Raw genomic sequence first — 112,219 nt, 5'->3', positions numbered from 1 at the left:
TGCGCTTCCCGTTCCTCAGACACACACTGTAGCAGGCGGCCTCTTAGCCAAAAGCCCAGCAAAGCAGACAGACACGCCCCTTAACACCTCACCCCGACCCGGGCACCGCTTCCCAGCGAGGCTCACACCGCCCCCTCGGTGCCGTCCCGCGCATGCGCCGACGGCCGCATCCACCGGGGGGGAAGGCGGCGGAGGAGGAGGGAGGGAGGGAGCGGGTGGACGGGCGAGCGAGCGAGCGAGCGAGCGCTGTTGCGCCTGCGCGGGTGGTTCCCGGGCAGCCCGGGCGGAGGGAGGCGAGCCGAGCCGAGCGGTGGGTGGCCGCCCGCGCGAGCCCCGTGGCGCGTCCGGCGGGCGGTGCGTGTCGCTGCGGCGGGGCATGGTGAGCAAGGGGCCGGTGCTGCGCCTGTTGACCGCCATCAACCGCAGGAGGATGAAGCTGCTCATGGGGCTCGCCTTCGTCGCCTATGTCGCCTGTGAGTGAGCACCGGGGGGTTGGGGACGGGTATGGCCCTGCCATTCATTGCCCTCTGGCCGGATAGCCTCGGCTCCCAGTGCCCTCCGCCGCTCGCGGGGAAGAGGAGGAGGTGGTGGTTCCCCGTTGAGTTGTCCGGTTGCGAGGCGCCGCAGCACGGCTGCTCTGACCCCGGCGGGGAAGGGGGCTTCCCGCGGCTCTGGGCTGCGGGCTCCCTTCCTCCTGCCGCCTCCCCGCTCTGCTGAAACTTTCCTGAGTCAGGCGGGCAGCCGGTTAGGCCGTGGCGGAGGGCGCCCGGGGAGCTGCCTGGTCGGCCGAGGACAATGCCAGGCATCTTTCCCCTGCCCCGGCCCGATGGCTTTGTGAGGGGAAGACCTACATGCGCCTTCTGCCCCCTCGGCGGCCGTTGCGGGAAGCGGTGGCTTTTGCGCTGCGGGCGGCCTCCTCTGGCTTCCCCTCTGTGCCCCCTGGGCAGGGGCGGCCGGGGCCCGCCGGCGCCGTGCGGCAGGCTGCCGGCCTTTGGGCCGAGCCCCGGGTGGTGAAGCCGGGGGGAGCTGTGTAAGCGAGACGTGGCTCAAGGAGTCAGTGTTTCCGCAGCTGCTCCCCAGAGCATTCGTAGCCCGCGTTGGTCGTGACCAGGTAGCTGCGTGAGGTGAGCCGGCGAGGAAGTTTTCCAGGGCAGGCCTCGTGTTATTGCAAAAAAAAAAGATATCCTTCGGTGTCTTTTGGGGGCTAAATAACTAGTGGTTTGTTTTGTTTATTAGCTCAGCACGTAGCTGGACTCTTAAGAGGCTGAAGAGAGGCACAAAGGTGTTTGGGAAGAGCTTAGAATAACCACTCGCAGGGATGTTTATGATTTCAATTATTAGGTATGAGTCAGATGGAGTCTAGGATTTATAATGCCATGCTGTCAGCTCTCTTCCCTTTCTTGTCCAGGTTTTTCTGTTACATTTTTTCACATTTAGTTTATGTTAGCCTGTTTTATTTTTAGGCTTGGGTAGATTTTATGTAGATGACACATCATGAGGAAGGATCTTAGATGCTTTGTCAGCTTAGCTAGGAACAAGTGATTCTATTGATGCTTCACAACACACATAGGTGAGCTAGCTTTGGCGATGGGTGCGTGCATCAGATTTAGGATCCTCCCTTTGCATTTGGCAGGTACAGCTGAAGTAATTGGCAGAAGGGATGGTGTTTCCTACCCCACAAACACAACGTAGGAATTCCCTTTACTCTACCATATGTTACTGCGTTTGCAGGACCTCATTACTAGGTACTGCTGTTATCATTGAAGTTGTGTGCCAGCTCTGACTCTTAGGACAATTTGTCCAAGTGACTTCAGGTTCCATGTGTACCGAAGCAGGAGCAGCTTAATGTATGTTCTTATTTTGAAAGGTTTTGCTGTTTTTCCAAAAATAATGCTTAATTTTGAAAATAAAGTTAATAGGCTGCTGTGAAAATATGGGAATTGAGTGGCAATTGATATGGTCATTAGGACCTGGCTACTTACTAGATTCTGTGGACAGTAGTTGGTGCTCGCTTTCTAGCTATATGAGTAAAACTTAGCCTTAAGGAAGGAAAAAAAAAAAAGCCATGTGATTTTTTTGTTGTCTGGGCTGTAAGTCATAGAAGTCTTCTCACCATTTGTTCCTGGTTATTCTTTGGGATTCAGAAAAAAGTGAAGGAGAGGGACTGCAGATCAGTGTGGCAAAAAGTAGCTTGTAAAGGGAATAGGTTGGTGTCTGATGTGAGTACGGTTTTTGCAAATCTGATGTGTCTGATTGCTGTGCTTTTCAGTCTTTTGACTAGTGGGCAAAAGTAATGGAATCATTAGTTATGGCTCTGGCATCTTCAATAAGGCATGATATGCTAGTAGATGCTGATGATATAACAGATTCTAGAGAGACTGGTTTTTGTTTTCTGTGGAAGAGATTATGATCCCATCCCCCTATCCTAAAAGTGTACTACTTGTAATATTACTGAATCATCACTGTGCTCTGGTTGCAGTCAGATAATGCCAGACTAAAATAGCACAGCATCTGAGAAAACTGAGCTGCTGGTGTAGGTGTATGTGCTGGCACTTCTTACATTCCTTCTATCTCAGATACTCTCCAAGTGACTAAGTGTTTTTAGGCTGTGCACCTCTTTCCATGAATTTCCATTCAGTGTTAGTGCAAGGGGAATTGGGTTTGGAGCACGTTATGTTACACAGAATGAAGTACTTGGCAAGTACATTGCTTTTTTATGAACTAGAAGATAGGACTTTTTTGATAGTGCCATTTTGTCAGATTGTCTGTGAAACCCTGAGAGAATGTTTAGGGAGTATCTTTTTAGAAAAAGTGTTTTATTTCATAAAAAGCTTCTGCCTTTGAATACAAATTTGTTACAAATGTGCCTAAAAAACCTCTCTGTGAGAGTCTACAAACTAAAGGAAGAGCTTACAGGCAGTTGAAAGGCTCTCAGCTGTCTCACTCTTAAGACTTCTTGAGTGGCTCTCTCTTGGTAGTTTCACAGTGCAAGGTGTTGGATGGCCAGGCTGGTTTAGGTATCCCTGCTTCATATCCCCTATTTCCCACCAGCATCCAGCATGTACGAGGACTTAAATTTCTGTGATATGTAAAGGAACTGATGTGGACTAAGACTGTAGTTTAGGTTATAACCATTTGACAGTGTGGGCATTTAGAAAGCTGTTTTGGTGCAACTGAGGAGGTGGTGCAGTGGTGAAATGGTCAGCTGCGAGTGCTGTTGACAGCATTGCTATCATGTGCTTTGCAGGTCTACAGTGTTAGTCTCTCACCTAAGGAGTCTTGTTGACTTGGGTTAAAGTACCACCCTGACATGAGGTGCACAGTCAGGTTCATGGTAAAGATACTTAGAACTCTTTTTATGGATTTACTGGTTTCTCTAGTGGCACTGGGAGTAAGAAGGATCCTTACTTTACATCTGTGTTTGAGATAATACTTTAAAAAATTATTAATAATAATATTTACTTAATTATTAAGTTAAAAAAATTGTTCCCTTGAAACTGTGTACTATGCATAGTTTGTGTGTATAAAAATAGAACTCAAAATGAGCATTTCTGTGCAGGAGGGAGTTAAAAGCTGTTGTAACTTAAGCAATTGTTCCCTGGCAAAATTGAAGTGAACAGAGTTTATATGTAGGCCCTGAGTGAAAGGGGTGATTTTGTTCTCCATCATCCAATCAGTGAGTCTAGAGATAATACAGCTAGCAAGCTGTCTGAATTGCTCTGAATCTAGTGTGGTAGAATGCTATTTTATTTTATTTTCCTCAGAATGAGCTTGATTGACTCACTGGCATTGCTATATCCTTCTGTGGACATTACATGGCTGTACTGTGCCACCTATACTGGGAAGCCCTGGCCAAAGGTTGAATTTTTGTTGCCCTTTTTAAAGGGACAGAGTCTTCTGCCACAGCTTTTTTTTCTGATTTAACCACCAGCAAAATACTGCAGGAGTGCTAGTGCTATAAAAAGGAGGTGGGGGTTATGTGGAGGTGGACTGAAACAAATCCTTTCAGTCATGAGCTGCACTTGCATCATCTAGAAGCCATTGTGAAACCACAGCTTAAGAGCACAAGGTGCTTATAAACACAAGCAAAGTAGATTTAATTGATTTTTTTTTTGTCTGTAGTGAGAAATGTGGACGTATCATAACAGCAATTAATTCAATAGGTATTGTGTAAAAAAAAAAAAATCATTGTCACTGCAGTATGAGTAACATAGATGCAGGCTGAAAGTTTTGTTTTTAAAAGCCCACCTGTTTGTGGGTTGGTATAATAGACACCTTAAACTCATTCCCTTTGAAGATTTAAATGTTTATTCAGCTTTATATGGATATACTGAGATGCTTCAGTGCAGCTGTCATTGTAGAATCAGGACTTTATTGAAGTTGGAAATAACACTGAAAAATCTTGTAGCTGGGATTTAAAAAACAGAGCTCATCAATCTGCATAGTTTGCTTTAACCTTAATGCTACTGTAAATAATCTGCTGATGTCCTGGTATAACAAGGGAGTTGCATGTTCTTAATGAAAATAAAGAGCTGGTAAATTAGAACAGTTCTCTTTGCTCATATGTAGATCCCAGCATAGAACCATGGAATGGTTTTGATTGGAAAGGACCTTAAGATCAACTAGTTCCAGCCCATGTGCCACAGGCAGGGACACCTTCTACTAGATGAGGTTGCTCAAAGCCCTGTCCAACCTGGCCTTGAAATGCTGCTAGGGATGGAACATTTACCACGTGTTTGGGCAACCTGTTCCAGTGCCTCACCACCCTCACAGTAAAAAAATTCTTCCTTATATCTAACCTGAACTTCCCCTGTTTAAGTTTTAACCCATTACCCCTTGTCCTATCACTGCAGTCCCTAATGAAGAGTCCCTCCCCAGCATCCTTGTAGGCCCCCTTCAGATACTGGAAGGCTGCTACGAGGTCTCCACGCAGCCTTCTCTTCTTCGGACTGAACAGCCACAATTTTCTCAGCCTGTCTTCATATGGGAGGTGCTCCAATCCCCTGATCATCCTTGTGCCCTCCTCTGGACTTGTTCCAACAGTTCCATGTCCTTCTTATGTTGAGGACACCAGAACTGTACGCATTACTCCAAGTGAGGTCTCATGAGAGCAGAGTAGAGGGGCAGGATCACCTCCTTTGACCTGCTGATCATGCTCCTCTTGATGCAGCCCAGGATACAGTTGGCTTTCTGGGCTGCAAACGCACACTGAAGCCAGCCAACAGCCCCATGACCTTCTCTGCAGGGCTGATCTGAATCTCTCCTCTGCCCAACCTGTAGCTGTGCCTGGGATTGCTCCTATCCAGGTGTAGGACCTTGCACTTGGCTTGATTGAGCTTCACGAGGCTGGCATTTGCCCATCTCTCAGGCATGTCAAGGTCCTTCTGGATGGGATCCCTTCCCTCCAGTATGTTGACAGCACCACACAGCTGGTAGTCGTCAACGAACTTGCTGGGGGTGCACTCAATCCCACTGTCCCTGTGTCCATGTGACAAAGACGTTGGACAGGATCGGTTCCAACACTGACCCCTTAGGAACACTGCTTGTCGCTGGCCTCCACATTGACATGGAGCCATTGGCTGCAACTCTCTGTGGGCAGCCATCCAGCCAATTTTTTATCCGCTGGGAGGTCTATCCATCAAGTACCATGTGTCTCCAGTTTAGAGACAAGGGTGTCATGTGGGACAGTGTCAAATGCTTTGCACAAGTCCAGATAGGTAGTGTCAGCTGCTTTTCATCTGTCCATCAGTTCTGTAGTCCCATCATAGAAGGCCACCAAATGATTTGTCGTCAGTGAAGCCATGTTAATTGTCACCAATCACCTAATTTTTCATACTTCCAGAGAACTATGTCAGTAGTCTTGTTCCTTTTCCAAGGCAAGAAAGAAGGAATAATAGGGTGTTGTCACGAGATCTGGGAGTAAGACCTTGGTACCTTGTTATGATAAAACTGCAGCACAGCTACTGAAACAACTTAAAATGTTAAAATAATGTGAGGGAAATACATCCTGCAGTGTACTGGCTTGACTTATCCCAGCATTATTGGTTTCCATGGCTTTTATCCTTTGTTTCACAAAGCTAGCCATTTGTTTTTGTCAAATTTCCATCAGGTAGGAACAGTGTATTGTGTTCTTCTCAGAATGTGTAGGTATGAGTAAGCTTTTCAGTTTGAATCTTACCAGCCCCTTGCATGTTGCTTATCTTGCATGTGCTCAAAGGCTAAATGCTACTTAAAGTTGTGTTCTGATAAGCTTTTACTTTCACTTTTCATAATAGAAAAATAAATGCAAATTTGGTCCTGTCCTATTGATTCAGGCTAGCTGTCTGAAAGTTATTCAGCACTGTTGTGGAGGATACCAGAGATCTTTCTTCTGAGCTGTTTTCCAACTTGACAGAAGGACTGACTGACCATGAAAGAGTTAGAAGTGGTCTGATGTGGCATCAGGCTTGCCTGCTTTTTCTGTCAGCATGCCATGGATTCTCCACAAAAAAAAAAAAAAAAAAAAAAAAAAAAAAAAACCCCAAAAAAAAAAACCCAACAAAACAAAACCAACAACCAACCCGAAAACATTTGCTTGCTGGCTTCATGTTCTGTAGAGCTGCCTTTCATTTGTGAGTTTATGCAAATAGGTTTACTGTCTTCAACTGCTTCCAGTTCTCTGGTCAGACCTCCAACTTGCCATAGCCTTGTAGCTTATGAAAATTTGTACAAGCTTCAGTTGAGTTTGTCAGGAATAGATGGGCTCCAGCTCTGCTTTGCTAGCCATTTCCACCCTTACAGTTCCCAGCTTATCTCCATTTAATATTTGTCTTTGGTATTTGTCTTTAATATTTTATATCCACTTAGTATTTGTATTCTGTGTTGCATATACAGGAACTGGTGCTATCATCATTCTACTCAAGCACAAAAAGACTCTTAGAGCTTTCATCTTCTTTCCCCTCTGTTTTTACGAAGTGGGAAATGTTTCTGCATCATTTCTATTGTTGCTTTTCTGTAAAAAAGGAGTTCAGCTAACTCTACCTATGTAGAGTTTAGTTGCAGCTGGTGGTTTTCAATTTCTCATTTGTGGATCCTGGGGAGAGAGAAGTGGATTGCATTCTGGGGTTTTTTGTGTTGTAAATACTGGATTCTTTTTGTTTGTTTGTTTTATTTGTAGTAATTAACAATTGGAGTACATTACTTGTATGTGGCAAAATATGATGAATACAGAAAAATGGATGAGTAGTGGTAAAGGATGATGTGCTAAAGATATGAGATGTGAAGGAGTAGAAACACTGAACAGAGAACTGGAAAAAATACTTAACAGTAGATTTGGAAAAAAATCACCATTTGGAAACAAAGAACAGAATTCAGTCATGAAGTGATGATGCTGTCTGAAATTTTAGAGTAAGTATTCATGATTAGCTTCCCATCCAGTATGAAGCTCCATTAACTCTTGTAAAGAAAGAAAATTTGCATAATGTTATATCTCACAGCTGTACGAGTGTATCCGTTTACCAAACCTTAAGTGTTCCTTCTTCAGAGAAGGTACAAAAGCATCCTGGTAACTATACTACCTTTGCTAGGTGATGACTAGCTGAAGGATTGACATAGAGTGATGTTCTCCAAGTTGAAGAGAAAACATCTTCCCCTTCAGAAAACCGTGTATCCTGGTGTCTAGGGTACTTTCTGTGTAGGAAAAGCTACAGTTCCTATGTGTTGTTTTTGATTTGGAGCAGAGACTTTACTTTTGAAGACGTCAGTTCAGGAAATACAACAGGAAGAACTACTTGCCATACAGAAATATATATAGACACAGCAAAGGAGTAGATTTTTTTTTAATATTCAAATTATCGTACATTCCCCAAAGGCATAATCATAAGCTTTGCCCAGGAAGGTGACAGTCTGTAATGTAAAGTTATGATTAATAATTGTATGTTTTTATCTCCACTAATATTGCAACATGCTGTCATCAGTATAATAATTTTCTAAAGCAAATTAACAAATTACTGGAAGTACAGATAGGATACACTTGAGGGTTTTTTTATTGTTATGGAATCTAGACTATAAAATGCAGTTTGAAACGCATTGGCCAGGTCATAGAATGGATTGGAATATATGGGACCTTTAATACTCATTTAGTTCCAATGCCCTGCCATGGACAGGGACATCTTTCACTGGAGGATGTTGCTCCTTGAACGCTCCCAGGGATGGGGCATCCACAACTTCTCTGGGCAACCTGTGCCATGTCTCACCACCCTCATAGTAAAGAATTGCTTTCTTTTATCTAATTTAAGTCTACTGTCTTTCAACATCGTTGCTCCTTGTGCTGTCCCTACAGGCCCTGGTAAAAAGTTTCTCTTCCTTGTTCTTATAAGCCCCCTTTAAGTACTGAAAGGCTCCAGTAAGGTCTCCTCAGAGCCTTGTCTTCTCCAGGCTGAACAACCCCAACTCTCTCAGCCTGTCTCCATAGCAGAGATGATCCAGCCATCTGACCATCTTTGTGGCGCCCCTCTGGACCCACTCCAACAGGTCCATGTTCTTTTACTGGGTTCCCCAGAGCTGAACACAGTACTGCATGTACGGTCTCGTGAGAGTGGAGTGGTAAAATCGCCTTCCTTGGTCAGGTGGCCATGCTTCTGTTGATGCTGTAAAGTTGTGCTTGCCAAATAGTTACAGCTTTATCTCTCGGAGGCTGGAGAGGAAAGAAAACCAGCAACAAACCAAAGAAAAAAGAGGATTGGGGTTTTCTGAAAACCATGGGTGATTAATGTTAGTTGGCAAAATGTAAATACCTCTTTAATAACAGTACTTTGATTAAGGCTTTAAGAAATGAGTCTCCTCTTCTAAAAGTACAGCTCTTTATCACTTCATCCAAGGCACATCATTCTTCTCTGGAAGCTGTCACTTTAAAGTGTAACATCTTTGGGAGTGATTAATGTCTCTGATGTATCTTCACTGTACTTGCAATTAATCCTTGCAAAAATGCTACAATAAAAATGATTACTCCCATTATTTTATGGAAGGGATGCAGAGGAAAAAAAACAACCCAGAACATAGAGTCAAAATAAGACTATACCTTTTCCTACAAGTCATTAAACCAGGCTTTCATGTGTCTTAAAACAACCCAGATAATTCTGATATCTTATCTAATGGCAACTTACCACTGTCTTAATCAGTCATTGGGTAAGGTTTACAAATAGTCTTTGAGAGAATAAACAGAACCTCTGTTTCTTCTCTGTTGTTAGGTGAGTGTCTTAATTGTTTAGTTACAAGTCATGCTTCTGCTTCTCTAGTCTCTATAAATCATGGATTCTTCCCTTGCAGTAAATGGCAGGAACACTCTCTGCCCAGGAATGCTCTCTAGTTGAATGAATAGAAAGCTCTTCATGGACTATGTACTGTGTGTGGCCGTGGGAGCTGAGGGTGTTAAATCTCTACTGTTTGAGAATTGGCATAGGGCTGTTACCCTGGATGAATACTTCTTGCTTACAAGATTTGGCTTTGGAGTTGGAATTTTGTATTTTATTATTTTGTTTTGTTTGAGACTGGCTTTTGCAGTGAGGTGTTCAGTTATGTTAGTGTTTGCTCAAACTGGGTCTATGAGGAATCTGATGCTTTGAGAAACTGGGTTTATGTGTAATGCCTGATCATTGACCTTGCTGGTATGGAAGCTTTATTTAACCATTCACATCTGCAGCTTTTGGTGCCTAAACTTGGTGCCTGTGAGGGTTTTCAGCTTGGATTTAGGCTTGTAATGCTCATCATTATGCTTGTGGATTCAGGCCCACTTGCTTTAATGTGTTTTCATCATTCTTGCCTGAATGTCACAGTGGCCTTAGCATAACCTTTAGGGCAAGGAAGTGACAAATGAAGGAAATCCTCTTTAAGCCATAGAGTCATCATACTGCTGGTTCTGCAGCTGTGTAAGCCCATTATATAAACAATTGTGATGTGCATTTAGGGGAAAAAAAAACCAAAGCAAACCAACAACAAAAACTTAATTACACCTTGCCTTAGGGCAAGGTGCAAAACCTTGCCTCTCATCCCTTCAACCTTGACATAAGCTGTATATGAACACACAATAGTATTAGAGATCCTCCCTAGCACTGTGCATTCAGAATCCTTTGTGAGGGCAGTATGTTCAAGAGAGTTTCTGCAGCATCTCTGCATGTGAGAGAGAACTTCAGGGTTCTTCAGATCCCTCCCTGTGGTATTTCCTATGTACTTCATTTTGCAGTTTCATTCTTTTTTTGCAATGGTACAAAAATATGCTTCCTGGAAGCTTAATGGAAGGTCATTTACTCCTGTAGAACTGGAATATCAAGCACAGTGTTTCTGGAAGTACACAGATGCCTTTCTGACCTCCCCTTCCCTGCTGTGGACACTGGGCACACACAATTAACATGGTTTCTTTAGGAAGCCAGTTTCTTGTATGCAGTGCAGCTGCACTGTCTTTGCAACAAAACTGTCAGAATGGTATTTGTGGTGCAGCTGGCAGCCCATTTTTCATCAATTCCTGTTTCACCACCTAAGCCCAGGTGTTTCTGCCACTGTGTAAACAGTACACTGCAATTTGTAGGTGTTTCTGCAGCCCTGAAAAATAACTGATTGTAAGGATAGCTGAGTAATGTTTAACTTGAGAATTCTGTACCTGTAGTGGCCAGATGGTCATCATTGCCTGGGGGAAAAAAAAAAAAAAAAAGAAGAAAGAAAAAAAAAAATCCATTAATGTTATCATAAGCACTTCTAAAATCCTACCCGGAGGGTAAATAAATAACTTGAATTCAGTTCAGTGCTCAACCCTGTATCCTTTCTTACTGGAGAATTTACTTTATCTATTTAGCATAAAATCCACAATGTTCTTTAAATTCAGTTGGATTTTATTGATCATCTGTTCTAACATAAAGCTTCCTTATCTTGTCCCAGATCACAGAAGTTTTATGATACTACCCACAAATATCACAGTGCCCTCCTACAGTTTGTTTAATAGTCTGCCATGGGTTCATTTAAGTTACTCTTTGAATAACTCAGTAGTTAAAGACAGTTCAGTAGCTTTGCCATCCACTAAAGAGTGGGACAATGACTGCATTACTGCATCCTCGCTGGTCTTCCCTGGGTACATTTCCTTTCTTGTCTTGCCTGGAAGGTGCCTCTGGCTGTAGCAGCATTATTTTATTCTCTTATTTCTGTAACACCTCATCTGTCTGCTTGAGATCAATGATAATCATGAAAGGGTATGTGCAAAGCCTGTATCTAGGCACAATACTTCATTAGCTGCTACTTGAGACCTTACAAAAACTGAGGACACTTCAGAATTTTTCTCTATGTATGTTAGTACTGCGTATAAGCTACTCATCCTCCTTAAGACTCAGGTTACTTTGGATCCTTATGTTGGGCCTTATCTCTTAAAAAGCAATTACAGAATTATTTTTCTGGAGATATTTGGGGTATATTTCCTGTATCAGTTACTGTTGCAGAGTCCCTTATGTAACTGTTCTATATTAACCTTGTTCGTCTTCACAGTCTGAAGTTGTCAACTCTGTGGTGTAGCCTCATTTGTCTTATTTTTCCACTTTAAACCACGTTCTGTGTCCTAGTTGAAAGTTAAAAGGACAATCAGTGTTCTGATGGTCTGTGTAATCACTTAACTCCTGAACAGTTTCAAAAGATTTTTTTTATTTTCTAGTAGAAAATAAATTACAGAGCCAGAGAATACCAGATTGGAAGGGACCTCAAGGATCATCTGTTCCAATGTTTCCAGGCAAAGTATGACCTAGACTAGATGTCCTAGCACCCGTTCAGCTGAATCTTAAAAGTGTCTACATGGATCTTATAAGTATTCAAAATTGGGCAGATGAAGTTTTTTGTGAACATGCATAAACCAATGATACATGTTTGCAGCTTAAAATTTTATACTGCAGTTTGTCTTCCTTAACATTTTTTTTTTAATGCAAGCAGTTTAATAAGTGAGCTTGTCTTACTTAGTGAGGCATTTGGTTATATTGCTTAGAAACCTCTTGTGTCTGCATCACAATGTATACATATTTAGAGAGAGAGAATACATATGCACACAAACCCTTGCTACATTTAGTGCAGGACTCTTGTGGCACCTCCTGAGACTGATTTGGTTCAGCTATTGCCTGTAGCGTGCAGTCATTTACTCAGTCTGTAGTTTCTAGCTTGTGTAGTTCAGGTCTATGGGACTCTTTTTTTGCTCTTACCATTTTTGGGGTTTTTTTTTTCAATACCCCTAATAAACAAGTTCAAAGTTCTGCTTTGTTTAATCTGTGTGCACTGGCAAATTATAGTTCTGAGAAGTCTTGTATGTAATATACTGTGGGGATAATGATCAGAGAAGTCTATCTACTGATTTACTTACTGGTCAGATAATTCCAGATGTGTACCAGAATAGTCTAGTCCTTTATTTAATTCCTGCATGTTCCTACCATTTTATAATCTCATATAATTTCATCAGAATTCCCCCCGTACTCTTAAACTGTGTTCTCGTCACTTCGAGTCTGTACATATATATCTAACTTGCTTAGATTATTTGTGATTAGCATACTTGGAATCATAGAATCATAGAATAGTTAGGGTTGGAAAAGACCTTAAGATCATCTAGTTCCAACCCCCCTGCCATGGGCAGGGACACCTCACACTAAACCATGCCACCCAAGGCTCTGTCCAACCCGGCCTTAAACACCGCCAGGGATGGAGCATTCACAACTTCCCTGGGCAACCCATCCCAGTGCCTCACCATCCTTACAGTAAAGAATTTCTTCCTTATATGCAATCTAAATTTCCCTTGTTTATGTTTGAACCCATTACCCCTTGGTCTATCACTGCAGTCCCTGATGAATAGTCCATCCCCAGCATCCTTATAGGCCCCCTTCAGATACTGGAAGGCTGCTATGAGGTCTCCACGCAGCCTTCTCTTCTCCAGGCTGAACAGCCCCAACTTTCTCAGCCTGTCTTCATATGGGAGGTGCTCCACTCCCCTGATCATTCTCGTGGCCCTCCTCTGGACTTGTTCCAACAGTTCCATGTCCTTTTTATGTTGAGGACATCAGAAGGGTACACAATACCTCAAGTATACTTAATATTGTTTTAAATACCTTCTAATGATGATAGAAAAAAACGACCTCATGTTCTGTTTTATGATATTCTAATGTTCTCTCTCTTCTTGTTTTCCAGCTGTATGGGGAAACTTTGTCAATATGAGGTAATGTATATCACTTTCGTATTGTATTTCCTTGTCTGAAGAAAAAAAAAACCCAAACAACTAGCTTACCTTTCCCATTAATAAGTATCAATGTATATCAAATAGGGGAAACAGAACAGCCCCTCACACTGTTGTTTGGATGGTTGCTAAGCAGCTGATACCATTTTTAAACTACAAGGTGTTATGTCTCAAAAAAGGGCTTGTATGTCTGCTGCGAATATTGACCAGGATCCTACTTGCATTTCAGCATCTGCATTTCTTCACACAAATTCATCTTCTCATCTTTTGATTTTTCAGACAAGGTGGTTTGCATAGCTGGGCCACATAGGTTTGGATTCTGCTTTTCCTCAGTATAGATCTGACCATGTCTCAGTACAGGCTTAAATATTAAACAGCAGCAGATTCTCCATTGCTTGCCATAACTGTGTTTCTGTATCTAGATTTAGAAATGTGGTTTTGAGCATTTTTCCTCCTCCACAATTAATTTGGAAAGAATCTGATAGTTTAACTGCTGAAAAGCAAAAAATATTCTGAACTGTCCCCTAGAATTTTGCCCTTTGAAATAGAAAGGCATAACATATGCATGCAAACCATGCAGATTTTCACAGCATTTGTTTTTGCATGCGAGTGTTTGTCCTCTGGGAAAATTCATCAGGAAGGCACAACTGAAAAAAAAAAAAAAGTGAAAATTGGGACAGTCTGTTCCCTACAATGAAGTCTTTATGCATAGAGGACAAAATATTTCATGACATTGTTTTGCTTGTAAAGGGTTTTGCTAATGTGTTGTCATGCTTAGCAGCACAGAGTAAAGAAAGTTTGAAGCAAAGTAAGAAAAATAATGCATTTTCTGTGAGTTCACCCAGGACAGCTTACCCTGGAATCTGTTCCTATCCCAAGCTGTCCACCTTACTCCTCTTGAGTTTCCTACCCTTGCTACAGAGTGTGTTCAGCTGTTAGACAAACAGCTGTTGAGCTGCTGCAGCTCACAGATGGAGATATCATTTAGATTAAGTGCGTTACCGTGACCAGCAAGCTATGGTAGCTTAACATCTGTTATGTGAGCAGCTGAGCACATCCAAAGAAAGGATGAGAAACTCAGAGAGGAGTTTGGGCAGCATGTTCATTCCCTCATAAGCTGTCCTTCCAAATGCTGCCATTCGCTGTGTCTGATGTATTGTTTGAGATGCTCTGTATAGAGCTATTGAGGGGGAAAACTTTATTTCTGAAAGTCTGATGTTGGTTCTAAGCCAATAAGATTGTTAGGAGGAAGAAGGAGCTTATGAAAAACTAGACTGCAGAGTGCCAGTCCTTAAGTTCCCAGGATTTGTGAATAAACAATAGTAGGAACCATTTCTGAGGAGACTTTTTAATATTCTGAGGGGTTTTCCAAATTCTTTGCTCATTTAACAGAGAGGAAAGTCTATTTATTCCACAGATTGTTCACATAGCTTCTTGTAAGTTTCTGTTATTTGGGAAATCCTTTTCAAAATTCACATGAATTACATTGTATTGTTTCCTTGTAGTATACTAAATAAACTGGAGGGGTTTTGTTTGCCACTATTACAATCAATTACAATTTGTTTTGAAGAGAGAGTTCAGGATCTGTATGTTTTAGTGTAGGAATTTACTGCACTCTACTGATACAAGGTGAATCTGTTCAATGGGGTTTTTGGCCCAGTAGTAGACTGAACTGACTTTTTAGTAAGAGAGCTTTACAGAGGAATATGAAGGGAATCATTGCTCTAACTTCTACTAGTATGGCATATATATATCTGCTGAACAAAGGATCTTCTGTTTCCCTAGGTGTAATGACTTCAGATCCCAAGTAAAGGAGCTCTGTTTTATTTGAAAGAGCTCCATTTTATGTTGGATACCCTTGAATCCTCTAGTATGCAAAAACTTACTTCTGTAGGAGAAATAATTCCCCTTTCAGGAGATTTATTAAAAAAAAAAAAAAAAAAAAAAAGGCAAATTGAAGGAAAATTGTGTAGATTAGATGTAAGACGTAAAATTTAAAAATATATATATTCTGCACTTTTAGAAGTTAAAGAATGGACAGAACTAATAGAGGTAATTTACACAATCAAGTGATAAGTAAGACCATAGAGATTTGTGCAAAACACCAGCTTCTTGAGACAGTGCTCTATTTTCACCTTCATCCTTCGCTTCATTTCAAATGAGTAACATTTGTGTGAGAAGTCAGTATTGACCATCAAATGGTCACTTAGAACAAGTTTTAGGTTTTGGTTTGTTTTTCTTTTCTCCGTTTTTTCCCTTGGGTTTGGAAAAGTTCAAATTCAAAGCTAGATACATATGCCCTTCTCTCTTTTTGATTGATACTACAGGTACAGTTGTGTCATTAAGGGAAGATGTTTTGTTAGCATACTTGTAGCATACAGTAGACAGAGACCCTCAAAGAGGCATCTTAGGCATTTGTGTCATAAAGCTGCACTCAAAAACATTTCTGCTGACCGTACTTTAGTGCAGTGATTAGACACTTTTCTACGGTTAATTTTCTCTGTTAAATGAATGTCATTTTTATTATTCTTCCTGTGGCTTTTGTTCAGCTTCTGCCAAACTCGGTGACAAGACCAGCTGATTTCAGTGGAAATTGGGACATCTGCTTTCATTTGTTCTGTATGTCTCTGAAATAATACTAGCTGGGGATGCTCTGAAGATACTGTTTTAACAGGAAAAGTATGATACAAGTGCAGTGGAACAACTGTTGCTTAGGTGTGGATTATATTTTTTCTTTTCTTGCCAACAGGTCTCTTCAAGAGAACGGGGATCAAAAGGTGGAAAGTAAAATAGAGGAGGTTAGTTTGCTAACAGTTGCAGTCTGTCTTGTTTTGAGGACCCCTTTTCACTTATGTTTTTTAGTATTTAGTCCTATTTCATTATTCTCAATTCCACTAAAAGCATTCAAAGCACTGGATTTGTGCCTAGTCTTAAGTTTTTGAACTGTCCTTCACAAAGGTGGAGTCTAACATATTGTAAGGGTTTTTTTGTTTTATCTTTTCCTCTCTAAATGTTTCTTGAAAATAATGGCTCTACCATCTCATTTGCTGCAGAGGTTGTGGCAGAGTTATGCTGAGAACTGCTTTTTGTTACAGAATGAAGGATATACACAGGTTCCTTCCCTCTGTCACCCTTACAAAATGCTAAGCGTATATATGTTTCATTAGAAATTCAAAACCTTCCAAAAATGCTTTGTTCTTAACTAATAAAAAAAGGTAGTGATGTCTGTGGTCCGGAATGGTGTACAGTAGCATTAAGCTACTTTAAGCACAAATCCCACAGTTTCTGAAGTGGATATGTACTGAACACACTGGTGGTACTGTACTTCTGTACCCATACCTCTGAATTTCCATTTCAGCCTCAGTTTGTTGTGAAATATTAAGAATGTGTACATCAGGTCTTTCTCCAAATGTTTTTAGACTTTCAGTCTAATAACAGTAAAATTAAGAATTTAATGGATACAAAAGTCTTTGAGGTCCGTACAATTTCAAGTGGTAACTCTATGATAGTGTATGGTGACAGAGTTTTAGTAAACTTAAAAACAAGTTCAAGGACTTGTTGAAATCTGGCACAACTGTTAGAAATTTGGGTCCTCTGATAAAGTACCCAAAACTGATGCGGACTTCAGTGATACTCTCCTTCAAAACAGTGAAAATGCAAACAGAAGTCTTGGTAGGTGAATTATATTTTCTAACAAAACTTTCACTATTTTTTAAAAGCTTTATAAGTACCCTCAAATTATAATGTAAAACATATCTTGGATTTTTTAACATGGTGTTTAGATTCACGTACCATGTTCTGAGGGAATTGTAGCCTTTGCACTGGAGCTAATGCCTCTGTGTAGTCTTAGGTATGTGTTTCTACTGTCTATTTAAATAGTTGAGGTTTTACTGGTTGTCCTATTGTGCTGTTGCTCAATATAGATTGCCTTTGACAACCTCAGACAAGTCACTTGTGACTTCACTTTGCCAAGCAGAAATTACAATGTTGGGTATTCTTATCACCAAGGCTATGGTACTCAGCCTTGAAGTGTTTTCAGTTGTAAGGAATTTTGCATTGTAATGGGTGATATGGTTTTTGGTGAAAAAGGTTCAAGGATTTTTTGACATAAAGAATGCTTTAAGATGCAAGTTTTTTGGAGTATCTTCAGTGAAACTCTTCATAGGAAACTGTTTACCATGATTTTTGCTCCAAAATAACTTCCTATATGCACGTTTTGTGATATGAATCTAGTTCTTCAAAGATTAAAAGTTATTCCTTTATTTCAGGCTGTTGCACCTCTAAGGGAGAAAATCAAAGATCTAGAAAAAAGGTATGTATTGCTAAATTTGGGAAGCAGTTGAAAAGCATAGTCTCTGCTGTGTAGTGGTCAATTCTGTAGTTGCAGGCTTGAGAAATGTTTTGTGTATGCCCTCAGTACCCTTGGATTTTTCTCATATCTAGGTGAGGATGGGACCTTGGATGCTGTAAAACATGAATACATTAAGGTGTTCAGGTTGATTAATCCCACTAAAGTAAACCAGGAGTGCTGGGGTTTTGTGAAGTTCGAATCACTTGGAGGAATTTGCCAGTTTGAGTCCGAGCTGGTGAACAGATTAGAACAGAACATGGTTTTGTAAGTCCAACACAGGTGTGTGCTAAAACATATTGGTTTCAACTTCGAGACTGAAAATACATTTTCCCACCCGTTTCATCAGTTACCATAGTTCAGCTAATGTACAGATTTGCTTGTGAATCTTTGTGCACGTGTTTTGGATGAGCCCGACTGACTTGCTCCTCTCAGGATTTGTGAGTGAACATGTCACTGTGGATTAAACTAGATGATGCAATTGAGGAAAAGCAGACAACCTTTTGATGAGCTACAGATACTGAATATGTACTGTAGTTCCACAAGCACCTTAAATTGATGTAGTTGTTTAAAAATGAAAGTACAAGCCAGCTCCATTTCTCCCTGGCTGCTTGTGTCCTTCCTACAGCATGGTTTCCTCACTTTTATGCCAGCAGAATCATGTGAGTGCTGATAGTAAGCTAGATGGGAAAACCAGACATTTCAGTCTCTGCATTTCCTCCCTTCCCAACCTGGTTGCCTTTCCACCAGATCAGTTCTCCCATCTGAGTGTCCTCATGGGCAGATGTTTTTCATTACAGAATAAGCTCTGGAATAGGTGTGGGAATTTTCCATACTGGCAAGGACACGTGCTTTTGAGAGTGACGCTTTCACAGGTGACACTGTTGACGTCCCAACCAAACAGCTAGCCAGCGAAGCCACGGTACAAAGCTGAGTCTGGACTTATCCAAGCAGTACCAGTAAGCCTGGATGGTTATGTATGGCATACTGGTGGTTGTATGTTTGCTCAGGGGAGACGGGGGCAGAATCCCATTGCTCTTGATCAGAGGTATGCTCAATGCCCACAGTGTTTTGAGTTTTGTTTGCCAGTGAGCAGTTGCCCCTCCTCCTCCCACCTCCTGTGCTATGAAAAAAAAAAGAGGAAAAACACAGTTGTGAATTCTGTGGGGTTTTTTTTTTTTACAATTGATTTGAATGATTCAGTGACCTGCCACATGCAATTTATTGCAGTGAGAACATTGATCTGATTGTTCATCCCTTTATAAGCATGTAAACTTCATGGATTGAACTAGGTGATGTATTTGCAACACAAACCAAATTGCAGACTGCGTCACCTGTAGTAGTTGCACGTGATGCCACCATACCGATTATAGCAGTCAAATTATAAAGATTTTATGTTCAAATGAAAGTTTTGGTGTACTATCTGTTCAGTTGACTGACTTAATCTTTTTTGACAGGCCAGTATGTCTTCAGCTTGTTAGCAGTTTGGGTTACTCCCTTCTGCCATTCACAAAGGATCTTTGTGGGAGGGTATCCTGACTGGCTCTTTTTTTATTTTGTTATTTTTTCTTCAAATGAGCAATGAGTTGCTGGGTGGAGCCACTAAGTTGAAACCTCCCCCAGGAGCCATTTAACTGCTCTTTTCTTTTTGAGTAGTGTTTGCACTGCATTGATGAGTTTTGTTTCAGGTATCTATTAATAACGAGAAAGACTCAAAATACTTTTCTACCTCTGTATGAGCCAATCTGGGAATTATGCTTTCACAAAATGTAGGCTTTGGACTCTTGTTCTTCTTGGGGTTTTTTGTTGTTTTTTTTTTTTTAAATAGTGTAGGCATTTACCTGTGCTGGTTCAACTGCATATGGGTTGTTGCAGTTAGTAATTTTTGAATTTATATCTGAGTAAAGTGACAAAAAATAACTACTCACTGTCAGGTGCCTGAAGGCTGATCCAGCTTGCAAAGCTTATTCTCTTGTGTCCGTATTTTTTTTTTTACCTCATAAGCTGATAAAACCTGAAAGCAAGCCATCATTATGCTTTTGGGAAGCAAGAAAGACAAGAATTCCTTAATGCGAGTCTCATGACAAGATTGGTTAACTGAAGCTGAAGTTGGGAAGTTTTTGTTAATAATTTGCACAGCAAAAGCATTGTGGTGTAGTCGTCAAAGCAGGCATTAGGTCAAGATAAACTCAGTGTTGTTGCCAGATGAACATTCAGCTACATCAGTTCCAGACTCCTACCCAAGCTCTAAGCTAGTACTGGCGTAATGGAAGGAACAAAAATGGTGTCTCTCTGGCTGCATTATGCAACTATGCTGGCTTAATGTGACCTTAAAATAGTGGTCTTAAAAATGGAGGAGACTGACTTTTACCTTGCATCAAGTTATTTGGCACTTAATTTTTTTTTCTTTTTCTCCCCTAACTCCGTAAACCTCATTATTGGTTGATTTGCCTTTCTCTCATTGGAAGGCTGTTTGTTATATGTCTGCATTACACTTGCATGCTGCTGTTTCTCATTGGTTTACCTTAAGTCAAAGGAATAGGGGTACTGTTAGTGACCCATGTAATGACATAAGGCAAATGTAGGTAAATTCTCATGTCTTCCTGCATGGGTAACATTGGGAGATTCTGCTGCCATATTTCTCCTATCCAGGAAACTGAAAACAGCTTTTGCTCTGGGATTAAAAGTTGACACAAGTAGAGACGCATTTGTGCTTTGCCTCTGAAGAATTCTTGTTGAGCCAGTACTTCAGGTTAGAAGCAGAGGAGGTGCTTCAAGGTCAGAAGTGTAGGGGTCAGTTTTGTCAGTCTGAGTAAATCAAAAAGTAATCTCATTGTGAACTCTTGGCATGTATGCCTCCAGCATACTACATCCAGTTGCATCTCTGGCACGTGACCTTACTGGTGGAGAAGAGTAACCATAGTTTGATTTCTGTCCAGTGTCACACTGATATTCAGTTAAGAAAAACCTGAGCTATTAAAATATCACAAAGACTACAATGCTACATACTGAGATAAATAAAATTAAGTTCACGCCTTTCACATCTTCCTTTGAAGGAGTTTGTTGCTGTACACAGAATGCATGCCAGTAGGGGGAGAAAAAAGTGATATAATTCCGTGTTCATGAAATCATCTAAGATTCTCAGCATCAGGAGCTTCAGAGGGCACCTAAGATCCATGTATCACAATTTTATTTTAGGATGTTTTAGTTTTTAAGTTCCTGTAAAGAACAAAGTGCAAAAAAATTAAAGTGAAAGTAGCTTAAGGACCATCAAAACAATGGTAGTCTAGCTATTTCTGAGAAGAAAATTAAGATTAGCTTTCATACTGAATAAGCTTTCTGGTAAAAGTTGTTGAATATCTTAAGAGTTTCTTCAATATTCTGATTATAAACTTTCCAATTACTGATTGCCGTGAAACTTGAAGAAGAATTTAAACTTTATATTGTAAACTTCACATTGAAATGTTGAAAAATGTTTGAAGTCAATGTGGTAAGTCAACACAAGATGCTTGCTTTTCCACTACTTTTAAGAAGGTGGTTTACTTTTTAAAACAAAAGAAAAAAATGTTCCAGTGACTTGTGATGCTATTCCTGCTCTCAGAATATAGAAATCAGTTGATCCATTCTAGAAAATCTGTTAAGCAGAAATATTAAAAGCACTTTTTGCAGATCAATTTTGGTATTTCTCATGGAGCTTTTACTAAACATAGACACTTTCTCATGTTGGCCCAGATCCTTCTTTCGAAAAAAAGAGCAAACATACCTTAGCAGAACTTTAAGAATGGGAAGTTGTCAGAGCAGATTTTTGTATTTTGAAGACAGATATGTGAAAAAAGCAGCAAGGCTGAAACTTACGTAGTTCCTCTTCTTTGTCTTGAAATGTTCTATAGTTTCACCCAGAAATACCCACCGGTGAAATTTTTATCAGAAAAAGATCGTAAAAGAATCCTGGTAAGTTGGTATTTTTTCAAGGGTTGTTTTGGGGAAATAAAAAATAAAAGTCTGTGGAATGTAATCAGTCTTGTAGGATTAATTGAAGACATGAGTAAATAAATAAAGTAAATTACCTTGGATATTGTATGTTGCACAGGGTTATGGGTAGCGCTTCACTTAATCTGTGTTGATGCACTCCAACTCAGCATATGGATAATAGACTTGGCTCTGGTTTGGCGATTTGACATGCCAATTAAGCTACTGCTCTCTGCTTGCAACATCTCAGGATTGTGTTACCAAAAGGCCTTTGTGTGTGCTCCCAGATGGCTTAAACTTGCAGAGAAACCGGGAAACTTTTTTAGGCACTTCTTGACCCAAAGCTTGGGCAAAATCAGGTCATAAGGCTAGAAGAGCAGTTGCTCTTGAGCTGCTCTTGAGCTCTGCAGCCCTGTTAAGAAGGACCAGTTAATTAGACTGAGGAAATGTTCATCTCTTGTCTTCTCTGTTGTTTCTGTTTTTGAAACTTCATAGGCATTTTGGGATGGAAGAGGAGGGCAGGTTAAGTAAGGACAAGTACTTATCCAAGGCATTCTTATATTCAGCAAATTGTGCTGTAAAATCAACTTTACAGTTTTGTCTACAAACACTTTTGAAATTAGTTGTGTCCTAAATTCTCCCTTGTTTCTGCCTGTCCTGGGGAAAAAAAAAAGAAGTCTCCCTAAATGTTGAAGAAACAGAGAAAGTATAGCTACATGAGATGTGCAAATATAGATTATGAACTTCTGCCTCTGTAGTAGAAGGCAAAGACTGGGACAAATCCCTGCTGAAGTGCCTAACTTACCTGGTGTTCTTGTTTGCTTTGATTTCGAAATTTTGAAGAAAATCACTGAAAAGATGCAAATAAAAACAGTTTTTTACTGCTTTATTAAACAGTAGTTTTTATTGCTGTTGCAAAACTTCATAAAGAATGTGCTATCAAATGAATTTAGTTCTGCAATGTTTTTCTGTTGTGACAGTCTGAAGGAGATAGACCTGTAGGCGCTCTGTTCCCTTGTTGAGTATGGAAGATACGCTGAGGAAAATAGCAGAGAGAAGCTTAAGTCTAAAAATTCCTAAATTATGTGCTCAGGTGTGCAAGGGTAATGAAGTTACCTTAGTGTCATGTTTTCTGTGTAAGTGAGAAGGTGCTTTCAAGTAAAGTATCTGTGCAAGCTGTTAATAGGCTGTTGAGCTCTTAATACTGTTTTAGGCTTTGCCTCTGAAAAATACTGGATATTTTGTTGAAATCTGTTGCTTCAACAGAGATGGCAAGTAGTTGGAATAGGAGTATTTTCTGCTGACCTGTAGGTCTGTAGGGTTTTTTGTGTCCATGCATTTTGTAGAGTCTAAATTACTAAAAAGAAAGCTGGCCAAAAGGATGAGGGAGTTGTTCAGCTGTTTCTTCTCTGTCATGGCCGGGAACTAGTTCAGCGTGAACTCAGATGAGCATTCACAAGCCTCCTGCCAATGTGGGCAAGTCATGATATGACAGTGTTGCTGTCATAATCTTACAGGAAATAATAATTTATGTTCTTTTCAGTAGCTGAAGACAGCATATAAAGAACTCCTGTAGACCTTGCATGACACTTGGAAATGTCTCAAGAATTGGCAAGACAAGTGAACTTTGGTAGATAATTAGCTTCATATTTTGTTGATACTGCATCTTTTCCTAGAATCCATTCTAAATTCTGATATTATTTTCCTCTGTGTAGAGTCTCCAGCTAAAACCCCAGGATACCCACAGCATTGACCTGACCAGAGAACAGTTTTAGCAATTATTTTTTAATTACACTGCATCCATTTTGGGGTGACTGCTAGTAAGGGTGGTGTTTCAGCTGAGAATAGATACTCTGGCACTCTCAGTCAGAAGAGCTCAGGTCTTCAGCCTGTTGTGCATGATTTCTCTGTTTTCTCAGTTCTCTGAAGTGACTAGGCCACAGGCTTTTGTATGCAAGAGAAGAAATTCTGTTAATATTATGGAAGATAGTGTTGATATTGGTTCAGTGTGTGTGGTTTTTTTCCTGAATTTAATATAGTAGACAGGTAAAACCATAAAATAAAAAAATATTTCTTTATTAGACAATAGATGTCTTGAATCTGACTGCAGGCAGCAGAAATCAATCTGTTTAATGAATACACAAACTTTTCAGTGCCTCTAGTGGAGGAAATGATCAGTAATCATACTTGTGACTTTTAGTAGATGCTAAAGTTACCATGCGTATTGGCACTACTAAGTAATTAAATACTTTTATTAGCGATGTCTTATCAAAGAATGTTTAGTTAAACCTCAGGTGCTGGTGCTTCAATTCTGATATGAAAATGATTCATGTACAGTATATGATTTTGTAGATTAATACGTCATTGTGATTTGCAGGAAGTCATTTAGAAATGAAGTATATTGACCTTGCTTTGAGTGATTGCAGGAAGGTTATACAGAGAGCTTCAGTGATAAATCATCTTTTCTTTTTTAATGTAGCCTCAAGTAATGATAAAAACGTAATTTACAGTTGTGTACTATTCCAGGGGAAATTCAGCTCCTTTTCCAAGTAGATCTTTATGTAACACCTATGGAAGTGATATTTTAATAAAGCTAGGTCTGTCATAAAAACTATTTACAGATTTAAAGTAATTGGAAACTTCTTTCCAAACAAAATTGGTTTGTGCTTTTTTTTGCATTTTTTGCTTGCATATAACATAGAAGTGTGCTGTAAGCAGTGCTTGGTTTTGTTTGGTGTTTTCCAAAAGGGAGGTCAGGAAGAAGAAACTTTCTTACACTGCATCAAAGACATATTGCAAGCATTGAGTTTCTCTTCTCTGGAATCTTGGAAATAGAAGTAGCAGCAAGAGGTTTCCTTTGGCCTTGACTGAAGGAATAGGTTCAAAAAACTTTTGTCCTGGTTACCATAAAAAAGCAAACCCCTTGTACCATTCAGCAAGCGTGCAGCTTGCTTCCAGGTCAGAATAAGCTTATGGTGGTAGGTTTTCCATGCGTATTATTTTTCCCTTGGTAAGTGATGGTGCCTGGCAGAGGGCTGTTCTCCCTCAGCTACTGCTCTTCTTTCCTTGTTCGCAGCATTCTATCAGAAACCTGTTCTTCTCTCCTTTCTGTTCCAGGGTAGCAGGAGCCATGAAATTCTTTCTGTCTTTCAAAGAGGGTTCTCCTAAATCCTCTTTCTCCTTCAGGTTTGTCAAGGAACTGAATCACATACTGAATCTGCTACAAGGAAGCCCTGACAAATCCAGAAGAATACTAAATAGGCCAACTAAATGGTTCTTTTATTAACTGGTACTTACAACGTCTTTGACACAGTGGTAGCCCTGAATTTTTAATAAGAAAAGCAAGTGTGAGAATGCAAGATGTGGGTATTCAGGTTTTTACGGAAGAAAACATGTATTTTTCTCTTTTTTTCCATTTTTTGATAGCTTTGTGTCTTTTCTAGGTTTGGTTGGTTTTGTTTTTTGTTTTTTTGGGGTTTTTTTTTTTGGTGTTTTTTTGTTTGTTTGAGTTTTTTAATAAATCTACTAATCTGACTTCAATAGTAGATGATGGAGGAGTGGACAAGATAAATGTTCAGGGTTTGGCTAACCCGAAGTGCATCTTCAGGCATCCACATCCTTTTCAACACAGCACTTTGTCATTGTAGCACACCATCTATTCCTGCTTAACAATCATACCATGTCCTTTTGTTGCTTGGTTAGTTGTCACTGCGTGTCATTGCAGTTGAAGAATGGAGATCAACAGCTGAATCACTTTCAAAATGTGAATTTGATCATGCAGTCACGTAATATAACTAATGCCACACGGGGCTTTTACAAGTCCATTTATTCTTTGAGAGTGGTGATCTGTCATGAGTGTGTTCTTGAAAACAGCTTGTGAAATGCAGAGAAAATAATTGCTTCTGTGGATATGTCTGGCTGGATGTGTTGCACAGCTTTCAGTTCTACTTACTTTGTTGACTGCTTCAGTACAGAGTTAGTGATTTATGATTTTTTTAGTTTGCTGTTAAAGTCTGAGGTGCAGAAAGGGAAAAACATAATGAACTTCCTCGCTGCTTCTGCATCTGCAATGGAACAAGAGTACAAGGTTTTAAATATTTCATTTCTGCTTATTTCCTTTCAGTAAAACATCCTAAAGCTCCAAGGTAGGCACATGCTGGATAGCAGAGCTAATGGGGTAGAATAGAATACTTTCACTTGGAGAGGACCTACTACGATCATCTGGACCAACTGCCTGACCACTTCAGGCCAGAAGAATGATGTGGTATATGGATGCATTAAAGCACAAAAAGAGGAATTTTGGTTTTAGCAGATATCTCAAATGAGAGGTCTTCAAAGAATATACTTAATCTTTTTTCTGAAGGGTGAAAGAATTTGTAGCGCTTGGAATAACCAATGTTCTTCCATTTAAACTGGATAAAAGCTGGATTTGACATGTCTGATATTATAAATCTCACATGAAAATAATGTGGCATTCTGTCATCTTTTTTCTGAGAAATAAGAATTGCAGAAAATTCTCCTCTTACCTTTTTGGGTCTTTTTAGGCCTTGATCCTGCATAAAAGGGCACAATCCAATTTGTAGGAAAAAAGGAAAATAATCTAATCTGAAAAAGAGATACGGCTTTTTTTAGGTGAATGGTTAGCTGAACTTCTAGCCCAACAGTGATGAAACATGTCAAGCATGTCTCTTGAAATTTTAAATGCTGTAAATATCAGGGGAAAAAAAAAAAGCATGGAAATGGAGTTATTTCCCCTGGAGTAAGCAAAGATCTGAAAGCTACTGTTCTTCTGTCTTCATGTTTGTAGACTTTGTCTGGTGTTTCTGTAAAAAGAAAAAGAAATTTATACCAACTGTCCTAACGCAGATAACTGGAGGAGCAGGGTTTGTGGGTTCTCATCTTACTGACAAACTAATGATGGATGGCCATGAGGTTACAGTTGTGGACAACTTCTTTACGGGCAGGAAAAGAAATGTGGAGCACTGGATTGGTCATGAGAACTTCGAACTGATAAATCATGATGTGGTTGAGCCCTTGTACATTGAGGGTGAGTAGTCTCTGTTTGGTATCTGCACTTTACGGTACTTTGTTCTCCTAAGTATGTATGTCTATAAATAAATGAAATTTATGCATTGACTTTGGGATTCATCTAATACCTATATGCTTTGGGTTTTGTTAGCCTATTTTCTGTAACCAGTGTGGAATGGGAGGTTCAGAGCACTTCTGGTTTTGAAATCACTTTTTTTCTGAGTGGAGAGGAGGAAAAGAATCTTAAAAACTTCCTAATGTGCCTGGTTCTGAGAAGGCAAAATGGCAATCAGTCAGTCTGTCTGTCCCATCCATTGTGCCATGTCCCTGTGTGCCTGCATGGGCTTATGCACACGGTCTGTGGTCTGGATACGTCATGAGCTGAGAAATTTAATTCAGGGCTGCAACTGTGTGTGATCATTTGAGAGGAGACTAAGCTATTTCAGAAGGCAAATCAGCTCACTTTGCTTAGTTGCCTTAAGTGACTTCTGCGAGAAACATTGCTCCTACTTTAGGTACAGGCATTGCACAGCCTCTAGAATAGGAAAATGGCAGCGCTGAATTTCCCCAGTTTTCAACAAAAAAAACCCCACACCAAACCAAGAACTCAGACTGTTATGCCAGATTGTAAGACAGCCTAACACAGCTGCATTTGAAAGAGACTGCATTTATAAACTTCTTTGAGAGTATGTAAGTATATAGTGAATCAATAAAAATGTTACTCAAGTTACACTGCAGTTCTGGTGGGTTTGCTCCATCCCTTTTAAACTTTGTTGCAATGTAGGTTTTGGATTTTTTTTAAAGAAACAAAAAGTATCTGGGACTGTATTTTGGGGGGATTGTTTTTTTTTTGTTTTTTTTTTTTTTTAATTCTTGCTGATTTCTAATAGGTGGAATTTCACTGGGAAAACCTCTAGCAAGTGCATCTCTTGTATTATAGTGCTTGTGATGAACTGCTGACAACAGTACTGAAACAGTCCTGCAAACACATCCTCCTTCTCTGCTCTGACAGTGCACTGGTTCAGTTATTGCATGTTATTTTACTTCAGACTTGAGCCTCCACTGACAGGATAATGGGGCTAGGATCTTATTAATTGCCTCCAGGTGCTGGTAGCTTATACCTCAGCCAGTTCATTTTGTCAGCTTTCCTAATCTTTCCCCTGTGTTACCTTCTTGGTGACTGATTACACTTGGGACCTTCTCAGGGAATTATCATCATTGCTAATTCTGTTGCCCAGTTATTAGGCACTAATGAATGGGAATTCTGACATCCTTCAGCTAACTCTCCCATGTTGTATGTAATTAAGACACCACTTCCCCATTTTGTACTGACAACAATTTATAACATGTTATTCAGTGGGTACTTTATTGAATGTCTTCTCATCCTCCAACAGTGTAAATTAAAGCTGGCATGGCTAAATGTTAAGACAAAATTAACTTTGATATACTAGTGTAGAAACGTGATAAAACTCATTTCGTTTCAGAGTTTATAGTCCAGCTGGGGGGGTGGCAGAAATTAGGCAGTGAGTTATTGTAAGAGATTAAGAAGTTGGCATATGCATCAAAACTTTTTAGTCCCAGTTTCTCCTTTTTACTTGTAAATAGAAGTTGGAATGATTGTTAAGTCATGACAAAAGAAGGTTTGTATCTAAAGAATTCCTGTTTATTTGCTGTCCTGTTTAAACAAGGTCATATAAGGTTGTTTGACACTTAAATTCCAGAGCGAGTAATTGGTGCTTTAGTTGTGAGAGACTGCATTTCTGATTTAGAAAGAACAGTGCTTGCACTTTTGATATGGAAAGTGAGTTTAGTCTCAAGACGCAAAGGTTTCACTAAATCTCTCCATGTATTTTTCTTTCTGGCTTCACAGTGATGCCTACGCACAGTCTGCCTTGTCTGACTCATTATCTTTGATGCATTACATGAAATGGCACTCAGCATTCTTGGATCTTAATCTAGATTGGCCAGAGACAGTAATAAATCACCTAAACACACATTTATTAGCCCTGTGATAACTGTAGTTAACTATGGTGCTGAATGACTTTCTCCTCCACCACCAGGATTTCCTTTGCTTCAGCATTTGTAGATGATGTCAGTAAAAAATGTGCAAGAACATAGCTTTCACTTATGTTTTTTCAAGCGGAAAAACAAAGGTCCCAAGTTCTTTTATGGAGTGAAAGTAATTTAGGAGTCTTGAAAGACAGAAAATAGTGTGTGTGGGGGGGAATAGTTTGCATAATAGTTGTATTAACCCTATTAAACCTAGTGGTGTATAAAAGAATCTTCTGTTACTCTATATTATCAATGAAAAAGTATAGAAATCCAACTTACCTTATTTTTGGCCCCATTCTCTACGTTCAAGATTACAAGCTCCTTAAGATGGTTAGAACACTGAGGCTCATGTTCCTGCAAACCATAGTATAAAGACACAAAGATGTTAGCTGGAGAACAAATGAGAATGAATACTTGATCTGGTGTTACTGTGATTTACCCCACTTCAGGGTAATAGATATGATTGCAACTGAATTTTAAAGCCACCAAATTATGAATTTCTATTGTGAAATATGTTTATGCTTCAATATGTGTGGGTATAAAAAAAAAACCCCACACAAAACAACCAAAAAAAACCCCAAACAAAACCCAACACCAACCCCCTCCCCCAAAAAAAACCTTTTTTTTTTTTTTTTTTTTTTAATTCCTTCTACTTTCACAAATTTGAAACAAAACCAGGCCTGAAGATGCCGCAGATTTCCAATGAACAGAGGAAACAGTTGGCTCAGTTGTACTGAGTTAATTTTCCTAATCAGAAATGCACAGAATGTTCTGAATACTTTTGCCATTGTATAAAAAATGTAGTTTAAAGATTTTCTTCTCTTGGAAAGATGTTCATTGTAGTCCTCAAGAAATATACTTTTAGACGTAAGGCTTCACTCTAGAGATTATCCTTTTTCTTTCCAATTTAATTAGATTACGCTGTCCACTTTGGTTTTAAACCAAAGGAGCACAGTTGCAGGAATTTTGTTGATGGCCTCTAATGTTTCACTTCTTAAACAGGAGCTCTTGGTAAAATATCAGTACGGTATTTCTAAACTTGCAGTCAGTGGCAGCTGAAGGCAAAATAGGTAATTTCTTTTTGTAAAGAGCAGTTCCATTCTCATGCTCAAAGACTCACTTGTTAAAACGCAAGCAAGTACACTTCTGAACTAATGTAACATGATGTGAAAGAAGTGTTTGTAAGTAGTAGGTAAGGTCCACCCTTCCATCACTTATGTCCTGAGATTAATTGTAATGATTGATGTGAAGATCAGTCAAAGCTGTTTGGTTTTGGTCTTAGTTTTTGTTTTTCTTTATTAATACTAGCAGTCCAGTTTCTGGCAAGACATTCCTTAAATTCCGGCTCTATTTCCAGTGGCTGTTGTGAATGCAAAGGTACTTTAGGATTTCCTGACTTTCACTGAAAAGCTTACAAAATGGTAGAATAAAGGCATAATTTGCAAATTGAGAGAAGTGCTGTGAGCATGTGGCATACATAGTCACAAGGAGATGGGCTTTCAGAGTTTTCAGAAGGTATGAAGTTGTTAGTAACAGGCATATAAGTATATGAAATAACATTATTTATAGAACTTTTAATAGATCATTGGCTTGACTGGGACTGAAAATGCTTTTCTTCTTAAGGATTTTGCTGGATTTGGGTCTGAGTTGCCTTTAAGGCTAAAACCAACAGTCTGACAAAATTGGCCAAAAGAACAGGCTATAGCCTTCTTGTGTATAACAGCCTTCCAGAAGTCAAAATTATAACATTTTAGTAAGCACCGTTTTACAGTATCACAGAATTGTTCAGTCTCCAAGTCATTTCACAGGTAACTTAAGGCACATACAAATACAGCTTCTAATTTTTTATGAGTGCCTTCAGTACATTGCTTTTCTTTTGCTTCAGTACTTCCATCCCAGATTTTCATCCCCCTAGTCTTCATTCCCCCTGCCAGATACTTAATACATTCAACTTGAAGGATTTAAACTGTACGTTTAGGCAAAGTCATGTCAAGGCAGAAGATACGCTACTTAATTATGTTTTTCTGGAGCCAAGTGCAGTGGTGCCTAGGTCTCTGCTGAAGCTCTTCAAAACTGCTCCAGTACAATAAATATGGTAAACCTTCATAATTTTTTTCTAGTTTGCCTTAAGTTACAGGCAACACTTTTAACATAAGGAAATTAATTTGGATTTGTAGTCTTTTTTCAACTCAGTGCAATAGAAGTGTCTTGCTTCACTGTGTCACCTTCTGTGGCCTGACCTACAGTAATGGAATTGGCATAGCTGTTCGTCACAAGAAAAGTCCATATTTTTAAGCTGTAGAAACTTGTTTGTATGCTTCTGATCAAAGCTTTTCTGCTTAGTAATTCCTGACTAGTAAGTACAGTGATGAATGCAGGTGCTTAGTGGACCTAGTGACCCGTTTAGCGTTTTGTGGTACCATGACACATGTTAAAGGCAGAAATTGAAGATGAAGGCCATTCCTTCACAGAAAGGAATGCAATTTCCTGTTGTAGGAAAGGTGATAGACTCTGCCCTTATTATTCACTTAGGAAGCATGCAGAACCCATGCAGTGATATAGTTGAAAATCAGAGATGAATGACATGAAGGAAGGTAGTTTTATTGCAATGTTTTGTAAAAGTGAGGTGTTACATTGAACATATTTGTTTAGCATTAGGGAAAACACAAGACCTAACATTTGTGTCTGGATTTAGGTATTACACATTCCATTACAGGGATTTTTGGTTTTGGGGGTTTTTGTTTGAGGTTTTTTTAGCTTTTCACATAGAAAAGGGTGCAATTGACAAATTTTAGTTGCTCTTGATCCTGCAATATGCTACTAAAACTTTATTTATGTTGATCATTGATTTCCTGATGGCTTGAATGATCATGCCATGTCTGTGCTATTTTGAAATTAATTACTTTTCTTCTTTCAGCAAAGTTGTAACCTGAAAAAATTATTTCATATTTATTCTATCACTAATCTGCCATCCTGTGCTTGATAAACTACTTGGTGCTGCATTCACAGAGGCTTACAGAGTTCTAGCCCCTGATGTGCGTTACATGCAGAACTTGCAGAGTTTTGTGATCGTTTGTTCTTTTCTGGTCCTTACGTATTTACTTTGCAGAACCTTTTGCACAGTTATTTTCAACTAATTGCACACAATGTTGTCAGCCAGACAAGGTAGATGGCTTTGTCTGGTTGGCCTGCTGAAATCTTGAGACAAAAAAAAAATAGCATTTTTTAGACCTTACAATTAAAAGAGGGAAGATGGAATGAGAAATAATTGTACTTCCCTTGACATTTTCAGCTTGATGGCTCAAATGTGACCAGTTTGGAGCAGAAACTTGCCTTTCCACCCTTCTGAAACGTCCACTGTTCTCTGAATATTTTAGAAAACCAGTGATGTTTTTAGTTGGTCTAAGGCTTGGTACCCTAAAGATTCCTGCCTGGGCAAAAGGGTAAGGTCCTGGAGCTGCCTGGCTCCCTGTCGTTTTGACCCAGAAGATGTCCATCTGACAGTTGGCAAACGCCCTGTCTTCCGTCTATCTGATAGTTCTGCTCTGGCTGAACCTTTTATCACAGGGGTCCATTTTTGCCTTTGTGCATATGAGAAAAAGTACATTGAGGCAAACCACAAAGGCAAGACTGTACTTTTTGCTACAGGCAAGGAAAACCAGCTTCTTCCCCCAGCTCCTTCTCTTGGCTTCATTTAAAAGCGATTGCCCAGGTGGTAAACAAAAGGAGGAAGAAGGACTAGGAGGAGAGTGCTTTCTGTTTGTGTTTTTGCTTTCTTTTTTGTGGTTTTTTTTTTTTTTTTCAGGACTCTCCATTACACTTGGCTTCTTATTTAAAAATAAATAAATAAATAAATTTGAAGGTCATAAAGAACTTTTGGTGTTTTGTGTTTTGTTTGCCTTTGTTTCTAGCTAACAATTAATTATACCACCACTTGAATAAACACAGGCCTAACTGTATTCAACAAAAAGGAAAGAGGTTTTGTGCATATGCCATGTGCCAGTAGGGGAACTGTTTCTATAGGAGCTGCTGTGTGTAAAATTCAGCAGATACTTAAAACCCAACAAAAACCAAGTGGATGGAGAGGGAGGAAGGAAAGTGTTCACTTTGCTTTGACAGACTAGGTTTGGGCAACAAATTACTGACAGACCACAATGCTTTTGAAGCGACGTTTTTCACTCTGCAGAAATTCCACCACAGCTTGTTGAAAATGAGATTTAGAAAAGGTTGTAAAGGAATAGGTAGAAAGAAACAGCATAAAGCTCAGGTCAGAGTTCAACTCTGAGTTGGCTGCAGGTGACTTCAGCTATTGCTTTGTTCATTTTTCTGATCCAGTGTGCTTGAATTGCCTGTTACCTGCAAGCAGCAGTCAGCAGCTTCTCTGAATGTTTCTTTCATCAGCTTCCAGTCTACCCCTTTTCTTTGGTTTCATGACAGTATCCTGCTATGAGAAAGGGCCTCTCATGTTCAGAGGAATAACATGAGGCAGTCAGGGCTTATCTGTAAGAGGCATGTCAAAGTTCAACAGCCAAATTAAACTGTACCCCGAGCTGTGTCTTTGCATTATTGCTCCAACAGAAGAAATCCTATAAAATAATGTGCTAAATTTTATTCACTGCTTACGTCTACAGTGTCAACAGTGTCCGAAGTAAGGAGAAATTATTCCATGTCACACATAACAATTAACTATCTTCATGTTGTAGGCAAAGTCCTAAAAGTTTCAGTTGCATTAGCTATGCAGGCAGGGCTTTGGATCGAGCCTGAACTGGGAGCTTGCTTCCTCCAGCACTTGCTATGTGAGGCTGTCACGACACCCAACAGAGGGCTGTTAACTGCTGTCATTTGCAACTGCTTGTTACTTAAAAAACACCTCAGAAGATAGTTTAAAATGTTTGAGTGTACCATTTGAACAATGGTGTCCTGTTCTAAGGCAAGACAGCCTTATGCCGTGCAGTATTGTTTTCTGTCAGAGTAGCAGCTAGCCTTGACTTCTCCAAGTTCTTTCAGGTTTTGGTGCCAAGTCTTTTTTAAAAAACAAACTTCCTTTTGTAACACAAAGAAGGAATTTCCCTTTCTTCCATCCTGTAATTCTAATTCTTACCTCACCTTTTCACTAATTTTCTTGAGTTGACCTTGGTGCAGGGGATTTGTTCTTTTTTAAGCATCACACTCCATTGGATCTTAGGTATAAATTTTTTTGGCATTTGCTTATGCATGGTTTGGGGTTTGTCTGGTGGTTTTTTGTTTGGTTTTTTTTTTTAGTAGTTCTTGCTAACTTTGATTCATGTTACATCCATAGGTAGCAATACAGGAAGTTCTGAGTTCTGATGCTAGGAAATGCAAAAGGAAGTACTTGTTTCTCAATTATAATACTTTCTCATTTAATATATTCCATGGGAAAATAATAACAATTTCTTCCCCCCTGGTTTTCTGTAGTGGACCAGATCTATCATCTAGCATCTCCTGCTTCTCCTCCAAATTACATGTATAATCCTATAAAAACATTGAAGACCAACACTATTGGAACATTAAACATGTTGGGTAAGTGGAAATCTTTTTCCTTACTTGGTTAGACATAATATAACCTGGACAGAGTTACTGAGGAGAGGGGAGGATGGCACATGTGAGTTGTACATTTCAAAAAATTGGTTCTGTAAGAAATATAAGGCAGGGGGTGTCTCTCTTTGTAGACTTTTGTACTTCTTTAAATATATCTACAGATGAACTCTGACAACATGCAAGCTTGGCTGTCAAAAAAAAAGAACTTCATGCCTGTAACTTGGCTATGGAGTGTGCTGTAATTATATAAGTCATAGGAACAAGTAAAAACATGGGATTTTTATAGCAAAGTTGTGCTCACGACAGCACTTCTCACTTTGCAAAAGTGGAACATTACCACATTTACCATGAGTGACTCTGTCCGTCACAGCGAACATTGAACTAGGTCGAGCAGCATTGGCTCTGTAAACCCTGAACATCAAGATTACTGTACCCTCTTGTTCATGCCTTGGCTGGCAAATTCTGCAAGAATGTATAATGTCTGGCTTTGTGCTAGGTAAATTCAAGGCAGCATTTTCAGCTTTGTCTATTGGTTTGAATGCTGGGGATGGGCCTATGAAAAGAATTCTTCAAGTCTTCGCTACTTTTTTTCCCCTATCTTTGATCCATTTGGCATATCCTGAAACTGGCTGTTGGTGAGCCTGAGAGTTGTTATGAGGCAAAAAATGCCTAGGCATTAGGTCAGCTGAGTTTCTCATTTGAGTGGTACTCTACTGAGTACAATTCAGAGAATTGAGTTAGAAACTATTGAGGTACCAGATAGTTGTACAGCATAGGTGAGAGATTTCTTTGGTTGGCCATGCCAACTTGAAGGCCAGAAATGGAGTGCAGAATAATCTCGAGTGATGGGTAGGATTATCCAGGCAGTTTAAAGGGGCATAAAAAAAGGAAAATGATTGATTTTTGTCCTGTAATATGCTATTCAGTATCATTTTCTTTATGTAGCTTATCTTTAAGTGTTGGTTATCATAATATATTCTGATGGTTTTAAGATCCTGATTTCCTAACTGGAATGATTTATGCTTCCTTAGCCTTTATTTAGGGTGTGATATATTAAGTCCTTGGATCTTGGTTCACTGTAACTTAGTCCCAGAAGTAAACACATCTCATTCTGGGTGCTGCTCTGCTGTTTCTCAGGTTTCTTAGCTTTGGAGTGGGAGCTGTGGATGTGATTTCCAGGTAGATTTATCTAGTGAGAGAAATCAAATTCTCTTTAAAAATATGTAAAACAGGATTACATGAAGGCAGTTAACATGACTGAAAAATTCCTGCACTTGTTCTAATTATGTTGTTCTTTCCCTGTTGCCCAAAATTTAGGGTTAGCTAAACGTGTTGGAGCACGGCTGCTGCTGGCCTCTACATCAGAGGTATATGGAGGTAAGAAGGATAAAAGAGTGTTTAGAGCTCCTGAAATGTGACTGTGTAAAAGGGTATTTACAAACCATTTGTCAGATGATAAAGTGATAAATTTTCATCACTGTCTTAGCTTGATTTCTTTATCAGGTGTACTTTGACAGTTTAAAATGTAGACATCAGTACTTGCATTAAATCTCTAGTCAGAGTGGTGGAAGTAGACTTGGACTGTTGTATATAACTCCTATGTCTTTGGTTTTTTCAAAGGGCTTGTGGGGAATTCTGAGTGTTGAACTCTTAATTAATATCAGTATGCCATAATTAAAACCTGTGAAGAAAGAGAATTTCATTAGTAAATCTGCATCTCTCCATTCATTTATGAACTGAATTGTTACAATTTAGCAATCACTCTGGTGTGTAAAGAGATAAGGACATAACCTCCTAGCCAAGAAAATAGTGATTGTGCATGCAGGCTCTTGTGGTGTCTTTTAAAGTGTAATATTCAGCAATACTACCATATCTTTACATCTTTTACTGTTAGTAAGAAGTGAAGTAATGAGAAAATGACTGACAGAACTGCTAGCTGGGTGCAGGAAGAATCTGAAGAACTTCCCTGGGGCTTGTAACAGACCATGTGCCTACTAGAGAAACTTCCTGCTGTGTGAACTCTTGCCTAATTGATAACAGCAGTTTTGCAAGATTAATGGAGGTATGCAGGCAGAGTCCACCAGCTCAACATCAGTAGTTGCAAGACTCTAGTCTTTAAAAGGCATCCAAGCAAACAAAAAAATATTGATCTTTGTACCAAAACACAAAGCTTTGTGAGGAGAAAGTGGGGAAGGGCAAAGAACATACCTCAAGGAATGTATTTTTGGTGGATTAACTTCAGTCAAGAAGATTGAAAACAAATACCCAAGCAAGAGATGACCAAGATGACCAGCCAACCAAAGAAGCAGCTTGAGCCTGTGCAGCATTCCTGCTGCCTTCTTTGCCTTGATTATCCATAGTCAGGCTCCACAGAATAAAATGGTATATCCAAGGACTCCTCTGTGGGCAAACTCCATTCTGGAACAGGGGACCAACAGGCAAAAAACAGCTTGAGTTTTGGAGTTGCTCTGCTGCAATCTGTCTGCTGAAGTGGAAACCTGGAAATTTCCATTATCAGGCTTTGTTGTGTCAGTAAATCCAGTGTAGCAGGGCAAGTCTGCTTACATTATACTCTGACTAAAAGGGCAAAGTAATTTTGCTGAGAAATGAAGGACAGAAAATAGAGTAAGAAAATACATTAGCTGTTTCCACAGGAGTTCTCAAAGCAGTGTTGTATAGACAGTTTCCATGTGCTTCATAGAGCTGCCTTTGCCAGAAAGGAGACAGAAACTGAAGTGGCTTCCAGATTACAACACCTTTTGGGACCCTATTAAGAATGTTATATGCTTTTATAATCACATAAAACTTCTCTGCATTTACCATTGCTCTGTGGCTCTCAGCCAGAATTCATCTGTAATCATGTCTCTAAACAGCGTATGCTTAGGATAAACCATAAGAAATATAGCAAGTACATTGTGGTACATTGCTTTATTCTTTAAGAAATGCAGTACTTCTTTTTTTCTGTTTTTCTTTCCTTGTTTCTTGTTTTATAAAACTTGAAAATGCTTTACAGTTTTTTCCAAATACAGTAAAAAATGCTGCCTACATAACCTGTAATATTTCTTCTGGATTACATTAGATAAGAGTCATATTTGTGTTCTTGAAATTGTCCGTTTTTGCAGAGGAGTTGAATTTAATCATCTGTTCACACACTCTTTTGGGGAAAGCAGGTGATGGCTGTTGTTTGCTTTTATTCAGTTACCTTGCTTGCCACATCTTCTTTAAGTGTCACTTTCATGCTTCCAGTGACTATGCTTTAAAGGAATGGTGTTGAAACATATTATTTTTTTAAATACATAGTTCAGAGAGAAGCTGTTGAATGATCTACTGGAAGATTATATATAGTCACCTTTTTGCTAGAAGGTCATTTTATTTTTTCCCATAGATCCTGAAGTTCACCCTCAAAATGAGGATTACTGGGGCCATGTGAATCCAATAGGTCCAAGAGCCTGCTATGATGAAGGAAAGAGGGTTGCAGAGACCATGTGCTATGCATACATGAAGCAGGTATTAAACTTGTATGAGATTCAATGGATTTTCTGTAATTAATGAAGGCTAAACGTATGGTAAAACTGGAATATGTGCATTTTAGGTGTAAGAGGGGAAACAAGAATGTCTTGAGTAGGAGCATTCATACTGTAGTTGCAAAATCTGTTTAATGCAAAAGTTTTATAGCATGCATCTATTGTGTTTTTTTCAGATGAGCAGTGTTCTACAAGAAAGTGTGCTTTAGTCTTCTTATTAGATGTATCTTTCAGTATCATAAATAGTTTTTAGACAGGTTAAACTGAGGTGACCTTGCTAATTTTGGGAGCTAGAGAAGTTGTTTTAAGTTGGACCAGTGCTGAGAAGTGCTTTGCTGAATAGGGCTGTTACTGATAAATATAGGATGCTTAATGGCATAATTAAAATCAGAATATACAAGTAACAATTAGGAACTTCTTCAGTGAGTACCTATATAGGAGCAAAATATTTTATATTACCTTAGAAATGTTTTTAAATTATGTAAGGATAAATACAGACCTTAATGGAAGATATGAATACTTAGCTATATAATGTACTTTTTCAGACAAATACAGTAATCTCAGGTAGAAATACAGTTTAAAATATTTGTGAAATTATACATGCCAATTTCTCTGGGTTTCATAATCAACAAGTACAATCTCATCACTAATTAACCTGGCATCCACTCTTTACCTGTATGTGAGTCTTATTTAATTGCTGTCTCTGTGTGTCACACTAAAGAAAGTTGTATCACTGTTTCTCAGTGTTTGTAACCTTAATGTACAAAGATACTAATCAAATGTAGTATATTCTGTAGAATAGAAATGATGGAATACTAAGTGCTTTTAAGAACCTTGAATATAGAATTCAATTTAACTGTTAAGACTGTAAGGATAGTACTTTAGTACAGAGGTGGTAGTAAAGTTTCTCTTCTCTTCTGCCAGACAGAGAAGGCAGAGGTTTGTGTCTCCTTTGCTCTCTTTTAAATCGTTTAAGGTCCAGCATGGTGGCACTGCTTTTGTTCAGGATGATGTCTTCTGTACTTCACTGTAGCAAAATATTCCTCATAGGTCTGAATACTGTAGTTTTTATGAGACATTATTGTGCTATAGGGTGTATTTTTTTCCAAGTTAATGGTACACACTGCAGTATTATTTTAGAGAGGCAAGACTGTAGGTCATTTTGAAAATCATGGACTGTATCTTAAAGCCACAAGATGAGTCATGATACTATACCATAAATTTTATGCAGGATTTACGGAGGACACTGAAGGTTTGTAAGGTGGAACTGTGGTGCACACATACATTAAGTGAAAACTCGTGATGCGAATGAGCTATCTGTCTTAGGGGCAGCTCTGAGGTATTTCTTGTACTTCATTATGGGTTAGTGAAGTTTACCCAAGCATGTCCCCTATTCATATATATTCTGAAACACTGTTGAGCTCGTTTTGGGGATTTTTTTTTTTTCTTTTTTCTCAGTTTAGATGATACACTGTTATTAATGGAGGAAACTTTAGGAGGAAAGGTCTGACTTCTGTGAAAATAAGTATTACGCTTTTAAGGGGATTTTCAGATAGGAGTGACCTATCCCAAACTAATTGGATTTACATGATTTCATTCGAAAATATTTCCAGGATATTCTCAGCTTCAAAAAAAGAAGAAACAAGCAAACTTCTCTCTGCTTTTTGTTGTCATTTCTTCAAAAGATTTCAATCATCACACACATTCCTAGGTACCTTAAATACCTAATCATCTTCCAAAAAAATATAAAATAAAAATTGACTTCTGTATTATATTTCCAGGCAGGCTGCTTGAATCAGAACAGTTCTTGAATCTAGTCAAAGATGACTCTTTATTCACAGTTGTTAGAATTCCTCAGTAGCTTTTCTAACCAAGACATTTCTGGTGCACTCTTTTCTGCTGGCAGCATCGTTTTGTTCACTTATTTTGACCCTATGAATTAAGTATTTCTTGACTTCATCTCCTCTTTACACTGCTGTCTTTAAACAAGCCCAGCAGTACTTCCTTATCAAAGAGTCCAAGGGCAGTAGTAGCATTCAGTACTATATAGGCATCTGCTTGAAATGAGAGGCGGGGAGTGAAATATTTGCTGAAGAAAAGCAGGGCTCATAAATTCAAAGCACATACACAAGTTCACATCATGCCATGTGAGGCACCTGAATGTGTGGTTTGAGAGAGATATTTGCTACAGGCTGCTGAGAACAGCTCTCCCTCCATAAATTCACGGGGGAGCATAAGTGAGCATGTTCCTTAATGTGAATGGAATTACCTCCTTCTGGAACTTTTCTCAAGCTGCAGGCTGCTTTAGTTCCTTGCCTTGTTCATCTAGGAACAGAGTTACATCCTCTGATTCATACCTATTCATGATTCCCTTGTCTTCATCTCTTTTTCAGTGCTTGCTAAGCACTCCCTCCTGGAAGGCCATTTTCAGTTCACTCAGTGCCTTAATTCAAATGCAAAACTTTGCTACTCAATGCAAAACTATATTTTAACAAGATGCAAGGCATAGTTTTGAAACGCTCTTATAATAACAGCTTGTCAATCTGTTTGCTTTCTTCTTTCAGTACTCTTATCTTTATTACTATTCTGCCTATCTTTCCCTGTCCTCCTGAAGGACATTTTTTGCATAAACTTCATATACATATGTGTGAGTGACTTGCTAAAGATGTGATATGATCGCACAGCTAGTAATTTTTCTCCTCCATAGAACTTCTGTTTTACTAGATAAGGTAATACCATCATTTTCCAAAACGAATAGCATTTTCCAAATGCAAGTAAAGTCTTCCTGGACACATCCAGGTGGAGGAAATGGGGGGTGTGTGATGGAGAGGATAAAAGGTAGGAGGGGAGTTTCAGCACATAGTTCTGCAATGTGGATTTTGTGCCTTGTTCATGAGTTGCCATTCAGTATACATTTAACTTTCGTTAAAATTGTGGTTGGAATTATGGAGCTACCTGGAAAGCAGAATATTCATGTACCCTCCATCTCTGGCTTGATTTAAATACTAGTCAGAATCTGACGTTTCCTTCATGGCAGGGATCTGGTACGTTTACTTAGGTGTGTTGTAAATACAAATACACAGCACTTTAAATGTTTAGCATATAAAGGGTGTTTTGTGAACTACTTTTAATTTCTTATACCATTGATCTGTAAGGAAGTTCCCCAGAGCTGAAGCAACGCTTCAGGTCACCATGGACTGTTACAGGGAAATTGTTCATGTCCTTCCATTTTCTTCCTCTTTTTTTCATATCAACTGTGTGCTCTGCAAGCGTCAGTGGTAGCAAATGGGCTTAGTTGTATATGTGATAGTTTTCAAATTGCCTTAGAATGGCTTAGATCTTCCAATTAAGTATCCACCGAATACAAGCATAATGAAGTGACTCGAGCTATCACAATCAAATGTTAATTATAACCTTCTTTTAGTGGACAGGTGTTATGGTCTGCATTATAGAATGTTTTGTAACCAGGACTCTGAAGGTTCAAGGTGCCAAAAAATCTTAATAGGTAAGAACCTCTAACACATTAAAAGTGAAGTATATTATATTAGTATGAGAGATTAACACATGCAAACTGATGCTGAATTGTTAAATATAGAAGTGCATTGCAACTGCAACACAAGGGTGATTTTCTGTTCTATATTAACTTGTACTTTCCTCTTAATCTTTAATTCACAAATTGAGTTGGTTTCAGCAATCATAAAAAGCCTTGATGTAAATGTATGGATAATGAAAACTGTTGATTAAATTGCAACTGAAAAGGCATTGAATAGTGAATAACGAGATAGGTATTGAGTAATAAGATAGCATATAGCTATGTTGAATTAAAGCCATTTGCTTTAACGTCTTGAAGGAGTTTATCCTGTATTCCCTAATCATTGCTTGTTGTTTTCTTTCCTTGATATTCAACATAAGAGTATTTTTAAGCACTCAGCACTATTTTTTGTTGTTGTCACATGAAGTTTGCTAGCACTTTGCTTAAGAAAAGCTGCAGAATTGATGTTTTTTGTGGAAGAATGGAATTGAATTGTTTGTGGGTTTGACAGCACAGGAGGAGAAGAGGAAGCATTGCATCTCCTCAGGGCAACAGTCAAAAGCCTAGACAACAGTCCTTTAATGACACAGATGGTAATTACTGTTGGATGTGTACCAAGCCACAGCTAAATTATAGTGATAAGAGCTGTCATGGAACCCTCTAGCTTTTTAGAAGCCATGCAGAGGGTTTTCATATCCAGGAATATTAGCAAACCAAAGGGTGGAAAGGGGAGTCTGTAAGATGCTGCAGGCAATCAGCAACCATGGGCACTGCCTGTAAGGTAGAGTTGAGATGCTGCAGACCCTCTCACTGCTGACTGAGAGGGCATTGACACCCTTGAAGTGCAGCACCACAACCAGTGTCCCATCTGAGTTGTTATATACAAAGTCAGGGAAATTTAGAGAGAACAGAGTTGTCCACAGTTCCTTTCCCCTGCAAAGTCTGAGGTCACACACTCATAATTATATTAACGTTCTCAATAAGTGTGACAGTTCCATTGAAAATTTCAAGTACTGTTTGTGGTTAGTTGCTTTTATGTTCTTGATTAGCTGGTTCCACTTTGGGAGGGGAAACAGTGCTGCTTTCAACCATTGTAACTGCATGGTTCACAAATAGGCTTTTATACTTTGGAAAAAAGAAACCACAGATAAAAATCCTTCACCATAGGTCAATAAAGTTAAATCCTAATAATTTAAGAATTAAATAATGCTAAGCTTTTGAAACTGGCTTGTTCCAGTTACCCTTGTACAGTCCTTCTGGTAGTCCTGCCTTTTTCTAAAATCTGCTGGTATGTTTTCTCTGCACTATTGGACTAACAGTTCTGCACACTTTCTAATGAGTTATTAGAGCTGTTAAAATTTATTTTGCTGTGTAGGAGCTCTGTACGTGAACCAGACCGTTGTGTTTGGTCCTGTACAAATGCAGAAGTAGCATAGTTTTCCAAAGTTACCTGTTGGTAACATTCACTTAGAGTAATTGAGGTGAAAAGCAGAGAACACTGCAGTAACTGAGACGGTATTCTGAAAATGCAAACTGATGTTTTACTGGATCATTAGTAATAGGAGTCCTTCTGTAATTGGAGTTTCATTATTTAAGTATCTGTTTCTAAATAGTATTGTTTTACCTGAGTTGTCAGAACTTGCTAATATAAACATAGCATGGATATAATATAAGGCTTTTTTATCCTGGCAGTGGAGCAGCAGTTTCTAAATTATATGAAAATAAAGCACAACAAAAGTGTTGGATCTTCAGACCCAGATTCAGACACAATAGTGTTGCTAATGATCTAGTATCTTCACTGTTTCTGTATGTGCTGTACTGTTAACAATTGCAAAATAACCTTGAAACCCAGACAAGATTAGAAGATTGTATTGCAGTGATTATCAAAGCCGTGGACTGAACAAATACAGACAGTCAGTGTGCTGGTGGAACAGGCCTGTGGCTGTTTACACTGGCTGTGTACAATACATACAAGAGGTCTGTGAACTGAGGCAAGTGTTAGAAATAGGACGTATTTTTAGCAGGGAGGTATAAATAATGGTATGAAGAGACCTCAAAAAGAAGGTGTAGCTTCTCTAATCTGGGAAGTATTGAACTGTAAGCATGGTAATATTTCAGTCATAAAATGAGAGTACTGCAGGTATGCCTTATTTGTGTTCAGAGGCTTGAATTATGCCAAAAGAAGAGTTCAGGTTATTGTGTTTGTCCTTCCTAGCTTGTTTAGGGGCTTTACTGCTCATGAAATTCAGATCTCAGCCTTACTGTTTTTGCAAAACAGTTTTAAAAACCTATTAGTAACCAAAATCTTATTTTGCTAATGCAATAGTGTCCTGGGTTCAGCAGTAGCAGTCAGTTTTTCTCCTTTTTAGTAGCTGTTGCAGCACTGTGTTTTTGACTTTCAGCCTCGGAACAAAGCTGATAACAGTGATGTTTAGACTGACCAAAGACTTTGTGAGTCTCATGCTCTGCCAGGGAGGAGGAGGGGCCGGGAGGAAGCAGGGACAGGACGCCTGACCCAAACTAGCCAAAGAGGTATTCCATACCACAGCACGTCATGCCCGGGGATGTAACTGGGAGCTACCCGGAAGGGCACGTCCTCTTTTCGGTCGGGCTCTTTTCCGGCGAGCGGTATCATATTTTCTTCCCTTGTTATTTCTCTTATCATTATTATTATTGGTGGCAGCAGTAGTGATTTGTGTTATACCTGAGTTACTGGACTGTTCTTATCTCAACCCGTGGGAGTTACATTCTTTCGATTCTCCTCCCCATCCCTCTGGGGAGTGGGGGGGGGGAAGTAGACTGCGTGGTTCTAATTTACGGCCTGGGCTTAAACCACGACAGTTCTTTTTGGCGCCCAACGTGGGGCACGAAGGGTTGAGATAACGACAGATCTGACCGGAGTGTGTCTAATCGTATTTGTGATAAGCATTCAGTGTTTTAGATTAATAGTCACTCGTCACAATGCTGATTTATTGGCTCTCAAAGTTGTTGTTTTTGATCTCACAGTCTCAATATGCCGTAGGTTACTTAGAGCTGGTATTTGCTGTGTTGGTGTTTTTCAAGTGTGGGGCTTGGGCTAAGGTTGTTGTCTCGTTGTATTTTGTAGCAATGACTTGTAATACAATAGAAGGATTGATCATGAAACTGATCTGGCTTGTGTTCCCAGTGTGGTCACCACCTTTATACTTTGGGAGGTATATAATACAAATGCTTAGCAACTATACATCTTTTTTCTCCTTCCTGGGTGGTCAACCTATGAAGGAGACATTCTTTTACCCTCCCAGTGCCCCTCCCAGACCGTTTACAGCATAGTTTGAGAGTTTTGAAGTTTTTGAGTGGCCTTTTAATATTGTTGAGACCTGTTTGCTGATTGTGATGGGGGTCACCATGTTGGCACGCATACAGAGTGTGTTTTGTTCACAACCATTACGTCTGATCTCAAGAGTTAAGCAGAGTCGGGTTTGGGTCTTGTCTGGGGTTAGACGACAAAATAGGGGGACCGAGAGATTTTCCCCGAGGCTGGACAGCCATGAGTGACAGGGTGTGTGGGATAGTATGGGCAAGTATTTAGGTCAGTGGGCCCCTCCAGTGTTTTGGAATTTCACCACCGAACAACTGCAAAATCCAGAAGAATTAGTAAAACACTTAAATGAGGTGTGCTGTCATCCTGGTCATACCAGAGAGGGACAAATCATGTCAACGTGCTGGGGCTTGGCCTATGCTTACCGGGCCTTGTTCAACACTATCCAGCACCTTCAAAAGGGAAAAAATGTCCCTGGATCTGAGGGCGAAGCAACAGACAGCGCAGCTACTCCAGCTCCGAGCACAGCAGCTACACCACCCCCAGCGACAAGTACAGCCACTACTCAAACTTCGACTGCAACAGACAGTGCAGCTACCCCAGCTCCAAACACAGCAGCTACACCACCGCCAGCGACAAGTACAGCCGCTACTCAAACTTCAACTGCAACAGACAGCGAAGCTACCCCAGCTCCAACCACAGCAGCTACACCACCCCCAGCAACAAGTACTGTTGCTACTCAAACCACAGTGATGACTGCAGCTAAACCAGAGGACCAATTCGTACCAATATCGATTGCCCCTCTACGCAAGAGAAAAAGCAAAAAAGAGGCAAGAAGGGTGAAGCAAGATGAAGAAACAATGTATTCACCACCCAGGCCACCACCTGATCAGGAGTCATCATCCCATGATGAAGAAGAAGAAGAAGAGGTGACTTCTCGACCTCGGACCTCAACCGAGCTACGGAATATGCGAAAAGATTTTACCCGTCAACCAGGGGAGCACATCATCACCTGGTTGCTGCGATGCTGGGACAATGGGGCCGATGGTCACGAACTAGGAGGTACGGAAGCCAAGCAGCTGGGATCACTTGCTAGAGAAGGGGGAATTGACAAAGCAATTGCAAGAGAGAAAAAGTCCCTCAGTCTTTGGAGGCGGCTCTTGGCAGCTGTGAAAGAAAGATTTCCATACAAGGACGATGTTACGAGTCGTTCGGCCAAGTGGACTACTTTAGACAAAGGCATCCAGTCTCTGAGGGAATCAGCCATCGTAGAGATGATTTATCACATCAAACCGAATAACGGAGATATACCCATAGACCCAGATGAAGTCGAATGTACACGACCCATGTGGCGAAAACTTACACGGAATGCACCGTCATCATATGCCCATTCATTGGCAACAGTAACCTGGGGTGACATAGTAACACCAACAGTGGATGAAATGATTCATAAACTCCAAGAGTTCGAAGACAATCTCACCCCTTCCATCATCTCAGCTGTGGAAAAACTGTCCCAGGATGTCAAACAATTGAGGGACGGTCTATCTGATTTATCCAGCTCCTCACGTGTACCAACACAGGTCTCAGCTGTTAACAAAAGACGTCCTATTGTTCGAGACAGAAGATATAGAAGGCAAACACCACGGGCCACCCTATGGTTTTACCTGCAGGATCATGGAGAAGACATGACGAAGTGGGATGGAAAACCTACTTCAGCTTTGGAGGAACGGGTGCATGAATTGAAAATAGGAACAAGGGTCAAGACTAATCATCCCATGAGAGCTGCGGCTTCAGTCTCTGGTGAGCAGGTTCCCAGATGGAGTGGAAGAGCTGATTTTACTCCAGCTCCTATGATAACGAAGAATAATCCCTTTCAATACGACTTAGGTGTCCAACGTTGTGATGACTGTTAGAGGGACCCTGCCTCCAGCCAGGTGGAGGTAGGGGATAATCGGATTTACTGGACTGTGTGGGTCAGATGGCCTGGCACATCAGTCCCACAGAAGTATAAAGCTCTCGTAGATACCGGTGCACAGTGTACCCTGATGCCGTCAAGCTGTCAAGGGGTGGAACCCATCTATATCTCTGGAGTGACAGGAGGATCCCAAGAGTTGACTGTACTGGAGGCTGAGATCAGCCTGACTGGAAGGAAATGGCAAAAGCACCCCATTGTGACTGGTCCAGAGGCTCCATGCATCCTCGGCATAGATTACCTCAGGAGAGGGTACTTCAAAGACCCAAAAGGGTACCGATGGGCTTTTGGTATTGCTGCTTTGGAGACTGAGGAAAATGAGCAGCTGTCCACCTTGCCTGGTCTCTCAGAGGATCCTTCTGTTGTGGGGTTGCTGAAGGTCGAAGAACAACAAGTGCCAATCGCGACCGCAACAGTGCACCGGCGGCAATATCGCACCAATCGAGACTCCCTGATTCCCATCCATAAGCTGATCCGCAGTCTGGAGAGTCAGGGAGTGATCAGCAGGACCCGCTCACCCTTTAATAGCCCCATATGGCCAGTGCGAAAGTCTAACGGAGAGTGGAGACTAACAGTAGACTATCGTGGCCTGAATGAAGTCACACCACCATTGAGTGCTGCTGTACCGGACATGCTAGACCTTCAGTATGAACTGGAGTCAAAGGCAGCCAAGTGGTATGCCACGATTGATATTGCCAATGCATTCTTCTCAATTCCTTTGGCAGCAGAGTGTAGGCCACAGTTTGCTTTTACTTGGAGGGGCGTCCAGTACACTTGGAACCGACTGCCCCAGGGGTGGAAACACAGCCCTACCATCTGCCATGGACTGATCCAGAATGCACTGGAACAGGGGCAAGCTCCAGAACACCTGCAATACATTGATGACATTATTGTGTGGGGTGATACAGCGGAAGAAGTCTTTGAGAAAGGGAGGGAAATAATCCAAATCCTGCTGAAAGCTGGTTTTGCCATAAAACGGAGTAAGGTCAAGGGACCTGCACAGGAGATTCAGTTTTTGGGAATAAAATGGCAAGATGGACGTCGCCAGATCCCTACAGATGTGATCAACAAAATAACAGCAATGTCTCCACCAACTAATAAGAAAGAAACACAAGCTTTCTTGGGTGCTGTGGGGTTCTGGAGAATGCACATCCCAAATTACAGTTCGATTGTAAGCCCTCTCTATCATGTGACCCGGAAGAAGAACGATTTTAAATGGGGCCCTGAGCAACAACAAGCCTTTGAGCAAATTAAACGTGAGATAGTTCATGCAGTAGCCCTTGGACCAGTCCGGAACGGGCCAGATGTAAAAAATGTACTGTACACCGCAGCCGGGGAGAATGGTCCTACCTGGAGCCTCTGGCAGAAAGCTCCAGGGGAGACTCGAGGTCGACCCCTCGGCTTTTGGAGTCGGGGATACAAAGGATCTGAGGCCAGCTATACCCCAACTGAGAAAGAGATACTGGCAGCCTATGAAGGGGTTCGAGCTGCTTCAGAGGTGATTGGCACTGAAGCACAGCTCCTCCTGGCACCCCGGTTGCCCGTTCTGGGCTGGATGTTCAAAGGCAGGGTCTCCTCTACACATCATGCAACCGATGCGACATGGAGTAAATGGGCTGCACTAATTACACAACGAGCTCGAATAGGAAATCCCAGTCGTCCAGGCATTCTAGAAGTCATCATGGACTGGCCAGAGGGCAAAGATTTTGGAATGTCACCAGAGGAGGAGGTGATGCGTGCTGAAGAGGCCCCACCATATAATAAACTGTCAGAAAGTGAAAAGCAGTATGCCTTGTTTACTGATGGGTCCTGCCGTATTGTGGGAAAGCATCGGAGATGGAAGGCAGCTGTATGGAGTCCTCAAAGACAAGTTGCAGAAACTGCTGAAGGGGAGGGTGAATCGAGTCAGTTTGCCGAGGTGAAAGCCATCCAGCTGGCCTTGGACATTGCTGAACGAGAAAAGTGGCCAGTACTTTATCTCTATACTGACTCATGGATGGTGGCAAATGCCCTGTGGGGGTGGTTGCAGCAATGGAAGCAGAGCAACTGGCAACGCAGAGGTAAACCCATCTGGGCTGCTGCACTGTGGCAAGATATCGCTGCCCGGGTGCAGAACCTGGTGGTGAAGGTACGCCATGTAGACGCCCATGTACCCAAGAGTCGGGCCACTGAGGAACACCAGAACAACCAACAAGTGGATAAAGCTGCTAAGATTGAAGTGGCTCAGATGGACTTAGATTGGCAACATAAAGGTGAATTATTTTTGGCTCGGTGGGCCCATGACACTTCAGGCCATCAGGGCAGAGATGCAACATACAGATGGGCCCGTGATCGAGGGGTGGACTTAACAATGGACACTATTGCCCAGGTTATTCATGAGTGTGAAACATGTGCTGCAATTAAACAAGCCAAACGGTTAAAGCCTCTTTGGTATGGAGGACGATGGCTGAAGTACAAATATGGGGAGGCCTGGCAGATTGATTATATCACACTCCCACCAACCCGCCACGGCAAGCGCCATGTGCTTACCATGGTGGAAGCAACCACCGGATGGCTGGAAACATACGCTGTGCCCCATGCCACTGCCCGGAACACTATCCTGGGCCTTGAGAACCAGATTTTGTGGCGACATGGCACCCCAGAAAGAATTGAATCAGACAATGGGACTCATTTCCGGAATAACCTTATAGACACTTGGGCCAAAGAGCATGGCATTGAGTGGGTATATCACATCCCCTACCATGCACCAGCCTCTGGGAAAATCGAACGGTATAATGGGCTGTTAAAAACTACACTGAGAGCAATGGGCGGGGGAACTTTCAAGCATTGGGATACACACTTACCAAAGGCCACCTGATTGGTCAACACCAGAGGATCTGCCAACAGGGCTGGCCCAGCCCAGTCGGAACTTTTACATATTGTAGAGGGGGACAAAGTTCCTGTGGTGCACGTGAAGAATTTGCTGGGGAAGACAGTCTGGGTTATTCCTGCTTCAGGTAAAGGCAAACCCACTCGTGGGATTGCTTTTGCTCAGGGACCTGGATATACTTGGTGGGTAATGCAGGAAGATGGGGAAGTCCGATGCGTACCTCAAGGGGATTTGATTTTAGGGGAAAACAGACAATGAACTCAATTGTATGCTGTTGCCTGCTATAGCCATCAACTAGAAGTCTGCAGGGCACCAGCGACTGGCCCTGACTTCCCTCCGACCATCATCCCAACAGAGAATGAACTTTGATAGAACCGGATGAGTTCTACAGTGAAGGAACGATCAGCATCAGCAGACAACGATCCAACACTGCACACAGCCTCTCCTGCCCTGAAAGACTGTTACAAGAGATGGAGCCCAACATCATGAACCGAACGGACTCAGTAGCTTTATAGGAATTGGTCCGTGCACTAAGATAACAGTGCACTGAGATGAGAGTGAGGGTATATGGAAAATGTGGGATCTGAGCATGACGTGAATGGTATGGAATAAGGGGTGGATACTGTCCTGGGTTCAGCAGTAGCAGTCAGTTTTTCTCCTTTTTAGTAGCTGTTGCAGCACTGTGTTTTTGACTTTCAGCCTCGGAACAAAGCTGATAACAGTGATGTTTAGACTGACCAAAGACTTTGTGAGTCTCATGCTCTGCCAGGGAGGAGGAGGGGCCGGGAGGAAGCAGGGACAGGACGCCTGACCCAAACTAGCCAAAGAGGTATTCCATACCACAGCACGTCATGCCCGGGGATGTAACTGGGAGCTACCCGGAAGGGCACGTCCTCTTTTCGGTCGGGCTCTTTTCCGGCGAGCGGTATCATATTTTCTTCCCTTGTTATTTCTCTTATCATTATTATTATTGGTGGCAGCAGTAGTGATTTGTGTTATACCTGAGTTACTGGACTGTTCTTATCTCAACCCGTGGGAGTTACATTCTTTCGATTCTCCTCCCCATCCCTCTGGGGAGTGGGGGGGGGGAAGTAGACTGCGTGGTTCTAATTTACGGCCTGGGCTTAAACCACGACAAATAGGTAGTACATAGTACTTTGGACCAAGCCTCAGCGTATTGTAGCCTAAACACATCACAGATGGATATTGGTGAATACTGTGCTAGTATGTTTGCTGTGATTACAATTCAGGGGTTTGGGAACAATTTTGCAATTTAGTTGGTGATCTCTGAAACACATGGGAAAGTATGTGAATCTGTGAAAAAGTGACTAAGAAAGCAAGAGATGCATGCAACAATCGTAATAATTTAGAATCATAGAATAGTTAGGGTTGGAAAGGACTTTAAGATCATCTAGTTCCAACCCCCCTGCCATGGGCAGGGACACCTCACACCAAACCATGCCACCCAAGGCCTCATCCAACCTGGCCTTGAACACTGCCAGGGAGGGAGCATTCACAACCTCCCTGGGCAACCCATTCCAGTGCCTCACCACCCTCACAGTAAAGAATTTCTTCCTTATATCCAATCTGAAGTTCCCCGGTTTAAGTTCTAACTGGTTACCCCTTGTCCTGTCACTACAGTCCCTGATGAAGAGTCCATCCCCAGCATCCTTGTAGGCCCCCTTCAGATACTGGAAGGCAGCTATGAGGTCTCCACGCAGCCTTCTCTTCTCCAGGCTGAACAGCCCCAACTTTCTCAGCCTGTCTTCATACGGGAGGTGCTCCAGTCCCCTGATCATCCCCGTGGCCCTCCTCTGCACTTGCTCCAACAGTTCCATGTCCTTTTGATGTTGAGGACACCAGAACTGCACACAATACTCCAAGTGAGGTCTCACGAGAGCAGAGTAGAGGGGCAGAATCACCTCCTTTGACCTGCTGGTCACGCTCCTCTTGATGCAGCCCAGGATACGGTTGGCCTTCTGGGCTGTGAGCACACACTGAAGTCATCTCATGTTCATTTTTTCATCAACCAACACCCCCAAGTCCTTCTCTGCAGGGCTGCTCTGAATCTCTTCTCTGCCCAACCTGTAGCCGTGCCTGAGATTGCTGCGACCCAGGTGCAGGACCTTGCACTTGGCATGGTTAAACTTCATAAGGTTGGCATCAGCCCACCTCACAAGCGTGTCGAGGTCCCTCTGGATGACATCCCTTCCCTCCAGCGTATCAACCGAACCACACAGCTTGGTGTCATCAGCAAACTTGCTGAGGGCGCACTCAATCCCACTGTGATTTGATAGACTTTTAGCAGCTCAAGGTGATATCCATGCGACTGTCTGGACTTTCCCTGCCAGATATTTTGAACCCAGTTGTCTGCTGTGGAAGAGACAATTGCAGCTTTCCCTTTCCTGATTTTTTTATGCAGGGCAATCTAGTTCATTCTTGCTGTTTGGATAGATCCATAGACTTTACAAAAAGCATGGTTAACTAGCAAGGGAATCTTGCCTTATACCCTTAAGAATTACAGCTGCAGCTTATGTTTGAGCTGTTTCAGTTAAAAGAACCTCTTGACATTTGAGTTGTATTCTGTTTTGGTCTGTTTCCTGGGACAGTCAACATGAGGAGATACCTTCTCCTAAAAGGCTCATAAAATTAAAATGTCTTTTCCAATTATGATGATGTTATAGCATCCTTGATGCTTCTGAAGCAGGGGCCTGTAGAGCTAAGTGGCAAAGAATCATGCTGAAGACCATGGACAAGTTTATTTTCCAGGGGAGACTGGATAATTAATCATAGAATCATAGAATAGTTAGGGTTGGAAAGGACCTTGATATCAACTAGTTCCAACCTCCCTGCCATGGGCAGGGACACCCCACACTAAACCATGTCACCCAAGGCCTCATCCAACCTGGCCTTGAACACTGCCACGGATGGAGCATTCACAACCTCCCTGGGCAACCCATTCCAGTGCCTCACCACCCTTACAGTAAACAACTTCTTCCTTATATCCAACCTAAACTTCCCCTGTGTAAGTTTTAACCCATTACCCCTTGTCCTATCACTACAGTCCCTAGTGAAGAGTCCCTCTCCAGCATCCTTGTAGGGGCCCCCTTCCAATGCTAGTTTTTGACTGACAGCTGTAGAATAGTATGAGTATTATTCAGAGGAGCTATCTGTGTAAGATATTCTTTAAGTATTCCTTGCATCTTTTCTGTCTTCTCTCTCCATCTCTACAGGTAGAGTCTCTGTGAACATGTCCATATGGTAAACAATAGTGAGCTGAAGTGTTTTGCTAGCCCACAATGCTGCATTTTATTAACTTGCTTTCAGGCTCTTTTTTTGATTGCTCAAGGAATTGCTCTAATTAATTTGCTATAGGAAGGCATAGTCTTAAACCATGGGGACAAAAGCCAGTTGATCACTTTTGATCTCAGTGTTAGGGATTACTCTCACGCTATCTTTTGTTTAGCAGTGTAAATGTGGGACAAAGAAGTATTTCTTTCTCTAGGGTAAAATAAAATATTGTACATGACTTACTGCTGCAAATCTGAGGAAGTAACTGGCTTCACTAGTGGGACTATGGTGGAGGTGTTCAGTCATGATTAACGTCTTCTTGGTATACAGAATGACAGGATATAGGTAAGAGTGTGCCGTAAGTATTTGTAGGCAGTTAATACAAAAAGAAGTGAAGTTAATCAACATGATAAAAGGATCACTTCAAAAGAGATATTCATGAAATGGCAAAAGAAAACTTAGGACAATTTTCAAGTTGTCATCTCCAAAGTCTGTCTGTAGAAGAGGGTTTTTGGTTGGGTTTTTTTTGATAAGTAGACAGATCCCACTTTTACAAGCACAAGTGAAAATTCAGCTGCACAGAAAACAGATTTTTCAAAGCAGTAGGATGCAGAGAAAAGCTTTGCTAGATGACACTATAAATAAAACGTTATTCATTTTAAAAGACAACATTACAGTGGGGGAAGGGGAATAAATAGAAGGGAGAAGAAATGCTGGATTCACTGTGGCTATGAGTAAGTGCCTGTAGAGAATGTGTTGTTTTTCTTTTCTAGATCCCTTGCTAGTTTCCAGCCAGTACTGGAAAACAAGGCTACTGCTGTAGCTTGTGTAGTACCAGAGAGGCTTTTTCGTCAGCGTTGCTTAATGAGCTATTTTTAACTTGAGTACTAGCTTCCAAGTGCCTCATTTTCTGTACTTGTTATTAATGGCAATATCTGGAAAACCCACATGGAACACATTCCCTCCCTGAAGGAGCCAGTGTCCTTTAAAGATAGAGTGCTGGGCAAGAAGAAAGAAGCAGCAACTCTATCAGAGTATGTATTTCCAGGTACTTGGAAAGCATTGGGAATGGCTCTGCCTCATGCTGCTGGAATTATATGTTTGACATGTTAAATTGCTGTGCTTTTTTAGCTAACGGGAAATAAAGAATATGTTCACAACTGATGAATTTTGCGTGGGAAGGGACTCCTGCTCCTTTCAAGGCCTCTCAGCAGGGCCAGGTGGATGTTGAGAGGTTATTTTTTTCGCTATGTTGTAGATGCAAGCTGCTTGTGTGACAAAGACCCAAGACTGTAGCTTTTTCTATGGCACAATAGTTACCTTTCTGGTTACTGTTAGCTTACAATTTAGTTGCAAATATAAACATTTGAAAGCGGCAACTAAAACCTTACCTGCAGTTAAACAGCACTGGATGTCGTTTGGCCTTCTGCATACTAGGAAGTGTTGGGCTTTAACTATACTACTTAGTGTTTCCAATTTCTCAATGCCAATAGCCAAAGTGTTAAATGTGCCTTTTGCTTCTGTCTCTCTCATTTGTAAAAAGCTAATGATATTGCTTTCACAAAACTTCTTCGAGGTTTCATTTGTTCATGAATCACTTGGAGACCCAAGAGAGAAGATCGATCAGATTTTCCTGCAAGTTTCTCTTGTACTTGTAAAGTAATGTTTATTTTGAAGAAAAATGTGTTTCCAGATCTCTCCTGAATGAATGTGCACGAGCTGCAGCCCTCAGGCACAGATGGACAAGCAGTACACTTCTTCCATACACACTCGTGTTGTCCAAGAAAATGGCAAGCATTGGTCTAAGCCTTATTAAAATACCTTAGTAAAAGGCATTGAAAATACAAGATGCTCTGTGAATCCTCCAAAGGAATAACTGGCTGTTTGCAACTCCAGAGCATTGTGCTTTATGACTTCAGTTCCTTCAGTTGAATCAGAAGCACAAAGTTTGCTTCAGATAAAAAGTGTTTCCTGCGACTGATACAAAGACGGCTTTTTCTGGGAGAGTGGAGGATGGGGAGTATGAGGAAGATGCATAGGCCTAAGCTGAAGTTGACACCTTCCTGCCTGCCTTGTGGTTATCACTCTTGGATGGTAGCATCTATCTGTTTATAGCACGCCACACTGCTCTGAACTCATTGGGAGCCAAATGCATGCTTCAGCACACAAAGGCCAAACATCCTTCTTGGAGGCTTTATTGTGAGCTATGGCTTGTCCAAATGAGTGTCAATAAGCAGAAAATACTTAGATTACTTCATTCCGCAATCTCTCAGTGTTAAAATGTTTTGACTAGTCAAGTTTTCCAGTTTCACGTATTTGTTGCATTTTGCTTTGAAAAATTGCAGAATATTCTGCAGGAAGGACTTCTGGAATGATAGATAAGTTTTTTTGGAAAAAACTAAGCCATTGAAGAGACCTGGACTGTAATGTGTGCATTTGTACAGCTTACTAAGTATCAGAGAGCTAAGAAACATTGTAGCAGTGGTCACAAATCCCCTTACGTTATGGCATTCATTAAGATATTTATCTGAAGTGTAACTTTTCTGATCTTTGCAAGTGCTACCTTGGTCTGGTGGTTGTGAGACTTCACTTATGTTCAAAATACATAGATAAGTATCACACAGTATCACAGTATGCTAGAGATTGGAAGGGACCTCAAAAGATCATCTAGTCCAATCCCCCTGCCGGAGCAGGAACACCTAGATAAGGTTACACAGGAATGTGTCCAGGCGGGTTTTGAATGTCTCCAGAGAAGGAGACTCCACAACCTCCCTGGGCAGCCTGTTCCAGTGTTCCGTCACCCTCACTGAGAAGAAGTTTCCTCTCAAGTTTAAGTGGAACCTCTTGTGTTCCAGTTTGTACCCATTACCCCTTGTCCTGTCATTGTTTGCCACTGAGAAGAGCCTGGCTCCATCCTCGTGACACTCCCCCTTTATATATTTATATACACTAATAAGGTCCCCCCTCAGTCTCCTCTTCCCCAAACTATAGAGACCCAGCTCCCTCAGCCTTTCCTCATAAGGGAGATGCTCCACTCTCTTAATCATCTTAGTTGCCCTGCGCTGGACTCTCTCCAGCAGGTCCCTGTCCTTCTTGAACTGAGGGCCCAGAACTGGACACAATATTCCAGATGCGGTCTCACCAGGGCAGAGTAGAGGGGAAGGAGGACCTCTCTCGACCTACTGACCACCCCCCTTCTAATACACCCCAGGATGCCATTGGCCTTCTTGGCCACAAGGGCACAGTGTTGGCTCATGGTCATCCTGCCGTCCACTAGGACCCCCAGGTCCCTCTCCCCTACACTGCTCTCTAACAGGTCGTTCCCCAACCTATATTGGAACCTGGGGTTGTTCCTGCCCAGATGCAGGACTCTACACTTGTTATATTTCATCAAATTACTCCCTGCCCAACTCTCCAGCCTGTCCAGGTCGCGCTGGATGGCAGCACAGCCTTCTGGCGTGTCAGCCACTCCTCCCAGCTTAGTGTCATCAGCAAACTTGCTGATAGTATACTCAATTCCCTCATCTAAATCATTGATGAATATATTAAATAATACTGGTCCCAGTACTGACCCTTGAGGCACTCCACTAGATACAGGCCTCCAACTAGACTCTGCCCCATAGGCTACAACTCTCTGGCTTCTCTGCTTCAGCCAGTTCACAGTCCACCTCACTACCTGATCATCCAGACCACACTTCCTTAATTTAGCTGTGAGGATGCTGTGGGAGACTGTGTCAAATGCTTTGCTGAAGTCAAGGTAGACCACATCCACCGCTCTGCCATCATCCATCCACCGTGTTATTTCCTCATAAAAGGCTATGAGGTTGGTCAAGCATGACTTCCCCTTGGTAAAGCCATGTTGACTGCCCGTCATAACCCTCTTATCCTTGACATGCCTTAAGATGGCACCAAGGATAAGGTGTTCCATCACTTTCCCAGGGATGGAGGTGAGGCTGACCGGTCTATAGTTACCCGGGTCCTCCTCCTTGCCCTTTTTGAAGACTGGAGTGACATTTGCTTTCCTCCAGTCTTCAGGCACCTCTCCCGTTTCCCAAGACTTGGTAAAGATGATGGAGAGTGGTCTAGCAATGATTTCTGCCAGTTCCCTCAGCACCTGCGGGTGCATCCCATCTGGACCCATGGGTTTATGGATGTCCAGATTGCTCAACTGGTCTCTAACCCATTCCTCATCAACTAAGGCAAACTGCTCCAGTGACCTGACTTCATCTGAGGTCTCAGGGGTACAGGGCTCTTCCGGACTGCCTTCAGCAGAGTAGATGGAGACAAAGAAGGCATTCAGTAACTCTGCCATCTCTGTATCTTCTGTCACCAGGGCACCCATCCCATTCATCAGTGGGCCTACCTTGCCTCTGGTGTTAGTTTTATCTGCCATGTATTTGAAAAAGCTCTTTCTGCTGTCCTTCACCCCTCTCGCCAGATTTAATTCTAAGGAGGCCTTAGCCATCCTAGCTGCCTTCCTACATCCTCTGGCAGCAGCCTTATATTCCTCCCAAGTGGCCAGCCCCTCCTTCCATGACCTATAAACTCTCCTCTTCCACTTGAGCATACCCAGCAGTTCCCTATTTAGCCACGCAGGTCTGCTGGCCCTCTTCCTTGACTTCCTACGTGTCGGGATGCTCTGCTCTTGAGCTTGGAATAAGCAATTCTTGAATGTCAACCAACTATCTTGGGCCCCTTTACCTTCAAGCAGCCTTGCCCATGGGATTTCCCCTAGCAATTGCTTGAAAAGGCCAAAGTTTGCCCTGCTAAAGTCCAGGGTTGCAATTCTACTTGCTATTGTACTGGTCCTACCACACAAGATCCTGAATTCCACCATCTCGTGGTCGCTGCAACCAAGGCAGCCCTCAATCTTTACTGCTTCGACCAGACCAGGTGAAATAAGCTGTTGGAAGGGTACTATTGGAAAGTCTTTAATTTCTTGCTGGCTGGAAGAAGATGCACCTGCTGAGATCATCAGCTGTTCTAGCACAGATTTAGAATTTACATTACAAATACTGAGAACCAATATAAATTACCTTGCTGTACCCACTACTACAACCAGTAGCATTGAGGGGAGTTTAGAAGTATTTCATGATGAGAAAACAATGCTTGTTAAAGCTGTAAGAGGGATTCTTAAGAAAGCTTTTGGACAGGGAGAATTAATTCACACTTTTAGGACAAAAAGCACTTTTATTAAGATAATAACAACTCTGTTTTCTTTGCCTACAGGAAGGAGTTGAAGTGAGGGTTGCCAGAATATTCAATACCTTTGGTCCTCGAATGCATATGAATGATGGTAGAGTTGTCAGTAATTTTATCCTACAAGCTCTCCAGGGAGAACCACTAACAGTAAGTAATGGCCATTCAGTGACACAAAGAACTGTTTGTCTTTATATCCTATCCTCATGTGCTCTGAAAGAAAATGGATTTTAGGAAACACTAAGGTTTCTTGCCCCCAGACTCACAGAAGCCTGGAGTCAGTGCTGTTCTGTGGGAGGCAATATTGAGAGCTTTTTTTATTATTATTACTGCAATTGCCATGCTGTCTAGACTTTATCAAGAATGTAATAGAGGATAAAATAGAACATTTTGCCCAACATCACCATTTTGTAGGAAGTAATTGTCTGACATTGAAAATTACTGAATATGACGAAAGGACTAAGGGGAGAGTTGTTTAGTTGCTCAGGTCAAATAAAATGAATTATCAGCAATAAGCAGTAGTTGCGAGTTAAAAAAAATAAACCCCCCTTGTATCATCACAGAATTTGGCTGACAGGAATACCAAGTGTCAGCCTTTCTAGAAACTGAATGGACTCAATCTCTTTGTTTTCTCAAGAGATTATTTACTCCATTTGAACCATCTCTTCAATTTGAAGATATTCTAGCCTATGCAAACACAACCATTTTTGCTTTGTATTATTGTAAAGGAAGGGTTCATTAAGAAAAATAAGTATCAAGAGAAATTGGGAGGAGGAGGAAACTACATCGTGTTTTCTAGCCATTGCCTGCAGATAAATATGTGTAGCCACATAGATGACTTTGCAGAAATCATGTACAAATGACTTAGTTCTGTAAAACTTACCCTACAAGCTAAAAGAAAAGAAGCAGAAAGCTCTATTTATGTACATAAAATCTGCTTCCTATTTGCTTTGGGAGTCCATCAGGCCATCAGTGTGCTCTCCTGGTGCCTTCCTCTCAGAATCAGTTATTGGGCAAACTCTCAAACCCCTATCTTACCCAATACCTGCTAAAATGTGAACTCCTGATTCTGTATCTGCCTCAGAGAGCAGCACATTTACCAAGTGACAAATGATGATGTGTATACCAATTGTATTGTCTTTCCTGTCCCCTGGGAAGACAGACATGCTTTCTGTCCTGCCCTTCCAAAAAGCTTTTCTGCTGTAGCAGTTTGATGATAAGATGTGTGTGTCCCCAGTTAACCTTCAGTGCTTTCACCACTTAAATATACCTACTGATAGCCTTCAGAATTTTAAATATTCATGTTCTAGGGACTTTAGTACAGCAGGCAATTAAACAGTGAAAAAAATAATGTTATCTGATGCCATTATGTACACTGCAAGTATATTTTAATGTCTGGTTGAACTTCGGCAGCTTTCTTGCTCCAGAGTGCCAGCACGTAACCTGAGAAACCTTTTTATTTTTTCCCCTCTTAAGATTTTGATGTGAATCTGTAGGGATGACTTTGGGAGTCTCATCCTCTAGAAATTATTCTACCTCCCATTTCCCCAAATAATACTGCTTAGAGCCAAATGATCCCCCCTCCCCACCCATCATTGCTTTAAATGCTTACAGTGTTTTGGGGGGTTTTTTTGATGATTTTTTTAGAGACCACTAATATTTGGTAGTCTCTGAAGTTGGCTATTGTTAAGAGCAAATAAAAATTCTAATCATAACCACTTCTTAGTAGTCTGAGGTTTGCTTAAACGTTTGGCTCTCTTTTCTGGCTACGTGTATGCTGCAGCTTCTTTCAGTGTTCCAGGAGAGGACAAACCATGGCTCTGTCCTACATCCCTGAGTATGTTTCCTACATGCAGTCCTGGTTAATAAAATGCCTACAGATCTGTTTACTAGAGACCTGTCCGAGAGGAGGAAGACCTTCAAAGAACTGATACTTTGCCAAAGGCTCTGCAGGCATATCTTTTTCCATTCCTGTAACATTGAGCTTGTGTCTCAGGTGTTTGTCCTTGGGACATTTTTCTAGAGTGATGTGGAAAAGGTAATTGGGTTACAGAGAACTTCTATGTTGATGTAACTTTTGTAATTTTCATCTGATTTTAGGTCTATGGACCTGGAACTCAGACAAGAGCTTTCCAGTACGTCAGGTAAGCCTTGTTTGTAACTGTCTGATATTTACTTCACTTGATGGTTCTTTGAGCTTGGCCAGCTTTGCATGCATGTACATTTTAGTCAAAGAAATTTTGTTGATTCTTAGGCCAGATTTACTTTCAGAAGGGAGACACAGAAGTTTTTAAAAGTATGAAGAAACAAAATATTAGTTGGTTTAGAACTTTGAATTGAGATATTAATGTGTTCTTCCTGTCAAGGGACAGCCGCTTAATGTGTAGGTAAGTTCTTCATGCTGAGAAGTTTGTCACTCCTTTCATTTTAATGCAATACTGCCACCTCGTGTCTTTGAGGATGCTGTGGTCAGTGTGTACGGTACATTCACATGTCCCCATCCTGGGAAAGGAACCTGCTGGGGGGTATTTGCGGTGTTAGTAGTGCCAGAATGTGCTTTGACTATGGAAAAGTGAATCTGTTCCTCCGAATCTTCTGTCATGCTAGCTAAACATCCATGCCAGGCTTCTGGGTTGGTTTAATGATTCTCTGCTTAAGACTGTTCTTTCCCTCTGCTGAAAGTAGTAACAGCCAGTAATAGACATTGTGGAAACTCTGTAAGTTCAAAGTAACCACTTCGTTCCTGATTATAAGTCATAATGAAAGGGATCTGGATTTGTATGTCTGGGGGCAAGTTGCTAAGTTTGTTGCTGATAATCCAAAATAATTTTGGATTATTTTGCTGGAGGGAAGTAACACCAAATGCTCTATCCCTTCGGTGTTCAAGGCCAGTTTGGAGAGGGCCTTGAGCAACCTGGTCTGGTGTGAGGTGTCCCTGCTTATGATGGGGGGCGTCAGAACTTGATGATCTTAAGGTCCCTTTCAACCCAAACCAATCTATGATTCTGTGAAATACTGTTTTTTAACAAACTTGGTTTAAGAACTTATGAAACAAGTAGACAATTCAAACAACAAACTGCAAGGCGGGGGGAAAGAGGAGTGTGTCATGTGCCTCTGTATTACAATTTGTTCTGTTTGAAATGTGTTGGAAATGGGCCTGCATACTGGAGGAAGGAAGAAGTTTGAATTGTGTTTTGGTAATTTTATTTTTTTTTTTTTTCAATTGTCTTTGATATGGTCAGGTGGACTATAGACAGTGTATCCCAGTGATAATCACCCTTTCAAACTAACCTCTGGTTCAGTACTTCAACAGGGACTGTAGAACAAACAGCCAAGAAAGCATGCACCCACTGAAGTATACACTGCTGCCTGATCTGCTTTACTGGAGCTCTGAGGAGGCAGCTCTTTTTAGACAAGAATATTATTTATAGGGAAGTGGAAATTGCCTCAATCTGTTCTTCCCATTTTATAGCGATCTTGTGAACGGGTTGGTGGCGTTGATGAACAGCAATGTCAGCAGTCCTGTCAACTTGGTGAGTATGAGACCTCCACTCTACTGTGTTTACTGTGCTGAGGCCAATATCACCTCTGTTTCCCTCCTTGTCACTGATGCTGATTTCTAGAAGAAATAAATGGAGAAAAAAAGTTCTTTCCATTATGAGTAATATATTTTTCCATGTATTCTCTTTATAAGTAAGTCCCTAGATGTTGCGATTTTACAGTTCCAAGAACAGGATAAATGGGTAAATTTGCTAGAATTTTTCATTTGTTTTAGCAAAAGATTTTATGTAATTAGAATAATAAAAAAACCTAGCAAAAAAAACAACAAACAAACAAAAAACCAAAACCAAACAAAAAAACCCAAAACATGGGGGACTTGCAGAATACACTAAGAATTGTATGGTATAATTTTCTAATATTGATTAAAGCTGCTTAGAACTTAACTTTTCTAATAAGATTTTTGTTCTCACTCTCAGCAGTGGATACAAGAATTGAAAAAGGATGCATATGCTTGGTCATTTCTGTGTAGGCCAACTTTTGCCAGGTCAGACATTCAACTCTGCAAGGCAGTTAGTTGTTCACTAGATTTTCTTTTTTACTGTGGTCAGGAATTCATTTCTGTATTTCCATCCAAATGCTGATATTTTTTAAACCCCATCACATGTTTTGTCTCCAGAAAACTCAATGTTTAAATCTATATGTGCCTAAAGATTCAGCTGACTAAAGACCTAAGTCAAACAAGATATAGTAAAGAAGAGTTTTACAACAATGGAAGCTAGGGATGGAGGGAATTAGTTTTGATGAAGGTGAGCTAATGCAAACAGTAAGCTTTCCATTTAGTGTTTTATTCTGAAATGTTGATCTGGAGTTCACGTGCAAGTCATTTAGAGAAAAAAATAAGGAATATTGTATAGGCAAGCGAGTAGCCCTTATACATACAGATATGTAAGCTGTAAGAAATGTGGAAGCGATTGTTAGCAGCTAAATTAGTTTGGTTTCCTAACTTTGGATGAACTGAGAATTTAGCATACTTCATTATATCATCTGTCCTCGGCTCAGCAAAGTCCTTGAATCCAGATTTCAAACTCTGATGTAGTTGTGTGGGCTGCTGAGTGGTATATGCCTTTACTGTGATTGAAGTGCATTTGCCCATGCTTTACAGACTGATTTCTTTTTTTTGGACACCCCCCCTACATACATTGAATTAGCAAGGCAAATGTAATGGAAGGCAACTTTTCTAATAAGTATGGAGCTTATCAAAGTTAATTTTTATTTTTTCAACAAAGTAGGAATAAAGCATAATGTTTACCTCTGTCACAGTTTTACATGACCCTGTTGGAATCATGTCAGAAATTAAGTTAATTGTTATTGTCATGAATATCCCTTCTTTTCCAGGGAAACCCAGAAGAGCACACTATCTTAGAATTTGCTCAGTTAATTAAAAAGCTTGTTGGTGAGTATGATAAGTAATTCTTGGTAAAGTATATGAAGTACTTACTGTTGTTAGATGATTATTACTTGATTAGTGTATGTAATATATGGATTGGTCTTTGTAATATATGTAATTGGTCTTTGGAGTTCTTAATAATTTTATCAAAGGCATGTAATTGTATCGCAATCATATAATTAAATATTACTAAGATAATCCAAATCCTCTCAATTAGGTGTAAAATATTGCATGAACAGTAGGATTAATACATTCTTTCTGTGTATCCGTGCAATCTATGCAAATCATTTTGTATAATGTTTATACATTTTGTCTTTGTTTTGGCACAAGGACATACCTAAATGAAATGTAAAATACATGAATGAAAATGTCTTGCATAATATCTCAGCTGAAATACAGATAGTTCAGCAAGGTGGTTCTTCCCAATTACGTAGGCTGTTCTCAAACTACTACTAAAAACCTCATGAGGGTGTCAGCACTTTCAAGTATGTATCTGGGAAGAAAACACTGGATTTCTCTTCATTCCTGCTCTGATAATCTGTAGCAAATCAGAGCTCTCAAGAATGGAAGTGAATGACTATGCTTAGTCTTTTAATGTGGCTTCCTAATGAGATGAAACATACTGATTAGCCAAGGATTGTCAGTCTGTAGATTCCAGAACTGCTTCTGAGGGATCTGAAAAAGCCAAGTTCAGACATACAGTACAGAAGCTGCTGCATGTGATGTTTCTAATAGCAGACTGTCCCCTCTGGAAAACTTTCATGAATCCACAGATCAGGGAAGGAAATTGAAAATCACGGCACCAAGCCCATCAGGCACATAGAATAATTGTTGTCTCTTTATTCGCAAACAACTTGATCTGCTTCATTCTGCTCAGAAGGGTGGCTTTGGAGAAGAATTTGGAGAAGGCTGAGGTTCTTAATGACTTCTTTGCCTTGGTCTTCACTGTCAGAGGCTCTAACCGCACCACCCAAGTCTTGGAAGGCAGACCCAGGGGCTGCGAGAATGAAGACCTTAGGCCCACTGTAGGGTAGGATGTGGTTCAAGACCATCTTAAGAACCTGAATGTGCACAAGTCCATGGGACCTGATGAAATCCATCCGTGGGTCCTGAAGGAGCTGGCGAATGAAGTTGCTAAGCCTCTGTCTATCATATTTGAAAAATCATGGCAGTCAGGTGAAGTTCCCGACGACTGGAAAAAGGGAAGTATAACCCCCATTTTCAAGAAGGGGAAAATGGATGACCCGGGGAATTACAGACCAGTCAGTCTCACCTCTGTGCCTGGCAAACTCTTGGAGCAGATTCTCCTGGAAGGCATGCTAAGGCACATGAAAAACAAGGAGGTGGTTGGTGACAGCCAGCATGGCTTCACTAAGGGGAAATCCTGCCTGACCGATTTGGTGGCCTTCTGTGATGGGACTACAGAACTGATGGACAGGGGCAGAGCAGTTGACGTCATCTACCTGGACTTGTGCAAAGCGTTTGACACTGTCCCACATGACATCCTTGTCTCTAAATTGGAGAGACATCAATTTGATGGGTGGACCACTCGGTGGATAAAGAACTGGCTGGATGGCCGAACGCAAAGAGTTGTGGTCAATGGCTCGATGTCAGGCTAGAGACCGGTAACAGGTCCCTCAGGGATCGGTGTTGGGACCGATCTTGTTCAACATCTGTGTTGGTGACATGGACAGTGGGATTGAGTGCGCCCTCAGCAAGTTTGCTGATGACACCAAGCTGTGTGGTTCAGTTGATACGCTGGAGGGAAGGGATGCCATCCAGAGGGACCTTGATGCGCTTGTGAGGTGGGCTGATGCCAACCTTATGAAGTTCAACCATGCCAAGTGCAAGGTCCTACACCTGGGTCGCAGCAATCCCAGGCACAGCTACAGGTTGGGCAGAGAAGAGATTCAGAGCAGCCCTGCAGAGAAGGACTTGGGGGTGTTGGTTGATGAGAAACTGAACATGAGCTGGCTTCAGTGTGCGCTCGCAGCCCAGAAAGCCAACCATATCCTGGGCTGCATCAAGAGGAGAGTGACCAGCAGGTCGAAGGAGGTGATCCTGCCCCTCTACTCTGCTCTCGTGAGACCTCACTTGGAGTATTGTGTGCAGTTCTGGTGTCCTCAACATAAAAAGGACATGGAACTGCTGGAACAAGTCCACAGGAGGGCCATGAGGATGATCAGGGGACTGGAGCACCTCCCCTATGAAGGTAGGCTGAGAAAGTTGGGTCTGTTCAGCCTGGAGAAGAGAAGGCTGTGTGGAGGCCTCATAGCAGCCTTCCAGTATCTGCAGGGGGGCTATAGGGATGCTGGGGATGGACTCTTCATTAGGGACTGTAGTGACAAGACAAGGGGTAACGGGTTAAACAGGGGAAGTTCAGATTGGATATAAGGAAGAAATTCTTTACTGTGAGGGTGGTGAGGCACTGGAATGGGTTGCCCAGGGAGGTTGTGAATGCTCCATCCTTGGCGGTGTTCAAGGCCAGGTTGGATGAGGCCTTGGGTGGCATGGTTTGGTGTGAGGTGTCCCTGCCCATGGCAGGGGGGTTGGAACTAGTTGATCTTAAGGTCCTTTCCAACCCTAACTATTCTATGATTCTATGATTCTTAGTTCTGCATCCATAAAATCCCATGGTAATATGGCATATAAACTATTTGCTAGATTTGGCTAGAGAAATAGGTCTGCTTCTGTGTATTGTCATGAGGAAAGGCAAGTACTATGTTGGCTCAGACTAGAGAGTATGGGCAAAGACGAGGTGAAGTCCTACAATGCAGAAGTGCTAGCAATCACAGAATTGTTGAGGTTGGGAGGAACCTCTGAAGATCATTTGGTCCCAATGCTTCTGCTCAAGATGGGCCAACTACAGCCAGTACAGGCTCAGAATAATTTCCAGACTCCATCTGAGTTTCTCCAAGGATGGAGACTCCACAGCCTCTCTGGACAACTTGTGCCAGTGCTTGGTCACCCTCAGTAAAACAGCATTTCCTGATGTTCAGGGGGGGCCTCATTTTGTGCCCATTGCCTCTGGTCTTGTCACTGAGTATCACTGAAAAGAGCCTGGCTCCTTCTTCTCTTCTGCTCCCATCAGATATTTTTCCGCATGGATAAAATCCCCCTGATGCTTCTCTTTTCCAGACTGAACAGTCCCAGCTCTCTCAGCCTGTCCTCACAGGATAGGGGCTCCAGTCCCTTCATCTTCATGGCCATTTGTTGGACTTTCTTCAGTATGTCCATGTCTCTCTTGTACTGGGGAGCCCAGAACTGGTGTTAGCGCTTCAGATGTATCGCACTAGTGCCAAGTAGAGGGCAAAGATCACCTACCTCACCCTGCTGGCAGCATTCCTCCTACTGCAGTCCAGGATACAATTTGCCACCTTTGTGGCAAAGGCATGTGGCTGGCTAACATGCAAGTTGGTGTCCACCTAGGACCTACCTGAGCAGTCATTTCATCATAGAAGGTTATTTGACTGGTCAAGCATAATTTCCTTTCTGTGAATCCATGTGGAAATCTATGTGAAAGGCTTTGTGAATCCATGTTGCTGTGGAACAGCTGATTCACCCAGCTGTTGCATGCAGTGCAGCTATGTCTGTGGAAAGCAGTTCAGTGCTAGAATTATGAAGGAGAAGGCTGCAGAAAGGCCTGATGCTCCAGTAGGTAGGAAGGATGTAAATGTAAAGCATAGTGAATTGCAGATGATAACACATAGTCTCTTGTTTAATAGGCAGTGGGAGTGAAATCCAGTTTCTCTCAGAAGCACAGGATGACCCTCAGAAACGAAAACCTGACATCAGAAAAGCCAAGTTATTGCTTGGCTGGGAACCTGTGGTACGTACAGCTGTTGTGTGCAGAAACACAGGGTGGCAGAGGGGGATTGAGGACTACATTATTATGATACGTTTTGGTTATCTGAGTATCTGCTTAATACAATCTCCAGGACAGTTGTTTAATTGTTGCCCTAGCTCATGATTCAGGAACTGCTGGGCAAGATTGTATGGCTTATGCCATGCAGAAGAGCAGATTAGCATTAGCATTTGTGATATATTTAAGTAGGAAAAAAACATTGTATAGATAACCATTTTAAGTTTTTCACATGCATGGTATGAAGTGTCTGCCTTTCTGTAAGCCAGTTGAATCCTGTGAAATATGTGGTACACAGTTATGGGAGCTAATGAGTTTGCTGCTGTTCTGCTGTAATTCTCATTCCTGTTTTGCTGTGGTAACATGCCTTATGGAAGGGAAAAATTGCATTTATTTAACTAAAATATTTCTTTTACATATATGGAGTAAGACCATTTTTAAGATTGCCTGTAACAACATTGTAACCAAAAAAGTTTTGTTTGGTTTGATAGGGAGAAATAGTGAGCACCAGAAAAATGTTGTAGTTTTTAGAATCTGTTTAAAGGGAAGTATGTGGAACTCAAGCAAAACAGAAGCTAGCCAGGGAGATGACACTTATTATGATTTATTTTTTTATTCTGTTGGACTAAAGTAAACCCAAATAAGAAGCCCTTATTTTGGACTGCAAGTATCACATGTAGAGATGTTCAGGGCTTGTTCTGAATGTTGGTAAGCTTGAAACATGCTCATGGTTAGCCTAACATCTCACCACCCACAATAATGTCTGTCCACCTCTAAAGCTTAGTTACCAGCCACCTGAGGTGATGTTAAGATTGTGGTGGTTCTGCACAGCTAATATGCAAGATATGCAAAATGCCCATGGTTGCTGGTTTTTTCTTTCTTAATCTTTTGGATGAGGTTAACTGTGTATAACCAGGCGTAGCTTATGATAAGAGCTAGTTTCTTTGAGGAAGCAAGGTCTACTTAATCCCCAGAAAAGGTGTGACTTCTTAGTTCCCCTTCTGGCTAGCACAGTGGTTTGTAGGCTTTTTTAGATTTCCAGACAAAAATCTTTCCAGGAAACATGTGAACCTATCTAGTAAATGTAAGGCTATTAATAGAAAAAGGCAACTCCAGACCATTCTGAAAAATGATTCGCAGAGGCACCTGTTATAAATAGGCTGTGCCTGAAAGCACAAGGACAATGGCAAGTGTTACAGTCACAACAGTTTTAAAACAGTTAACATTTTACTTCTGACCTTCTGTGTTTGGCACAGTCAGTAACCACACTTACAGTTGCAGTGTTGTTACATCAAGGGACGTAGTTCTTGTGCTGTTATTTTATCCTCCTGTATTGTTGATGTTATCAGTGAGAATGTCACAGCATATGGCTCCTGAGAAAAGTGGGTAGTATTTGTTGTTCCCATCTGTAAATCGTTGTGTTTAAATTACAGACACAGAATATGAAGAATTGCAATTACTTGTATAGGATTTAAGGACACCAAATGAGATACTGGATGATAATTTATATCTCTTTTTCTGTATATCAGTGGAGCTCTGAAGAAGTAAAAACAAAAATTAAAACCAAAAACCAAACAAAACCCACCACCTTTATAATCAGTCTGTGAGATTCTGTGAAAGAGGATCTTCAGTCATTTGTAACAGAAGGGGCTTAAATTTCTGCATGCTTGTCTCTTTCAATGCATTAGGAATTGAAGGTAGAATTATGTATAAACAGACAAGTCATAACCACCTGATGGAGCTTTAAATTTGTTGGAGTTTTTGACTTACTATGTCAGAAAATATATCTGATGCTTAAAAGCTAACGTGCACCAGCAGTGCCAAGAAGTAACCAGAATGTGGTGCTGCTAATACTTACATTGGCTGAGAATGAGACTTCTAGCAGTCTTTTGATAGCTGTATTAAAAAAGATGCTGTTGTGAAAAGGGCTGATGTGAACTTAGAGTGATATGATTCTCTCCTTGCTTTTGGGAACAGGTCCCACTGGAAGAAGGTTTGAATAAAGCAATTCATTACTTCCGTAAAGAACTTGAGTATCAGGCAAACAATCAGTATATTCCCAAACCGAAACCTGCAAGGATGAAAAAAGGAAGAACAAGACATAACTGAAGGCTGTTGGTTGGACAGGAAATTCCTCGCTTGACATTTGACGGATGTAATTTTTTGTTTCTTCTTTTATTTTATTTTATTTTTTTTAATTTGAGAGACTTTGAAACACAGGTATCATGAAGAACAAACTGGAATTTCGTTCTGAAGCTTGCTTTAAAGAAGTGGATGTGCCTAAAAATAACAAATATTCCCCTCCCCCTGCAAATCTTGCCTTGCACTTTTTAAATCTGTCTTTTTATGTAAAATAGAGTAGAAGCATCTTTTAGTATCTTCAAGTTTTATATCTTGCTGTGAGATCATTTTGTTGTGACTGTCCTTGACAGTTTTATTTACTGGTTTCTTTGTGAAGCTGAAGATAAACACAAACGGGATGGAAAATGCCAATTTATTTATAAAATGGGTACTATAAAATATGAGATGTTCTACTATGCATAAGAAAAAAAGCTAGTGGTATTGTTAGGTGAGAGACACTGATGTCTACATATAGAGGAATTTAAAAATTCTGTATGAGAGCTTTATGTATTCTTTAAAGGAGAGATTTTTTTCAAAGGTTTAGTTTTAGTTGTACACTTGAATTTGAGATATTTTCATTGATTACCATGGATAAGGATATTTTGAATCACTACTGTGTTGTGCGTACTCTGGGAATAAAGTTAATGTATAATTGGTTACAGTGGTTGAATATGCTATTTTAATAAAATATTGAAACTTCTCTTTACTGGTTTCAGGGTTTCACTGTGGGCACTTCTCTGGCATTACACATCTGTGCATTCATTGTGTATTAATTAGAAAGTCTGTAAATAATTAGCTCAAAGTTAGTAACTTCAGGTTTTCATTGCTTGTCTCTCAACAGATATGCAGGAAGGGCTGCAAGATCTCTGTTGAAATAGATTGGCCAAAGCCATCATGATTTATTCCAAATCAGGTAGTTGATAGTGATACAGGAGTATAGGACTTTCTTTAAACTGTAGAGTCTAACTGCAACCTCTCTATCTGAGGAAATGTTTTCGTGTTAAGCAATTACTGAATTGCCAGTAAATGCTTTCAAACAAAAAAAACAAGCAAGCAAATAACAACCAAAAAAAAAAAAACACCCCACCAACCAAAAAGATCCAGTTCCTTTTATTTTTAATAGTTCCTCTCTATTTTTAATCTAAGAGGGGGGATTGGTAGAGAGTTTCTAAAAGGTATTTTGGCTTAGTGCCACTTCAAAATCCTAAATTTTAGCAATCAAAGTGATTTGACTTTATCTCATTGAAGTTTGATGTTTTATTAGCTTTTGAGTATCATTAGAGTAATGGTCAAAGTGGGAGCTACTTGTAGTGCTGATGTGATGCCCAGACCTAGGGAAGACTCTACGAGCAGTGTGGTGTTTAGGCCCCATTGTTCTAGCACGTCATGCATCAGAGCCTCCTGGTGCTTGCAAGGCTTGGAGTCCCATCCAGTCTGTCTGGTAAAGTTCCCCAAGGACTCCAGCAATGATGGGGCTGCCAAGTTTGTTTGTGTGCCCTGTCTGGGCTGGGTCTGCAGCAAACCTTTCAAGACAAAACAGTTTCTTCCCTGCTTATATGCACAAGTTTTCTTTCAGTGGAAGTCTTGCGATGTTACTAAGATGAGGAGCCAAGCACCATTTCCTGTCTGGACTCACAGGTAGAATTTAGTATTGCACATTGCCTTCGTCTTTTCCACAGCTGAGCAGCTTGAGGTCTGCTTTTTTGTTTGAAGCCTTTTTCTAGGTACTACTTGAGCTGGACATTTATTCCATATTAAATTGCCTGAAAAGTACACTGTGGTGTGCATACTCCAAATGTGCCTATAAACTGCCATTACTGATACACAGTGCACAAAGCACAGCCTCTCCTTATACTCAAAACCACAGCTGGATATATGTGCAAGTAGTGCCCACTTTAGTAGTTCTGTGTTGAGAATTGTTCATCAGCTCCCAGCATGGTGGTTTTAACCCTTAAGATCAAGATTATATCTGGGAGAAGGTGCTCTTTATGTTCTACTCATGCAAATCGTGCCATTGAATGCCAAAGCATCTATGAAGAGGTGGTGGACAAGGGATGCAACCCTAGTCGAACATTTAGAACAGCCATTGAGAATAAATGGGAGCTGTTTACTAGGTGTTACTTCCAGGGCTGTTCTTCATTTAATCTGATGACATCTTCAGTGCAAAATACATGCACTGTACTGGAAAAAGCATGCTTCTGGAGATGCCTTACAAAGTCTGAATGTTTGGATATTACAGATAGGAATTTAAAAGCTTTTTAGGTTACTTCATGGCCTGACTTCCTTCATAAAAAAAGCAAATCAGAGAGAGGGCAAATGGCTGATACCAATGCAACTGATCTGTAAGTGTGTAGCGTGCCTCCCACTGTGCCTGAGCAGCAGGCTGTATTGATTTGCTACTCTCCTTTTACTGTTTCTAGCTTTTGTTTCAGAAGTTATTGGTTCAGTTCACGTCTTCATTCTAAATTGTGTCTCCCAGAAATGGCAGCTGAGGCAGCTGTTGCCTCTCTTCTTACATGAAGCCAGTGACTGGCCTTCTAGCTGATTCGAAAGCCATGAATCATGGCTGTTTACGCAGACTCCTCAGGTGCTTAAGGCCGAAAGTCTAGGGTAACTTCAGATTCTGTCTGATCTGAACTGAGTCTTTGAGAAGGCAGATACTCTCTGCTCCCATCTGGGGTTATACATCTCAGTAGGAGAAGGAAGTAATCATGTTTGCAGGTAACCACAGGTAAGAAACAGTGGCTGCCTTGCCAGAAGAGCCCTTCTGTTGGACAGCAGTTGAATACAGCAATGAAAGCTTGGAAACGTAGGAGTTGGGAGTAAATGAAGCTGAGAAGTGTTCTCATTTCCATGCCAGAACACAATGTATTGTAATTGTTGTTTTTTTTTTCAGGAAATCTGAGAATTGGGATTTTCTGCTGACACCTGGGCAGGCAGCAAGGTAGAACTAACATGACACATAAATGGATGCATTGAAGTGCCTATTTAGTCACAGTGATCTGCATGAACAGGCCGCTCAGCTGGTGTTAGATGCATGTCCTCCTCTCTTAGCACAGAATATGCAGTGTAGCAGAGGTCTGGTGAAATGGCAAGCTTGGTGCTGGCGAGTGAGATCGGCCTTCTAGATGTGTGCAAGGCATCCACTGCTGTGGATTGCTTGAACCTCACAAGAAGGACTACTCTTGCTGCTGGAAGTTACCACAGTGTGAGACCCACAGTTGGGGTTTATGATTTTTTTAAAACCATGATGTCCTGTTGCTTTATTTGTACATGTAGGCTGCTCAGGAGCACTGTAAAACACATTGCTGGTCTACAGACAAGCTGTAGTGGGGCTTGGAGACCAAATTTATTTCAAGTAGTTCCATGCATATATAGTCTAGGGAAGTCTCATGTCTATCTTTATGTTAGATTTTTTGCTGTATGGGGAAATCATGATCTGATCTGACAGTCTTCCTGTGTCTAGGGTGTTTGCAGTTCTAATGTGTATGGATACTGCGGGTTTCGTAGCCAGTGAGCTCATTGTCCTCTGACATTTATGAATGTCTCTGTCATCTATTTTTTAATGCATTTCCAGAAATATAATATATTTGAAAAGGCTTTCACTTCAGTCAGGGTTGGAATTGAGTTTCAAAGTTGAGAGAAAGAGGCAAGGGAGAAGGGGGAAGGCACACAGTTGCGTAAATTCGTTAGCCTTAGAGAACAGGATAACAGAGGACAAACCAGGGCTTTGATTAGTGTGGTAGATTGAGCTAGTCCCCAGTCTTACTAGTCTAGTATTGAGTTAACACTGCTTGAGGCCAGGAAGTCCTTGAAGATTGTTGGAGGCTGATCAGAAAAGACCCATCCATGGGCAGAAGTGCTTTGTTAATAGCAGGGGAAGTGTGTACTCAGCATTGCTAGTCCATCTGTACAACGCCTCCCAGAAATCAGTGTGAATGCAGCCACCACAAATCTGTAGTTGCTCTATTGTGAATGTATCCCTGTGCTTGGATCAAAAGTGGCAGCAGAAGAGAATGCCCTATTTGCGGCTCTGTTTCCTTGGAGTTATCAGGAACAGCAGCAGTTGCTCTGGAGAAAAACTTGTATGTCAGGGGGTTCCTGAATGGGATTCTGTAACAGGTTTTTCTGAAATAACACTTCATATTTCTTGCAAAAAACCCCCAGACTCTGTTTCTCTAGTCTTTTTCCTATTCCCTTTCCCCACTCTCACTTGCCTATCCCATAATAACAAATGTGGCAACAACTTTCTGTCCACCTTATTTTGTTGCCATTTACAGGCATCAGCTGGTCCATGCTTGCTTTTTTCCCTAGTTTCTGACACGCTTCTCTGTAGGGAGGGGGATCCTCTGAATCCCTTGGCTATGCCATAGCTGAAGCAGCTGGAAGGTCCAAATCGTGAAGCCACAGGGAACTTTGGGGTCGCCTGAAGTACCATCAAAGCCAAGCGCAGCAATCTGGGCTCTGCTCCACTGCAGAGAAAGCTGCTTTGGGCAAGGAAGCCTGCATCTTCCACCTGGTAAGCGGCCCTGTGATGAAATGCCCAGTCCCTCACCCTCAACATTTTTGTGTTACAAATAGGAATTTAAGGGGAATTAAGACCCTCCCCACCATGGGATGGCTGGGGATAATGATGATGCAAGGTGCTCTGTGCTGTCTTGCACAGCATAGTGGAAAGGCGGTGAGGGGATGCACAGTTTTTGTCTGTGTTTTGGGGCAGAAAAAAATTGGCAAGAAATTAACTTTGTTAATGTAGTTAACTTAGGGGCACACCAGCATACTGCCAAACTTTGCTTTCTAACTTTGCTTTCCTTTTGCCCAAACCTGTGACAGCTCGCACTTGCTTTCTCTGTAACTTACTGCATGTACTTTTGCATCATCGCCACTGCTGCACTTGTAGGCAGGTGCACCCCTCTGCAAAAAGGTGGGTGCCCTCTCCTCAGAAGAGAGAGATCGTAGCTTTGTGAGCCTGCAAATCATGGAAAGCTGCTGGGCTAAGTCAGTCTGCAGGAACAGACAGCTTACAAAGGCCTTGGAAGATCTGGTGTTTATTTACAGCAGTTCATTCTTCCCTAGTCAGCAGCTCTGAATTCCCCATCATCGTAAATTCTGGGAAATGATGGAAATGATCAGCATGGTTCAAATGGCACCAAATGCAGTGCATTTTTCTGCTAGGACACAAAAATGAAAGTATTCTTCTAGGAATAGGTGTTTTCCAACTGTGCAAAAGAGTGCGTGCTTGACTCAGAATGTGATATTCTGTATTTGGAATAAAGGCTCTTCTACCAAGGGAATACACCAGTTTTAAAGCGATTAAACTGGCAAGAATTCTGCTAAGAGCAAGCCCTCCAAAACCTAGGGGAAGCTGAGGTTTTGGAGCATGTAACTCCAGCGTGTATTTGTACATGCAGAGGAGAAGTGACTAACATGTTTGTTCAGTTTGGAGCCCTCAGCAAAGAGCTGTCTCCCTGGAAGCATTCCTGCAGGGAGCTGGAGGTTGCTGGGCTGCCTGTCCTAGACACCACTCCATCACACAATGGGGGCTTTAAGTGGAAGATTAGGAAGTACACTCAGAGTTAAGAAACAAGTGAAGTGTAAAGAATGGTGTTACCATGATCCATGCTTTGGAAATTCCTGGTAGGCTTTAGATGACAGACAGCTGAAACACCCATGCTGTCCTTTCTGCCAGCTGGAGTTTGCAGTGCACATTTCATCTCTCTTTACCCTGATGTTTCAGCTCCAGAAGCTGTGGAGAAGCCACCCTTTCTCACCTGCCCAATCTCTTTCCCCCACCAACCTCCTCCTGAAGCCCATGACAGTTGAAATCTCCCTCCTAGACTTCATGAGGACATCCCAGTAACGAGAGAGAAGCAGCAGTGTGGCTGACGTTGCTGTGGTAAAAAAGCTGGTTGTATTTTGGCGATCTTAACCCGACTAACCAACCCCACTCTAATCCGCTGCACTTCATTAACAAATGCCCAGGCTCTGATGCATTTTGGAAATGTATAGACTCCAGTTTGAATTGGGGATAGAGGGAACTTCGTGGTAGGAAATGGTGCCTGGGGACTGTGTTGGGTGCTATCTGATACTAACCTCATTTTAAATAGCTTAGTTTGTTATTGTATTCCATTTCGAGCTAGGCTGGAAGCTTGTAGCTCAGTGGAAAGGACACAAAGAGGAGTATTCATCAAAGATAACCTTCGGGTTATCGTGCCTGGAAGGGGTTGGGGCCACTCAGGCTATACGCTGTGCATCTCGGCAATTGCTTCTGAAGTCAGATTCCTGCATTGAGCTCCTTCCCTGGAGAATCCTTTCCTTTCACAGGCTGTGCAGGTAGGGGAGCTCCTCCACACTGAATTTAGCTTTTGTGAACATCTGTCCTTGCCCCAACAGGAACTGCAGAAGTGCCATGTCACACCAGTCTGAAGGGCTGTGTGCGGTAGGTACAGAAACAGCAGAGCCCTTCAGCAAGTGCAGCAAGGCAGCACTTCAGTTGAGAGGAACGTTTGGGTGTTTTTAGTTTTCCCCCCAAGGATAACTGGATTTATTTGTTGGCACAAATCTGAATGAGCTGGCACATCTGAAATGCATTGGCTTACATTGTGCCAAACTAGATGATATAATGTAATTTTGTGATAGATTGCAGGAAAACAAATGAAAGAGCCCTTTAAAAAGGAAACTGTAGTAATACAGTTGGAATGAAACATGGTGTTACAAACTCTACTAAATAATGGCAACCTCTTTATCAAAAAAGCTTTATTTCTATAACACTTTATATGAAGTGTGCTACTAAATAACAATAATTAAAAAAGTCATGGTGCTTTTGTCAAAGTCTGGCAGTTCCCTTGCTCTTGCTGTTTTACGTGCATGGAAGGAAAGCAAGGCTGAGAGAGGAGGACTCAGCCTCACGCAGTGCAGACGTGTAGGCACCAGCTATAGTAGGGTAAATGGCATTAGTAATCATCATAGTTGACACCTGCTCCGTGCCTGAAAGCGTGTGGATTTCGTGGACCAATCGGTGCATCTTCATCATAGTGGTGTTGGTAGTACCCACCGTAGTATTCATTGCGAGCACGCCCTAAGCTGGTCCAGTAGGACATGTCATCCTCAAATTTCTGCAGAAAAAAGGGAATACTTTCCTAACCTAAACTTCGCAACAAAGAGAGAGAAACAGAAATGGTGCAACAGGTTCATTCGGTCTCTTTCAGAAATTCAGATCCTTTGTGTGCTTGTCAAAATGAAATCTTTAGCTCTGTGGGTTCTGTGACTTGTACCTACCTTCTCTATGGGATTTATCAGGGTCCAAAGTGCAGGAATTGTCCTGCCCACATGGGACTCATCCAAACACCCACTGCCCCCTGTAAAGTGCTTAAACTGAGGCACTCATTGAACACCTTTAATATTTCTATTACCTTTTCCATGGTGGACGATGAAAACTTTTCAATGTTTTGCACTTAAAAATCTAAAGGTTTGGTTCCCCATTGCCCAATGCCTTTAATCAAAATGTCACTGATTGCAGAGTGGGTGCAACAGGCTTTTGCTTTATGCCTGTGATCTTTTGCTTCTATTTTACATGGGTAAAAATGAAGGTACAGTGCAGCCTTCTAGCTATGGAAATGCAATAAGCAGTTCAATTCTGCTCACAACAGCAGAGGAAAAACTGTGTGCAAGGATATCAAATACTTGCCAAGCCAAAGCCTTTCCATCTGAATGACTCTTTGGAAATATTTTTGGCTGAGATTTGGAAAAAAAGTTTTGCAAAATACACAATGGGTAAGCATGGCCCAAGTCCTTTTCTTGGAGCAAACAGTTATTTCATTGTTAAAACTGTGTCTTAATACTCAAGAAAACCTACGAAGCAGATTCATTGTATCCCACAACAGGCCTCATTTCAGTCTTTGAAATGCACGCAGGATCACAGAGGAGAATTTGTCTTATCTACATGGTTTGTCCTTATTACTTCTCGATATTTGCCCCCGGTCTTTAGTTTCTGATGCATAAAATCACTTTGCTTATTTTTCCTATTCCTGTTGGGGGAGGGTGCTGTAGCCCTGATGTTAAAAAGTCACTTTTATCTGCATAATGCCCAGGGGATAAAACAGAAAAGTATCCTTCATCATTTCGGTCCAAGCAAAGGATTATTTTTCTAATTGTTCCAGCTTTGAAAATGAGTGCATTCATCTTCTAAGCAATCCACATAGCATGAAGGTCCAAAATGTTCTCCAGCTTGCCCGTGCCAATGCAATCTCATTAAACACATTCATGCAGCTAACAGAAGCCAAAACTTCAGCATCTATAGCTATTTTTACCTCTTATTAACATAGAAATTATTCTACATGTGAGACTGCAATAAATGCACATTTTTCACCCTATTTCAGCATCTGTTTACTAAAGCTTTGTGCAGAGCTGCGAACACTTGATTCCACTCCAGTGTTTTTACAGATTAACTGGGTTAATTATCCTTCCATATCTGAAGGTGGCCTACAGGGATGCTGGGGAGAGGGACTCTTCATTAGGGATTGTAGTGACAGGACAAGGGGTAATGGGTTAAAACTTAAACAGGGGAAGTTTAGATTGGATATAAGGAAGAAATTCTTTACTGTGAGGGTGGTGAGACACTGGAATGGGTTGCCCAGGGAGGTTGTGAATGCTCCATCCTTGGCGGTGTTCAAGGCCAGGTTGGACAGAGCCTTGGGTGGCATGGTTTAGTGTGAGGTGTCCCTGCCCATGGCAGGGGGGTTGGAACTTGATAATCTTAAGGTCCTCCCCAACCCAAACCATTCTATGATTCTCATTTGAAGGGAGGTTGGCTGCACATTATCAAATGGTTTCCCTTTCATGTTTAGAGTCGAGGCACAGCAGCCAGTGCTCACAATGCAGTCAGGAGCTGCCTGCACCATGGAGGCCCAGGCGTGCAGTAGGTACATATGGTTAGTGCAATTTCACTGAGGAATGCCAATCATGACAAGCTTGGTGTGAATTTTTCAGAGTGTTTAAAAGTAAATTGATTAGGTTGAGGCTGCCAAATTAATTTCCTGAAATACGATTGATTGCTTTGGGTCTCACTGCCTACTTCTCAAAGCAAGCCTTTGTTTATACATCCATTTGCAATTTATTAAGCGAAGCTCAGTCACAGCCAAGACCTCCACACAAGATTCGAATGTCAATTTTTTCTATTAACAAAATAAGACAGAATTCTCTAACAAATAACGGAGCGTACATTGCTGTGCAGCATTTGCTACTTTGCAAACAGAAACCTCAGTATCTGTGATCAGAAGTGGGGCAACTTCTCTCTGGTTGCCCCCATGGCTGTGCATCCACACTCACAGCCGCACACCCTGAAGCTGTACTGACCCTGGAAAGCTTTTTACTCACCGCCTCATCAAACCCGAGGTACAGGAACTGCTGGTACCACTGCTGTACGTCAGGCTGGCTCCTGTCCCACAGCTGGCGCCTCTGGCGTCTCAGGCTGTTTAGGAACTCCTTGGCCGTTGTTTCTTTCACTGACACCTCGGGCTTCGTGGCAACAGGGGCTGAAATTAACACCCCCCCCCCCAAAAAAAAGAGACATGCCAGGAAATTTTTAGTCATCCTGAGGCTTGCAGCAAGTAAGAAAATGGTTCTCACATCATGCCATCACCTTTGGGCTTGGCAGCGCGATGCATGTGACAGCAGTAACAGTAATAAACCCAGCAATCATCGATGTAACAGGATTCCTCAGCTACACCCATCCACTTGGACTTTTGTAAAGCTGTTCTGAGCTCAAAGACAGAAGCTAAGTGAGGAATTTAAGTAAATAAACCCAAACTCAAAGAGCATATACACGACGGATTTGTGCTTTGGGGAGAGGAGACTGGCTTCTGTGCTGCTGTTGCAGAAACGGGAATGGAGATGCGAGGTGAAGTTAAAAAGCCTGAAGAGCCTGGAGAAACACTGTTAACTTACTAGGGTGAAGGGAGGCACACATAAAAAGGTAGATTTTTGAATCTGCTGTTTAAAATGTAGCTTTTAAATAACGAGTGCTACTAAATGCCCTGTATGCCTGAAAATAAAACCCCATCAGGGTTTCATAGGACACTGCTTGGTTGGTGAATGCATGGGAATGCCCTCAACCTGCTAGACCCAGATGTGCCATCTGGCTTACCTCATGCCTAAGGGCTGGCAGTTTTCTATGGCTGCTAGATGAAATTATGTGCCTCCGAAAGGCGCGTATGTGAAGATGGGCTAGCCCCCTGCCATGCATGGAAATGATAAAACATGGCATGGTGTTTTGTCTTCCCTATGAAATGAGAAGCATGTGTATGAATTGGAGGAACGTCTTGCCTTTAGAAGGTTTGCTTCAATGAGGGAGAGACCCAGGAACTTGGACAGGAATGTTTGGAGGATGCGAGGGAAGAGGCTGGGGCAGACAGGAAAGTCAGGTGGAGATGTGAAAACCATTGAAGTAGGAGGTGGGCAGACCCACGGTGGGTGGTGAAGGACTGCAGGGGGACGGAGATTCAAGAGGTAAAAGTGATAGATGAGTTGTTGCAGGAAGAGTGGGAAGCAGCAGGCTGCCCTGCGGTGATGAGCTGGAAACTGATAACTCCCCGTGAGCTCAAGCTGGGTGTTATGGCTGAGAAGCAGGACTGCTGAACAAATGTCATGTCAATGAGGCCTGCACAAGGGACACTGCCAGGGAGGGAACCAGCACTGTGCACTTAGCCTGCTCGCTTTGGCACACACCCGCAGAAGGGGGATGAGGCTGGAATTAAGGGGCTACATATTCCCTCCATCATCAGTGCAAGGCTTTGCAGATCTCCCTGGTCTAGGCCATGATGCTTGTGTGCTGCAAAAGCCTTCCTTTGGGAGGCCCTTCCCATCAGGGGACCCGAACAAACAAGTGGACTGCTGCTGAGGCACAGGGAGGGTTGCTGCGGCAAGCGGTCACTCCTATCTGCATGCAAGCACTTCATACTGGTAAGGCAGGGAACCCACGCGCAGGGAAAACATCTGTGGATGGGACACGTGTTATAGGGCTGGCAAAGAGGTGGCGGGTTACTCCAGGAAAGACCCAGTGGGAAGTTCGGCAGCCTTGCAAAAAGTGGGATTCCGCTCTGTGGGGGATGTAAATTCTTTGCCTTAGACATGGAGCAGGCTGAGGGGAGGACACCAGAACTTCTAGGCTGCTTCAGCCCGCCTCCATCTGCTGCAGTGCTGCTTGTCCCCAGCCAGCTGTGTTTCCACTCCTTTCCCTCAACCAGCGAGCCATTCGGTGCATCTGCCCACTGGGCCCTTGGCCATCATCTCTCCTGTAGAGAAGCAGTCTTCCAAGAAGGAAGCACACATGGGGCCCAGAGGACAAAGGGAACAAGTCAAGGCATCAGAAGCAAGCCCAGTTTGCACATTTCCTTCACTGCACCTGAGCCAGCAGTATTTCCACGTGTTGCAATTCCTTGGAAAAGATTGTGACTTCCCAGAGAATAAACCAGCTAAACGCCACGTCTGCCATGCGTACACTGGAAAAGGCAGATGCCGGAGCAAAATGCCAGCATACTGCCTGGGGCAGGGAACCCTGGTTTTCAGAGGGGACTCTGATGAGCTGAGCCTCCAGCCTTGCCAGTACCACATCCCAAACAGACATAAAACCCCAGCTGGAGTGCTGCATGCAGATCTGGGGAGCCCCAACATAAAAAGGACATGGACCTATTGGAGCAAGTCCAGAGAAGGGTTACAAAGATGACCTGACGACTGGAGCACCTCTGCTATGAAGACAGGCTGAGACAGTTCATCCTGGAGAAGAGAAGGCTTCAGGCACACTTTATAGCAGCTTTCCAATACCTAAAGGGGGCCTTTAGAAGAGGCTGGAGAGGGGCTTTTTGCAAGGGTGTGACAGGACAAGAGAGAATGGCTTTAAACTGAAAGAGGGGAGATTTAGATTAGATATTAGAAAGAAGTTCTTTCCTGTGAGGGTGCTGAGACACTGGCACAGGTTGCCCAGAGAAGCTGTGGCTGCCTCATCCCTGGCAGTGTTCAAGGCCAGGTTGGACAGGGCTTTGAGCAACCTGGTCTGGTAGAAGGTGTCCCTGCCTATGGCAGGGGGTTGGAACTGACTGAGCTTTAAGGTCCCTTCCAACCCAAACTATCCTACGATTCTAGCTGGGTAGCTTTTGGTATGGCATGCAGAGAGAACAGCTGTGTGCTACCAGCTTTGAACTGGGCACTTGTCCACCGTTCCTCTGGCTGTCTGCCTTGAGCTGTAAATTCAGTGGCAACATGTTGGCAAATTGACTGACATCAACTGACTAAAGGAAAAATAAGGGGAAGCACTTCACTGTCTCTTCACTTACCTTCTCGTTTCTGAAGCATCTCTTTAAGCTTATTCCCCCTTGAAGCATCTAGACAAGTAAAAATAAAACACATTTACTGAGAAGGAAAAGGCAAAAAAAAAGTTTGCATCTCAGAGAATGCTGAAAGTATTTTTGTCATAGCTCCAGACCAAGAGCCAAAACTCTGCAGCAAGTTTCTCCCATTGCCTCCCTTTGCTCCCGTTTCCATGATCCAGCACAACATACACTGCAGGGAAGCTTCCGACATCCTCTCCCCAGCTTTTCTTGGCAAGAAAACCCCGATAGTGGCCTCTTCACCAACTAAATCATATTTTTCACCAGAAGACTGCAGCCAGTGCCGGTATTGTGACATGGTGTGCGGGCAGCACAGTAACACTGGGAACCCCAGGTCACTGCCCGAGGGGCGTGCCAATGACCTGGCTACTTCAGACCTGTGCCTGGCAGCCTGTCACAAAGCACACCAAAGCTGTTCCTACTGAAACCCTTTCTCAGAAGGGATCCAAGGCTTTAGCCCGCTGCCGGGCAGTACAACAGATCCGACCTGCAAGCGCTCTGCTGCTCTGGAAAACGAGCTCTTCAAAAGAAAATGCTCAAGTTTCGGCGTGACTGAAGGCGTCCACTCATGCAGGACATCAGGAGGAGGCTCCTTCCTCTCCCCCGGGACGCGTCGGGTCGTGGTTTCCCTCCCCGCATCCCGCATCTATCCCGCACCCCGTCCGGGCCGCGGGCGCTCACTCACCAGGGGCTGCGCAGAGCAGCGGGAGGAGGAGGAGGAGGAAGAGGAGGGAGGCCCCGGGCAGGGCTCCGCGGGGACACGGCGGCAGCATGGCAGCGGAGAGACACCTGGGCTGGAGGAGACGGCAGGATGAGGATGGGGATGGAGACGGAGACGGAGACGGGGCGGAGGGAAGGGGTGCTCCGACCCGCCCCAGCCCGACGCCACGGAAAGGGGCGGGTAGGCGGCCGGGGTGAGAGCGGGGGGCGAGGGCAGCCGCGGTGCGCTGCAGGTCGGGGAGTGCCCGGTAGCCAACGGCCGGTTTGCTAGTTCCCAGCAGGGATTTGGTTTTGTGGTTACGCATAATCCAACTCAGCCGGTGAAGACGTTTCAGCAATTGCTGCAGGGTTTTCTCACAGGGAATTAAAACATAGCGGTAGCACAGCATTTAGCATTTCTCTATGTACAAAGCCAGTTTGTCACTTGGCTGGAACAGCAGAGGGAAATTCAGAGGTTGTCTCGGTGGAAAAATGGATCTGAATCAACCAAAGGTGACCCAGTTCAAGGTTTTTTCTCTCTCCCTTCCTCCCACCCCACCAACTCCCCCCCCAAAGTCCACAGTGCACCGCAACGCATTTTAACTGGTTAGCTCTAAAAATAATTCTGAATTCTTCTTCTGCATATAGACAGGTTTAGTTTATAGCAAAAACTCAAGGACCAAAAGCCAAACTCACAAACTATATAAAACTCCTTGTTCAGCAGTATCATAACTGCAATAGTGCACAAACTTGACTCTGATTCTTCCTAATTCAGACTTAAGTTTCTCTCCGTGAATTCACTGTCTCTCTGCTTCAGAAACACACCAGGTGAGACAAAGCGTAGTGAAATCCTTGCCCATGCTCGGACACAAGCCTCTGTCTTCCATTCCAGCACAGACCCACAACACTCAGGGGATGGTTATGGGCATCTTGCCTGCTGCTGAAGCTGTGCCAGGGTACAGAGGCACACAGGAGGGGTACAGGAGGAGGCCAGGGTGAGCAGGGGTAAGCTGGGCTCTCTCTGTAACCTACTTGTGAGAAATCTGGCAAGTGCAGGGACCTTGGCTCCCTGATCCCTGACTGCTTCCAGATTGGTTACAGATGAAGACATACACACACACACACTGTATATATTGTAATACTATAGAAATATGTGTATTGAATACGTATATGTGTATATATACATATACATGCATGTGTGCTGAAGGAGCTGTGCACTGGTGTGGCAACTCCCTGTGATGAGATGTGGAGCCCATCAGTGTTATTCCAGGCACAGCTAATTGTGGTGGCGGGACAAGACCCTATGCCCGACTTTACCACTCACAGTAAAATACAGAAGCAGCACCAGCGTGGGCTGATCCCTCAGCATTTCCCCAGCCACAGCCTGATCATTGCTTCAGGTGACTGCTTCTGACTGCCCCATGCATCTTTCCACTCGTGAAAAAGTACTTGGAACTGCACCCAAATTGTTTCCCCTTCTTCCTTCCATCCCCCAGCACCCTCAGGGTTATGCTCAGGCCTCTCTGCTCATCACAGTTGAAGCAGCACCGGCAACAGCTTGGAAAAGCAGTGTAGTCACTCCAGCCCAAGTGCCCTTTGCTCTCTGTGAGACCCACAGCTTTGGGGGGCAGAGCAGGAGGCAGCAGCACCTTCCAGGCTTCTGTCTGTGATGGAAGCACTCCCATAGGAGGCTTCAGTTCAGTGCAAATGGGCACCAAATCTAGCTTGCCCTTTCTGTCACTGCTTTTGAGTGGTTTCTCTCCACAACCCCATGTATAAAGTGTCAGCAGATTTAATGGCATGTGTTGGAGCAAACACCCCTTCTTCTGAATCAATACACTCTTTCATCAGCTTAACGCTGACAGCCTCTTTACTGAAACCACCTGAGGTTTCTGAATGACTAGTTGCAGAATATAGCTAGAAGGGACAGCAGTGAAGAGCACATATGTAAGGCTACATGAAACAGCCATGATGTAGATAATTTAGAAAGCCAAGGTGATAACACATGAATCTACTTCTTTATGATCTACTTCTATACTGGTAATGGCAGAGGGTGTTGTTTTCACCTGATCAGTTTCTAACAAGCCTTTTGTGGGAACTGGGGTTCTGCAGAGTTTCAGGTATTTGGTGCCTCTGGGCCAAAAGAATACAAAATACAAAGCCTCCTCTGGATACCAAATATAACACCATGACTCAAGAAATTACAGCTGTAAACTGCTATCTGGTGAAACCCAGGGAACAGATTGACTCAAGTGCAAGGTTATTGTAGAAAATCATTGCTCTAGTGGTGGAAGAAGTGATTGGCAGAAGGATATAATGCTCAGGGTTAAACTGAGCGCAGTATCTTCCCAGAAGAGGTCACTTTCTCAGTTCAGGGGATAAAAGTTTTAGACATAAAGAAAGAAGTTGAGTAAAAATATGACACTACTTCTTTTCAAAGGCAGCGGAGAAAGGTGGCTGATATTTTTCCAGCAGCAATCTTTATTTGTGTTCCAGCTTGTTTGAAGGACTGAGGCACTGTTGCCCTCTTGTTGTAGTAAGACATTTTTTTCTGCTGAGCATGCAACTGCCGCATCATGATTGGAAGTGTTTACCTTCAAGTGAGTATCCGTGTTTATTGGCACACCTGCAGTACCCCTTTCTGCTATTTGCCATGTAAAACCACAGCCTCTGTGCGTGTGACTTGGGTGCTGCAGTGTTTTGCTGGGATCTCTCCATCAGCAGTGGCATCACTCTTTCTGAAACATCCTCTTCTTTAGCATGGAGGAGTTTAATGCTTGTCTTAGGGCTTAGTTTGTCTCCGCTAGCTCTCTTCCAGTGTGACTGTGCAACACCCCTAAGGGCTCTAGGTAAGCAAGTCTGCACTAATGACATCATTTGCTTAAATGTCTTTCATCACCACTGGTGACAATGGTAGACTCTTGGTGTTGAAATGTTATTGAAAGATGTTAACTAATGCTATCAGCAGGAGTGTTCCCCAGACAGCTCGAGGATGAGTGGTAAGCAAGGCACAGTATAAAATTCCATCAAGCCCCTTAGCGTAATGGGGACCACTAGCTGGAGGGATGCTGTAGCAGGATAGCAGGATGGAGCTGGTGGGTTTCATTGCTTCCCCAGCATGGGGCTGGACAATTGTCTGAAGCCTGGGGCAGAAAACTGGGAGCAATTCAACAGAAAGTCACTCAAAACCTGACCTTGAGAAAAAAAGTAGACAGGAACCAGGCGAGGAGATCACTGGACCCAGAGAAATCCCGATCACTGAGCCTACTGCTGGCCAGCATTGCTTTTGGAGCCTGCAGGACTTCGTGTGTGTTATCTGGGATAAGCAAATGAAGATCCAAGCTGATTTAGTAAATATTTCTGCAACTCGCTGCGTGTTTGGTGATCGCTCAGGTGACTGCATTTCATCTGTGTGATCTCTGAGCTCATGCCTAGTGGTTTTAAACCAAGTGGCTTCTACAGGTAGATAAAGCGGGCATGTGTGGCCATTTAACTGATCTGAACTAGGTGAAGGGTGGGGAAATCTCTTCCTCAAAGCATCACTGATTTTTTGTCTGATTTTTTTTAATTATTATTGTACATTTTGCCTAAAATTAAGTACTGAGAGATGGCTGAATAGCAGAAAGACACCTCTGCTTTTGTATCTCATCACAGTAGCTGTAGAGAGAACTGTGGTGTATCACTAAAAGGTAAGAGATAGTATCAGTAATGGCCATTCAAGGATATTCAATAATTCAGAGCACAAAAAAATTGTGTTAAAAAGATTGATCTTAGTTTTTTTTCCTTCTTCTTTTAGTAGGCTTCACGTTTTCAAGCATTTCAACACAATAATGTTCTTAAATGCAGTGTAGATTAAATATTTATACAACCACAGGAGTTCCAAAGCTGGATTTTCAGGGAAAAAAACCACAAGACATGATAAAAGATTATGACCTGGCACCAGCACAATTTTGTAGGCAAATAGATAAATTGGAAATCAGCCAGGGATTGCAGGAGATGACACTTCATCTTCTCACAATGAAGCACCATGAAAATTTTAATGATCCACTAAAACAACCCTTTTGATCAAGAATGCGGCAGCACTTAACAGCACTCCCAACACCCAGAAAATGACTATTTTCTGCTACGTGAGGTTTTTACAGAATCTCCCAGCCATATTAGCCCAGTCGCAAGCCTTAGGACAGAGGCACTTGGCATTCCAGATTGTTTTCTGCAGCCTCTTCCAAGAAAACCGCAGGAGTCATGTTTTCCTTCCGAACAGAAGTCATCAGTCAGTTCTTCCCAAAACATTTTGAGTTTCATACTATTTTTTCCACTGCTCCAGAGACCTGCTGATAGTGACAGGACCAGCCCCAAGCCCTAGGACAAACACCTTTGCTTTAGGTAAAGTTTAATTTTTGCTTGCTATGAGTCTTGTTGGTCCCGGCATATTGCTGGGACATATTTCATCCGTTGTGTCTCAGCTGGTTGCACCACTACTTTGGTCCATGTTAGCAACAAATATTAATGCTTATATTTTCCATAGAAAATCCCTTAAAATCTTTCTTTTTTTCCCCTCTGTGTTTGGCTACTGATAATACTTTTTGCACCTTCTGGCTGACCCTGTCAGATAAGAAATGGTTTCTGTTGGTCTGTCCATCCTCCTCCCTTCACTAACTGACAGTACTTTGCTGCCCTCACTACAGAATTAACCTCTCGTGATAAGCCCAGTGAGAAGCAGATTAGTTGGGCAACGTTATCTGATCATGGCTGCTTCCTTTTGGCAAAGGGATCAAAAAAATTCTCTCTCTAACAAATCCTTCTCCTTTTTCACTACATCCAGTGTATCTTTAGGATAAACCTGGAAGTATACGGCAAGTCTGCAGCTCAGATCTAACAGGAAGGGAGGTGGAGACAGACTGTAGGACATTATAACGCGTCTTTTTATCATGGCCTGATTTTATTCAAATCATTCTTTCATTTACTGCTGTCTTTTGGGACTCTTTATGCTTCAAAACATTTTTTATGAACTCCAATTCCTGAGCTATTTCTGACTCGTTTTTATTCCCTCACTGTCCGACACTCACTTTATTATTCACATCCAGAACGCATGCACGCCAGTTAAAAAAAACCAAATCAACCACCAAAAAAAACCCAAAACAACAAAATCCCCAAACACAACAAATGAGTTGCAAATACTCAAAGATTAGGAAGTGCAAAGTCTTAAAAATCTTAAATTTAGCAATTTGGTTTTAGCATCCCTCTTCCTACACATTACTGCTGTCTTAATGGTTTGTACACACTGCTTGTACACACCAAAACTCTGGGCTTACTCATGGAGTGAGTGCCATTCATATAATAAAATAAAGCTATCTGGATACTACATTGTGTCATCTGTGACCACCGCTATTCAGGGATCAAGCCCTTTACTGAAGAGTGTCCCATACCACTGCCCTCTGGCACAGTTTCCCTGTCTTCCCAGGTCTCCAACCAAATCCCCATCACAGGAACACTATTTCCTCCCTCGTGCTTCACCAGAGAGCTGGTTTGCACCATCACATCAGCAACTGCAAGACCAGGGGAAGCTGTGAAGGGCTTCTTGCAAGTCCAGTCACCTTCAAACACTTGGGCACCTTCCTCATGGCTGGAAAAATACATCTCTCCTCATACCTGCAGCTCTAAACCCCTTTGCAGAACAGTGCACATGTCTTCTTTTGTGAAGAGCATCACCAGAGAAGCCACTCCTTCCAAAACCCAGTTCAGTACCTTACAGTGAATCCAGCACTAAGGGTGACTGGAAACCAGGTTGTGCTTCCCGAAGCAGCTGCCTTAACCGTAAGAGCTTAAGTCAATGTGGTGGCTTGCTACCACCAAGATGGGGAAGTCTCTCTGCCCCTGCTACCTCATCCTCCCCTCTCTTACCTGCGCTGGCTGTAGTACTTTTTGGAGCAAATTCAGTTTGATAAAAAGGCAGACCCAGTTTACTTTTGCTGTGTTAGTTATCTTAAGGACTAGTGAGATGTGATGGCTCAGGTAGGTGATTTGCAAGAGCTGAGGCCAAGAAGGAGGTGGGAGAGTACAGCCAGAGTGGAACTTGGTGAAACTGGTGAAACAGAACTTCTTTTGGCAGAGGAGGGTATTATGTCTACCACACCCTAAGGAATAGCTGCATTTGGGCTCACTTGATGCTTCTTAAACATTATCCTCAGAGCAGGACACTGTGGAGAGAGAGGCAACCTGAATCCACACTGATCCCATCCCACCTGAGCAGCCCAGTCAGATCACTTCCTTCTCCTGTCTCACATTTGAGGCCTTTAGCAGTGCCTACAACTGGTCCTTGCCGGCCAGTTTGGTGTCTTCATGACTCCTTAGCGATGACTTGGATGCCTGTTAAATCTGGGCATGATTCACAGTGGATTTCCGCTGGTGCAGGAATGTTTGCTAGCAGAACACATTTGCTTGCTAAGGAGCAAAGGGCTTGAGACAGTGACAGGACAGTTCTACCCAAGGTTTTCTTCCCTGTACCTCTGTCCCTTCAGCCCCAGCAGCAATGTATGACAGCTTGGGTGGCAGGGCAAGCCCTAGACATCTATGCTGCAACCTCACCAGCATGGACATCAAGGGATGGGTGCCCTGGTGACAGAAGATACAGAGATGGCAGAGTTACTGAATGCCTTCTTTGTCTCTGTCTACTCTGCCGGAGGCAGTCCTGAAGAGCCCTGTACCCCTGAGACCTCAGATGAAGTCAGGTCAATGGAGCAGTTTGCCTTAGTCGATGAGGAATGGGTTAGGGACCAGTTGAGCAATCTGGACATCCATAAATCCATGGGTCCAGATGGGATGCACCCGCAGGTGCTGAGGAAACTGGCGAAAGTCATTGCTAGACCACTCTCCATCATCTTTACCAAGTCTTGGGAAATGGGAGAGGTGCCTGAGGACTGGAGGAAAGCAAATGTCACTCCAGTCTTCAAAAAGGGCAAGGAGGAGGACCCGGGTAATTATAGACCGGTCAGCCTCACCTCCATCCCTGGAAAAGTGATGGAACACCTTATCCTTGGTGCCATCTTAAGGCATGTCAAGGATAAGAGGGTTATGAGGGGCAGTCAACATGGCTTTACCAAGGGGAAGTCATGCTTGACCAACCTCATAGCCTTTTATGAGGAAATAACATTGTGGATGGATGATGGCAGAGCGGTGGATGTGGTCTACCTTGACTTCAGCAAAGCATTTGACACAGTCTCCCACAGCATCCTCATAGCTAAATTGAGGAAGTGTGGTCTGGATGATCAGGTAGTGAGGTGGACTGCGAACTGGCTGAAGGAGAGAAGCCAGAGAGTTGTAGCCTATGGGGCGGAGTCTAGTTGGAGGCCTGTATCTAGTGGAGTGCCTCAAGGGTCAGTACTGGGACCAGTATTATTTAATATATTCATCAATGATTTAGATGAGGGAATTGAGTGTACTATCAGCAAGTTTGCTGATGACACTAAGCTGGGAGGAGTGGCTGACACGCCAGAAGGCTGTGCTGCCATCCAGCGCGACCTGGACAGGCTGGAGAGTTGGGCTGTGAAAAATGTGATGAAATATAACAAGGGAAAGTGTAGAGTCCTGCATCTGGGCAGGAACAACCCCAGGTTCCAGTATAGGTTGGGGAACGACCTGTTAGAGAGTAGTGTAGGGGAGAGGGACCTGGGGGTCCTAGTGGACGGCAGGATGACCATGAGCCAACACTGTGCCCTTGTGGCCAGGAAGGCCAATGGCATCCTGGGGTGTATTAGAAGGGGGGTGGTCAGTAGGTCGAGAGAGGTCCTCCTTCCCCTCTACTCTGCCCTGGTGAGACCGCATCTGGAATATTGTGTCCAGTTCTGGGCCCCTCAGTTCAAGAAGGACAGGGACCTGCTGGAGAGAGTCCAGCGCAGGGCAACTAAGATGATTAAGGGAGTGGAGCATCTCCCTTATGAGGAAAGGCTGAGGGAGCTGGGTCTCTATAGTTTGGAGAAGAGGAGACTGAGGGGTGACCTTATTAGTGTATATAAATATATAAAGGGGGAGTGTCACGAGGATGGAGCCAGGCTCTTCTCGGTGGCAAACAATGATAGGACAAGGGGTAATGGGTACAAACTGGAACACAAGAGGTTCCACTTAAACTTGAGAAGAAACTTCTTCTCAGTGAGGGTGACGGAACACTGGAACAGGCTGCCCAGGGGGGTTGTGGAGTCTCCTTCTCTGGAGACATTCAAAACCCGCCTGGACACATTCCTGTGTAACCTCATCTAGGTGTTCCTGCTCCGGCAGGGGGATTGGACTAGATGATCTTTTGAGGTCCCTTCCAATCTCTAACATACTGTGATACTGTGATACTGTGACATAAGCCCCAGAGATCTGCAGGGACACAGCACGCATGCCCTGAGCATGTGATTTAAAACTAATTTGTTTTTAATTTGCAATGGGAGAAAGTGGGTGCATTTTCATGGGAAGGAAAACGGGAGCATCCCCAACTGCTGCTGCTATTGCTCAGTCTGAAGCCTGTTTCAAAGCACAGGAGCCAGAACATCACCTGAAAGCTGCCAGGCTTTCTCAGCATAAACAGAACAAACTGCTTTCCCTTGCCTGCCTTCTCAGGTAGGTAGGAACCTCATGGGCTGAAACTCCCAGCAGCACTGCCAGCCTGCCCGAGGCAGGACCTTGGTACACACAATGTCTGCCCAAATCCTTGAAATATGGCAAAGTCACCTGCAGCAAAGGGCAACTGATTGCTCACTCCTCAGGTCGAACACAAGCCTTTGGGAGCCTTAATAACAGGTAGCACGTCCCAGCTTGGAGCGCAATTCTCAGGTTATCAGAGCAGAAACCTCACTTGTCTTCCTGACGTTATCATGTGTAACCTTACACCTCTCTTGATCTGCTCTGTGGCTGCTCTTGCTGGCTCTGCTTTATACCTGGGCTTTCCAATTTCACCAATGCCCTGCTGAAGCCCTGCCTGTGAACAAGCCCGTGCCTCCTCTTGTCTGGTGTTGGATTACCTTTCTGATTTACAGTTCGGTTTGTTTCCAGGAGAATGCACTCTCTGTAGTGTCTTTGTGCTGCTGCTGCTGCTGCTGCTGCTCAGTAACACCTTTAATCTTCCTGTGTGAAGCCTCACTGCACCCGGCTGTCCTTGGATGCCAGTGACTTCAAAGGGCGTGTGTACTAACCTGGCAGCACAATGGCTGAGGAGAACAGAGATTTGAGGGGACGTTTTTTGCTTGATGCGATCATTTAGGTGTCTATCCTGCAAACATTCATGTACACATGTATTTCTAATCACAAAAGCCCTACAGAATCCCATTTATCTGTGAAAGATTAAATACCAGTCTGCTGTTGCTGTGCCTGGATCTTGCAAAATGCCATCACACAGACACTCCCCTGGAAAGACAGGGGCTTCATCCCTGGCTCTTTGCTCTCCTAGAGTTGTGCTTGTTGGGTGGCAGAGGAACACTGCTGGGCTCTGATTCCAAAGCCTGGCACAGAGCCTGACCCATGTCACAGCAGGTCCCATTAGCTCTATGTTAATAAGGCTTCATGACTTCTGAACTCAAACTGGCTGGCCTTCACCCAAGCAGAAGAACCTGCCTGCGTTTGTTGATGTAGACAGGCCTCTGAAGTCCCTGCTAGTTCCTCTAGGCATTGATATAATTGCTCTTACGCCCTGGAGCTCTTGCCATGAGGGATGGCTGTGGCACAGAGGAGCTAATACGCTACTGTCCATCTCCAGCATGTTGTTTCCTCTGCATCAAAAATGACCTGGTGGGCAAAACAGCCCTGTTTTGAGCCACATCACTCACTTTGAGGCCAAATTGAATACAGACTTTAACCAGAAAGCTTATCTGCTTCAGAAATAGGGATTCTGAAACTGCATTTACTCAAGATGGGGTGAGAAATTTAATCTCTTACTTCTGCCAAAACAGAAGTCTTTTGCCTCCTGCTTTCTGAAGATCTGCCATTATAAACCTTTGTGACCAACTCCTTGTTTTTAAAGAAGACTGCAATGATTTTTGCTTTAAAGAACATTTTCCTGCTTTAACATCTCTTCACACCCTGCATGGCAGATCTGTAGTACTCTTCGTAAGGGAAGGACAGGGACTGCCTTTCTATTAGCTATCCACTAACCCGTGTCCCTAAGCACCACACCTACAAGTCTTTCAAGTACCACCAAAGATGGTGACTCCACCACTTCCCTGGGCAGCGGGGAGGAGATGGGTGCAGGTAGGAGGCTTGCTGCCTTTTTTTTAACAAAGAGAAAACTGGGGCAGCACAGATACTTTGAAGGAAGCAGTAACCAATATGTGAGCACATTTTCTGGAGAAGTAGCCTGGCCTGCTGCTGTGAGCAAATGAACAAGAAGAATCCTGGTGTTGCTGCTTCAAATACAACAACTGCCCTTGGGTTTAGTAAAGTCAACACTTTACCGTTGATTCTTCCATGTGAAATTTGTGTCATGGGGTTTGGGTTGGCCATTTAATGAGGAATAATGTTTCACTGAACAATAAAAAGCAAGCCCAGTATAACCAAATCACAGAATCATTACAAAGCCGCTACATATGCCCATAGAAAAGCTTTTCCATAGTACTAACTTTACACGCCTTAATAATTTATTTTGTACTTAAAACAACCCAAACTGAAATGTTTAGAGAGGAAGAACAGAAAAACACAGAACAAAAAAAAGAGAAGAGAAACATGCAGCAGGAAGAAGGGAGAAATACATGGCATAAAGAGGACCTTTCATCTAAAAAAAACACCAGCAATGTTATAAGGTACCTGTTTTAGTAAAGAAGCCAAAGCCCTCAAATCTGCACTACTGTCACCATTCCTATATAGTTCACATCGATCCTATAGTCTTAATATGTGAAACAATCCATCAGTCTCCCCTAGCTGTGGAGAGATCCTGCTGCCCATGGCACAGATTAATTTCCCTGCAAGTGCAGAGATGACTCCAGGCTAGGCTAAAAAAAGAAAGAAACTAAAACAAAGGCTGACAGAATATGTTCATTTTGGTACCATTATGGACAAATTCCACCTCTTCTTTCTTCATCAGAGGTTTCTCTCTCATATTCATCTCTTGTTTCCATTTAAGCATCATATATTTTCATTTAAGAATAAGCTGTCACACACAGAGATCTAAACTCTTACATGTGAATAAACAATACAAACCAGGAATATGATCCAAAGATCCAAGCATATTCTCTTCATAGTATTATATCAAAAAATGTATCTGCCTTTTCTCTTCCCAGACTACGTAAGCTGCTTCAGGAATAAATTATCCAAAATGATCTAAGGCTGAGTTTGTGACAAGAACAATTACAGTTATGAAACGTGTTTTGTTTACTAATATTTACATTCTGTGTATGTGTAATGCGTATGCAGGTAGTGGAGCAGCCTCCCTTCTGGAACGCTCGTGTCCTAATTGGATGTGTAATGGGCTCAGAGTCTAACTTCTGAGGGGAAATATCAGATGGATGTTAACAAGCATATGAAAGGTATAAGACATTTTTCTTGGACAACACTGGAACAACTTCAGAAGGATTGTCTTGGACTATGTGGATCTTTCCTAATCAAGGGAAGGGGTTTTATTCCTTGCTAAAAGACAGTCTCTGTCACAAGTACTCTTCTTGATCCAGAAACATGAGTTTATATAGGGATGTCAGAGGATCTGAATTATGCAGGTGATCAGGACAGACTGATGTTTTCTAGCCTTAAAATCCATGCATCACTCTTGAATGTGAAAGGAAGGAAAAGGCAGGTGGAGTTCGTACATTTACAAATCACCTATGAAATTGATTGCTCCGAATTTATACAAAAATGTCAGCTGAAGCCAACTTTCCTTCAACCTAACAGTTACTATTTTCCCATCAATTGCACAGCAGTGGCTTCAGGCAATATCTGAAGGTCAATGGCTGACAACAGTGCTACAAGGAGCAGAGGAGCTGCAGGTATGCAACAGAGCAGACAAAGGCTGATGATAGTGTAACAGATTGGGAAGACTAAGGCACAAGAGCAGGACCCAATTCTGCAAATTACATCGACTCCTAGAAGTTAAAAACTTGTGCCTCCTGCTGAGGATGAAAGCCATGTAGTGAGTGGTAAGAATATTCTCTGTAAGCACAACCTTCACAAAGCAGAGTAACAAAGATGTGCATTTTCCCATCACTGCACTGAGACGCAACCATCAGACTGGCTGACTGGCATAGGGATAGACTGACATAACGGCTTATCCTTCCTATAACTGAAAATCCAGGCTCAATCCATGCTCTGTTAACTGTTCAGCTCCAAAGGTTTCAGCATCTTTTCTCAGTAGCCACACTTGGTGATCAATGTTTTCAGAGGCCATTGACACAGCCTTAAAGGCATCCCACATCTCATCTCCACATATCCACATTAGCATTCACAGAGGATGAAGCCATATTAAAAAAAGACATTAAGTATGAGACCTGTAAATAGCACCTGAATAGATATATCTGTAGACAGGGTATCAGTGCGTTGCAATACCCAAACGAGCATTCAGGACAGAAGCCCTGGGAAATATCAGACATCGCGCAGTTTCTTCCAGACAACCCTTCTGTCCATCATTGAGTCTTGTCTATAGTAAGTCAAGCCAAACACAGCATGCAAAAATTCCTGTATTCCAGCCTGTGCTAAATAAATGTTTTTTCATATTGTTTTTTAATGACAGATGTTTCCTTTTGAATCTTTTTGTACTAACATAGGTCATTCTACTGTCACCTTAAAATTCTGCACGTGTACATGAGTGCAGGTGAATAAACTGCAATGGCCAAACATGTAGACAAGTGAATAGATCCCTGCATGACAATTATTTTTAAAAACAGTGTCTGCCCATCACTGTCCCCTCTACTTGGTAAGAGACAATGTTCTTCCACCATACCCTTATATTAAGAACTTCCTTAACCAGCTAGATTCCTAAAACTGCTAAGACCCAGGCTTATTTTCGGAGAGTGTATTAGGCATTTGTTTGAGGCCAACAACATAACTTGGCCTAAAACAAGACCTTGGCAGGTCTTGGCAAGAGTACAGTTCAAAGAGTTTAGGAGAAGTCCATACCTGATATAACCGTATGCTTCTAAACGGCAAACACAAAGCAGGCTGCCTTGTCCCCAGTCCGCCTGCCCAGCCCGCCAGCACAGCACTTCCTTGCATGGCTGCGTTAGTCAGAGAAGTGGTGAATTGCCACTTCTGACCATTTCAATCAGTCCAACCAGAGGAATGCTACGGCTGGGCTGGGACACACGTGCCCTGGAGCCACTACATCTACAACTGCAGTGCTGTTCTGGCAAAGCACAGCTTCTGCAGATCTGGCTGAAGTCCTCAGGCTATCTGAACTATGAGTTGGTAAAAAACAGTCTTGGACGGGTGCAACCTATCTTTTACAAACATATTAACTGATGATCAGATTTGCTTGCTTTCAGGAGTCACAGTGAAGCTGAGCTACTCAATTGTCAAGTTTGCTTTTCTTAAAAATATTTTCCTTTAACTCCCTAAACATGGCATTCTTAATTGCACCTATAAATTACTTCTCCAGTCCTCTTGTGAAGCAGCATGAAAGGCAAGTTTTGAAACAGAGTCTGGCAAATCTACAGAAGTACATAAACCATAACACATCTGTGCTACAAACTGCAGCCTTCACTGAAGTAGTCATTTTTAGTGATTACTTGTCGGTCAGCTGCAATAAAGAAAACATTAAGAAGCAAACAAATAGCATTACCAGAGACTCTGCTGATATCCCTCTACGTCTACTTACTTCTAATATTTTCAACCATTTCCTCTGCTACAGAGTGTGCATTCACATCCCCGTGAGCACACACGCATGCAGGGACAGACAAAGAGCATCCTTCCAGCAAGGAAAATACCCTGTATGAATCTACGGACCACTGAGGGCTAAAGCATTTCTTTACAACACCTTGCAGCTGTTTTCAGGGCAGGAGTAAGACACCACAATACCTTTTTCTAAAGAACGTTGACATGTTTCTGACATTCCTCCCCTTCCTCCAGCAAACAAATATTTTATCGGTTTACCTTTAAAATAATACGCTTCCTGTCTCCTTCCCAAAAGCCTGGCCAGAAGAAATGACCTTTCCTGCCACAGAACAAGTTTCTCTTTATTTCAGCGTGCCTTGCCTCCTGCAAGCAGGGCAAGAAGTGACCAAGGCTGCGAGCGCAGGAGCCATGGGACTGCTGGGGATGCCGGGCGTGAAAGGCACGTTTATTCTGCCTCTCCCGAATCCCAGCCCCTTGGCTGCGAGTGTCTGCCAAGCACTCCTTGGACCAAGTGTGGAGAATCACATTTCTGCTTAATCAGGCCGGCTGCCTGGAGAAAGATGATTGCAAGCAGATGTACCCATGTTCTCACGTGAAAGGAATTTGGGCTTTTGTGCCGGCTGTACAATGAGTGACTGGCCACAGGGAGTATTTTAGTGCTCTTTAATTTCTTGCAGGTGCTGGGAGCCCGTATGTGCTGGCGCAGCAGAACATCCAGGAGGTGCGTGGAGGGGTGGCTCACTTAGGTTCAGCAGGAGAGCCCGAGGGAGAAGGCATGGCCGCAGGCTCACCTTACTGCAGGAAACAAGGCTCCCTTTTGTAAAGACCCGTGCTCCAGGTAAATGCCAGTCATGCTCAAAACCACACAGCAGCAAAACTGTGTTTTATTCCAGATGCAATGTTTTTTCCTTTTGTTATGGATAATCCAAGAGGAATAAACAAGATGGACATCAGTAACAGCAAAATAATTTCTCTGAATCCGTAACTAGTCAGGGACAGGCATCAAGCGTGGCATCTGCATCTTAAAAACTTCTGATTTTCAGTGGGACATCCCCGTAACATTGCAAAGGGTCTAAAGAAATCACAATTGATTTAAAGAAACTTTTGATGCAGTTACAGCCATATTTTGGAGGTACATTACATATTTTTAGCACCAGAACACCTAAGACAAGATACATATCCAGGCATTCAGTGGAAATGAATGTACCTTTTCGATCATAACTCAGGATGTCTGGCCCCATGACAGTGAATATCCATGGCCATGGTACATATCTGGACGTACAGTGGCGAAGCAGCTCTTTGCAGTTATGAACTGCAAATGGCTCAAATACTCCACAGGGACTCACCCACAGGCAACCAGCCACACGTCTGCATTCATGTAGGAGTACTGAGAAATGAGGCTGTACTTACTGCTGCCACTTGGAAGTAACATGATCATGCAGACCTCAGAAATATCATTACTGTGGCTTGCTGCTTACTGTGCAAAACCCAGTCCACCTAGCATGGGCATTTAAACCTAAAGGAACAGGACCTGGAAGCCTCCAAAAGCTTCTTCTTTTTGCATTGCTGACTCCACAGGAAACATCCACACTGACTTCAAGAGATGCCCTTTTAGAAAACTAAAATTTAGCTTCAGGTCTGGTTGTTGAGGCTCTGATGAGTGAACATTTTAACAGCAGAGATGGGTTAAGCAAGCCCTGCCCTGCCTTTCTCCACAATGTTATGTCAGTCTACACATCTCTCCATACAGCCACGCAGCAATCTGGAAGGGGCTTTGGCTCCAAGTACCCCAAGGAGTAAAAGAGAAACTTTTATTACTTGATCTCCTAATCCACCTTGTCACTGACTAAATGAGCCACAGCACAGTGGACAGGAGGGTGTCCTGCAGGGATGAGAAGTAAGTTAGATGAGACTGAGCCTCTCTGATGTCTCACCATCATGAACACCCTCTCTTCTTCTTTCATCCCTTCCAGGAGCTGCTGTCACTGCTTACGCTACCCAGGCTCCAACAGTGCATCTCTTCACTTAGCCAGTTTAGCTCACTAAGGTGGCAGAAGTACAACCTAGAAGAAGACTAACACAGCAGCAACAGAGCTGGTCTGCTCTCCTAGCTGGCTTTGTGAGCAGTGTGCGATGACATGCCCAACAAGCATATGACATGGGACCAGGGAAGACACGGATAATGGGCAGCTGAACTTGAGCAATGGGGATCTCCTTTGAACAGCAGCAAAGGGTGAGATTATTCCAGCCAACTGACAGAACATTATCCCTAGTTAAATAGGTGACTTAGGAATCATTGCCACCCAGAATGGTGGTGTGGCCATGGTGGTGACTACTGACAGTGAAATCAGACAGTCTGGATTCATCCCTGATTTAATTGTGCGGTGGCAGCAGCCAAATCTTTCATGACAAGGGCTGTGCAAACACACAGGGATGCACAATGCCTCTTGCTCAAAGGTATTCCTAAAGAAGCTCTTATGACTCTTCTGCCTGGTTTTCTGGCAGGTAAAGAAGCCTCTGCAGAAACACCTGCTCAAAAGCAAGGGCTTTAAAACCTCTGGTCCTCTATCCCACTCAAAGGTCTTGTCCTTGCAAGTCATTTCCCTACAGTAGGTGAAGGGCTGCCAACTAGAGCAGTCTGAGGAGAGAAATCCGGTCTGTGGGAGGTTTCTTGGCTAGGAGGAGGGACAAATGTGCCAGTGGTATCAATCTTACAGCAACAGGAACAAAAAGGGTCTCCAGTGGCTTTTATCGTCTTGCTAACTCCGATTTTTGCAGCAAGAAAATACATCCCTGTGTATCTTCATGCAGGTTTCTATCTGCACTCACCTTATTGGGTATTTAGAGATTGAAGCATGTGCCTTTGTGGTACGTTATGGCAGCATACAGAAGACACCTGCTTGTGTGTCCGCACAGATGAGGCTTCATGCAACAATCTTCTGCTGTATGCACCTGGCTCGTAGTGCCCCAACCCTTACTGTCCATGTGCCACAGAGCACAGGATGCTGAGGGCACCCAAACCTTTGCTGTAGGTTCTCATGGATAACTGGTTACGCTGATGTGGCTGAAGACCATCTGTGAGGGAGCTTCATTGCCCCCTTCTCCCTGTTGCTGTGTCCCACAGCACTGTCCCTAGCTGGAACAGTCCAATGGTGTCTAGGCATGCCATAGCCAGAGGAGGCAGTGGGACAGCTTGTGGGGGGCAGCTACATTGGAAAGACACCACAGCAAAGCTCACAAGCAAGAACAATCTTGGAGTATGGCCTGATCCAGGCTCCTTGCATGGGCTGCATTTCCCAGCCTGAACATTTGGCATGTGGATGATACAACAAGTCACCTATCAAACAGAAACCAATTCCCTGCCTGTGTGGATGAAACACTGATAAGTAACAACTCTGGGAGAAACCTTCCATAACGGAATAACGGAAATATCAGCTAAGTGAAAACTCTGTCTAAATGGATTTCTGATAGCCACCTTTCCTACAGTCTATGACTATAAATCTGCATTTTTCATTATCAAAACTTTCCTCCAGAGGTTCAGCATCCGGGAGAACAGCCCTGAAGGAACAGCCCAATTCGGAGGCACAAATCTTTGAATGCTACAACCAGGTTTTGGGGTTTTTTTAATAACTAACAAAATAAGCATTATGAAAACAGCCATGAGACAAATCAAGTAGGACTGGGTGAGAATTGCACCTCAGTAGATAGCCTTGTGTTATTAAACCAGTAACTGGAGCAGAAAGCTACTTCTAGACAGATGCAAAACCAAGAATTAAGGGAAAAAAAGGGTGTTGACGAGTCATTAGTCTGAATTACTGGAAAATGGGCAGCAAAGTGACAGGTAGCTTCCAGCAAATTTCTATGCAAAGGTTTTGCAGACCCTTCCCAACCAAAGCTTGAGAGGAATTTCATTTCTGATCACCAAGAAAGGATTAGACATTAGCCCGAGGAAGCTTGGATATTTAGAAATCTGATGATGCAACCATGATCGGGAAATGTCAGCAGAAGGAGGCTGCTTTTAGCACCATGGGAGGCAGACAAAAAGGGGAGGAACACAAGCCATGTTCATGAAGATATTTTACTTCAGGTTTCTTGACCCATATTATTTAAATAGCATGTCAGCCCAAATCAGAGAGAGAGACAGTTTCTTTTTTTACATGTGTGATTTTGCCTCATGTTGCCTATAATAGCAGTAAACAAATCCTGCAGTTACTGAGCTATACAGTAACTAAATCAGCTATTTTGGAGAAATTCTTCCCGTTCTCCTGCAGACTCTGCGTCTTTTGGCTGGTCCCCCGGCCTCCTCACATTCCAGCCACAGCTCTGCTTATACGCCTGTATTTCACAGTACCAGGAACTCGGACTGGAATGCATTTGTACCTCTGACCATGCTATGAATGGTCCCTTCTTGTGAGGACACGTGCGAGCTCTCAGAGCTGAGCAGCATTTTGTTGAAAGCACCAGCACACAGGTACCCTGCTGCCAGCTTTATTCCGTAAATAACTGCAGCAGCATTTCTTTTCTGGGGAGACGGAATACCCACAGCACCCTCCATCCCAGTTAAATGGGTGAATTCCATCAAAATCCTCCCCCCTTCGGACTTCAATACTTGTCTAAAGCAGATGGCCCATAAATAATACATCCCAGGAAACCCGATCAGATACCTCTGGGATATGCTCGAGCTCCTGTCTCTCATCATATCATCACTAGATTAGCTCTGGGAATTCTTTTAATTGAATCCTTTTAGCAGGTCATGTGCACAAGAAGCGGTGACTGGGAAATTAGATGTGTTCTGTTGGGCTGTAGCATTGGTAATCTGCAGCTGGCACGTCCCTGCTCACTACTTTCGGGGGTATTTGCTGCTGCACTTGGCTGCTGACCCCTTGCTGCCCGAGCGCGAGGTGAGGGAGCCCAGGGTTGATGTGGCTGAACATGGTGAGACTGGGAAAGAAGAGCCAGGGGACAGAGTATCTGAGCAGTGCAGTCACACACAGCCAGAGCGTTAAGCAGGGAAAACAGTTCTTCGAGCAAGGAGGCACTTGCTGCCTTCTCAGGGAGTTGAAAATGTAATTTATTATAGGATGCAAGACAAATCTTTGTCTTTAGTACCCCCTGCTTTTTCAAATTACTGAATTTTAGCAGTCGTTCAGAGAGGTCCCATAGGATTTGTTCTCACCTTCACCCAACCTCACTCCAGGCGTGTGGGCAGAAATACCAAGTACCAATGATCATAGAATCATAGAATTACAGAATCACACAATAGTTTGGATTAGAAGGGACCTTCAAAGCTCATCTGGTCCAACCCCCCTGCAATGAACAGCGACATCTTCAACTAGGTCAGGTTGCTCAGAACCACAGCCAGGCTGGCCTTGCCTGTCTCCAGGGATGGCACATCCACCACCTCTCTGGGCAATCTGTGCCAGTGTTTTACCACTCTCATTGTAGAGAATTTATTCCTCATGTCCAGCCTGAATCTCCCCTCTTTTAGTTTAAAAACACTGCCCTTTGTCTTATCACAAAAGTCTCTCCCCATCTTTCTTATAGGCCTCTTTAAGAACTGATAAATGGCTGCAATAAAAGTCACTCTGGAGTAACTTCACTTCTAATGGGGTGGGTCACAGCCATGGTGACACCAGCCTCAGGGCTTTCCATCCTCTTCTTCTCCCTCCCCTGCTACAGGTTTAGCTCTGCACACATTGGCAAAATTGGCATTGGGGCAGTCCCTGCTTTGCTGGTCAGGTCCTTTACAAGCCGAATTTCATCTGCCCAACCTCCACTGCACTGAGAAACACGTTTACAGAGCTGCTCTGTGAGTAGCTTCACCAAAATGATCCCAACTAAAAAAACCCAACCCTTCCTCAAAGCAAAGCAAGCAAAGAAAAACCTCTGTTTGCTATTGTTAAGATGGATCTTCCTGTATTTTCCCAAGGACTTGGTGGACAGAGCTGCTGCCATTTTTCATTCACACAGTTCAGGCAGCAGCAAACTGTGATGCAGAGGATGGAGAAATTGGACTCTTCTGAGTGATTTTGCTGCCAAGAAAACAGCATTGCAGACTTACACCCTGACACTGCAGCCCAGGCATGCAACTTATAAGTGCATGGTAACCACAAAACAGCCCCCTTGCCTCAACTTCCCCTTGTCACTCATTCCCTCTCGCCTGGTTCCCCCCAGGCACCTGTGAAGGGTGAAGCTGAAGCCCTGGCCAGGTTTGTGCTACCTTCATTGCACACATCCAGAAGGATGGATGCGTGGGATGAAGCCAGGGAGGAATTGTGTCTGTACATTTGGGTGAGAAGGGCAAGCGCAGGGCCTGCTTTTCATACCTCCATGTCTGCGGAGCCACAGGCTGGTCCCTGCCATTACAGGCTGCAATGTGCAACCTCAAAGACCCGTTTCCAAAGGGGTCGGAAACCACTCTGCTTCTTTAAAACATGGGACTGGAAAAGCTAAGCTTGAGTCCTTATCTGGAAATGCCTGCAGAGTGAAAATATTTGAAAGTAGCACTGCTAAACCAGAATGGCTTTTAAATCATAACAAATCATATCTTGCATTTCTGTAATGCCTTTCATCCTATGTTCTCTTCACAAACATAAACACATGGAGTTCAACAACACATCTGGCAAAGTATTGTGCTGTGTGGGAGCTTTTGAATCCCAGCTGGGTAGATGAGCAGACATGTGGGGTCAGTAGTGACCCCCTGTCCTGTGCCAGACAGGATATCTGAGGCAGCAGTTGGTATGTGACCAAGATCTACTGACCACCAGCCTTATGGCTGAGTTGGGAGATATCTTTCCCTGGTATCCCTGTGGATTTAAGTGTCAAGAGACAGGGTCACAGATCCAGAAAATAAAATTTTGAGAGGGGAAGACCGCAGGGACAGAACAAACTCAACATTTCCAGCTGTCTTTTTTGAGCCATTGAGTGTCTATCCAGTACACTGGCAATGCAGAGATGTCACCTCATTTAGGTTTCTGTCTCTTGCATGCCCGGTTGGTATCCTACTGGAAAGTGATTATCAAGACATGCATTCACTGTGTGGCAAATCAGAATTTGTTATTATCACCACCCCATTAATTTCCACACACATCTGCTGGAGTACTTGTTTCTGCCTGTGTCTCACATTTATCTTCATCTAATCCACTTTTTACTGCCCTTGTCTTAGTGCCAGTAACTATCATGAGGCGCTGTAAACACTTGTTAGTTAACCATTTGCGATCGCCAGCTCTTCAAACTCCACATTATGCTATTCATTGGAGTTTAGTGGGTTTACTTTCTGCAGTATCATGATTATTTATGCAATAACTCATAAGCAAGCATCCCGAGCCGGTCTCAGCCCCCCAGGGACAGGAGGGGAGAGGAAGTTTGGGATTTTCAAGGAGGTGCAGGAACTAAGGAGCCTAGTTCTTCCTGGATGCTGGTGAGGTTGGGCTGTGCTTGGCCTGTGGCAGCTTATTCTAGAACGATCAGCTTAAATCCTTTGATAAGCAAATAAGTCAGGAAGCTTTGCACGTCCTAAGCTTTCTTCAGGTCCAACGCCAGCCTAAACGCGCCCCAGCAGCCTCCACCACACTGGGTGCTGCCACCACTCTGATGAGCAGAAAGGTGGAGTGCTGCTGGCTGGTGTGAAACCTCAGCCTCAGCAGCCTTTCATCTTCTCTTTCGGCCACTGTCCAAATAAGACACGACCCCAACAAAGGGGAAATGCTGCTGAGAACACAACACACCCCGTTCTCAGACCTGTCAGCTTCCTATCTGTGCCTACCACCTACAGGGAACCCCAGGTGAAAATGTTTTCTGCTGAATCGAAGATAATTTCTCACATACTACCTGACAGCCTCTTTTCCTCTATCAAATGTAATTAGCTTTCCCTAATTAAAGGGCTGCAGCCAGGCTCAGCAGGAAGGTGGAGGAGCTCAGTGCTCAACCAACAGCTTTTCATTTCTGCTCAGCATCCAGGCAGACAAAGGCCAGGAAGCCCATGCTGATCTCTTCCATAGGACCACATTGTGTTGGGCGTCTCTCATTTGGAGACACGAGAACAGCCTGGGCTGCAGCAGCTGAGGAGGCTGTGCTGCTGTCAGGCAGGGGTGGGCAGCAAGAGGCAGTGCATCCAGAGCCTGCAGGACACCACAATAGCGGGTGGTCTTTGCTCCACTGGTTGGAAACCAGCAGATGTTACCCACAAGGGTTCTTCTGGTCTAATTCCGTATCCGTTAATGGGAAAAAAAGAACATAAAAGAGGTCTTGATACTATCTCATAGCACCAAATTGCCTTGGTGTGCTGTGATCCGCCGTGTTCAGATTTATTGTGCCCACTTGGAGTTAAATTTCTTCTTTCTGCCTGCATCTGCAATACATATCTAGTAGTCATGCATTGACAGTACAAAAATAATCCCCCCCTCAGACCCCCTTGGGCAACTGCACAAAGCCTGGACGCAGGGAGGCTCGTTGCACTAATGGCCTTACCAACATGTGCTAGCACTACCCAGCCACAGAGCACTTCCCAGCTTCTCTGTGGAGCAAGGAGACAGAAACCAGGGGGAATCATCATATTTTCATCTGTACAGCCATCCGCAGCACTGCAAATAATAATATGCATGTGTCTGTGCCAGAATCTCCTCTGCTTCAATTTCCCCTCTGCACTGATTCCCTGCAGCTTGCTTCTTCTTGCCTGCTTGCCCCTCCATGACTTTGTACAGATTATGCGCAGTTGATTTTAAGAGAGCAGCATTTTGTAAAGGGCATGTCTTATCGTAAACTGACAGAGGTGCCTAGTGTGGTTGTGAAATGGAGCCCACCTCCTCCCCTATTCAGGCACTCCGACATCCCATTAACTTCAGCAGTAGGAATTACATCTTGCGTCATGGTTGAATTCATCTGACTCCAATTTCTTTCCGCCGGATCTTGTTATCCCCTTGTCTGCAACTTCATACCACCCCACCATGCCCTTATCAGATAGATTTTTCTGTGGGTAAGAACTCAAGTCACCGTTCAGCTTCCTCCTCAGTGAGAAAGCCAGCCTGTCTATCTGAAGTCACACTTTCAAGGCTTGGTCTCTAGGCTGAGGTTCACCCTCACTGTCCTCCTGTGGACTCCCCTCAATATTTCCTTACCCTCCATGCAGCATGGCCCCATAACTGAGCATCTCAATCAAGAAGTTGTCTCACGAATGCTGCATAGAAGCACAGCATCGTGCTTGCTTCTGTTTGACGCCCCTCTTCTTGTGCAGCATTGCCCTGGGAAGTCATGTTGAGGAGGTTATTCATAACCATTCTCACAACCTTCCTGAGACAGACTCTCCTGTCTTACAGATACTCCTTATATTTTCCAAGCTGTCATTTTCCTCTGCTTTAGAACTATTTAAACACGTTTGGGATGGTGATTATTAACTCTGCACTGTCCTTTCTCAGTAACCTGTCATTATCACTGTAGATTTGACCACTTACTTTCCCACAGTGTAGTTTGTTTTACAGCACGGGTTGATTGTAGCACTTAAAGATTTAAATATTAGAGGAAATTTTGCTGGTTAAATTTCTTGAGTGCTTTTATTTCCACAGGTATTCTTGACTATAGTTAAATATGTGTCTCTTCCTCTTCAAATCTGTTTCTGGTGGTGGCTTAGACTATAATGCTGGCTGTCATAATGATGCTTTAGGCTTTTGTAGTGTAGAAGACAAGAAGACTGTTGATCTCCATGCCAAAAGTAAATCCCAGCAGCCTATTTAGAAGCAATTTAGCTTGTAAAGTTAAAGTTTAATTACTAAAGTACCTGAACATTTACCAGGTTAATTAGATAGGATCAGCAAAATCTCATTCAGATGTAGTGGTTTCCTTATTTCCATTCAGATATGGATCTCTTTCAGCTTCAATGGATTCTGCTGTGAACCTTCATATCCAAGTCAGCAAAAATGCCTGCAGACTTTTTTCTCTTCTCACTTGCTTTCTTTTTTTCCTTTCCAATTTTTGTCAGTGTTGATTACATAGTGGTACTCTGCTTCGCTCCGAATGCTTAGTTCTATCTGAAACTCACTGAAGCTGATGAAAGTCCTTCCATTGGTCTCAGAAGGACTCAACTGAGGCTCATAATCTATGCATTACCTTGGCTTTAAGCATCTGCGGCACGTAAAGAATATAATCTCTTTCTATCATGTCTTTTTTTGTTCCTTTTTTTGTTTTTTCTAAATGCCATACAAGCTGTTAATGGAACAAATGACATGGAAACACAATCTGTATTCCTGCAGGTTTTGTGGCTCTGCTTGCTACTTATTCCTTATCACCCAAAGCGATAAGGCCATGTTGGTGATACCATAATTGAGTTTAGTGGAAGTGATTTATCAGGTTGCTAACAGAGAATGAAAACTTGGGGGGGTGGGGAGTGGGGAAGGCAAGCAGCAGGAGCATATTAACTTTTCAGAAACAAGAATCTTGTTTTTTATGCAAATGGTTGTGTTAATGAGAACCAAGGGGAAAAAAACCCATAGTCACAACAATTTTGCTTACAGAGCAGATGATAGCTTATCTAAGGAAAAAAGATTTCAAAGTTCTTCCTGAGATGTCATCTGGGTTTCATTATCTCTCTGATAATGCCTGGTGTGTAGGATGTGCTTTTCACTCCTTGCTGTTAGCTGATGAATAATAAGTCTATAATTCTTGATTATGCAGAGAAAACTTGGGAGAATCCTCTACAGGAACAACATATTTTTAGTGTTTTTTCCCTGGAAAACCCAAACTTTTCTCAAGAGTCAAATCAAAGTCCTAATGGGCTCAAAACAAAGGCCGCACCAATTTCAACAGAGTTTGAACCAAGTTTTTGCATATTTTATTTTCCTATTCATACTTCTATGAATTATTATCTAATATTTGCATTGTAGGAGCACTCAAAAAGCCCCAAACTCTGGGTCCCATTGTGCTGAGCTCCAGATAAGCATAGAATTGTAGAATGATAGAATGCTTTGGGTTGGAAGAAACCTTAAGATCGTCTAGTTCCATTCCCCTGCCATGGGCAGGGACACCTCACACCAGACCAGGTTGCTCAAAGTCCCATCCAACCTGGCCTTGAACACTGAACAGGGATGGGGCATTCACATCTTCCTTAGGCAGCCTGCTCAGTGTCTTATCACCCTCATAGTAAAGAATATTTTCCTTATATCTAACCTGAACTTCCCCTGTGTAACTTTAAACCTGTTACCCCTTGTCCTATCGCTACAGTCCCTGGTGAAGAGTCCCTCTCCAGCATCCTTGTAGGTCCCCTTCAAGTATCCATGCAGCTTCTCCAGGCTGAACAACCCCAAATTTCTTAGCCTGTCTTTATATGGGAGGTGCTCCAGCCCCATTACCAAGACATCAGGCTTTGTAAATGAATGCGTGCTCAATGGCTGCTGGAGCTTGCAAAGACGCAGAGCCTTGCAGCCATCCTCAGTAGCCTCAGGCCTGGTGGCTTCCGTTCGGCTGGGGCCAAGGAGAAAAGTCACATCTCTCAGCAGGGTCTGCTGCTGGGACCACAGCCACCATCATCTCCTGAGGGTGACGCCAACCTGCAGAGAGGGCAGCTGGTCAGATGGCCAGTACCTGTGGCCATGTGTTTGATGAAACTGCACCTCAGTAGTTAATCAGTGAGCAAACAAGTTTAAAAATAAGCCAGTGCTTCAAAGAGATGCTGAATGGCTTAGTGCTGAGAACTGCACTGATAATTTAGCAATGCTCCAGATTGAGAGCTCATAGTTTCTGGGTGCTGGTGTCTTTGTATGATGCTTACCTTTTGAGCTCCCTAACTTCCTCACCAAGCCCAAAAGAAATACATTACCACAATAGATTCAATCTTATTTGGCTGGGGAATTATTGTTTTGGAGAAATTCTCCCTTTTGTTTCATTAATTGTTTTGTTTTCCTCTCTAAAGGTAGAAGAACTGTGAAATAGCACTTGAAATTCTTGAAATCAAGAATTTCTAATTTTGGTAAATTAATCATCTCCCTGTAAAGTGATCAGTTATAGATAATGCTGAGAAAAGCACTTGCACATTTCAGGATGTCTCAAATTCATTAGCTATTCTACTTGAGTTATGAGTTAGTGAGCAAGCTAAAGAAAATGACTTTGGAATAACCCCTTGCAGGTCCTGTGTTTTTAAAGAGGCAGCTAACAATTTAGCATCCCCCCCTTTTCAATTGTCTGCTTTATTTAAACTAAAGGGGTTATTAAACTTAGAATTTAATTAAGTTTATAAAGCTTACTAAAATAAAGTTGCTGGGGGAGGGGAACCTCAACCTGCAATCCATCCCATTCCTACCAGTTTGATAACAGTGCCAGTGAGAGATGCCCAGAGCCTGAAGAGAGATTGCAGCAGGAGAGCACCTGAAGAGCAGCATAAAGGAATTCCAGCCACTCCAACAAGTAAGTCAGCTTCATTGGGGGTCCAACTTAAAACCCTCTGTGCAAATGTGTGTAGCATAGGGAATAAACATAAGGAGGTAGAGATGTGCACACACATGCAAGGCTATAATCTTATGGGCATTATGAAGACATGGCGGGATGACTCCAGTGGCTGGAGTGCTGGAATGGAAGGATACAGGCTCTTCAGGAAGAATAGGCAGGAGAGACAAGAAGAGAGCATTGCCCTGTGTGTCAGTAACCAGCTGGAGTGCATGGAGCTCTACCTGTGGACGGATGAGAAGTTGACTGACAGCTGATGGGTCAGGTTTAAATGGAGGGCAGGGGCAAGTGACAGTGGGGGTCTGCTACTGGCCACCTGACCAGGGCTACCATGTGGGTGAGGCCTTCTACAAACAGATAGGAACAGGGTCCCCTTCACAAGCCCTGGTCTTCATAGGGGACTTCAGCCATTGCAGTATCTATTGCAGGGCATAAGCAATCCAGGAGGTTCCTGAAATGCATTGATGACAACCTCATTCTCCAAGTTATAGAGGAGTCAATGAGAAAAGGTTCTATGCTGGACCTTGTTCTCACCAACAAGGTGGGGAATGTGAAGCTCAAGGGCAGCGTGGGCTGCATTAACCAGTGATTTTAAGGTCCCTTCCAACCCAAACCATTCTATGGTTTCATGATTTTTCGTATGAAAGAGAATGGAATCAGCTTTTTCTGATATCCAGAAAGAGGAGAAACACCAGGCATGGCATCTTGTCCAAACCTTCCCTAATCCCCACAGCTAAACCGAGCATCGAGGGAAGACACAATATGCCCTGGGCCCTCAAAGACCCATCAGGAGCATGGAATTAATTAATCTTCATCCCAACTTGGCAGGAGTTACAACCAATGGAGCATTTTGCCAGGGAATCTGTGTCTGAGGATCTAGTTGTATTTCTGTAATTAACCCTGATTTGAAAGTTTAAAACTTGAGCCATTGTTGATCATCTCATACTGAAACAGGAAAGCTCTGGGAAGTCACACATGCAAGCAAGGAACGTGGTAAGTAGGAGGCCTATTGGCTGCCGAGTTAATTTATTCAGGGAAACACAGTTCAAGTCAGAGTTTAAGTAAGCATAAAGTAAAAATCAGGGCACCTTTAAAAGTTTTTCAGCTCCTGCTGTTATTTTTTCTGCATGATGTCGTGTCCTTCTAGTTTTCAGATGGTAAACAATTCCACAGCCACGACTTTGATTTCACAAACAGAAAATAATGATTCCAGGAGAGGGATGAATCAGGAGCAGATGACCTCTTTAAAATTAATAATAATAAAAATAATCTCCTTGTTCTGCAAACGCCTTGGGCACTAAAAACCCAGAAGAAGAGAAATTAAAAAAATGAAGTGATATACAGGTCCCAGAACTGTCACTGAAGACTGTGGTTTGTTTTAAAGCCTCCAAACAAGACATAAATGGGTCTTTTACCCTGTAGCTATTGCTGCCTCCAAAAAAGCCAAAACAAGATAAAAATGTTCCTCCTTCTACTGTGGAATTCTGAGCAGAACATGGTCATAAGCAACACATCAATGCAGTTCCCACAGCAGACAAGGTCAGAGTTTGACCCTTCACTTTATTTTTAAACACACTTTTTTGCATTTGAACATGTAAGAAGTAGTAGTTTAAGGGGAAAAAAAAAAAAAGGTCCTGATTCTTAATGAAATGTCAGCAAGGAATCAGTTGATTCTGCTTCAGTCAATGCATTTAATGTCCTCACTCCAAGGGTAGACAACCATAGTTCACTTTCAGAGGGACAAGTATGCCCCAGTAGATACATTATTTCATGAGGGTGGAATAAATGTCTGAGAAAACGTCAGAATTGAAAGAAGAGGGAAAAGAAAACCAACAGATCATAAATTAGGGCAAATTCATGATCTGCCTCTACTCAAGAGAATACACAGGCTAAATCAGGGGGGACAGAAGGATGATATATATGCAGTTCTGAAGGTGGGCAAGAGAATTTGATTTTTTCAACTTCATTGAAGTTCCTTGAAAGAAAGAAGACTTCAGAAAGAAAAGCTTCTTAAACATCAAAAGATAAAGGACACCAATCAGGCTTAGTGAGTTAGTCTTTGAAATGCGGTACCAACTTCCAAGTCAGCAAAACATGCATAGATTTAAGTATAACAGCACATTGTTCTCTTGTACTTCTGAAAAGTTACTTTTGCAAATGAGACTGCATGACTCTATTAACAGAATTCCTTTTTCTGCAGTCTGAGTGTCCAAAAATAAACCAGTAAAGCAGAAAATCCTCATGTTGACAGAAACTAAGACAAAGCTGCCTATTGAAAATCTTTCCCAAAGTTGGATGCATCCCCTTGCTTATATATGCTAGTACACATCTAATTGCTGCAGATCACAAAGCAATTGCAGTATATAAGTCAGATACTTTTGCAGCCCAGATTGAGTACATTGGATTGAACATGGAGCACCTTCCTACCATTGCTTTTAGCCTCCTGTTGAGGATATTTTAGCACTAAAATGGCAGAGCACAGCTCAAGGAGCAAGGGGAGAACAGCCAATGTGCTGGTTTTCTCGCTCAGCTCCTGAATCTACAGCAACTAAAGGGGTGATACATTTAAAACAACCACATCTATCCACGTACACACACGTCTGTATTATTGGCTTCCAGGAGATAAAGGGAGAGATAAAAAGTATGGTTTCACTTCCAGCCTGCAGGAGATGATTGCAAACAACTCGGAGAACAGAACCGCTGACGTGATGAAGCACATTTTCCAAAGGCGCTGCCGTGCAGGCAGCAGAAAGAAAACCACACTGAACATTGTAAGAGGAGCTGGAGGAGCATATATTGTACCATACGTATATCACTGCATAAATACAATCCCTGAAAGACTTCCCTCTACTTCAGTAGGAAAGTTACCAGCAGTCCAGTGCTGCATATGAGGTGACGGAGAGTGGTGTTTCCTCAAGCTGCCCCATGGGATGGGACAAGCGTGGCTGCCTTCCCCTTTTGGGAAGATTTCTCAGAGAAAAAATTCCACAAATCCAAGGGAGCAGGACACAGAGGGCTGTTCTCTATAAAAAAACATTATCATTTTGTTCTGGTACTGCTATGAAGCCTGAATGATGGATCGACAGAAGGAAGATATTTACCTATTAAAAATAAATGATTCAGACATGAATTTTTGAAGCTTGCACCATATGGCTGGGAAGCTTCTCTGGGAAAAAGAAAAACCCTCCTGAGACTGAGTTTGTTTTTGATAGCAACTTGAGCAAGGGTGTGCTCGCTGGGAGCCTTTAAACGCTCCTTGTCAAAGCAGATGCCTGGCTTCTTACCTATGACAACAACACATGGCTTTTCCTTTCATCAGAGATTTGGTTAATGTTCGAGTGGCTCTGTTTATAGCTCTTCAAGGACTTTAAGATACATGACTTGTGGGTTCTCTTCCTATGCACTGCTCTTTCAAGCAAAGACTAGACAGCATGCAAACCACATGCTAAGTAACATTTAAACACATGTTGTCTTTAGTACCTTGTTTTCGGGAGGCAGCTTGGTGCCAGGGTGACCTCCACAAGGTGCTCTGGGAGGAAAGAGGGAAAGAAAGGCTGCAGGCACCACACTACCTGTATCCCAGGATTCAGGATCAGACAGGGAGAGCATCGGCTGTCTCTCTCACTAAGACCTTCATCTCTCCCCCACGCTGGGGATCAGGCAGTACATTGACAGCAGAGGGACCCTTTTACTCCATCCTTTGACTTGCATTTTGGATGTGGAGGGCTGCAGCAGGGCACACCAAGGGAGCTGGGAGGAACAAAATCTCAGACCTGCATGGGGTTTTGGCTCAGATATCACACTGATGTTATATCAGCTCTGTGACGAGGTAGAGAGTGGAGAAGAGAGGCACCTGGGAGGCAAGAGATGATACATGCCGAGGAGAGAGGAGTTCTGCCATCCCATCTTGCAAAGAATGGGCGAAAAGCATGTGACAGACATGGTCACATATGCTTTTTAACTGTGAGTCATTTACTGCTTGAATCCTAAATGGTCAGGGTCCTGCTCAGGCAAAGGGGCTGCAGAATAACAAAGGGAAAAATATCTTTGGGAGTAGGCTGTAGGGCTTAGCTGGGGTGAGTGCTGGGGAAGAGGCTACAGCCCCTGTTTGTCAGTGATACATGAG

The 112,219-nt window shown here is 42.6% G+C and overlaps 2 protein-coding genes across 2 annotated transcripts; one reads left to right on the top strand and one right to left on the bottom strand.

The window, feature by feature from the left end:
* The first annotated feature begins 277 nt into the window (after positions 1-277).
* On the top strand, positions 278-69,854 carry UXS1 (UDP-glucuronate decarboxylase 1). The gene is made up of 15 exons (XM_080613687.1): positions 278-473; positions 13,177-13,204; positions 15,972-16,020; positions 17,491-17,534; positions 21,461-21,521; positions 26,406-26,586; positions 34,056-34,160; positions 35,496-35,555; positions 37,564-37,685; positions 57,897-58,016; positions 59,967-60,010; positions 61,339-61,399; positions 62,763-62,820; positions 66,540-66,643; positions 68,654-69,854. Exons 1-15 carry the CDS (start codon positions 377-379, stop codon positions 68,783-68,785), a joined length of 1,266 nt encoding a protein of 421 aa, XP_080469813.1. The 5' UTR covers positions 278-376; the 3' UTR covers positions 68,786-69,854.
* Positions 69,855-75,750: 5,896 nt separating this feature from the next.
* ECRG4 (ECRG4 augurin precursor) lies at positions 75,751-81,953 on the bottom strand (the record flags this gene model as incomplete). The annotated part of the gene is made up of 4 exons (XM_080613854.1): positions 75,751-75,912; positions 78,173-78,330; positions 81,127-81,174; positions 81,866-81,953. 4 exons carry the CDS (start codon positions 81,951-81,953, stop codon positions 75,751-75,753), a joined length of 456 nt encoding a protein of 151 aa, XP_080469980.1.
* Between the last annotated feature and the right edge of the window lie 30,266 nt (positions 81,954-112,219).

The sequence above is a fragment of the Psittacula echo genome, assembly GCF_963264785.1.
Source record: "Psittacula echo genome assembly, chromosome: 3".
In the NCBI taxonomy this organism is placed as follows: domain Eukaryota; kingdom Metazoa; phylum Chordata; class Aves; order Psittaciformes; family Psittacidae; genus Psittacula; species Psittacula echo.
The sequence above is the reverse complement of the archived record's forward strand: the minus strand, read 5'-3'. Positions and strand labels throughout refer to the sequence as shown.

Coding starts and splice junctions, on each gene's coding strand:
- UXS1 (XM_080613687.1), top strand. CDS start 377: ATGGTGAGCAAGGGGCCGGTGCTGCGCCTGTTGACCGCCATCAACCGC. Junction 26,587..34,055: donor TGAGCCCTTGTACATTGAGG/GTGAGTAGTCTC, acceptor GGTTTTCTGTAG/TGGACCAGATCTATCATCTA. Junction 60,011..61,338: donor AGAGCTTTCCAGTACGTCAG/GTAAGCCTTGTT, acceptor CCCATTTTATAG/CGATCTTGTGAACGGGTTGG.